Source organism: Gobio gobio (assembly GCF_949357685.1).
Source record: "Gobio gobio genome assembly, chromosome: 2".
Lineage (NCBI taxonomy): Eukaryota > Metazoa > Chordata > Actinopteri > Cypriniformes > Gobionidae > Gobio > Gobio gobio.
The window spans coordinates 6,570,837-6,715,015 of record NC_137098.1 but is presented as its reverse complement, the minus strand read 5'-3'; the positions used below and the strand labels follow the sequence as shown (position 1 = coordinate 6,715,015).

At 39.1% G+C, this 144,179-nt stretch overlaps 3 protein-coding genes across 3 annotated transcripts; 2 read left to right on the top strand and 1 right to left on the bottom strand.

Moving 5' to 3' along the window:
• Positions 1-5,174: 5,174 nt before the first annotated feature.
• dhcr7 (7-dehydrocholesterol reductase) lies at positions 5,175-21,172 on the bottom strand. The gene is made up of 8 exons (XM_079801990.1): positions 21,085-21,172; positions 19,596-19,711; positions 16,118-16,340; positions 15,944-16,034; positions 14,451-14,664; positions 11,003-11,207; positions 8,873-9,004; positions 5,175-6,369 (listed from the first exon to the last, which is right to left on the bottom strand). Exons 2-8 carry the CDS (start codon positions 19,703-19,705, stop codon positions 5,905-5,907), a joined length of 1,440 nt encoding a protein of 479 aa, XP_079658116.1. The 5' UTR covers positions 19,706-19,711; positions 21,085-21,172; the 3' UTR covers positions 5,175-5,904.
• Positions 21,173-22,797: 1,625 nt separating this feature from the next.
• On the top strand, positions 22,798-50,334 carry nadsyn1 (NAD synthetase 1). Its single transcript, XM_079801938.1, has 21 exons — positions 22,798-22,982; positions 23,107-23,167; positions 27,291-27,407; positions 27,487-27,540; positions 27,629-27,718; positions 28,334-28,385; positions 28,503-28,591; positions 28,830-28,947; positions 30,587-30,718; positions 30,815-30,886; positions 30,958-31,082; positions 33,163-33,211; positions 33,346-33,448; positions 33,525-33,693; positions 37,181-37,316; positions 40,703-40,809; positions 40,890-41,021; positions 41,570-41,639; positions 43,924-44,052; positions 46,142-46,318; positions 46,427-50,334. Exons 1-21 carry the CDS (start codon positions 22,898-22,900, stop codon positions 46,442-46,444), a joined length of 2,085 nt encoding a protein of 694 aa, XP_079658064.1. The 5' UTR covers positions 22,798-22,897; the 3' UTR covers positions 46,445-50,334.
• A 4,059-nt stretch (positions 50,335-54,393) lies between these two features.
• On the top strand, positions 54,394-97,712 carry tpcn2 (two pore segment channel 2). Its single transcript, XM_079801928.1, has 25 exons — positions 54,394-54,835; positions 56,833-56,891; positions 56,982-57,058; positions 59,902-60,079; positions 60,586-60,702; positions 61,771-61,877; positions 62,045-62,117; positions 65,485-65,584; positions 65,899-65,964; positions 66,081-66,145; positions 68,846-68,955; positions 69,048-69,129; positions 69,203-69,289; positions 78,123-78,242; positions 78,852-78,911; positions 84,927-85,055; positions 85,152-85,201; positions 85,291-85,390; positions 86,868-86,939; positions 87,025-87,098; positions 87,847-87,952; positions 88,636-88,718; positions 91,501-91,582; positions 92,037-92,128; positions 96,430-97,712. The coding sequence occupies exons 1-25, from the start codon at positions 54,691-54,693 to the stop codon at positions 96,506-96,508; spliced, it is 2,313 nt and encodes a 770-aa protein (XP_079658054.1). The 5' UTR covers positions 54,394-54,690; the 3' UTR covers positions 96,509-97,712.
• The last annotated feature ends 46,467 nt before the right edge of the window (positions 97,713-144,179 follow it).

Here is a 144,179-nt window from a genome sequence, read left to right as displayed (position 1 = left end):
CCAGAGCGTGTACACAAAACTATTTTTATTGATCACTTCGCTTTTAATTCTCTATGAAAATAAGCCAAACCACTAACAAGGTTGTGTAAACTCCCACGCTCCAAACCCCCCAAGCCTCATTTCTTCCTTTCTTTATTTACTTTCTCACAGATGTAACCTTTGCTCAATGCAACTTGGATGTCAAATAAAAACAAGGAAATAAAGTAGTAAAAAAACGTTACACATGTACTTACTATAGTAATGACAGTAAATCATGCATAATTACAAGTAACTAACCTTAAAACAAACCCTAACTGTAACTCTATAGTAAGTACATAATACTACTCAGTACTTATTTGAGTAAATACAAAATAACTATGGCGCCTTAAAATAAAGTGTAAACTTTTGAACTCATTCTTTAGTGTATTGCATTCTCATTGGTCACTGTCAGAAAATGTCTGCAACAGTACAATTCCAGATAAATACAAGGTTTTTAAATCTTCAGAATTTTTTGTAACACTTTGCCATGCAAAACTTGCTCCCTAATGTTGTCTTTACTTAAACAATCAAGTGTACTTGACTAAACATTACTTAAAATTTTGCATTTTGGCCCTGTCACTCAAATATATAAGTTCAAATAACTTATTTACCTTCATAATACATAAACTTAAGATTTAAGTGCTGTGAGCTCAAAATCATGATTAATCCTTACAAAAGGTCATTTTCACAAATGTTGTTTTCTTGACTGTGAAATGATAATACATACACACTGTAAAATCCAACAGTTGTTCTTACTAAGACTTTTTAGTAAACTTTACAAATGTGTTGAATTTACTTAAAACAATTTAGTAAACTGAATTATTTTCATGCCATGCCTTTGTTACTTAGAAAACTCAAGTAAACATTACTTGACTGGTTTGAGTACCATTTTGCTAAAGCAAAAAATAAATAAAATAAAAACAGGCGGCCAAAAGGTTTTTTGTTTTTTAATTGGGTTGATATAATTCCTCCATATTTAACAATATGTGCCAATTGACCATGCCTGAGTCACATACAGACTTCAACATTCAGCATGCAAAACACAACAATGGTAAGGTTTTTTTTGTATTTTATTTTGTATTACTATTAATAAGACATTTACCATTTAATTTGCTGTCGTTATTGGTGTTATACTGACAAAAGACAAATGGTAAAATAAAGCCAAAAATGGTAAAACAAAGCAATTAATTTGTTCATGCCGCAATGCACTCTGTGAGTATAGTTCCTCAGATCACAGTTAGAATTAAGTTGACAAAACTTAAACGCTTTAAGTAAGAACAACTTGATTGCACAATTTAATTAAGTAAATTGAACAAATTTGTTTTTACGGTGCATCACTCAAATGAACCGAGGGAAACACATTCCTCAAATCATTTGAGTTTAGTCTGTTTGCCTTTTTAAGTTATCGGTACTTAAAAATGTACGTTAATTCAATGAAGAGACCACATTAGGTCAACTCAATTAAATTGAGTTGTCAGTTTCCCCGTTACTCAAATTAATTGGGGGAATCACTTTCCTCATATCATTTGAGTAGTCTCAACTTATTAGGGTTTACAATGTAGGGTGTTTTGGGTGGTGCTCTATGAATCAGGAACCTCCTTCAAAAGTAATAGGACATCTCTCTTCAACAAGCCACATGGTTGGAAATATAAGTAACAAGGTGAGCAATAGTAAAGCTGCGTTTCCACCGCAGGAACTTTCCCCAGGGACTAGGGACTTTGGGGTGATACTCGGTGTGTTTCGACCGCAGGAACCAGAGTCTAAATAAAGTTCTGTGTAAAGATTTCCCCCTCAAAAAGGCCCTGCTCGCGAGGTAGTACTTTTTCAAAGTTCAGGAACTTTCGGGGGTGGGACTTGGGCACTGAACATGCTGATTGGTTGAGTTCACACAGCATTTTATTTCAACCTAAATGTCTGTTGCGGTGCGTGCAGTAAGAGTTGTTTGCTATTCAAATCAACAATGGAGTTTAAAAAATACGACAGATGGACCGACAACGGGGTTCAGACGTTATTACGTTTATTTGCGGAGGACGAAATCCAATGGGCTCTGGAAAGTCGAGCACAGTCCTACGTCACCGGACTAATCTTCACGGTACTTTAGACTGCGATGGAAACGCAGACAGCAGCAGGTCTGGGGGAAAAAGAGTTCCTGGGACAAATTGTTCTGGGTAATTTTGGTGGAAACGGGGCTTAAGCTTGCAATAGACCCTGTTTTCACCTGGTATTAAGATGTGTTTTGGTTGATTGGATCACAAGGTCACTTTCGACCACTTCCAGAGGTATTGGAAAACACATTTGACCAGATTGCTTTCGTAGAGTAGATGCTCATGTGGTCGAATGTGTTCAAACAGCCACAAAAGACCGTCTTCTCTCCGCCTACTGACCTAATGCGTGAACATTATGGGAAGAGCGCTAGCCAGACGGGATTTAATCTTTGTCGGCTGAAGACCCAATTTTGGTTTGAAGACAAAAACGTACCAAACACAATGTTCTCTCACTATTCCTGCTTTCTAACACACACTCACAGCATTCGGTCTTGGGGCTGTCAGAGCAGAAACAAAAGCTGATGCTCTCCGTGTATTTTTCATGTTCGTTCATATGTAAATTGCATGAGATTATTTCTTCCATTTGATGGAAAGATCTGAAAAAGCCCATACATTTACCCACCCATTGACCCTCCCCTTGAAGAAATCAGGACAGAAGTGGTTGAAAGTGGACAAAAGAGACGGATTAAAACACCAGGTGTAAACGGGAATGTGTCTCCCTCGTCTATTTGTGATCCGATCGACCAAAAAGCATCTTAATACCAGGAGTAAACAGAGCCTTAGACAGCAGCATGTGCTCGGGTCATGTCCATGTCCTCTGCTTCTCAAAGACATTCAGGAATCGCCACCAGAAGCAATATAAATGAAGATGTACTTCATTGAACGTCTTCCCTTCTCTCTGACGCCCATTCATCCATTCATCAACCAGACAGCCATGTTGGCTTCTCCATTGTTCTGTATTAGCTTTGTAAGGAAAAAAAAGTGGGGAATCAATGCAAATCCCATTACCATAACACGCTTATGCCCATTATAGTCAGTGTGAAGAATCTCCTCATGTGGTCCACAGAGGGGCATTAAAACATTGGCTTATTACCTGTACCTCAGCTACATGTCAGTATTTAATGTGCAGACTGTGATTTTTTTTTTTTTTGTCATACATACATTAGGATATTAATATGCAGTTCAATGTTTTGATGGACATTATTCAAGTAGCTATAGTATGTGAGGGCACTGTTGTAAAATATAGAGATTCATGATCCATTTCATCAAGTATTATGAGTGTGTATTTATGAATCTTGTTCTGTGTTTGATCCAGTTAAAAGCAGGTGGTGTGATCGATGTGTTTGAGATATTAGACCACAATCCAGGAATCGTCAAGTTCATGGTTCAGCGATCAAAATCAATGCTTGTGAAAGTTTCAGTGGTATATTAATAATGTGTACCGGTTTCAAGTGTATTAAAATATGCAAGATCAAGTAAATGCTTGTGTCTTTGTGTGTTCCTGTGTCAGGCTGGTTGCTGTCCTAAATGAAAATCTCTGACTCCCCCTGCTGCTGGTGCGGTGTCATCATGTGTGTGTGTGTGTGTTAACACAGTTTCACTTATTTTATTTTTTTAAATGATAGTAATGTGATCATTTAGTAATTTAATTAATTTCCAAATGAACTCAGTTTAGTAACTCTTGTAACTCTGCGGACCCTGTACAAGTATATACTTTCCATGTTAAATGTCTGTGGAGGAGCTCTGACCTCAAATCTGGCACCATTTGAAAGCTAAAGTCTCTACTTTCTGGAGACATGCATCACTTTGACATTTGTTTTACACAAAGTAACTTATTTACACAAAATTACTCTGGTACCATTTCCGCCTGGATTTGGCCTACCCAAATTGAAAAGCTTCCTATACCCACATTCAGTGTCTCTAAATACACAATTTTGGTGTCATTTTACAGGAAACCCTTTGAAGTTACATAAACCACTGCTAAAAGTGATAAACATTTAAGTATATGTTGTCTAACCCCCCAACAAAAGAGGCACTGGTTATAAAATCATTTTTGAAAGTGTGTAACTCAGGCCCTGTGTGCTCTAGCACCCTGCAGACAGTTTGGGCTGTTTCCACTAAATTCCAGAAAATACTGGAAAAAAATAATTTTGTCTGTAGGCCTATCATGTTGTATGCGAGATTTATACAAATGAATCTAAACGGAGGAATATGACCTTTTTTATGTGGCCTGAGTTACACACTTTCAAAAATGAATTTATAACCAAACAATCAGCAGTGGTTTATGTAACTTCAAAGGGTTTCCAGTAAAATTACACCAACATTGTGTGTTTAGAGACCATTATTCATAATGTACTGTATAATGCATTATACAGTCAAACCAAAAATGATTCAGACACCAGATTTTTTATTAGTATGTGCAGGACACTATAGTTCATTTATGTAAGTGAGGATAGCAAAATAAAGTCAACTGTGACATATTATACCCACAAATTCTTCATACAGTGACTACCAGTAAAATTGGCAAAAATGTGGGAACAAAATGATTCAGACACTTTGAGCTGAGCATGTTTTGCTGAAGTGTCTTCTCTTTCATTTCTAATGTGACCTTTGACACCACAGACTGAACAAAATTAAGTTTGGTCATTGGTTGAGCTGAATTGGTATTATCTAATTGTGTACTTAAATTGAACAGCTGACTGGCTGATTGTAATCCATTACATCCCTTTATATAAAAGTTATCTGACTTTATCAAGATGAATTTGTTCTGACACAGTTCAACTCTGAGTTCTTGTCATATTTTATTACCATTTTCTAAACTATAGCGAATAAACTGTGATAATGTGAGAAAATGTTGAAGGTGTCTGAATACATTTTAGTTTGACTGTATATTTTCATAAATAATTATGACCAAAGTAAATATCCATTCATATATATTGCAAATTCGTTGTTACATCTTAAATTGGTTGTTTGTCATGTATTTTAGTGCATTATTAAGGCCTTATGAAATCCGGTTTATATTTTTCCAAATTCATTTTTTTCAGTTTAAATTTTTCTGGACCCATTTTAGTAATCAAAAGCATGTCTAATTAATTGAAATCATGAAACTTATACAATTTAACATCAATTTATTAAAAGTTTAACAAAAAAAAAACGTCTTGTAGTTCATATCAGTGTTCCATTAATCACCCTCATATATATATATAAATTCTATGTAATTTTTAAAACATTAATTTAATTTACCTTTTAGTCATATGAAATAAAACGAAATGTTTTATCAAACAATATACTGCACAACAGAACTTCACTGTTCAAATTAAATAATAATTAACTATTATTTTTACATGGAGTAATATATTTATGTCACAAACTTTTTTTTTTGAATAGTTCTTTTTTTATTTTAGAAATGGAGAACCAGGAGAAAAACCAAAGACAAAGTAGAACACTTTTATTTCAGTAGTTTGGTTGGTAGAAAAATATGAATATAAATGATAAGCTGCAGTCTGAGCATTTCTGAACAATTATGAGCCATATTCTCTATACAATGAGTTATCCTGTCTACTGAAAAACGTATTCACAGGCAGGAATATTAAGACTTGATCTCAGTTTTCTGTAATGTTGTGTCACCTTGATCATTTTGTACTGATATATTCACATATAGTACATGTACTCTCGATCACTCACTAAAAGGCAAAATAATCTAATGGGAGGCACACCACACTCCCATAAATGATTAAAGAGCCAACTGTTTCAAAACAAGTACAAAGAGCCACAGAAAATAACAAGGCAAAGTGCTTTCCTGTACGTGGCTGAAAAGCAATCTGGGATCCGGCGGAACGCACTAGAAGATGTTGGGCAGCAAACGGTAGGGCACCGCCGCGGTGTAGCGATCCCAGTCCTTGCCGTACTTGTTCCCACAGCGGTGCTCATCACGAATGCAGCGGTGCACCAGTAGGATGGTCATGTAGACGAAGTAAAAATAGGGCAGCAAGTGATTTCCACCACAGGCCATGCAATACGCCAGCGAGCCCATCAAGTCGCCCGTGTAGTTCATGTGGCGAGCCACACCCCAAAACCCAGAGGTCATGAGTTTGCTCTTGTGAAGGCCACCGTCGGCTGATTGGTAGGAACACTCGATGAAGGTGGGCTTCTTACCCCAGATTTTGCAGTTACCCTCCGTGCGACGGAAAATGTCTTTCTGGTGGTTGGTTGAGCGGAAGATGTAGTAGCCCATCAGACCCAGGATGAGGACGCCTGCGGCATGGGGCGTGGAAAGCTGGACGGGGTTGTAGACCAGGTAAAGGCCCTAAAGAACAAGATGATGAATCAAGATCTACATAAACAGCATTACTCTCCTATTGTGAGGTGAAGGATCAACTAAAATATTAGAGCTGCACGATTTATCGTTATTACACGGCTCTGTGGAATACTTGATTCTGATCAATCGCACATCCAGTGGTATGTTATGTAAGGGATAATGTACATCCAGCCGGTTGTTCTCGCAGACTGAACCCCGACAGAGTGATCTTGCGTCACTCTGAAGGGGCTTATTCTGCGATAACAACCGGCTGGATGTATATTATCCCGCTTGTTACACGGCTACTTGTCTCTAGTAAATTAGACACAAAATATTGTCTTGAGTTTAAATATTTTATTAGAGCTTACACAAAGCTTCCGCGAAGAAAAACAGTTCCAAACTGCTTTGAGCCTTTATCCATTGCTGAAAAGATTTGTTTTTATCATATATGTTGAGATGAATGCTGAAGTCTTCCATTGTAACCCTTGGTGGTTAAGTGTTTTTCATTCGCAAGATGGCGCCAGAGAGTCGACGGTGGAGTGACACGTTAAGCATTTAAAGGGGTGATGAATTGAGAAATCAATTTTCCTTTGAGCCTTTGGTATATAAAAGTTCATCGTGATATAAGAATATCCTGTAAGTTTCAGAGCTGAAAACGTCCTTGTTAGTCAAAGAAAAGCTTTTATAGACACCAGGCCCAGAAAACGAGAGATCTCAGAATATGTCAACCATTATTAGGACGCAGAAGCGCCGCCCCAAGCCCGCCCACCGACTCGTGGAGCTAAACGGGTCGCTCTGCTGAGCAATAAACATGCCGGTTCCAGCTCATATGAGTAAGACTCATTGCGCATTTGTTCGCTTCATTTCACCGCAGAAACGATTTTCTGGCATTTCTCCAGACGCTTTCAAAACAATCCCCACATGTACTGAGGTGAGCTGAAGCTCATTAAATATGCAAATCTTATCCAATCCTAGCTGTGGGCGTTTACAGTCTTCAGTGCGGCATGCCCATCAAAAGCCTCAAAACCAAGGCAGAAAATAGCCTATTACTTATTGATTATGATGTTCTTGAATGTAAAAACCACGCAAACATCATAAATTGACCTCAGACAACAGTAAAAAAAATATTTATAAAAGCCAGTTCATGACCCCTTTAAGTAGTACCAGTCAAGATAACTCGTAGTACCCAGATTAATGGTGTGTTATTCACTTTGGCGGTTGTTATCTGGGAATAACATACCGCTGAAATGCGCGATTGACCAATCAGAATCAAGTATTCCATAGAGCCATGTAATAATCCCAGATAACAAACTGGAAAAACTGTTAACACAGGCTCATCCGGGGTTACTGAAGTCAGCGCTATACGCTTGCTAGGAACGTTTTTTTCCTTGTGGAAGTTCTGCATTTGGTAGGCCAATAAAATATGAACATTTTAAATATTGAATTCATTTCATATTAAAATCAAATCAATATTTTGTGTACAATTATTTAATTTTGTCATCCGGTATCACGGACTTGCCCTCTTGTTTCATACAAATGTAATGCGCGTGAGTATCAATTACATCATTATAAATTATAAACAAAAGTTAAATTGTATAAATTATTGTATCAATTACATTGTTACACCAGTAGGTGTAGGCAAGTGACTGTTAAAAATGTTTGTCATTGAATCATTCATTCAAGAGATTTGTTCAAAAATGCTGATTCATCCAATAATGAAAGTGAGTCATTGAATCATTCACTCAACCCAATTAAAAAAATAAATAATTAAAGGTGTCATGAACTGGCTTTTTAAAAATGTTATACTGTTGTCTGGGGTCAACTTATTACGTTTGTGTGGTTTTTACATTCAGAAACATCATAATGAATAAGTAATAGGCTATTTTCTGCCCTGGTTTTGAGGCTCTCTCATGGAACGCTCTGTTTTTAAGGGCGTGCCGCACTAAAGACTTGGAAGTAAACGCCCAAGGCTATGATTGGATTACAGTTTTGCATAATAATGAGTTTCAGCTCCCCTGTCAGTACATGTGGGGAATTGTTTTGAAAACTTCCAATGTGGAAAACGGCAACCGGAATCCGCCCACAGGGCTCGCAAAATCAAACAAATATTTATTGCGTTAGCATATTCTGAGATCTCTCGTTTTCTGGGCCTGGTGTCAATAAAAGCTTTTCTTTGACTAACAAGGAAGTTTTCAGCTCCGAAACTTACAGGATATTCTTATATCACGATGAACTTTTATATGTCAAAGGCTCAAGGGAAAGTTGATTTCTCAGTTCATCACCCCTTCAATTCAAATGAATTAAATATTTTTTTAAATAGACTGCAACAATTAACATTTGATCAGAACCTCTAGTAAATTACGTTATTTTGTTTAGATGTCTCTTCAGAATTTCTTTTTTAAACAAATAATAATTGTGAGTCTAAATGTATTCAGAATCGCGCAGCTCTATAAAATAGTGAATCCAATACTGTAGATGGCACATCCAACAGAAGTGAAGCCCTGACACACACCTGCAGTGTGTAGAGGAAAGGCAGCCACACACAGTCTCCCCAGCCCAGGTACCAGCCGAAATGATCATGGCAGATGTCTATAGTCTTCAGGTACCACGCTTCATTCCAGAAGAAGTCCAATACATAGATGGCCTTAGAGAAGAAACGGGTCACATTTGTGATATGAGGCAGTGATGGGAAAATTATGGAAAATAAAATACACTTTATGAATAAATACAGACAAATCCTGCCATCATCTGATCATTTTGTGACCCTATAAAGCCTACTGTACCATATTTAATACTAAGGCTTCTAAATGATCAAACTTTGCAGAAAAACCTGTTGCACACAATCTATGCCATGCATTCAGTCAACTAACTTATACTTTTTTAGCAGGTAAAAGGTATCATTCTAAAAACATGATGTGGTATGCATATCTTTTTGCTGTGAAATCATAAAGTAAACATAATAACACTTACTAAACTGAATCAGCTTAGGTTTATTTGATTATCCATACTTTTTTTGTTTTGTTTAGAAAAATCATGTTCAGATGTGAGTATCAAATATATATCAGGCTTTTGAGGAATGTTTATATATTATATATCTCTCAGTCATTATATTGCATTGCATTATACACCAATCAGGCATAACATTATGACCTAATATTGTGATGGGCCCATTTTGCTGCCAAAACAGCCCTGACCCGTCGAGGCATGGACTCCACTAGACCCCTGAAGATGCTGTGGCATCTACGCTGGCTTGCCTTCTTCCCATAGTGCATCCTGGTGCCATGTGTTCCCCAGGTAAGCGACGCACATGTGCACCATGTGATGTAAAAGAAAATGTGATTCATCAGACCAGGCCACCTTCTTTCATTGCTCCGTGGTCCAGTTCTGATGCTCACGTTCCACTGTAGGCACTTTCGGCGGTGGACAGGGGTCAGCATGGGCACTCTGACTGGTCAGCGGCTATGCCGCCCCATACGCAACAAACTGCGATGCTCTGTGTATTCTGACACCTTTCTATCAGAACCAGCGTTAACTTCTTGAGCAATTTGAGCTCCAGTAGCTCGTCTGTTTGATCGGACCACACGGGCCAGCCTTCGCTCCCCACGTGCATCAATGAGCCTTGGCCGCCCATGACCCTGTCGCCGGTTCTCCACTGGTCCTTCCTTGGACCACTTTTGATAGAGACTGACCACTGCAGACCGGGAACACCCCACAAGAGCTGCAGTTTTGGAGATACTCTGACCCAGTCATCTAGCCATCACAATTTGGCCCTTGTCAAACTCGCTCAAATCCTTACGCTTGCCCATTTTTCCTGCTTCTAACACATCAACTTTGAGGACAAAATGTTCACTTGCTGCCTAATATATCCCAGGTGATGAAGAGATAATCAGTGTTATTCACATCACCATAATGTTATGCCTGATTGGTGTATGTTTTGCCCCCATAATAAAATATAGAGCTTTGATCATAAAACTAAGCATTTAAATATCATTGTACTAAGACATAATATTGGGAGATATAGATTGCTATTAGAACTGATATTTATATGCATGAAAGATCTCATTGATTTACATTACAATCATTTATCTTGCAAAATTGTATCTTACTTTTTGGCCATATATAAATATCAGCAACTGAACCAAGTTGCATATTTTTGCTTAGTTTGGGTGTTTTTTTTACCAGTACAAAACACATTAACTAGCACTGCATGTTGTAGGGCAGGGGTTTTCAAACTTTATAATGCCAAGGACCCCCGAATATGATGAACCTTTTATGAGGGACCCCCTTCCTATGTAAGCAGCTTAAGTACTGTTAAGAATACTGCCTTACAACCCCAGTGAGCGAGATAAAGGGGACTATGGCGAGGAAAAACTCACTAGAAAGATACAAAGCAAAAATTCTGGAAAGTACGGCAAGAAAGGAGAGAAACATTTAGAAATGAAACAGGTAGAATGTTCGGTAGACCATTTTTGCTTTGTCTTTTTATTCTCTGAAATTGTCTGGGGACCCCTTAGAACCTTCTGGAGGACACCAGTTTGAAAACCCCTGTTGTAAGGCAGTGGTAAAGGTTGATGTGTTTATTACCCCAAGTTTGAGCAATAGTTAAGCTGTCCTATAGTGCCACCTAGTGGCTATGACTCACTTGCAAAACATTGACCAGTATCATGGAGTTTGTCACGTAACCGTACAGCTCCTGCTGCTTGGCCGCGTAGGATAAGTTAATCAGGGTCCACGCCACGATACCCGGCCGGCCATTGAAGAAAAGCTTGAAGTCGAACCATTCTCCTATACGAGGGTTGAACTCTATTCCCATCATGTAGTTGTAGAAGATGTTGCCGGTGAATTTACTGCAGATCAGACATGAACAAGACAGTTAAAAACACTGAACCCATTTAGCATCACAACATGTCATTATGTTCTCTAAATGTAAATGTGGAAGGAGAAACACCATGAGTTGTATTAGCAACACTTCTGAGTTTGATAAACAGATATCCATTACTTTAAATAATTTTACAAAACTAGCTTAAGGCTCGAGTACCTTCTGATCGCACTGCACATAAAATAACGTTCTTCCTCAGTATTTTTGTCTTGTTTTCCAGTGCAAATATCTAAAGATTCTTATATCAAGACATTTACTGGAGAAGCAATGTGGTATAAGGTAAGAAGTCGTCTCGTTTTCTGTGAAATTGACCAAAATGAAGTGAGTTTATGATTCAAATGAATTCAAAACCATTTATATACTGGGCCCCACTTTATATTAGGTGGCCTTAACTACTATGTACTTACATCAAAAAATAAGTACAATGTACTTACTGTGTTCAAATTGTATTGCAAAACACCTTTGCTGATATTGAGGTGGGATAGGGGTAGGGTTAGGGACAGGTGTGGGGATATGGGTAAGTTTAAGGGTAGGGTTAGGTGTAAGGGAAGTGTCAACTGTGTAATTACAAATGTAACTACAGAAATTAATTACAGATATAATTACACGCAGGTATTTTTTAAAATGTAAGTACAATATAAAAACATGTATGTACACAATAAGTGCATTGTATCAAATGATTAATTAAAATGTTAGTACATAGTAGTTAAAGCCACCTAATATAAAGTGGGTCCATAAACTGTATATTTATTTTAGTTTTAAGTGTAAACTCAGTTAAATTTGTCTTAATTTATCAGAAACGAGTTTATGTCTTAATTTAGCTTGTTCAGTAAATGTATCATGATTTAAGGATGTGTAGATATCTGGACTAGAAAACAAGACACAAATACAGAGGAAGGTATACATTTTTTTTGCAGTGCATGCAACATTTAAATTAATTTAAGCCAGATTTAAGATGTTTAAAGGCCTAAAACTGTGGAAGGGAAAATTAAGACTTTTTAAGACCTGCAGAAAAATGCATTAATAAAAAACAATTTTTGCAAAAAGTTGCAAACAATTAAGTAATTAAGTAAAAAATGTTTTTTAACAAATTAAAAGTAAAATAATGTATTAATAATATTATTACTAGTAGTATTTTACTGGTTTTATTTTATATATATATATATATATATATATATATATATATATATATATATATATATATATATATATATATATATATATATATATATATATATATATATATATATATATATATATATATATATATATATATATATATATATATATATATATACATACATACATACAAATATACACATAATAGATTATTATTATTATTTACATTAGATATGTAAAATAAATCTAAGTAAAGTCATGTCAGATCTTTATCCATCTTTAATGCACACTAAAAAAATGTAAGCATTTTTTCAATATTCTATCCAACTGATTAACTGACTAATTTTAATTTATGAATACAAATCACATTAACAAAATGGTCCATTCCCGTGTTCCATTAATATTCATACAAAATGTTTTATTAAGCTTGTTAAGATCATTTAATATTCTTAATTTATAATATGAATAATGTGGAAGGATTATTCAATTTAATTTGAAGGAATTTTACTATTACAGTTTTTCTCAGTCGCTTTGGTACATTTCTCAGATCAGAATTGAAATTCTCAAAGCTACCTGTTCAATCTTCACATCATTGTGTCACTTGTGCACATCAAAAAAGCAGTTTCTCATTTCTTTGAACAAGTTGCAAATGCTTGTGTACATCCATGCAAATGATTACCGGTATGTACAATTCTCTGCTGTTTCCTACATTATCAGTTGCTTATGTCATGTTGATCAAAATGTATTATAATGGGTCTCTGTAGAATAGTCTCACCCCCGACAACATTTAGGCATTAGTTCATAGCATAAGTCTTTACATGCAAAATGGTTGAACAAGTTGTCATAATATGTCAAGCATATTTCTATACATTTCCGTTAGACGTTCGCATTTCTACTTTTATTTTTCAGTTTTTTTTCCCTTTGTGCTATGCAGTGCTGTCTTTTTCTCTCTGTATCTCAATGACATGGTCTGTCAACAAATTACAGTACAAACAGTAAAAGCGTAAATGTGAATCTTGTCCAGTCTCTTGCATTCAAACTCCCACATACACTAAGGTGTAACCTACAATTTACAATAATTGTCATCAAAACTTTAGCCATAGTTTACATCAGACCATCCCTCCAGAGTACAGTTATATTGACAATGACTAAGCAATTTGACTGTCTTATTCATACACAATGATACAAGGACTTGTCATTCTGATGGCACTGACATGTTCATTGGCACAGATATTTACTTTTGAGAGATGAACTAAGGATTTTGAGCAAGAGACTGGCTTTTGCAGGTAATCCATGGTGTTTTGCTATTTGTACGAATTGTTTTGAGAAATGCACTTGCTGTTTTGCAAATGTCGAGGATGATTTGAGAAATGTACCAAAGCGACTGAGAAAAACTGTAATTGAAATGTGTAAATCTTGAAAAAAAGGCTTAAATACATTTTTTATGTAAGAAATAAATATAAATACCTAAAATGACCTGGTCGCATAAATGTGCACACCTTTATTATAACAGAGTGTCTATTTACACTAGCTCCACCCAACACAAGATTAAAAAAGACGCACATGATGTAATGTCTGCAGTGGCGTGGTCAGTAGTAAAACCCTGATCAGACACAACGGGTTTTTTGCCGTAAGAGGCGCATTTTTTAAATAGTTTTCTGTTGGGAGTGAGCGTTATGTGCGCTGTTTGGGTGCCTCGGGCTCCTCGTGTTTTAACCGCCTGATACACCTCTAGCGCTCTGAGCGCATGAAGTTGAAAAAAAAATCAAGCAGCCATTTTTTTCCCCATTGTCCAATCGAATGAATGGAGAGGCGGGCCTTCCATTGTACTGATGGTTATCTTGATTAGGCTGATAGCACAGCTGATTCGGGGGTTGCCTAGCAACATAAAAAAATAATGCACTGCTCTTTTATTTCTAAATGAAAAAAACGTCAACCAACAAAGGCAGTGCGGTGCGCCTCGCGTTTTCAAAAAGCTTTCAAAGGATGTGTGTTGCTCTTACTCAAATATAAAACTATAAGTGGAAAACGACCTGACTTTTTTGAAGATGCCACTGTGTGTACAGTAAATAATCCCAGTGTGTTTTCTCACCAGTCCTCTGCGTTGGTAGGGAACAGATAAGCCTTAATGAAAGCGAAGGTGGACACGGCATAGCCGAGGATGTTGGTGCACCATAACAGAGGGATCCAGTTGTCAATGATGATGGTTGGCGAAAACCAGTGGAAGTATTGAGCGTTAGCCACCCACAAAACATGAGTGATTATCCAGCACTGCAGACCGTTCACCTCGTACTTATTAATCAAACCTGAGAGAAAGACACACATCCATATTACATAAATGCAAAGGTTTGTACACCCGCAGTCAAAGTATATATTTTTAAAATAAGTCTCTTCTTCTCACCAAGGCTGCATTTATTTGATCAAAAATACAGTAAAAATTGTAATATTGTGAAATATAATATAAAAATATCAATATTATATAAATATAAAAAATATTGGTAACACTTTAGAATAATGGTCATTAGTTACCATTAGTTAACTACATTAGTTAACATTAACTAATAATGAAGTGCACTTATAAAGCGTTTATTAATCTTTGTTAATGTTAATTTCAACATTTACTAATGCATTATTAAAATCTTGTTAACATTAGTTAATGCAGTGTGAACTAACATGAACAAACCATGAACAGCTGTATTTATATTAACTAACGTTAACAAAGATGAACAAATACAGTAACAAATGTACTGCTCATGGTTAGTTCATGTTAGTTAATACATTAACTAATGTTAACTAATGACCATTATTCTAAAGTGTTACCAAAATATTTTCTATTTGAATATATTTTAAAATGTCATTTATTTCTGTGATCAAAGCTGTATTTTCAGTCAAATTACTCCGGTCTTCAGTGTCACATGATCCTTCACAAATCATTCTGATATGATAATTTGCTGCTCAAGAAACATTTATTATTACTATCAATGTTGAAAACAGTTTTCCTGCTTAATATTTTCTGGGGTAAGTAAGATACAGTAAGTAAGTAAGTAAGTAAGATGTATATATACATATATACAATATATATATGATACAAAAGAACAGCATTTATTTCAAATATAAATCTTATAACATATATCTTTACCTTCACTTGAATCTTTAATTTCCTTGTTAAATAAAAGTGTTAATTTCTATTTTTTTTATATATATAAACCCACCCCAGTGACGGCCACTTGTACCCTAAAAGAACAAGTTTTGTACTCTTTTTTTTAAAAGTGCAGTTTCCACAAACATATTAAGCAGCAAAAGCTTTTTTCAACATTGATAATACATATTAGAATGATTTCTGAAGGATCATGAGACTGGAGTAATGATGCTGAAAATTCAGCTTTGATCACAGGGATAAATTACATTTTACAATATATTAAATTACAAACCAAATATTTTAAAATATAATAATTTTGCTGTTTATTTACTGTATTTTTAATCAAATATATTTAGCCTTATATAGACCTATATTTAGAGCTGGAAAAATAGAGCTTATTCCAAACTTCCAAATATTTCTGATAAATTAATTAGTTTTTTTATTACCTGCTGGTGTTCGGGCGCCATCCTGAACTCCTCCCACGTATCCTGGAAGGATCTTATGCAGTAAATCTGGAACGCACATGTACAGCGCCACCTAGTGTAGAGACAACCCAACCTCACAATTCAAGTCCATATCTTTTTCACTACAAATGGTGTTTCTCCTGCAATTCTGCACACCTGAAATGCGACCCAGACTGCGTAGATCTTGGCAGCGGCCCATGTGAAGGAAGGGGAACGGGTCCAGATAGTGAGCAGGGTGGCGTCACCGTTGTAGAGGTCCAGTAATGGATGGCTGATGGAGCACTGGTACTGATCACATGCCATGATGAAGAAAAAGACGAGGAAGGGGGCAAAGCACAGCAGCAGGATCACACCGGTCAGAGAGAACCAGTCCACCTCCCTACAGGGAACAATAGGTTATCAACATCAGTCAAAACTGGATATTGGAGGATATTGGAATTTTACAATTGATGAACTGCAAATGACATTGTCAGCTTAATTTGTTACATTTAGGGATGCATGATATATTGGCCACCGTATCAGTATCGGCTGATATATGTTCGATTTTAATGTTATCGTTATCGGCCTGATAAGAAAATTGTCCAATATATTAAAGCCGATAAATAATGTATTATTTCCTTCAGCTGAGACACTTCAGATGCCCACTGTTAACCATAATGGGTTTGAGATGCTTGAAATATGGTTGAAATCACTTCAAAAAGGAAAATACGGTTCAGTGCAACATGTGCAGAGCAAATCTGTCATATTGACATACAATTATAATGAGAACATCATAATTGTGTGCTTGGGACATGGCTTTCAATGGTGAGACCCTTTTTGGTGGTTTTTGTAATCAGGCACAACAATCTGGATTTAGATTTATCGGCCAATATAGTGGTTATCGGCTTGCAAATATAAAAAAGTTATCGGTTACCGTATTGGCCAAAACTTTCATTACGGAGCATCCCTATAAAAAAGGATCACAAAATTATATAAAAACTATATAACAAAAAAAATTAGGGCTGTAACGATTTGCCCAAAAATAAAAACCTCGATTAATTGAACATTTGACCTCGATTGCTTTTTTTTTTTTTTTTTTTTGCCCTCACAAGGTTTTTGAGTAACTTCACTGATAAGGTTTGTACTGTAAATATGTTCTACATATTTATATATAGAACAGGTGGATTTTTTTTTAATGAAAAAGTTCATTTCTTTGTGATTTTAAAATACTTGAAGGAAACGGTTCACTTTCAGCAGTTATTGTCTATGGGGCAGATTTCAGCTTGTTGTACATCACATACAGATACATTAGCACATTAGGCCTACATTACATTTATTTGAATGCATTAATGAGAGAGAGATTGTGTGTGTGAATTACTCATACCGTCTCTATTCATTATGAAGCTGTGGTTTGTACTTCAAAGGTATTAAAATGTATGCCTATAACGGTTGAGTTTCTAAGCTACTTTAGTGACTTGCTTTAGTCACAGGACAGCGTTGAGACTGCGTTTCTGCGCGCATTCTTCGCGTGATGTGCGAGCTTCTGTTTGAGTGTTCGTTTGTCACAATATATCAGGCATTAGTTCAACATAATACACATCTGATGGCCAAAACTCGCTTTAATGTTCAAACTGGCAGGGTTTAAACCACATACAAATGACAAAGCTTTGTGAGGACCGGTGAAAGAGGTCTGCCTTCAGGGCGCGCGTGTTGTCAGAGACGTGACACGGCTCGGCTCTCTGTGTCACAGAAAAAAGCTGAGCACTGAACGGATACGTTTTCCGTATTGTTGTTTTTGAATAGTGCACAATCGCTATAAATGTTGAAACTGGCAAGCCTTTAAACGTATGTACTTGACAAACTTTATGAGCACGAAAGTGAAAGCGATCTGGCTTCAGGGCTTGCGCGCGCCGTCTGTGTGTGTGTGTGTGTGTGCGCGCGCGCGCGTCAGCGGTAGGCTATATGAAGAACGGCAATTAACTGACCTGTATAAACTGTGTAAAACATGCAGTTACTATAGTGATTCTGGGCATCTATAAACACAGATAACCGCTCCTGCTTCTCTCTGTGTGCCTGCAAACTGCACTTGATATGACTGACGGGGCGGAGTCACGTGAAAACCGAAATAACCGACATGGGAAAAATACGTCGGTTAGAGGTTCTGAATGTCGGTTTCGGTTATTTTTCGATTAATCGTACAGCCCTAAAAAAAATTATATAAAAATTTGGATTTAGATTTATCAGCCAATATATTGGTTATCGGCTTTCAAATATAAGGAATTATCGGTTATCGATATCGGCCAAAATTTTCATTTTGGTGCATCCCTATTAAAAAAGGATCTCAAAATTATATAAAAATGTGGATTTAGATTTATCGGCCAATATATTGGTTATCGGCTTTCAAATATAAAGAATTATCGGTTATCGGTATTGGCCAAATTTTTCTTTTCGGTGCATCCCTATAAAAAAAGGATCTCAAAATTATATACAAATTTGGATTTAGATTTATCGGCCAATATTTCGGTTTTCGGCTTGCAAATATAAAAAAAAATGTGGTTATCATATTGACCAAAATTTTCATTTCGGTGCACCCGCATAAAAAAGGATCACAAAATGATATAAAAATTGGGATTTAGATTTATCGGCCAATATATCGGTTATAGGCTTGCAAATATAAAATATTATCGGTTATCGGTATTGGCCAAAACTTTCATTACGGTGCATCCGTTTAATAAAGGATCACAAAATTATATAAAAATTATATAAAATCAAAAATTATATAACATTTGGATTTAGATTTATCTGCCAATATATCGGTTATTGGCTTTCAAATATAAAGAATTATCGGTTATCGGCCAAAATGTTCCTTTCGGTGCATCCCAATAAAAAAGTATCACACAATATAAAGAATTATCTGTTAAGAGTATTACTATACTTAACAGGTGTTATGTTCCAAATATTCCACAAGATTTCAACTTTATAACATCATTAATGTGTCTGAGTTTTGTGTTGCAACTGACTACTGAAGGATAGTAAAAAACGTTCAAGAAACATTTGAATTAATACCATTAACAAACGGGGATGAGATGCGTAAGAATTTAGTCCTGCACACAAGAGCGTTTTAAGGACAAAAACCTGACAAATGTCTTAAAATACAACATCTGAACAAGGTTTTGAGGTGTGGTAACCGTAGTATAAGCAGAATAATTGACAACGGAAAATAATGCACACCCGACGAGTAGTAACGTTACCACCTCAGGTATACATTATTATTCTAATAATTCAACGGCCCGTGGTCAATTATTCCTTACTTATTATACAGTTATTTAGTTAATTTATATTCAAATTGTCATGAAACCATGATGCATATAATTTTGTATTTAAATCTACATGTGTGTCCGATCTGCTAACAATTACATCAAGTTTATTAAAGTGATAGTTCATAAAATATTTACATTCTGTCATTATATGTCACTTGTATGACTTGTATAACTGTAAATAATGCATTCATGATGCCAGTGTTATTAATTAGTAGATTCACGTGTACTACTTAGTGACTGAACAATTAGGAATTAGTGACTGAACAAAGAAATAGAAGCAAGCTAGACTTTTTTAAGCTTAAACTATACTTGTCCAACTACATGCAGTGAGTTACCATGCTCGTCCCCATTGTGCCGTGTCCTTTCCGTGGTCTTTCAGCCCTGCCCGCGCTCCATTGGCGGAGCTGCCCTTATGGCGCTTCCTCACGGCATCGGCTGCCATCATGGATGTCTGTAGGAGAGAGAAAGAGCATAAGAATAACCTCTGGGATGGAGAACCTGTCTCTGGCTTAAGTTGATAAGTGGAGAACAAAGTGCACTGCAGATAACAGATAACACACATAAGATACAGGATATGCACTAAATATGATAAGTAATGACATTTGTATAAGCTGTGAAAGGTAATGGTTTTAAATAATGACTTAAATAGCTTAGTTTATCATATAAAATATCAGTTTTAGAGGAACAGGGTCGTTGCGTTTGATGCAGTGACATATAATGTTATCTCTGGTGATAACTGATAAGAGGTTATGAATTGTGTGCTTATGTTATGCAAGCAAAGGTAGTTCCTCTGCATCTGTCTTTAGGTTGGTGGGTTTGTGTTCAACTGTAAACCTGCCTTGTCATTTATTATATGAACAACACCAGGAGAAATGTTTCATTCAGGGTTACACGGTTTAAAGTATGTAATAGCATAAAAATGTATACAAAAAACTATTTAACTACTAAAATTTTGTATTAATTGTGTTGAATTTGACACTTTTTCTGCTATTGAGGTGGATACGGGTAAGGTTAGGACAGGTTTGGTGGTTTAAGTAAGTTTAAGGGTGGGTTAAGCTGGAATTATGGTGTAATTATAGAAATTAATACAGCTGTAATTACATGCATGCAGATATTTTTTAAATATAAGTACAATATAAAAACCTGTGTACACCGTAAGTGCATTATGTTAGTACAGTTAGACACTTCACATAAAGAAGTTATGCTAACAAAGTTTAAATAAAAAGAGTACTTTTTCAGTGAAGACCATGTTTGAGATGAAATATGAGGCATCGAGGTAAAATATCACGAGCATTCGTATTGTGATTTATCGCATATTATTGTCTATAATGCTAGTGACGCCATAGATATCTATGATATTACTATTATTATTAAATACAATAAATTTCTTGAGATGTGGTAGAAATGACATGTTCATGACATTTGTTATCAAACGTCCATTTATGTATTTTTAAGAGTTTATTTTCTACGATGCTAAAAGTGGCCAATCATGTATCACGCAGAGATGACGTCAGTACGTCATTCTTCTGCCAAAGTAAAGGTGCTCGTTCGTTGAGCTTAATCCGACAGCGAAATACGACTCCTGTGCTAACATGCTTACTAGAGTGTAAGATTATACTCATATCAATATCAGTCTCCCATGTGACAGAAGTAATTACGCCATCCATCTATAGCACATTAAACGCAGAACGGGCAGCTGCATATGCTGTACATGCAACCTTAACAAATTTACTTCAATTAAAGATTACATTATAATAAATGGTTTATAACGTAGATTTCAAATGCATAAATGCAACCATTGAAAAAAAGTGAAATACTGCTTACAGTTGTAGGGGTGATGCTGCGCCACTTCACGCTGCCCAGATGTTCTCAGTGATGTAACGAGCAAACGGGAGACTCTGGCCGAGTTCGAACTCCACCCACAGGCGACGTCATGACCATTCATCCAATCAGAGAGAGACTAGATGCGTACTCTTGTCAGTGATTGGACAAGCGCGACCTGAAGCCATGAGCGCCTGATGAGCTCAGCCCATGAAGGGCTTCCACCTGCACCACATTTACGCAGAAACGAGAAATAAATTTAACTCGTCAGTTAATAACAAGGAGTATTTACAAATAATCAAACATAATTATTTAAACTAAAATATCATCCCTTTCCTAAACACATTTACAAATAAGCCTGGTACTTTTTTTTAGTGTTGAAAACACAGCTTGACTCCATTGTATGCGTTTATTCTTGTTTACAATTATTTTGAAGTGCATTGATTAGAAATAATAAATAAATGACAAATTGTAATTCGCCAGTTTGTAAGATGGACCATTTACAAATAATTTATTGAATGGGAAATATGAGCCTTTTAATAAACACACTTTGTAGAAGTATCACTTCATGGAGTGGAAGAGCAAAAAAAGTTAATAAAAATCTGCCATTTAAAAACATTTAAAAATCGTTGTTTGTAAAATAACAAATTATAATGAAATGTATGTATTTATTTATTTTAAATTTATTCTGGTACGTTTTAGTGAAAAGCTTGAATCGGTTAAGTTTATACTCAAAGACATTTAAACGTTTTTTGTTTTGTTTTGTTTTTAACGCTGGATGTAAAATAACATTTTAAATGTATTCTTGTACTTTTTAGTGAAAAGGCAGCTTGACTCGTTTAAGTGTTTATACTTAAAGACGTATTATTTACAACTTTAATAAATATGTTATGTTGACGGTAGTTTAATACCAGATTGCATGTTCTTGAGCAAGGAATGTTTAACTTCAATATTTATGCCAAAGTATCTTCTGCTATTAGTTTACTGTAAATATATATTAAATGTATTTATATAGCTGTCCTCACGCAAAACCTTTATTTTGTAGTGCCTAATTATTAGAAATTATAAATAAATTACACATTTTTGTCAGTTTATAACAAGGAATATTTACAAATCATTTCTTGAAAGGAAAATATCAGCCATACAAGCTTTATTTAGTTCACTGACAAATTTAAGAATCACCAAAATAGTTGCAAAATAGTCAATAATAAATGTATAACTGCCACTGTAAAAAAATAAATACATTTTTTTTTTAATGAAATATATTTATTAATTTCAAATTTATTCTGGGACTTTATAGTGAAAAAGCAGTTGACTCGATTAAGTTAATAGCCTATACTTAAAGTTAAATACGTAAAAGCTTTATTTAGTTCTCTGGCAAATTTGTAGAAGAATCACCTCGTGAAAATAGTTAATAATAAATGTAGAACTGCCATTTAAAAAAAAAACATATTTCTTTAATGAAATGTATTTATTTATTTAAAAATGTATTCTGGTACTTTTTAGTGAAAAAGCAGTTGACTCGATTAAGTTAATACACTTAAAGTTAAATACGTTGAAACTATATTTTATTGTGGTGGTAGTTGAATAATTGGACAAACCAGATTACATGATCTTGAGTAAAATATGTTATAACATCAATATTTATTCCAAGTTTTCATAAATAATGCCTTCCACACTTTATGCGGAACTTTTATTTTGAAGTACGTAATGATTGGACAGTCCGGAAGCGGAACTACAGTAAATAAAAGTTTCGAGTGCTGTTGCGCAACTACAGTTGTATTGATATATTTTAAATCATTTCTAACTGTGCAAAATGGGTCGCAAGGTTACACTAGCGACTTGCTCCTTGAATCAGTGGGCTCTGGATTTTGAAGGTAACTTGTCAAGGATACTTAAAAGTAAGTTCCGACTCTTCACCTGCAAGTTGTCACCACAAGTCTGGTACTAACGTTACTACTATACAGCTTCTGATCTAAAAGTGACCTCGTCCTCATTTTTATATAATTTCTTTCTCTAAAATAGGTATTGAGATAGCCAAGCAGAAAGGAGCCAAGTACAGACTGGGACCAGAGCTAGAAATCTGGTAATATTGTCTTCCACATATTGTATATATTTAAGTACAGTTGAGGAGTATTGACATTATGGTCATGAAGTACTGAATTAACATTTGTATTTTCATGTGCAAGCTAAGTATTATAGTATAATTTAACATAGAACAATGCATCATAAAATAAACAAAGAACTCAAATGTAATGTTGGAAAGCAGTTCAGTAAAATCAGAAAACTTTTTTAATGATTATAATTTAAATGGCTGTTACACTACAAATAATGAACACGACAATAGCAATTTCCAAATTATGGTATACAAATTTATAACTATAGACTACAACTAGTGTAATATACAGTATCGGTCCAAAGTTCGGAAACATTACTATTTTTAATGTTTTTGAAAGAAGTCCCTTCTGCTCATCAAGCCTGCATTTATTTGATAAAACAAAACAGTAATATTGTGAAATATTATTAGAGTTTGAAATAATGGTTTTCTATTTTAATATACTTTGAAATACAATTTATTCCTGTGATCAAAGTTGTATTTTCAGCATCATTACTCCAGTCTTCAGTGTCACATGATCATTCAGAAATCATTCTATGATGATTTATTATTAATGTTGGTCACAGATGTGCTGATTAATATTTTTTTATAACCTGTGATACTTTTGTCTTTTTTCAGGATTCTTTGATGAATAAAAAGTTTTAAAAAATATCAGCATTTATCCTAAATAGAAATCTTTTGTAGCAATATACACTACCGTTCAGAAGTTTGGGGTCAGTCATTTTTCTTTTTAACGAAATTAATACTTTTATTCAACAAGGATGTGTTAATTATTATTTTTTTTTTAAAGTGATAGTACAGATTTATATTGTTAGACATCTAGTAATGTTTCCAAACCTTTGACTGGTACTGTATGTATAAAGAAAAAAACTACATAATAATAACTACAACATAAAAAGAAACCAGTATGGGATCATCACGTAAAAGCTTCACATAGAACCCTGGTGCATTTTGCTTTACTATTTTTCAACCCAAGTAGTAACTCACAATAATGTTTCATATCTATCTGAAATAACAAAAAGTTCAGTTTTCTTTGAGCCCATTTCTGTTTATGTATATGGTATTTTCCCATAATCAATCAAATATTAACAATAAAGGCCACATTTGGTGGAAATCTGTTAAAAAACAAAAAAAATTTTTTTTTTTAGAAAAATAAACTTTCATGCCTAAGCATTTACAGAGGAGGCCTTCAAAATGGACCCAAAACATTCTGCAATAAATGCAGTTAAAAATACAGTGGGGAGAACAAGTATTTGATACACTGCCGATTTTGCAGGTTTTCCTACTTACAAAGCATGTAGAAGTCTGTAATGTTTATCATAGGTACACTTCAACTGTGAGAGACGGAATCTAGAAAATCCAGAAAATCACATTGGATGATTTTTAAGTAATTAATTTGCATTTTATTGCATGACATAAGTATTTGATACATCAGAAAAGCAGAACTTAATATTTGGTACAGAAACCTTTGTTTGTAATTACAGAGATAATACATTTCCTGTAGTTCTTGAGCAGGTTTGCACACACCGCAGCAGGGATTTTGGCCCACTCCTCCATACAGACCTCCTCCAGATCCTTCAGGTTTCGGGTCTGTCACTGGGCAATACGGACTTTCAGCTCCCTCCAAAGATTTTCTATTGGGTTCAGGTCTGGAGACTAGCTAGGCCACTGCAGGACCTTGAGATGCTTCTTATGGAGCCACTCCTTAGTTGCCCTAGCTGTGTGTTTCAGGTCGTTGTCATGCTGGAAGACCCAGCCACGACCCATCTTCAATGCTCTTACTGAGGGAAGGAGGTTGTTGGCCAAGATCTCGCGATACACGGCCCCATCCATCCTCCCCTCAATACGGGCAGTCGTCCTGTCCCCTTTGCAGAAAAGCATCCCCAAAGAATGATGTTTCCACCTCCATGCTTCACGGTTGGGATGATGTTCTTGGGGTTGTACTCGTCCTTCTTCTTCCTCTGAACACGGCGAGTGGAGTTTAGACCAAAAAGCTCTATTTTTGTCTCATCAGACCACATGACCTTCTCCCATTCCTCTTCTGGATCATCCAGATGGTCATTGGCAAACCTCAGACGGGCCTGGACTTGCGCTGGCTTGACTTTGCGTGCGCTGCAGGATTTTAATCCATGACGGTGTAGCGTGTTACTAAAGGTTTTCTTTGAGACTGTGGTCCCAGCTTTCTTCAGGTCATTGACCAGGTCCTGCCGTGTAGTTCTGGGCTGATCCCTCACCTTCCTCATGATCATTGATGCCCCACAAGGTGAGATCTTGCATGGTGCCCCAGACTGAGGGAGATTGACCGTCATCATGAACTTCTTCCATTAATTGGGCCAGTTGTTGCCTTCTCCCCAAGCTGCTTGCCTATTGTCCTGTAGCCCATCCCAGCCTTGTGCAGGTCTACAATTTTATCCCTGATGTCCTTACACAGCTCTCTGGTCTTGGCCATTGTGGAGAGGTTGGAGTCTGTTTGATTGAGTGTGTGGACAGGTGTCTTTTATACAGGTAACGAGTTCAAACATGTGCAGTTAATACAGGTAATACAGTGGAGAACAGGAGGGCTTCTTAAAGAAAAACTAACAGGTAGGGCTGTACGATTAATCGAAAAATAACCGAAACCGACATTCAGAACCTCTAACCGACGTATTTTTCCCATGTCGGTTATTTCGGTTTTCACGTGACTCCGCCCCGTCAGTCACATCAAGTGCAGTTTGCAGGCACACAGACAGATGCAGGAGCGGTTATCTGTGTTTTTAGATGCCCAGAATCACTATAGTAACTGCATGTTTTACACAGTTTATACAGGTCAGTTAATTGCCGTTCTTCATATAGCCTACTACCGCTGACGCGCACACACACACACACACACAGACGGCGCGCGCAAGCCCTGAAGCCAGATCGCTTTCACTTTCGTGCTCATAAAGTTTGTCAAGTACATACGTTTAAAGGCTTGCCAGTTTCAACATTTATAGCGATTGTGCACTATTCAAAAACAACAATACGGAAAACGTATCCGTTCAGTGCTCAGCTTTTTTCTGTGACACAGAGAGCCGAGCTGTGTCACGTCTCTGACAACACGCGCGCCCTGAAGGCAGACCTCTTTCACCGGTCCTCACAAAGCTTTGTCATTTGTATGTGGTTTAAACCCTGCCAGTTTGAACATTTTAAAGCGAGTTTCGGCCATCAGATGTGTATTATGTTGAACTAATGCCTGATATATTGTGACAAAACGAACACTCAGACAGAAGCTCGCACATCACGCGAAGAACGCGCGCAGAAACGCAGTCTCAACGCTGTCCTGTGACTAAAGTAAGTCACTAAAGTAGCTTAGAAACTCAACCGTTATAGGCATACATTTTAATACCTTTGAAGTACAAACCACAGCTTCATAATGAATAGAGACAGTAAGAGTAATTCACACACAATCTCTCTCTCATTAATGCATTCAAATAAATGTAATGTAGGCCTACTGTGCTAATGTATCTGTATCTGATGTACAACAAGCAGAAATCTGCCCCATAGACAATAACTGCTGAAAGTGAACCGTTTCCTTCAAGTATTTTAAAATCACAAAGAAATGAACTTTTTCATTAGAAAAAAAATCCACCTGTTCTATATATAAATATGTAGAACATATTTACAGTACAAACCTTATCAGTGAACTTACTCAAAAACCTTGTGAGGGCGCAAAAAAAAAGAAAAAGCAAAATAATCGTTCATTAATCGTAATCGAGGTAAAATGTTCAATTAATCGAGGTTTTTATTTTTGGGCAAATCGTTACAGCCCTACTAACAGGTCTGTGAGAGCCGGAATTCTTACTGGTTGGTAGGTGATCAAATACTTATGTCATGCAATAAAATGCAAATTAATTATTTAAAAATCATACAATGTGATTTTCTGGAATTTTGACCTCTACATGCTTTGTAAGTAGGAAAACCTGCAATATCGGCAGTGTATCAAATACTTGTTCTCCCCCCTGTAAGTGGACAGCATTTTCTTTTTCAGTCCGACAGAAATCGCATTTAACATCTGCATCAGTACAAAACTGGGTACAATGTAAAAAATGAAACTTTGTGCCCTTTTCATCATCAGTGGCTATGGCTGTGCGGATCACTTCTACGAGTCCGACACACTCCTGCACTGTTTCCAGGTCCTGAAGTCGCTCTTGGAATCACCTTTGACCCAAGACATCATCTGTGATGTGGGAATGTAGGTAAAACATCAGGAAAAAAATATGTTTTATGTTGTCTAATGCTTTAAACTTCACTTTTATGTGCTCTTTCCACAGGCCTGTCATGCATCACAATGTTCGATATAACTGCAGAGTCATTTTCCTGAACAAGTATGATTTTAGCATTTGCATTAATTCTTGATGATCATATCATAACACAATAATATGCATTTATGTCTTATGTTTTTGTACCTGACAGAAAGATACAGTTAATCCGTCCTAAAATGCTCTTGGCTAATTACGGCAACAACAGGGAATTTCGATGGTTTTCTCCTTGGAGTCGACCCAGGTATGTACTATATATTCAATATTATATTAGTTAAAGGAACACACCAACTTTTTGGGACTTTAGCTTATTCACCGTATCCCCCAGAGTTAGATAAGTCCATACATACCATTCTCATCTCTGTGCGTGCCATAACTCTGTCTGAAGCACACACCGCTAGCCTAGCTTAGCACAAAGACTGGAGGTAAACTGCTCCATTGAGCCTACTGCTCAATACGTGACAAAATAACACCCATATTTTCCTATTTACATGTTGTGATGTGTATAGTTACATTGTGTGCTAAGACCGACGGAAAATGAAAAGTTGTGAATTTCTAGACCGATATGGCTAGGAACTATTCTCTCATTCCTGCATAATAATCGAGGAAATTTGTGCCGTACCATGAGTGCAGCGGCTCAATGATATTACGCAGCGCCTGAAAATAGTCCCCAGCACACTGTCTGTGCAAGCAGGTTGTCACGTTGGTTATGTTGACGGAAGTAGCCTATTTTCCGGCGCTGTGTAGACTTATCTAACTCTGGGGGATACGGTGAATAAGCTAAAGTCCCAAAAGGTCGGCGTAGTCCTTTAAATCTTTGATCAGCAAAGTCAGTGATAAATCACAATGACATTTGCAGGCATATTGAGGAGTACTTTTTACCCAGAATGATCCAAGTTGTGACAGGGCAGGTGAAGTATGCTTAATTTCAAAACATTTCATGAACTGACAGATTGTATAATATATGCATGCATATAATATATACTTTATTAGGTGTAAATAATAATGTCAGCTGTCCTCATTGGTAGACCACAGTGCCGTTTGGAGATGGGGTGCTGTCTACCAAGGACACCTGCATAGGGAGTGAGATTTGTGCTGAGCTGTGGAACCCCAGGAGGTATTAATCTGCAAATAATCATCTCATTAATACTATATGAATGGCAAATTATTATTCTTAATTGATTCTTATTAGGTTGCTTCTTAAATCCTTTGCTAATCTCCTGCAGAGAACATTTAGATATGTGTTTTATGATATACATTGCCTCAGTCTTGTGAAATAAAACATGAGTGATATACATATGGATTCATAATTGCTTTTGTACGAGGAATTGAACTTTCTTTTGCTTCTTTTTCAGTCCACATGTTGACATGGGTTTAGATGGCATTGAGATTTTTACCAATTCCTCTGCAAGCTACCATGAGCTACGTAAGGCTGACCACAGGGTGAACTTGGTCAAATCTGCCACCACAAAGGTATATAGAGTTATTATATAAGCAGTGCATCCGGAGAGTATTCACAGCGCTTCACTTTTTCCACAGCCTTATTCCGAAATGGAATAAATTAATTATTTTCCCCCAAATTCTACAAACAATACCCCATAATGACAACTGAAAGAAGTTTGTTTGATATCTTTGCAAATGTATTAAAAATAAAAAACGAAAAAAAATCACATTAACATAAGTATTCACAGCCTTTGCCATCACACTCAAAATTGAGCTCAGGTGCTCCTGTGTCCACTGATCATCCTTGAGATGTTTCTACAACTTGATTGGAATTGGATGTGGAAAGGCACACACCTGTCTATATAAGTTCCCACAGTTACCAGTGCATGTCAGAGCACAAACCAAGCCATGAAGTCCAAGGAATTGTTTGTAGACCTCCGAGACAGGATTGTACTGAGGCACAGATCTGGGGAAGGGTACAGAAACCTTTCTGCAGCATTGAAGGTCCCAATGAACACAGTGGCCTTCATCCGTAAATGAAAGAAGTTTGGAACCACCTGGACTCTTCCTAGAGCTGGCCGTCCGGCCAAACTGACCAATCGGGGGAGAAGGGCCTTAGACAGGGAGGTGACCAAGAACCAATGGTCACTCTGACAGAGCTCCAGCGTTTCTCTGAGGAGAGAGGAGAACCTTCCAGAAGAACAACCATGTCTGCAGCTCTCCACCAATCAGGCCTGTATGGTAGACTGGCCAGACGGAAGCCACTCCTCAGGTAAAAGGCACATGACAGCCCACCTGAAGGACTCTCAGAGCATGAGAAACACATTTCTCTGGTATAATGAAACAAAGATTGAACTCTTTGGCCTGAATGGCAAGCGTCATGTCTGGAGGAAACCAGGCACTTGTCTTCACCTGGCCAATATCATCCCTACAGTGAAGCGGTGGTGGCAGCATCATGCTGTGGGGATGTTTTTCAGCTGCAGGAACTGGGAGACTAGTCAGGATCGAGGGAAAGATGAATGTAGTAATGTACAGAGACATCCTTGATGAAAACCTGCTCCAGAGCGCTCTGGACCTCAGACTGGGGCGAAGGTTCATCTTCCAACAGGACAACGACCCCAAGCACACAGCCGAGATAACAAAGGAGTGGCTACAGGACAACTCTGTGAATGACCTTGAGTGGCCCAGACCTGAACCCGATTGAACATCTCTGGAGAGATCTGAAAATGGCAGTCCACCGATGCTCCCCATACAACCTGATGGAGCTTGAGAGGTCCTGCAAAGAAGAATGGGAGAAACTGTCCAAAAAGAGGTGTGCCAAGCTTGTAGCATCATACTCGAAAAGACTCGAGGCTGTAATTGGTGCCAAAGGTGCTTCAACAAAGTATTGAGCAAAGGCTGTGAATACTTTTGTACATGTGATTTAGTTTAGTTGTTTTTTTATAAATTTGCAAAGATTTCAAACAAACTTCTTTCACATTGTCATAATGGGTTATTGTTTGTAGAATTTTGAGGAAAATAATTAATTTTGTCCAGTTTGGAATAAGGCTGTAACATAACAAAATGTGGAAAATGTGAAGTGCGGTGAATACTTCCCAGATCCACTGTATTGAAAATGTTCAGCTATTGTTTCAATTTGTGACACTAACATGTTCTGAAAATGTTTCAGAGTGGAGGGATCTATATGTTTGCCAATCAGAAGGGCTGTGATGGAGACCGTCTGTACTATGATGGCTGTGCTATGATCGCCATCAATGGAGATATTGTTGCCAGAGGAGCGCAGTTCTCACTCGAGGATGTAGTAAGTGACTGAGTATTGAAACTCACCCAAGTGGCTGTGATTAACATGCTAAACATTTCAGTCTGATCAATCAGATGCGTTTCTTTTGCCTTGCAGGAGGTTGTCACAGCCACTCTTGATCTGGAAGATGTGCGCAGCTATCGAGGAGAGAGATGCCACCCATATATGGTGAGAGACACTGAAAAACATGATATTTTAATGTAACTTACAATGCTTTAAATATTTCTCGTACTGCACAGGAATATGAGCACAAACCGTATCAGAGGATGAAAACGGACTTCTCTCTGTCTGACTGTGAGGACCGGTGTCTGCCCACGCACCAGCCTGTGGAGTGGACTTTCCACACCCCAGAAGAAGAGATCAGGTAACTTTTCACAGAGAAAAATTTATTATCGTTATTACCATATTCTCGCAAACACAGCTGTCAATCATGACATCATGCCCTGCATTTATTCGGTTGTTTAGTCTGACGTCACGTGGCAGCGCTTCCGGGTCCAAACGCTCATCTCATACCACAAGAAAAACAGCAAACGGTGCTAATATACACACACAATGTGGTGTAATACTAAAAAAAATTATAAGCATAACCTTTATCTCCATACCAAAATTCCAGATGGCCAGACAGTGATTCATCTTTTATAAATCATAAAAATATTAATGTCTGTGAACACAGAGACTGTTGTGTAGACTGTAAGTATTTAAAATGATTAACTTTTTAAAATGTTTGATGTTTAATATAAATAATATAGCGCTCATAAACGGGCGTTGATGGCATTCTCAAATGAAACGAGTTGAGGCTTGGACCCAGAAACGGCATTCCTTACATCACGACTTTACAAGCGGAAAGCATCAAATAACTAACTAAAACCAAATTTCTTGAAAAAGAAAAAACTTAGACATACGTCTGCATGATAAGAACTAATAAAAACCATCTTTGGAAAATGAAATATTTGGGTAACACTTTATAGTAAGTATAGTGTAATAAACTACTTAATTAGTTAATTAGTAACTAGTTAATTAATAGTTCATAAACTGTAGTTAATACATTAATAGACTATATTCAAATAGAGATTTCTTAATCTCGTAGTTTCTGTAATTAACAAATTAATAATTTCTTTTAACGTTTTATAGGAAATAGATCTAATGATTTTTATACAGTTTGTACAGTATACCTAGCACAAATCCTTACTGGTGTATTTTAACAATGTGCACTTAAGATAATTTGTATTGATTGACTTCCTTCCTTCCTTCCTTACTTAAAAAAAATCCTAAATAATTGTTAGTGTTTATATATATATAATATATGTGTGTGCGTATTGTGTATAAGTATTATGTATACAAAAATACACACACATACATGTACATATTTAAGATTTCTTTATTTATATATTATTTAAAAATATACACAGTATATACATGCACATATTTCTTAAATGTATACACAAATGAGTGTTTATTTATATTTACATAATAATTATATACAGTACACATATATTATGTAAACAGTGTTTACATAATACATGTGTGTGTGTACTGTATATATTTATAAACACAAACATCTATTTTGGATGCGGTTCATCACGATTAATCGATTTGACAGCACTCATTTGTAAACATTTGAATGAGCTCTTAATAATAATGCAATTAATGTCTAATAAAGTTTGGTTTAAAGCAATTTTAATTAATGACATTTTCCCATTTTCTGTGACCTAATCTAAAGTGAGAACTATTTACGGTTAATAAGTTGTTCACAAAGCATGATCTAACCCTTTACATATGAGCTTATTAAACAATAATAATTTGTTAATTACAGTGACAAAGAATGAAGAACTCACAAGTTTATTAATGTATTAACTACAATTTATAAACTATTAATGATATATAGGCACATTTTTTGCAAATACTTTATTACAATACAATTATTAGAAAGTTTTACCAATATATGAAGTGTAATTGGATTTTGTTTGGTTTGGCTCGCCCCATTCGATTTACACAGAGACGGTGGGATTTATGACCTGTACTGCAGCCAGCCACCAGGGGGAGATATGTTTTGGCAGTGTTCGCAGCACACTTGGATCTGTTTTGCTTCTCTCTATTGGAGATGTACATGAATACACCCTCAAACAGAACAAAAAGACTCCTGTAAACTCAATGCTGACTCATAGAGCAGCCAGTTCACACAGAATTGCTAAGTGATTTAAATTAAATAACATGCCAAATTAAGTGTTCTGGTCCAGTGAGAGTATTTTTACTTTACTAAAGAGGTTTAGAAGAGGAGTACCTTGTGACACAGATTTATTCCTGACTATGTGAACACATATTAATGTTTTTAAAACACTATACAGTAAACCAGGGGGGAAATATATGTACTTTTTGGTGTTATAAATTGGTGGAGCATTTATTAAATCAATTATTAAATATATATATTTTGTGTGTTATTTCAGTCTTGGCCCTGCCTGTTGGTTATGGGACTACTTAAGGAGGAGTGGACAGGTGCGTTTTTTTTGAGTGCATGTTAATATGAAAGTTTATGTTGTGCTTGTTACCAATCTTCTCACTCATGTTTACGCTTTTGACAATGAGTGTGAAGATACGTTTTCGCTAAAGAGGTGTTTTGTGGTTTTCAGGCTGGCTTCCTTCTTCCTCTCAGTGGTGGTGTGGACAGTTCATCTTCTGCCTGTATCGTGTACTCCATGTGTGTGCAAATCTGCCAAGCCGTCAAAGATGGCAGTAAGTCCAAAACACACACAGCAGCTCTTCAAAACATGGAATTTCGAGGTTTAAGCATGTGCACCGCTCTTCTCAGATTCTCAGGTGCTGGATGATGTGCAGCGGGTGGTCAACGATTCGTCCTACAGGCCTGAGGACCCACGTGAGCTGTGTGGACGCCTCTTTACCACATGCTACATGGCTAGTGAAAACTCTTCTGAGGACACTCGCAACAGAGCCAAAGATCTCGCTGCTCAGATCGGCAGGTCGGTGGATGACATGGAAAACATTTGATTGACAATGATCTAGGCTTGACATTAACTTTTTCGCTAAAGTCACTGTGGCTAGTGGTTTTCCAAAGTTACTAGCCACTCAGCGTTTTCACTGGGGCCTCCATGGATCGGAATTGTTTGTTCAGCACATCCCACAGATGCTCAACTGGATTGAGATCTGGGGAAATTAGAGGCCAAGTCAACACCTCAAACTCAATGTTGTGCTCCTCAAACCATTCCTGAACCATTTTTGCTTTGTGGCATTATAGCGACACACACGCACCCGGCCATCCACGTGATGTAAACGTGATTCATCAGACCAGGCCACCTTCTTCCATTACTCCGTGGTCCAGTTCTGATGCTCATGTGCCACTGTTGGCACTTTCAGCGGAGGACAGGGGTCAGCATGGGCACCCTGACTGGTCTGCGGCTATGCCGCCCCATACGCAGCAAACTGTGATGCACTGCAGGGCCGTAACCACCATAGACGTTGAGGGGGACAAGTCCCCCCAAATAATTAGAAATGGCCAAATTGTCTCCCCCAATATTTGAAATTCTTGCACTGCTCTGCTGCACTTCATTATGCCACGCTCTGTATGTTGTTGTTAGGATGACAAAAAGGTTTAAAAGTTACATTTTAGTCTGGTTTGTCTCAGTGGTCTAACAGCGCTCGTCAATGTCAAAATGATTGAGATGGCCCATCAAATCAAAGTAGGCGGGGTTTACATTCTTTTTTGGCTCGTGCAGTGCACAGTCTTCACCAGTTTTGCGGAATTGGGCTACTTCAACTAGGCCTGTCGCAATAATCAATATATCGATATATCGCACAATACACTCACCTAAAGGATTATTAGGAACACCATACTAATACTGTGTTTGACCCCCTTTCACCTTCAGAACTGCCTTAATTCTACGTGGCATTGATTCAACAAGGTGCTGAAAGCATTCTTTAGAAATGTTGGCCCATATTGATAGGATAGCATCTTGCAGTTGATGGAGATTTGTGGGATGCACATCCAGGGCACGAAGCTCCCGTTCCACCACATCCCAAAGATGCTCTATTGGGTTGAGATCTGGTGACTGTGGGGGCCATTTTAGTTCAGTGAACTCATTGTCATGTTCAAGAAATCAATTTGAAATGATTCGAGCTTTGTGACATGGTGCATTATCCTGCTGGAAGTAGCCATCAGAGGATAGGGACATGGTGGTCATAAAGGAATGGACATGGTCAGAAACAATGCTCAGGTAGGCCGTGGCATTTAAACAGTGCCCAATTGGCACTAAGGGGCCTAAAGTGTGCCAAGAAAACATCCCCCACACCATTACACCACCACCACCAGCCTGCACAGTGGTAACAAGGCATGATGGATCCATGTTCACATTCTGTTTACGCCAAATTCTGACTCTACCATCTGAATGTCTCAACAGAAATCGAGACTCATCAGACCAGGCAACATTTTTCCAGTCTTCAACTGTGCAAATTGTAGCCTCTTTTTCCTATTTGTAGTGGAGATGAGTGGTACCCGGTGGGGTCTTCTGCTGTTGTAGCCCATCCGCCTCAAGGTTGTGCGTGTTGTGGCTTCACAAATGCTTTGCTGCATACCTCGGTTGTAACGAGTGGTTATTTCAGTCAAGGTTGCTTTTCTATCAGCTTGAATCAGTCGGCCCATTCTCCTCTGACCTCTAGCATCAACAAGGCATTTTCGCCCACAGGACTGCCGCATACTGGATGTTTTTCCCTCTTCACACCATTCTTTGTAAACCCTAGAAATGGTTGTGCGTGAAAATCCCAGTAACTGAGCAGATTGTGAAATACTCAGACCGGCCCGTCTGGCACCAACAACCATGCCACGCTCAAAATTGCTTAAATCACCTTTCTTTCCCATTCTGACATTCAGTTTGGAGTTCAGGAGATTGTCTTGACCAGGACCATCTCCCTAAATGCATTGAAGCAACTGCCATGTGATTGGTTGTTTAGATAATTGCATTAATGAGAAATTGAACAGGTGTTCCTAATAATCCTTTAGGTGAGTGTATATGTACATGACCTCAATAATTTTTTGTGATGCAATATATCGCTCATTATGTTTACGTGATAATGAATGTCACCAACATTTTACTCGATTGTGCTTCATCTTGTATGTTTTCCGTGATGGAGGCGGAACTGGTTCTCGGGCAGTTCCTTCAAACACAGAGCGGTTATCGACAGGTGAAAAAAAGTGTAATTTGAGCCGTTATAGTGTTTTCCTTACAACTACTGACAGTTTGGAAGAATAAGCCCGAATGGACTCGATTTCAAAGCCGTAATCCCCTGTCCCGGTGTACATATCAATGTCTGTCAACGCAGAATGACGAGTGTTAAAGCCGTTTCACAAGGGAAAATGTTTTTTTACTATTTATTAAATTTTTTATTTAGAATATATTTTTTACCCTTTATTTCCATGATCTAAAGAATTAAAAGGTTGTCATTTGAAAGTGTGTAGGTCTACTTGCATTATTATGCTGTTATATTAGGATATATTCAGTGGCATAAAATTGTCTTAAAATTACAATAATATAGTTTATCGCAATTATTTCTGGGACAATATATCGAGAAACAAGAAGTAATTATCGTGACAGGCCTAACTTCAGCTCTGTTGTTTTTCATGTCCGCGGATCGAAACGACCCCAATTATGTGATACTTTGCCCTGGGAATGCGAATTTTAGCAGGCAACCCTGCCAAAAAGACACATATTTTACCCCCCAAATGCGATTGGGCTTGTTTTGGGCTAGTTTTGAGCAGCAATTGGGGGGGTTTTGTTGTGAAAACCTGGCAACCCTGGTCTTCACACACAGACGAATCTATCACTTAATGCCATTGTGGAGAAAGACTCTATTCTTTCCGCTGAAATCCCAAAACATAATGCACACAAACGTGTCCCTGCCCTTAATATACAATCATTGGTGAACATCTTTGATTTTAATAAAGAAGAAAAAAAAACTATATGAGGGCGGATTAGAACCTGAAATCTTTGACACGGTTCACAAAAATTCAACCACCAGACCACAAGGGAACTCAAATATTCCCAGCCGATCTATGTATTTATTCTCTAATGCAAAGAATATCGGGACGCAATTTAATGCAAATATTGTTTTTGATTATTTCCCAACTAGAATTAGACCTAGAATTTCGTTCACTGTTCGGTTTCTTTATGCTTATAAAAATAAAAAAATGTTCAAGACATGGTTACGGCCTTGATGCTCTGTGTATTCTGACACCTTTCTATTAGAACCAGCATTAACTTCTTGAGCAATTTGAGCTCCAGTAGCTCGTCTGTTTGATTGGACCACACGGGCCAGCCTTCACTCCCCACGTGCATCAATGAGCCTTGGCCGCCCATGACCCTGTTATATATAAAGTTATATATGATGCAATTTAACAGTACAAAACTTTATTATTGTGTGATTTAAGAGGTTGATTTTGAACTGTTCTCCTCTCAGCAATCACCTGAATATCAACATTGACATGGCAGTGAAAGGCATGCTGGGAATCTTCTCTGTGGTCACTGGGAAGTGGCCTCAGTTCCGTGCCAATGGAGGAAGTGCCAGAGAGAACCTGGCGCTTCAGAACGTCCAGGTACAGCACCCGTCATAGACACTGATGCTATTATTAAAGGTCCCATGGCATGAAATTACCATTTGATGAGGTTTTTTTAACATTAATATGAGTTCCCCTAGCCTTTATATGGTCCCCAAGTGGCTAGAAATTTCAATAGGTGTAGAGCGAGTTCTGGCTGTCCTGCTCTGCCTTTGAGAAATGAGAGCTCAGACGAGCCGATCTGGAATCTTCTCTGTATGTCGTCATACGGGGTACGGTTACCTCCCCTTCCTCTGCTTTGCCCACCCAGAGAATTTGGAGAAAATGTATTTTGTTTATCAGTCGCGATGTCAGCACAGGCTGAAAAATATTTTTATTTCTAAATTATGATTTTTTTTAATGTAAAAACCATACAAACAATATAAGTACACCTCAGGAAACATTATAAAATATTTTAAAAATCCATGCCATGGGACCTTTAAATGCACGGTTCGTTCATTCCCCCATCTCATCCAAGGTGTTCATGTCTTTCTTTCTTCAGTGGAAAATAAATTAAGTTTTTTGAGGAAAACATTCCAGGATTTTTCTGAATGGCAACCAAAATGTTGAAGGTCCAAAATGCAGTTTCAAAGGAAGGGCTTCAGAGGCTCTGCACGATCCCGGACGAGGAATAGGGTCTTATCTAGCCAAGTCATTTTCAAGAAAAAAAATAAACATTTATATACCTTTTAACCTAAATTGCTCATCTTGCGCTGCTCTGCGACACACCACGGATTGCGTAATCACGTCAGAAAGGTCACGCTAGACGTAGGCAGAAGTACCGCCCCGAGCGAACGTGCGAACACTAATACAAACACCCTTTACCAAAAAACACTCAATCTTCAACTTCAAAATCGTTGTTTTACCTTTTTTTTGCTAAAGGATGTTTGTATTCGTCTTTACATGTGCGCTTTGTAAACACGGGGCGGTACTTCTGCCTACGTCTAGCGTGACGTTTCCGACATGAATACGTAATCACTGCAGAGCAGTGCAAGATGAGCAAATTAGTTTAAAAAGTATGTTAATTTTTAAAAAAACATTTTTTATGATGATGGTTTGTCTAGATAAGACCCTATTCCTCGTCTGGGATGGTGCAGAGCCTCTGAAGCCCTTCCTTTGAAACTGCTTTGATTTGGACCTTCAACATTTTGGTTGCCATTGAAGTCCATTATGTGGAGAAAAATCCTGGAATGTTTTCCTCAAACCTTCTTTCTTCAGTGGAAAAGAAATTAAGACATGAACATCTTGGATGAGATGGGGGTGAGTAAAATATCAGGAAATGTTCATTTTGAAGTGAACTAATCCTTTAAAAAAAAATGGATTGAATGAATGACTCATTACTGGATGAATCAGCGTTTTTGAACAAATCTCTTGAATGAGTGATTCAATGACAAATACATTTTTTAACAGTCACTTGTCTCCACCTACTGGTGTAACAATGTAATTGATACAATCTTTATTTGAAGCGTCAGGTTACTTTCAAAAGGTGATTTATTCTATTTTGAGTAGGGTTGGGTACCAAAACCCGGTATAACCGGTATGTATCGGACCGAATCAGAACGCAGATTTCGGTGCCTCATTTCGGTGCCACTTCAATTCAAACGTGCTTTCGCGCTTTGGCCTGCGCCGAGCCAGAGTCAGACACGCTCAGCACTCGACACATATCACAACTATTCAGTGTTTTAAACCACATTATGTTTATTTTAGGTTCCAGACATTTAAATGCTCATTGTCTATGGAAGCGGCAAAAACAATCCAGACAGTTATAACTTGACTACGTGTTTTATTCATATCAGATACACATTATATAGTAACTATATACTGTAGTTTAATCTATTCTTCTCCCAGTTCACCGGTCACTTACTTTTATGTATTTCGTGAGACGTGAATGAATTTACGTGATTCTAACATGGCACCGCCCATCACGCAGTATAGATCAACTAACACACATTCACTCACGCATATTTGAAAAATCAGAACATAGTTAGCAAGTTTGTGAATATTTTGAATAAAAAAGAAAAAGCGAAATATACCCGATACAGCTGAGCTGCTATTGTGGCAGCTGTGTGTCATGTGAGAAGCATGACTCGTCGCAATGGAAACAATAAGGCGATGCGTTCTAAAATATTTAGCCAGAGAATATGGTCATATTTCTGCAAAATAAAGCTGAAGCTTGAAGTTGGTTTGTTGCATACCAAGAATACAGACGACTGCTTTTTTTAAGTATCTGTTCAGGCACAGGTACTGTTTTAAATGTATTGGTTTGGCACCAGTATCGAGAAAAGAAAAGAAAAACGATACCCAACCCTCATTTTGAGTAACTCGCTATCTTAGACATTAGACATCCAAACTACAAACCTTTATCCCAGTACTTCTGTGATAACATTAATTGTTGTGATGCAGAAATAATGATACTGTGTGTGGTTTGTCTTTTGAATCGAGATCATGGACTTTTAACAATTAATCGTGCAGCTCTACATTAAAGTCTCAGAAATAACCAAAAACATACTAATACATTGGAAAGCAGCATTATGCAATAAACATGAACATGCAATGTTTATTGCATGGAGTTCTGCGTTTGGTTGCTGGTGGCCATTTTGAAATAAAATCATCATCATTTGTTTTACTATGTGGCTCTTTTTTTATATGACCCCTGACATCACAAAAGCGCAGGCTTGAGGACGCAGTTTCTATGAAAGCGATACTTTTGCTGACTTTTTCAATGTGCTGTTTGCTTGCATTGTAACACAAGAACCACAGTTTTCACCAAAAAATATTGCAGTTAGTCACCCCAAGCGTCAAATGACCTACGAAATTGCTGAGTTTCACTATTTCTAAGCATAAGTAACACAGTAATATTTTGCCGCTGTTTTCCAGGAAATGGCTTGTGCTTTAGTTTCTGATCAGGCATCATTTTGCCGGTTTAACACATTCACACATACATGATGCGTCACAGCTTTGAAAGAGTTGCAAAAGATGGCAAAGAAATGAATAGCACTTTTGACTGATGAAGACTCCTATCAGTGGCCTAGAACATTATAAACAAGAGTATAAGCATTTCAGTTCATTTCCAATTTATTTAAACTGTGCTTTTCACAATAAATCATTTTGAGGGCACATTAATTTAAAAAAACATATGTGCACAGATAAACCATTTATAATAAATACTGCATTATTAAAAAAAAATAAACCCAAGAATTATCCATTTTGATTTCATGGTGACTTTAAATTATCCATTGATGATGAAATATTGTGTGAATTATGCAACCAATTAGGAATATCACACCTTCAGGAGCTATTTCACATCTGCATTTTTACCCGAATAGCGTATTCTTTTGTTCCTGAAAGTGCATGAAGCATGTATGTTTATGTTTACTCCAACACAGGCTCGTGTCAGGATGATTTTGGCCTACCTCTTTGCCCAGCTGTGTCTGTGGGCTCAGGGAAAACCTGGCGGTCTCTTAGTTCTTGGTTCAGCAAACGTGGATGAGAGGTGTGAATTGTTTTCTTCAGGTATCCCACTACCAATAATAATGGAGATCATTTAAAAGAAAGTATTCTCTGACTTTGCAGTTTGACTGGATACTTCACAAAGTACGACTGCTCCAGTGCCGATATCAATCCCATCGGAGGTGTTAGTAAGATGGACCTGAAGTTCTTCCTGCAGTACTGTGTAAAACGCTTCCAGCTCACTGCCCTCATAAGGTGTGTAATCTTCCCTTTGGTCACACATTTATATATATATATATATATTTATATAGGCATAACATTATGACAGCTATAACACTGATTATCTCTTCATCACGGCACCTGTTAGTGGTGGGATATATTAGGCAGCAAGTGAATATTTTGTCCTCAAAGTTGATGTGTTAGAAGCAGGAAAAATGGGCAAGCGTAAGGATTTGAGCGGCCAGATTGTGGTGGCTAGACGACTGGGTCAGAGCATCTCCAAAACTGCAGCTCTTGTGGGGTGTTCCCGGTCTGCAGTGGTCAGTCTCTATCAAAAGTGCTCCAATGATGGAACAGTAGAGAACCGGCGACAGGGTCATGGGCGGCCAAGGCTCATTGATGCTCGTGGGGAGCGAAGGCTGGCCCGTGTGGTCCGATCAATCAGACGAGCTACTGGAGCTCAAACTGCTCAAGAAGTTAATGCTGGTTCTGATAGAAAGGTGTCAGAATACACAGTGCATATGGGGTTTCCCCTAGAACGTCAGTTTGCAGCACACGCTCACATGTGCCCATCTTCTGTGCAGCATTTTAGATGCCCCACCAACTGCAGAGCTTGAGCCGCTGACTGATGGCAAGGTGGTCCAGACTGATGAGGTACACACCGTCAACCTCATTCACTAATACAATTATCAAGAAATGTCACCGAACATTTGCACAGACAGATCGCATGCGTTTTTAAACATTAAAATGTAGCACGTTATGGGGGAAAATATATTATACACCATATATTTACATGTTTACATGTATTTTTTAATAAATATTCCCAATATGTTTGTGGAAAGGTTTACACACCAGACCCATGATGTTCTGGATGGTGCAAATGTGCTTTGTGTTACATGCATGAATTAAATTATGAATAATGTTGGGTTGGAAATGCTTTTGTTTGTGTGTTAAAGCCTATATGGCTTCGGCAAACATTTTTTTCAGTGGCTTTCAAAAAGTGGTGGGGACATGCAAATTATACAAATGATGACTATGCATATTGGTCAAATAGCAGTTAAAATATATAGTTTGATAAGTACTTTTAATCAGTTTTAGTTCTATGAAAAAAATATGACTGATATTAAGATGTATCTGTAATATTTTGCAAATGATCATATACAAATTATTCCTTTTGCAGTTTTAGACAAAATAAAAATATATTTATTCAAATATATTATACTATAAACACAATATATAATATCTCAGTGAACAAATAAACATAAGCACAACCTTGAGGCGGATGAGCTACAACAGCAGAAGACCCCACCGGGTACCACTCATCTCCACTACAAATAGGAAAAAGAGGCTACAATTTGCACGAGCTCACCAATATTGGACAGTTGAAGACTGGAAAAATGTTGCCTGGTCTGATGAGTCTGGATTTCTGTTGAGACATTCAGATGGTACAGTCAGAATTTGGCGTAAACAGAATGAGAACATGGATCCATCATGCCTTGTTACCACTGTGCAGGCTGGTGGTGGTGGTGTAATGGTGTGGGGGATGTTTTCTTGGCACACTTTAGGCCCCTTAGTGCCAATTGGGCACTGTTTAAATGCCACGGCCTACCTGAGCATTGTTTCTGACCATGTCCATCCCTTTAGGACCACCATGAACCCATCCTCTGATGGCTACTTCCAGCAGGATAATGCACCATGTCACAAAGCTTGAATAATTTCAAATTGGTTTCTTGAACATGACAATGAGTTCACTGAACTAAAATGGCCCCCACAGTCACCAGATCTCAACCCAATAGAGCATCTTTGGGATGTGGTGGAACGGGAGCTTCGTGCCCTGGATGTGCATCCCACAAATCTCCATCAACTGCAAGATGCTATCCTATCAATATGGGCCAACATTTCTAAAGAATGCTTTCAGCACCTTGTTGATCAATGCCACGTAGAATTAAGGCAGGTCTGAAAGCGAAAGGGGGTCAAACACAGTATTAGTATGGTGTTCCTAATAATCCTTTAGGTGAGTGTATATATATATATATATATATATATATATATATATATATATATATACAGGGAGTGCAGAATTATTAGGCACGTTGATTTTCTGATCATATTTTTTTTCCAGGCACATTTGACCAATTCCAAACCACAGTAATACTAATAACTACTATTGATTTAGTATTTAATAATGTATAAGTGATATATAATTGTTCATGAAGGCTGGAAATGAAAATCCTCTTATATTCAGGTGTGCAGAATTATTTGACTTTTCAGTCTGAGTTAAATCTCTTTTTTGGCTCAATTTATCTGTAAAAGAAAACATGCCTAATAATTCTGCACACCTGAATATAAGGTGATTTTCATTTCCAGCCTTCATGAACAATTATATATCACTTATACATTATTAAATACTAAATCAATAGTAGTTATTAGGATTACTATGGTTTGGAATTGGTCAAATGTGCCTGGAAAAAAAATATGATCAGAAAATCAACGTGCCTAATAATTCTGCACTCCCTGTATATATATATAAGGACATGGACTTCTCAGTACAAGCTTCCAAAATTATTCAAAATTCAAAATTTCCCATGTTCAAAAAGGAGTAGGAAGAAGTTCAAAACCAACTTTTCTGCCTTTTCTCTATTTTTATCCCTTAATTAAATACAAAACAAGTATATGCTTTACATATTTACAAATACATACACCATATATCTAGTACTTACAGTACCTACACTCACATAAGCACATGTATACACCTAGACACAGATGCATACCTTCATACATACGCATGCACATTTCCATCTATTTCCATTTGAAAAAATATTCAAAGTTTTTTAATAGAGCAGTTTTGCTGCAATGCTTTTCCCATCACTGTGTGCATGCAGACAGATTTACAGCACTGAAACGAGACCTTACTCATGTGACTGTCCCCCTCCCACAGGCCGACATGGGAATGACCTACTCAGAGCTGTCTGTGATTGGCCGACTCAGGAAGATCTCCAAGTGTGGCCCGTACAGCATGTTTTGCAAGCTCATTCACTCATGGAAAGAGACCTTCTCTCCCACACAGGTCAAACATGCCCTTAACATTACTGTACTCACATTAAAAGTACTTTAAAAAGCAGTTAATACTAATGTTTTACCAATATTATGGGTAATTAAAGGGTAAGTTCACCCAAAAATGAAAATTCTGTCATCATTTACTCACCCTCATGTCATTACAAAGACTTTTGTTTATCTTCGGAACACAAATTGATGAAATCTGGATTAAAAAAATAAGACGAAAAGCACGTAAATATTTGAAATGGGCCGTTATTACGGCAGAAATTATACATGTTAAAATATCCGTAGCATTATGTTTACCACATGTAAATAAGAGTCTGTATTCACTTATTTTTGCTCATTTCCATGTGGAATAAAATGACATCCTTTATTTTGGGATAAAATACTAGACAGAAAACCATTTCAACTATAATGTGCGTTTTATATATCTTCCTATTTTTAAATAAATTTAAATAATTAAATAATAATTTGGATATTATTTTCCTATTATTCAATTAAATATGCATTTATTCTTATTATTCCAAGCATATGATACTTTATTTACAGCAGACAATCATGTTATCGATCACGTGAGCAGTGCGTTCCCAGGATCACAAAACTCGCTCCTTCACCACGAATAAATCACCATTTATCACTGAGGTGGCATGCACATTTATTTTTATGGACTTCCACGTGAGAAAATAGGGCTATAAAAAGAGGGACGTCGCACCTTCACTCTCTTCCATTGTAGAAAAGCAAGCTGCCTATGTCCCAATATGGCGCTGACACAGCCAGAGTCTGCGCAGCAGTGAGTGTGAAGTATCAAGGTCCCGCCCTCATTCCCACAGAATCGTTAGTGGAGTTTACTGCAGAACAACTCATAATGTCGGTGTGAAATAAACAGTTATGGAAATGTAGAAATTAAAGTTAAAGCTCCAGAAGATACCGAAAAAAGTCAGATGGTGCCTCAGTGACTACTTCACTCAGAGAAGCCGTCAATCATGACGTCACACCCCTTATTTTTATAACATCAAATAACTAACTAAAACAAAAAAAAAATGAACACTTGAACTAACATCAGTGTGATAAAACTACCTAAATGGCAGAAACCATAATTGGAAAAAATGTATTTGAAGTGTAAGTTTCATTTATCTCACGTCCCGTTACATTACATGGAGAGGGCGGGGTTTATGAGCTATACTGCATCCAGCCCCCTGGGGGCGATCAAAACCTTTTGGCTTCTTTTTTCAGGACTTGTGCGGCACACTTGGCTCACATGACAATGGCTGCATCCGAAAACCTAGGCACTGACTCGTTGCCTCGCTGCCTAATCAGACCATGACTTGTAAGGCAGAGTTTGTGCATGAAGGCACCTCAAACTAATTTCGGACAGACTTCTGAGGCAGTGTAACAGTTTAATGATCTACAGTAAAATAGAGAGAGCTTTGGTGAGAACTAAACAAATATTTAACTACTACAGTAGTAATTTCTTGATAGAAATGACATCAGAAGAGGAAAATGTTAGTAAAAAACTTACATTTACACACAAACTAACCAGCAAACGCAACTTTTGGAGGGCATCTTTTTTTCCTAGCAGTGAAGGATACATGTATGCTGCCTTCAAAAATCGATTAGATGAAGGTATCTCAGGAGACAGGACGTGAAGCTAACATTAGATTCGGACGTGCCTTGATGCCTTCCTACCTTGATTTCGGACACAGCCATAGTTCGCTCTCACGTCAACACAACACGTGTCGTGGTGCTCTATTGAATGTGCGTTGGAGATTAATATTTTTGTAAACAAAGTGGTAAATTATGTTTTTTTTTTCACAAACAAAGCACGTGTCGCTTCATAAAATTGAGGTTAAACCACTGGACTGGAGTCACATGGATTATTTTTATGACATCTTTACAATCTCTCTGGGGCTTGAAAATGGTAGTTTGCTGTCCGTGGAGGGACAGAAATCACTCAGATTTCATCAAAAACATTGAAAGTGTTAAGTGTTTGGACATGAGGGTGAGGAATGAATGACATGATTTCATTTTTGGGTGAATTATCCCTTTAAATGCCTTACTATCTGCTTTGTGTCCAATACCATGTTTTGTTGGTTTTGCAGGTGGCCACTAAAGTGAAACATTTCTTTAGGATGTACTCAATCAACAGACATAAGATGACAACAGTAACACCCTCTTATCATGCTGAAAACTACAGTCCAGATGACAACCGCTTTGACCTCCGTCCTTTCCTTTACAACACACTGTGGGCCTGGCAGTTCCGCTGCATCGATAATGAGGTCAGCAGTTCTGCAGAACAGTGTGATCTCAATGGGCTGTTGTGCAAATGTTTGTCTGCATGTAGCATTTCTGTTTGTGTATAATCCACTCTTTACTATGTTGTATAGGTGGCTATGATGGAGTGATGTGTGGAGGGTACAAGTACCAACTGTAATCCATCGCTCCTTGGTCCAAAGATTCATCTCGGACACTGATATGCTAGTGGACAAGCGAGTTGCATGTCTTAGAATGATTGATATACTTTATGATAATGGTTGTTTAAAAATAAAACGATATTTGAAAATGTTCATGTAACGTTAGGCCGTTAAATTATTCGAAAAATAATGCACACCCGAGGTGGTAATGCGGTCACGACGCGAAGCCAGAGTCTTTTAATCTGCTTATTCTACGGTTACCACACCTCAAAACATTGCTCAGATGATGTATTTCAAGACATAGTCAGGGTTTGTCTTTAAAACGCTCTTGCGTGCAGAACTAACTTCTTACGCATCTAAACCCAAGAACACAATGTCCTTTTAGAGCTAGTAACGGAGGCTTGAGCCACTGATAGCAGAGTAATGCAGTTATTAATGCAGTTAGTAATGCAGAGCTACAGCAGCACTGACAACACGTTTCTGTGCGAGTGTGTGTTCATGGTGTATGTGTGTGTGTTTCAGTGGGAGAAAGAGTACATAATTAAACATTTTTAAAATTTTGTGGGAAAAACATGGAAATAATTTGTCGTTTTTATCCCACTGTTTACTATATTTCTTTGCTTGTTCAGTGTTGCTGTGGGTTTTGGTTCTTTTGCTGTTGTCGGCTAGACTCGGTAAACCCAGCCTGATCTGCCGGCGATTTGATTTCGCCCTGCAGCTCAGTCTGGAAACCTGTACGTTCATTTCTACTGCTTCTGTTACACTTTTGCAGGAACCAATCACAGACTGGCTTATCCACCTAGCGCGCTATTGGCGGGTTCAACACGAAGACGGATAGAGAAGCGATGGGCCGTTGCTCGTTGATCACGCCTCTTGTGGTCTGATTGGTTGAAGGACTATCCAATTGCGTACAGAGTCATTTGAATTATGCTCGTTTATCATGCCTCTTGTGCAGTAGAAAATACAGAGCAGACTCCCCAGACCAATTGTCGGCTGTAAGGAGCTTTAAAATAACTGAATTCATTTGGCGAAGTGATATGGAACTGTAATGTGGTCAAAACCTGCTGGAACTACTTTAGCCGTGCGTTTCCCTGAAAATAATTGCACACCCTGTCAACCAATCAGATTCAAGTTTTCAACAGCCCTGTGGTATAAAGAAGCTTCTATCACTCTTTAGTGGCATCTATGATTCCATAAAGAGCGTTTAAAGGGGTGGTAAAACACATTCTTTCGAAGGCTTGATTGTGTTTGTGGGGTGCACTGTAACATGTGTTAATGCTTCGTTTAAAAAAAAAAAAATCATTATTTTTCATATATTTGACCTTTATTCTACACTGCTCTGTCCCTCCTTGTAAAAACGATCTGATGGTTTCCGGGTTGTATGAAGCCAGTCCCTCAAAAATACGCAATGGGCTCTGATTGGTTAGCTGGCCCAGTGTGTTGTGATTCGCTAACCGCCTAGTGCACGTTTGTCGGAAACATCACGGCCCCTTACCTTTACCTGTAGACTGTGCTTTGGGTAGTGTTAGAAACAATGGCGTCAATAAAACCATACCAATTTCAGCCCGAATCAGACCCAGACAATTTTAGTGAAGATGATCGAGCAGAACCTGTTCAGTCCTCAAGAGAAAAGACTGCGGATCTATAGTCATCGCTACTGAATGGCACTGTTACTTTTGTATTTTTAGAACGATTATAGCCAAATATCTGTGGCAAGAACTATTAACCCAAAACGAACACTAAACACTGGCTTTACTAGTAGCCAAATCAAACACAGAACCATGTTTAGCATGCCTGTAGATAAACAACATATAAAAGCTCTAATCAAAGAATAATTTACACTAATGCCAAGTTCGCTGTTGAGATTTAAAAAAAAGTTTGTAACGTTAGGTGTTCGCCAGATAACGTTAAAGGGTTAGTTCACCCAAAAATGAAAATTCTGTCATTAATTACTTACCCTCATGCCGTTCGACACCCGTATGACCTCCGTTCATCTTTGGAACAGAAATGAAGATATTTTAGTTGAAATCTGATGGCTCAGAAAGGCCTCCATTGGCACAATGCACGGTTCACTCTCAAGACCCTTAAAAGGTACTAAAGACGTCGTTACAAAGTCCATCTCACTACAGTGGTTCTAAAATAACTTTATGGAGTGACGAGAATAGTTTTTGTGCGCAAAAAAACCCTAAATAACGACTTATATAGTGATGACGATTTCAAAACACGGCCTCATGAAGCTTCGAAGCGTTATGAATCAGTGAGTCGAATCATGATTCGGATCGCGTGTCAAACCCATAGACTGTAAAAAAATATGGACGTAGTGTCCGTGACGTCACCCATAGGATTCTGATGAGCCGTTCTGAAGCGCAAAGTAGGGACGAGCCATCTTGGCAGCGCGTCATCGCGCGTCACTCCCGGATAACAGAAAATGGCCAAAAAGGCGGGACGTAGGCGGAGCTTAAGTGACGCGATGACTAACAGACAGCAGATAAATGGCTATCCACCTGTCACTCGAAATGGCCACGCCCTTAATTATGCAGACTTTTAAGGCTTTATATAATGTAAACGAATGAGTTATAAAAAAATTCACCCCCCTCACAGTTGTCATGAAGGGCAAAATGAGCCGTATAGACCAAAAGCACAATTTGTACCAGGCTGTAAACATGTTTTATTCTGCTCTAAAGTTGGCCATTTTAACATGGGGCTCAATGAGATTCTGCTCCTTCTGGATCCTGTCCCTAGCGGCCAGTCGATGAATTGCAGTTTGAGGCACTTCCGTATTGGCTTCAAGAGAAACTGCGGGAGGTTGCCGCTTGGTCAAACCGCCAAACTGCTGAAATTTGGCGATCCAAACTGCTGATTCGACTCACTGATTCATAACGCTTCGAAGCTTCATGAGGCCGTGTTTTGAAATCGTGAACGTTTTTGGGTGAACTAACCCTTTAAGTATGAATGAGCATTTAACAGACTGGTTTGCAGAACAGCGTTGTCATCTGTTTACTTCCTTGCTTCAACGTACAATTAACAATACAAACTATTACAGGAAAACACATCGAAAAATAAATCATACTTACAGGTTGTGGCCCGTAAACAGCTTCTGTTTTTAAATCCATCTTTCAGGGCAAGCCGTTGTGCGAATCCTTCATTGAACTCGCGAAGATTGTGGAAGCTTTCCTCTGTGAAATGTGCAGCGGGAGCCGCGCGCGTCTGTTGTGCATGATTTACACTGGCAGTGTTTGTCTCGCGCAGCTGAACCGCGGCTCGTGAATTGCAAATACAGACGAATATTTTCCATTATGTCACATTTTCCAGTCTTCTCCTCCGACCCCTGTCTGTCTCGTGCTTTGATTTATGATGGGCAGCATATATCTGCTGCAAATGTGACCTGTTCCCCTCTGTCTTATACACACATGCAAATAACATGTTGTATGTTAAACGCACTGCAACGCACCCCCGTCCCTAGGAAGGCTGAACAAAGTGGAATTGCAATCCGGATGAAAATAACAGCGTTTCGTCGGCATTGCGGCAACAACACTCCAGCCTACTAACTATACCACAACTTCCCTGCCGCGAAACAAAATGGCCTTGCCCCCCCTATTTAATATTAAAAGAGGGGTTTATGTAAATATTGGGGCTGGTGATGTCAGAGACCCTGGAGGAATGTCTGTAGTCCCTAGCGGCCATTTGCTGTAGTCCTTAGAAATTGATTTCTTTAAAAGCAAATATCTCCCTTTGCTTTAAACTTTGAACGTTGTGACTTTGCAGATGTTGTTTATGCTCAAACAGCAACATTACACAAAGTGAAATCGTGGTTTACCACCCCTTAAACATTCATGGAGCAAAAAAGATTCTTTTTAGATCATTAAAATGTTCTTCACACTAAGAAATCATGGTTGTTTGTTTACTGAAAGGTTCTTTGGGGAACCCAAAAAAGTCCTTCTATGCGAAACCTATAGAGAACCAAAGTGAGAAGTGAAAAGGAGAAATAATCTTAGTGCCATTGCCATACAGTATCCTGTATCTTTCATTGAAGTTTTTTTTTTTTCAGATCAGATCAGCCATGCAGTGTGAAAGACTCATTGGGATTCAAAGCAAATGACTAAATGACTGCAGCATTTTTTTTTTTAAATCAAGAACACAGGCGTGCCAATGCAATAACAGTAAAGCAGCAGATGGTAAATGGTCTGCATTTATAAAGCGCTTTCAACAGACCCATGGCCATCCAAAGCGCTTTACTCACATTCACCCATTCATACACCACTAAGTGAAAATAACATATTTTCTTAGTGACAGATGATATTTACACTAAGTGCAAATCGCTGTAGATGCTGTTTACTAAGTGAAACAGCATACCAAGTGAAAATAGTGATATATTCTATTACACCATGTAAAAGTAGTTCTTTACAATATGTTTAAATAGGAATTACATGTAATTTCTACTTAATTTTGAGAGATACATACTATATACACCTCAGTATTGTTGTACAGTAACAGGATGCAATAATAACATAGTGTAAATGATTATATTTATTACATTTCATTAGGCAATTTATTTTCACTTTTAGAACATTTTCTTTCTTTTTATTGAAAGTAAAAGCCTTTCTGATGTGAAAGGGGAGGTGAAAAAGGAGAACAGCGAGCTCGTCAAAAGGCGGATTCGAACCCGGATCGATCGCGTTAAAAACTAGCTCCCCAAGGCTTATGCTCTACTGACTACACCACTGAAGATGTCAAAATATGTGTCTTTTTTTTTATCTTGTTTGGCCCAATCAGGTAATTACTGGGTCATTTCTGTTTTTCAGTACCTCATGCTTGTGGATATACCACAGTATAGTGAATAACCAGCGCTCTCCTCCACCCTCAATACCACGACTGAGGTGAGACCCTTGAGCAAAGCACCGAACCCCCAACTTCTCCCCGGGCGCCGCAATAATATTGCTACCCACTGCTCTGGGTGTGTGTTCACGGTGTGTGTGTTCACTACTGTGTGTGCACTTGGATGGGTTAAATGGAGAGCACAAATTCCAAGCATGGGTCAAACTTGTATGACGTTCATTTTTATTTTGAAGAATGTTGGTAACCACCGTTTTGCTTACCATTGACTTCCATTGTATGAGTATGACAAAACAGACATTTCTCAAAATATCTTCAATGTTCCACAGAAGAAAAAACAGTCATACCAGTTTGGAACAACATGAGGATGAGTAAATGACAGAATTTACAATTTTGGGTGAGCTTTTCAACCAGAAGGTAATTTTGTAAATGTTGAACAAACAAACTAAATAAATTGCCTATATGTTGACGTCTGGAAAAACAGGATGGAATGTTTTAAAGTGAGACAAACCAACAAATACAGCTAATTATTATTTGCTAATGCTGCTATGTCTTTGTTATTGCAAACCCACTGGTTTGCCCACTGAAAATTACGTCACTTAATGTGACATTTTGTTTAGATATTAAAAAAGACGTTGAGGACAAAAAGGTCATTTTGATTACCAATTAAAACAATATTCCCAAGAAAACATTCTTTTGTAATAATTTAATATGTTATCCAATATGCAAATGTAGGTGTCTGGAAGAGATTTGCTGCTAAGGCAGAAAGCACGAGCCGGATGTGGATGAGTTTGGGGTTTGAGAAGAATTACTTCCTCTTGTATGTGTTAAACGGTCTGAACTTCGGACACACGCTCGTTAGAGCAGATAACATTCACACACACACACACACACACACACACACACACACACACACACACACACACACACACACACACACACACACACACACACACACACACACACACGCGTTTTGTATTGCTATAATGTGAAGAAAGAAAGTTTATTTTTGGTCGATTCTGTTCTTAGAACCTGCATTAAAATGGTTAGGTCGCCGGTAAATTCCCACGCTTTCTCAATCCTTTTGCAGCTCATGTTATGACGCAAATGAACTGTAGGCTAAGGAAAACTTATTACAAGCTACGCTTATATTTCCCCATCCACCGAGACTAAAGACGAGCAAAGAAAAGCATTTATTAAAATATAAAACATTTCTTTAACTGACGCAGTCCAACTAAAACCCAACAGAGTAAAGACCTCTCTTTCGAAGAGCTTTCTATTGGGTTATGATTGAACAGAGTGAATGTTTGAACGGATTCATTTGAGAAGACTCGTTAGAACCGATTCTTTTGAACACTTGCATTTAAAGGGATAGTTCACCCAAAAATGAAAATTCTGTCATCATTTAATCACCAAAGTTGTTCCAAGCCTGTATGAGTTTCTTTGTTCTGCTGAACACAAAAGAAGATATTTTGAAGAATGTTTGTAACCAAGCACATAGAGCAACCATTGACTACCATATATAGGGAAAAATACTATGGTAGTCAATGGTTGCTCTATCTGCGTTGTTATAAAAACATTATTCTATGGCCCGGTTTCACAGACAGGGCTTAGACTAAGCCAGGATTAGGCCTTAGTTCAATTAGGACATTTAAGTAACTTTTATAAACATGCCCAAGAAAAAAACATTACTGGTGTGCATCTTGAGACAAAACAATGCCACTGACGTATTTTACGATTTGTCAGTGCAAGATTCTTTCAGTTAAAACAGCTCAAACATGCATTTTAGTCTAGGACTAGCTTAAGCATTGTCTGTGAAACCGGGGGTAAATATCTTCTTTTGTGTTCAGCAGAACAAAGAAACTCATACAGGTTTGGAACAACTTGAGGGTGATTCAATGATGACAGAATTTTCATTTTTGGGTGAACTATCCCTTTAAGAGCACCGTGAGCATCAGCCCACATGAAAAAAATACTTTAGTATATTATAGTAAAATAGTTATGTTTTTTAATCATTCTATAGTAAATATACTAGTGAATTGTAGTATACCTCAGTATTCACTATAGTTTAACAATTGACTATAGTTAATACTATGCTGTAGTATAAATTAACAAAGTGTAGTACAATACAATAGGCTATATTGCAATTTACTATAGTATCTTTATGGTTCAAAAACACTATAGTATTTACTAGAGCAATTTTATTATAGTATACTATATATATTTTGGCTAAATATATATAAAACAGCGATAAACATAACATTTAACTAACAAGTAGCTTAATTTTGCCAATGATTTAGTGAACGTTTGAACTAATTCATTTGAGAAGACTCGTTCGAACCGATTCCTTGAACGCTTGCATTTAAGAACACCACAAGCATCAGCCCACATAAAATAAATACTTTAGTATATTATAGCAAAATTACTCTGGTAAATTACAATAGTTCTGTTTTTGAATCATGCTATAGATACTAGTGAATTTACCTCGGTATTTACTATAGTTTAACAATTGACTATTGTTAATACTACAGTATGCTGTAGTATAAATTAACAAAGTGTAGTAAACACTACAATATATTGCAAGTTACTGTATATCTTTAGTATGGTTACAAAAACACTATAGCCTATAGTATTTACTAGAGCAATTTTACTATAGTATACTGTATACTATAGCATTTTTGGCGAAATATATATAAAACCACGATAAACATAACATTTAACTAACGAGTAGCTTAATTTTGGTGTTGATTTAGTGAACGTTTGAACTAATTAATTTGAGAAGACTCGTTCGAACCGATTCTTTTGAACACTTGCATTTAAGAACACCACAATCATCAGTTTGGCGAAAACTATACAAAACATAGCGATAGACGTACGTGTTAGTTAAATGTCGATGTTTATCTCCATGTTTTATATAGATTTCGCCAAACGCTGATGCTTATGGTGTTCTCAAATGCGTATGTTATAAAGAATTGGTTCGAACGAGACTTCTCAAATGAAACAAACATTCACTCTAAATCATCAACAAAACATAAAAATTGAACTAACACGTACTTTTTGTGATGATTGTTTTTTTAATGATTCATTTGAAAAGACTCGTTCGAACCGATTCACTGAAGTGAAACTCACCTAATGGTACTGGTAGTGCTCTGAGCAGGTTTTATGTGAGAGAGTAACGTTAGAGGATATGGGAGGAGTTGACAGCTCCCAAAAACACTTCGAGCACGGTTGTCCTCCCTGACATGTTTTTACACCGACTTCAAGCTGGAATGAAACCAAGTGCATCTCAACAATGTTTACTGAGACTCTCGCCTTATTTAACATGGGCAGAAGACTCGCTTAGTCTTGTCCGTCACTACTGAAACCTTTTACACCCTCTTTGGGATTTATTTGGAGACTTGAAGATGGAAGAAGAGCCGCTACTTACCGGCAGCATTAACCGGAGCTCAGGTGATTATGGGTCTCAGGATAGTGATCAACATCAACATGAAGATTCATCAAGCTCAAGACGGCTGTCCTATTTAGTGACTGACGACTCGGAGGAGCTGGGTATGTTTCTGAGAAGTGTTTAAAACATTTCTATACGATTGTTAAAGCTTCTTTCCTATTCACTTACCTCGACTTTCTGTTTTTGCTGTCAGACAAACACACCATTGTCTCCTTATTGGCTGAATTGCTCTTTCAGGTCACTTTGACTTCAAATGTTGTTATTGCTCTCTTATGTATCAAATTACAGAGATTAAACACACAGGGCTACAGCAGTTTCAGTACCCTGGACACATTTTTTATAAACTCACACTTTATATCAGGCTGTTAATCTGACTGGTTATGATTTAGTCTGTGATTTTATATACATCCAGTACAAAGTCAAATTAAACTTTCAGTGGGCACAATAGCATTATCACTCAAGGATGGTTTGGATTTGCTGGCTCATATCCTGTTGAGAAGCTCAGGTTTGGCAAGACTCCTGGATATCCTGTGACACCGGTGCTTTCAGGACCTGAAATCTGAGCTACGCACATCATTGTCTTGCATTCAGAATATATACACCGATCAGGCATAACATTATGACCATGAAGGTGAAGTGAATAACACTTGTTAGTGAAGGGGATATATGATATTAGGCAGCAAGCCAACATGTTGCCCTCACAGTTGATGAGTTAGAAAAATGGGCAAACGTAATGATTGGAGCGAGTTTGACAAGGGCCAGATTGTGATGGCTAGACGACTGGGTCAGAGCATCTCCAGTAGTGGTCAGTCTCAAAAGCGCTCCAAGGAAGGACCAGTGGAGAACCGGCCGCAGGGTCATGGGCGGCCGAGGCTCATTGATGCACGTGGGGAGCGAAGGCTGGCCCGTGTGGTTCGATCAAACAGACGAGCTACTGGAGCTCAAATTGCTTAAGAAGTTAATGCTGGTTCTGATAGAAAGGTGTCAGAATACACAGTTTGTTGCGTATGGGGCGGCATAGCCGCTGACCAGTCAGGGTGTCCATGCTGACCCCTGTCCAATCGCCAAAAGCACCAATAGTGGGAACGTGAGCATCAGAACTGGATCACGGAGCAATGGAAGAAGGTGGCCTGCTCTGATGAATCACGTGTGTGTGTGCCACTTACCTGGGGAACACATGGCACCAGGTGCACTATGGGAAGAAGGCAAGCCGGCGGAGGTAGTGATGCTTTGGGCAATGTTCTGCTGGGAAATCCTGCCATCCATGTGGATGTTACTTTGACACGTACCACCTACCTAAGCATTGTTGCAGACCATGTATACCCTTTCATGGACACGGTATTCCCTGGTGGCTGTGGCTCTTTCAGCAGATAATGCGCCGCCACAAAGCAAAAATGGTTCAGGAATGGTTTGAGGTGTTGACTTGTCCTCCAAATTCCCCGGATCTCAATCCAATCGAGCATCTGTGGGATGTGCTGAACAAACAAGTCAGATCCATGGAGGGCCCACCTCGCAGCTTACAGGACTTAAAGGATCTGCTGCTAACATCTTGGTGCCAGATACCACAGCACACCTTCAGGGGTCTAGTGGAGTCCATGCCTCGACGGGTCAGGGCTGTTTTGGCAGCAAAGGCGGACCAACAAAATATTGGGACATAATGTTATGCCTGATCGGTGTATAATCAGTGTATATTGTCATCTTCGCTGTGTTTGTTTTTGCAAGGCATTGTTTTGCTTCTCTTCAGCTATGATAAAGAAACACCTACTCTTGCATTGCATGCTTGTGCAGTCGGGGGCGGAGCTTGTTTAGAGTGATTTCAAATATCAGCAGCGTTTCTCAGAAATTGCTTATTGCACCTTTAAATCACAGTTTTAAGATGGCGGCTGTGTTACACGAGAGTGGAATGATGGAATGGTGTTTTTGGAGCAATAATATCTTTCACTGGAGATTTGTTTAGATTACAGAGCTTTTTACTTTATTTAATATTACATGATCTCTAATGCAAAACAACCTTTTAGGGACCCTTTTGCAAAATAAAAAAAAAATTGTTTTGGAAAGTCAAGCATTTGTTTATCCATGTGTTTCTCCTATGACACAGATCCAGATTCAGACATCTATATCCAGCAGGCTGTTGTATTTATTGAAGATGCAATTCAGGTTAAAAAATGTTTTTGCTTTTATTTTTTCCACATGATCCATTTATATATTGATTGTTTGTCTAATTTCCCTGTGTGCTCTTTCCCATAGTATCGGTCCATCAATCACAGGGTTGATGCCGGGTCCTTACAGTTATATAGATGGTATTACTCCAGGATATGTCAGTGGTAAGCATAAGCAAGCAAATTATTATTTTTTTTAGGATAATCTTTTGCTAACATACATGTAGACAGACTGTGGTAATCCTAAAAGTTGACCAAATTAGCTTGTGTCAGATAATATACAGTTAAAAAATCTTAATTTTCTTCCCTCTGGAAAAACAAAAATAATGACTATGATATTTGCATCCATGGGCATGTTGTCAAATTTAAAGCCGTTTAGAAAGAGAATGTCCCTCTCCCCAATTTCATGTGGCTAGCAATAACTACTATACCAGAAGATTACCACCTTGTGTTGCATAAACTTAAAACTCTCAGTGTGGGGGAAAGTTAGTTTTTAACCCTTGTGCATCCTTATGGACATTTTTGGCTTTTTCAGTTATGTTTTTTTTTTTTTTTTTTTATAACTTTGCCTGTGTTAATGCTAACTGCATACAATTTGCCACTGGTGTGTATTTGTATTGGAATTTTAACATTTCCTTTAAAAAAATCTATTTTGCATAGGTACACAAAATCCTTCCCCCTCAGCGCCTTTTGGACAAAAATATCCTCATTGAAACCCATTAAAAATGTTTACATTTTTATTTAGCCATTTTTAATCCCATTGCCATTTAACTATAAAATGATGCAATCTTTGTTATTAGGCTCTGTTAGCAAGGCTTCAAAATTTTAATTTTTACAATTATTTTACCAGACGGTGCCATTTTTTTTAGGTTTGGCCTATAATTACAAATAATCCAAACACTGTGTGTATCAGTGGAGTTTTGCTGGGATGTAATGGGGAAACTTTGGCACTGCGCCCAAACAAACTGTGACTGAAAGCTCATTTTTTTAGATTTATGGCTTTGATTTTCTAGCAGTTTTAGAGTTCAACATGTTTCAGAATTTTTTTTTTTATATAAAATATTATTCATAAATAATTTTCATGAACTTAAACCTCTATAACTTTTTTTTTTTAGTTTGTTTCACTTTTTAAACTTTTTTGACTTCAACAATAATCTGCCAAGGGTCTTCTTTAAAATGAGCAAAGTTTGTGCTCCCAATATTACATTTTCTATGACAGTTTTTTGACATGGACATTTTTGTCCTCTATGGACCTATGTGTAACTTTGATGCACAAGGGTTAAACTAGTGTCACAATATTGTGCTACTCCCTTAAACAAGTAACTAAGTTACTTTTGCGTTACTTTTTCTCACCTGGGGGATATTCCAGAAAGCAAGGTTAACTTAGCGTCACATATACCCTGAACTCTCGGTTGATTAACACAAAACTTGCTTACTCGAGGTATGCTGGTTCCAAAAACGAGTCCGGGAGTAAGTTCAGACAACCCTGAGTATGTATAACACACAAGGCGTTCTCAACCGAGTGACGAATCGATGATTCACCATAGAAACAGACACTAAGAAAAAGCGCGCCATTCTACTTCCTTCTTCTTTTGTTTAATGGCGATTTACATAACCTACTTAGTGCACATCGCCACCTATTTAGTGGTTGTGCAGTCATGCAATCTTTTCGTTTAATAAGTAAACTTTATTCACTGAGAATAAGGATTATATTGTTTGTTTGATGCAAATTAGTTACATGCAAATCCATGGGTGAAATGACAATAAAATAAATATATTTGAATTGGATTCACATTTAAACATTCCCTTGTTACAATAGCGCTTTTGAATTAATATAAAATATGGTATATTATATAACTGTAACTATATAACAAATTTACCTATATTAATATAACTATATTAATTATATAAGACGCATCTGAATACCTTTTAAGCAAACTAACCCTGGAACATATCTCAATGTTTAGAGAGGGAGTTGCTATGGCTACTTGCATAACCTCCAAGTTACCTCCATTTTTGGAACCGAAAGTTGAGGTTATCCACTTACTTACTTACTCTTAAACATACCCAGGTATGTCACATAAGCTGCTTTCTGGAATACCCCCCCCCCCCCCCCCTTTCACACCAAAAGTGAAATGAATAAGCCTCAGGCTAAAGGAAATGCAACTTCATGCCTGTACAGTAGCGTTAAATAAATGGGAAAACAAAGTAACTTGTGTTACTTATTTGAAAAAGAAACTCAGATATTAATAGTAATCTGATTACTTAACTCAAGTTACTTTAAATGCATTACCCCCAAAACTGAAGACTATTGGCTACTTAAAAAAGGGCTGATCCTTCAATATGCACAACTGTTCGAAAGTAATATTTTTTTTCTTCGTCTCTTAAGTTCACCAATAATAATTGTGAAATATTACAATTCAAAAGAACTCTTTTCTATTTTAATATATTTGAAAGTTTTATTTATTTCTGTGATCAAAGCTGTATTTTCAGCATCATTACACCAGTCTTCAGTGTCACATGATCCTTCAGAAATCATTCTAATATGAGGATTTATGCTCAAGAAACATTTCTTATTATTATCAATGTTGAAAACGGTTGTGCTGCAATATTTTTGTGAAAAACAAGATACATTTGATAAAAAATTTTTGCAATACAATATTTATGTATCAATTTAAACGTCTTTACTGTCGCTTTTACTCAATTTAATGTATCCTTGGTGAATAAAATAATTAATTTCTTAAAAAAATGGTGCTGACCCCAAACTTTTGAATGGTAGCTTACCTTGTCTTGCCTATACTTCCTGTACCAATCGAAAATATGTTAACTCGGGAAAGAAAAATGTGATCACAAAGCCATTTCATAGGACTTTCATCTCTTGATGGAATGAATCTGTCAGCAGTATCAGTTACACACAGATTATTATTGAATCTGCTTTTCCCCTCTCTCTCTCTCTCTCTCTCTCTCTCTCTCTCTCTCTCTCTCTCTCTCTCTCTCTCTCTCGAAAGGGGTCTGGGGTTCACCATTGCTGTTGTACTGGCACTGGCCGTCATTGAGAGACCCTCCTCTCTAACCTACACATCGGACATTCGTTTCAAACCCACGCCCTGGGAGCCACCCTGTGGACTGACCGAGGGGATTGAGATAGTCTGCCTTTGTATCTTCATCCTAGACGTCACTGTTAAGGTAGAAATACATTAAACGGATAGTTCACCTGAAAATGTTGTCATTATTTGTCATTCGTTGACTGACTTAATTGTGTGAAACACAAGAGGGGTCATCTAGGATAATGTTAAAGTTGCTCTTCTCCTTTTTTGGTGAACGATCCCTTTAACAAAGTTAAAGTCAGCATGAAGTAGAAGTTGCGATTAGTCTTTTTCTTCTCTATTGTGACGTATATCTAAGTGAAACGGCTTCTCGAATAAGAACAAATGTAGGGCGGGACTTGATTTTGTCTGTGTGGAATTGATTTGATGGTCGTGGTTTGCTATTGGTCGATCTCATGTGAGTGACAGGTTGCCCCGCCCCAGTAAACACGTCATCAGAGAAGAGATGTCACCACAAGAGGGAGGGTTTTAAATACCTAAAAGTCAATATTCCATAAAAAACAACAATTGTCAATTTCATGGTGACTTTAAATTGACTTTTTAATTAAACTAAGGAATGTATTGAATGTGTTGTTTGTTTTGCAGAGCTATCTGATAGGATGGGAGGAGTTTCGTTTGAACAAATGGCTGATTGGTTATGTAGTAGTGATTGCAGCATCAGGAATTGATTGGATGTTGAGTGTTAGCATGGTTTGCAATGAGGTGAGTGCACAGCTGCTTCTTAATCATGCCTATTCTTAGGAATAAAATGAAGGAATAAATTAATTTCTGTAAATAATTAAACGCTTTTTAAATCGAATAATATCTGAAATTATTCCTATTTAGTTAAATATGACAGTATAGCAAATCATTCATAAATTACTCTTCAAATTGACAAATAAATAGACCTCAAAATCATTTAATTGAAAGTCCCCAAATGTGATCTGCCTGTATCGTCAAATAAATAAAGAAAATATATAATTATTCAATTATAGAAATTGAATAATTAGTTTTCTTTTAATTAAAGTTAAACAGTGACAGGAGTTTGCACACGTAATAGTGGAAGATTTCTCACAAAATATTACTTCATTTAAATGCAAAGACATTTTCGATTCATTTCGATCATCATCGGTGTTGTAACCAAAAAAAAATAGCACATCTGATTCTATTTATATCATTTATTTTTACCGTATTAAGTTCAATTAAGTCAACTCAAGAGGTTGTAAGCTTTAATAATAAAATAAACATTTTAAAATATGCTTATTTGTCAATTTGATGTGATTCTTAAATTTTTTTTTGAATTATATATTGATACTTGGTTTCTACATTTTATTGAAGTAGTGCTTTTCAGTCCTCCATGCCCTTAAAGGCATAGTTAACCCATATATGAAAACTCATAATTTACTCATTTGAATATCAGGCCAAAATTTTGTCATTCAAATCTCGCCATCAACTGTCACTCTCAAATCTCATTTACAACATGACATGAGGGAAATGACAGGCACATGAGGGTGTCCAATCCTGCTCCTGGATGGCCACTGTCCTGCAGAGTCCAGCTCCAACCCCAACTAAACACACCTGAACCGGCTAGTCAAGGTCTTACTGGGCGTACTAGAAACTTTCAGGCAAGTTGGAGCTAAACTCTGCATGACAGCGGCTCTCCAGGAGCAGGTTTGGACACCCCTGCTTTAAAGTCTTCAATAAGTAAATACTGAGCATGTCTTGGGAAGCAGGATTGACTCAATCAGCAGTTGACCGATTGTAATATTGCCCTGTCGTTCTCTCCCACAGAGTTTGAGAGTCAGGAGACTGATTCGCCCGTTTTTCCTCTTGCAAAACTCTTCCCTCATGAAGAAAACTCTAAAATGTATCAAGAGGACTCTTCCAGAGATAGCAAGGTAATGATGGGGGGGGGGGGGGGGGGGTTTCTTTGTGGGTTTTTCCCATATGGATCGTCTTGTAATTCCAGACTTATTTTCACTTCTCAATTTGGATGCCGTCTCATTCTAATATTGCAATTTTAAAATAATGACAATACACATTGTTCTCTCTATTTCTCTTTCAGTGTTGTCCTGCTCCTGGCATTACACCTCTGCATATTCACCATGATTGGAATGCTGATCTTTGCCAAATCGGATGTAATAAGTGCTCACAATCATGATTTTATTTTTATATGAGTCCCTATATGAACAAACCCCTAACTCCAAATATAATCATGCTCTGTTTACACCTGGTATTAAGATGCGTTTTGGTCGATCGGATCACAAGTAGACGAGGGAGACGTTCCCGTTTACACCTGGTGTTTTTATCCGTCTCTTTTGTCCACTTTCAACCACTTCTGTCCTGATTTCTTTGAGGGGAGGGTCTATGGGTGGGTAAATGTATTGGCTTTTTCAGGTCTTTCAATCTAATGGACAAAATAAGCTCACCCAATTTACCTATGAACGTTGCTTTAGTTTTTGCTCTGACAGCCGCAAGTCCAACCGAATGCTGTGAGTGTGTGTTAGACATCAGGAATGGTGAGAGAACATTGTGCTTGAGATGTTTTTCATCTTCAAAACAAACTTGGGTCTTCAGGCGACAAAGTTTAAATCCCGTCTGGCTAGCGCTCTTCCCATAATGTTCACGCATTAGGTCAGTAGACGGAGAGAAGACGGTCTTTTGTGGCTGTTTGAAAATGAGTTTTCCACTACCTCTGGAAATGGGGTAAAAAGTGGACAAGCTCAAAACGCGTTAGACCCGTTTACACCTGTATTTAGTGTTGACCACTTGTGATCTGATCGACCGAAGCGGTATATATATATATATATATATATATATATATATATATATATATGAAACAGGTTTTGGTTTTGGAGCCATTTGGAGCTACACTCTGCAGGACAGTGACCCTCCAGGACCAAAGTTTGACATGTAGATTAGACTGAAGATTTCACTGGGCAGAGAATAAAATGGGCAAAAAAAATTCTATAGACTTACTCGCATATCTAGGTCATATCTAAAGACCAGAATGGTGCGCTTGGGTGTGGGTTTTTTTGACAGGAGCCAGTAAGCGGCCACATTGCAAGATTGCCCTAGTACAACACTGTTGAAACCACATAGCTACATGCTGAATACCTCATCAACCACACACCTCCCGTCTACAACACTCTAACATCCTGGCAGCAATTGTTGCGTGGTAAAGAGCCACTTTAATTTCCTTCAGAAAATGCACTAAATGTGCAATCCTGACTATTTCATCTGGCTGTGAGAGGGGCAAATGACATCCAACAACCTTTATATTTTGAATAATTCAGCAGACATTTATTTAAACGAGCTTACAAATAAGAAACATCACAATTTCTGCAGTTAACTTAGTCGATAGGTGCGTCCCAATTGCGTCTTCATCAGGGCGATATGGAAAATCTATCATGATTTTTTTTATCATTATTGAGATTTCGATTGTAATCACGATTTTGAAACAATATTTCCTTACACACATACTTGTGTGTATAATTTTTTGGGAAGCTGGCTATATTGACAATATTTGCGGGCACAATATCTTTGCATAAGTAACTGGATTCAGCATCGTCGTTGGTTATTTCTTTACGCCTTTTTGAACTCTTCGTATATTGTGCAGTTCGCAAATGCCTCTATTATCGTTATTTTCGTATACATGGTTTGGAATAAACGTTTTCGCATCTTTTGCAACATATCGCACTGCAACGTTCTACGTGGTGCTCATAGTAAAAGAAGTTAATCTCTAGACCAGCGTCTCGTGTTTTTAACCGCAAAATGCGTTCTGTGTGAATGGCCCTTAATACTCTGTTTTGCCGCAGTGAAAGTTTGACAGGTCGCGCAAATTACCTGGATCTGATACATAACCTCTCCTTTTTTTGGCCTTCCAACAGAAACTCTGTTCTGCTCTTGCGGTAGATTTAGGCGCGCTGCAATCGGATTGCGCACTACAGTTTAGTCAGGTCCACTTAAGTCAAAAACACCATAGACAAACCATAGTCAACTTTTTTATTGGCATATTTTGCTAAATTTACATTTGGCGATATGGCTCTGTTCTAAATTCCCCTTCCTTTTCATGAGCTCCATGAAAAGCCAAGACAGGGAACAGCAGCTTCTGGGGACAACCTCCCATTTTTTTAAACTGGGAGGACAGCATAAATCCCCCATTGAGAACAGAGCATGCATCAATGACAACAGAATGGCATTGATTAAGTTAAACACAGTTTAAGGAGGAGCTGGGGAGGAGGTGGGTTGTAAAGCAGCGTGCAGTGGAAGCATCCAAGCAGGCAGACTGAACTGAAGCTACGCTTAAGCAAGACGCCCTGTTTGAGAGTTGCCAATTCACCCTTCGCCGCAAGTTTGATCGACAGGCGATCTGACCAATCACATCGCCGAATCTGCCGTTTTGTCCGACAAAGCAGTCAGGAGAGTTAGTAGATTAACGTCAGTGGACTTGAACTTGGAGAAACGGTGTGTACTGACGTCTTTCCGCGGTTGAAACAACATTTCATGTGTTCATTCATGTTAATTTCATGCTTATCAATGAACTAGAAGGAAGAGATGATCGGTTCACAAGCAGCTTTAACTGAGGCGCTACAGCCATCACGACATTAAAGAGCCACAAAACGCGATTTATTGTTTAAATTTCTTTAAAAAATTAAAATTTCAAAGTTGAGACTTTGTTTCATATCAAAAGTAACCTGTCCTGTCTGTCGGCGTGTTGTCAGTGTCCTCTTTGCTCCGCGATGTATTTTCTCTACGTGAGAACGTGTGTGGCGTGAGAGCGCAATGGCTTGTCGGACATAGCAATTGTATCTAAAGGGGGCGGGTCTTTGCGAACGGTCCATTGAGTGCATAGGAATCGGATCAGCTGATATGGGCGGGGTTGGAATTTTTTCTAATCAGCTGATAGTGGAGCTTGACTACATGGCCTGCCTGAACTAACGCAGAATGCTTGATTTCACATCTCGTGCCGGCCAAGTGAGTTTTTAGGGTTTTTTAACCCTAAAACAATGATAAAACAATGAATAGTAAGTTCTGTCATATTATTCAATTACTTTGACTGTTTTTGCCATGGTATCGATTCAGTATCGGTATTGAGGTATTTTTGTCTGGTATCGTATCGAAGTCATAATTTTGGTATCATGACAACACTTCTATATAAAAAGAATTTGATGATATTCTATTTTTTTGTTATGCTGGTTTACAAATTTGTACCTTTTAAAATTTTTACTCTTTTAGTTTTACATTTTTTCAAGGGCTTGTTTACATTTATACTTCTCTATAGTACACTACTGAAGGCCAACGTTGCAAGTCAAATGAAATGTTTTTAAGTAAAATTGTTGAGAATTATTGTGATAAATTTTAATCGATAAATTAGTCGATAGATTAATCGATATAAAAATAGTCGTTAGTTGCAGCCCTATACACTACACTGTTGAGTTCATATTGCATAAGTGTTTAAGTGTATAGTGTGTAATTTGGTGCACAACTGATGTGTTTCTGTAGGACCCTAAGAAGAACGGTGAATGGGAAACATACTTCAAAAACCTGCCAAAAGCCCTGTCTTCTCTGCTAGTGCTGCTCACCACCGCCAATAACCCTGACGGTACGTCTTTATGTGACTGTAAATGTTCTGAAGTCTCTCCGGAGGTGCCACTCTCTGAATGACTCAGTGAACTTTTAGTTCAGTGACACATAAGACATTTTGGCACCCCTGTGTCGAATTCTCTGTCATCTCTGGCTCATTGCTGTAGAGGCTGTGAGTCATTGGCGTTAACCACATGACATGATGTCTTGTGACTTGTCACAGCATTCTGTTAAACTTTCACAGGTGTCTGTGTGTTTTAAATGTGAAACTGCACCAGTGTCCTCTTGTAATCTGTGTTCATCCCAACATCTCTTTTTTCTCTCTCTCAACAGTCATGATTCCAGCGTACTCTCTGAACCGTGGCTATTCTATATTTTTTATACTCTTTAGTGTGTTTGGTAAGTTTTATGGCACTCAGATGAGTTGCACTGTAAATATAGGGTGCAGTAAATAATACTTGCATTTATATCTCTCAACCTGCATTAAACATTGACTTTTTTATTGCTTCTGTCAGGAACGTATTTGTTGATGAATCTAATGACGGCTATTATTTATAACCAGTTCAGGGGATATTTACTGGTGAGTGTTCAAACTCTGATTATGTTTTTCTTCCATGGAACACAGAATATATTTTGAATGTAATTTCCAAGATCCTTTTTCTTCATACAACACAAGTAGCTATTTTTCCAATAGGGATGCACCGGTTTAAAAATTTTGTCCGATAACCGATAATTCTTTATATTTGAAAGCCGATAACCGATATATTGGCAGATAAAGCCTGATTACAAAAACAAAAGTATCACCATTAAAATCCATGTCCTATAAGCACATAATTATGATGTTCTCATTATAATTTTATGTAGCCTATATGACAGACTTGTGCTGCACATGTTGCACTGAACTGTATTTTCCTTTTTGGATCATATTTCAAGCAGTTCAAAACCATCATGGTGAACAGTGTGCATCTGAAGTGTCTCAGCTGATACATTATTTATCAGCTTTAATATATCGGATAAATCTTCTTATCGGGCCGATAAGGATAACATTAAAAAGGAATATAAATTAGCCGATACTGATATGGTGGCCGATATATCGTGCATCCCAAGTTTCCATCCATCTATTTAACCTATTTATATGTGATTTTTGGGATATCACATAAAAAAGCTGGATGGCAACGCCAAGTGAATACATTCTAAAAATGTGAATAAAACACTGAGGCAGACCGATAAGCAGACACACATAAAATATGATGGAGACACATTTACTGAATAAATCCCTCCATGTGCAAAATATTTGCTTTTTTTTATAATTGTATCCCTTAAAGCTCATCTTTGATCACCAAAATGACATATTTAAACTTTTTTTTTTGTAGAAAAACAATTCTTCATGCCTTAAAATAGCTTGAATGTAACTCTACACCCTTGTGTATGCGGATCCATGAATATGCAAATGATCCCCGCCTCCACTCACTCACACCCGCTCAGAATACCTGATCCACTTGGTCAACTTTACGGTTGTAAACGTTGGACAGTGGTATCACTCTTTACAACGTCGGACACATAACGGTAAATAATATGATTAATACGCCTCAACTGAGGATGTAATTGGGCAACTAGACTAACCAGTCGACCAATCATATCGCACAGCATCTCAAATGTTGGTTTGGTCATTCTGAAATGCCTGATCCAAAGCAGTGTTGCCAAGTCTGTGGTTTCCATGGGTTGTTTTTTTAGTCCGCGGGTTGAGGAAAAACCCCCCTCGGAACCTGATTTTTACCAAATAGAAGGTGATTTTTATTGGAAAACACCCCGGAACGCGATTGGGATGGCTAGTTTTGGCCATGATTGGGTGTGTTTTGAATAGCGAGTGGGCGGGTTTTGATACACAAACCTGGCAAACCCTGAGCCCAAGTTTGTCATCAAAATGATTGAGTTCACAATCATCAGTCATCTAAATGTAAGATTTAGTCTGAAAGTAAATTTATTAGGCAGTGGCTATTTACACTATAGAAAAATAGCTGTATTTTCTTTGAAATAAGTGTAAAAAGTAGTAAATAGTACTGTTTGCACCTCAGTATTTTAGTACATTATAAAACAGTATGCAATAATAACATATATGAGTGTAAATTAATATATTTATTAAATAAATGCTTCCTACACCTACCCCTACCCCTACCCCATAAACACTTTTTTATTAAATAACCGTTAGGCAGTTTAACTCCACTTTTCACATATTTTCTTCATATTTATTGAAATTAAATGCCTTTACAATCTGATATGCGATGGGTAAAGGGAGAAGTACGAGTTTGGCAAAAGGTGGATTCAAACTTGGTTTAATCGCATCAAAAGTATCTGCAACATGCCTTACTCCCTGCGCCACTGTTGCTGACAGATCACATGCGTTTTTTGTGCTTTTGTCTTGCCTAACCACACATTGTTGGGCGGAGTTATTGTAAATAGCCTGTGCCAACAAGGCACTTAGTGTAAATAGACACTCCGAATTTATAATGTACGAAAAAAGAGCCAAAGTGGCTTCCCAGATTGCAGCCACTTCCATTTTCATAACAGATATATTGTGCCAATTTTGAGGCTATTTACACTAACTACGCCCGCTGATGTCTAATTGGGCCAGACAAAATGTATAGTCACAATATTGAAGGGGTAAGAAGCGTGGCAGAAAGTTTTGGCGCAAATCGACCGAGTTCAAATCCGCCTTTTGCTGAACTCGCTCTACTCCATTTTCCAATCACATATCAGATCGGCATTTATTTGCAATAAAAATTACCAAAATATTTGAAAAGTGGAAATAAAGTGTCTAACATGTGTTTGATAATAAAGTGTTTATCGGTTAGGTGTGGGTGGGGGCTTTATTGTCCCAATAAGGCGGCATCCATTTAATAATTTTCATAAATATAATAATTTACACTGTTATTATTGCATACCGTTTAATTACAACAATACTGAGGTACAAATAGTGTCTGCCACTATTTATAAGTATAAAAAGCATCTAACTACTATTTACACTTATTGCAAAGAAAATACTGCTATTTTGCATAGTGTAAATAGAATCAATATCTATTTTCATTTAATGTAAATAGAATATCGTTAAGAAAATGCTGTCTTTTATGATATGGAAAAATATGGAAAGGCGTAAACATTCTTTGAATGTCTCCTTTTCTATGAAAGTCATACACACAAAATGAGGGTTAGCAAATTATGACAGAATGTTTATTATGGGTCAACTGTTGGTTTAATTATTGTGTTTATTATCTGTGCTTAGATGTCAGTTCAGACGTCTATAATCAGGAGGCGTCTGGGTATTCGGGCTGCGTTCGAGGTGCTGTGCTGTCCGGGCCGAGGCCACACCAGCACTCAGTCTGAAGGCCATGTGTAAGATACACACTTACAAACATTCCCTCTTATTCCCATCTCTGATGTGGTGTTTTATGCCTGGTCACATGACTGTTCCTGTTGCTGCACAGGGAGCGAGTGGCGGTGAACATGTTTCTGCGGGTCATGAGTAGAGTCCACATGAAGTCTTACTGCAGACAAGCTATCATCAAGGTGAGTATAGATTGCAGAATAGCTTATGAAAGTAAACAGGATGTTTGTTTGACCTGTCTTTTGTTTGTCTCAGGCTGCTCAGCAGTTCCCAGACGGCTTCATCAATGGCGAGGCCTTCCAGAGGATCTTTAATGAGCTGGACAAGGATTTTATGAAAGAGGTTTGTGACCATCTACAAATATGGATCGGTTTACATTACAGTGTGAATTCAGACTCGGTTTGAACAGGATGAATTAGTATTATAATCATTAGAATATGGTGCATAGCAGGGCTGGGCAGAATTCATAAGTTCAGAATTAGTTCTGTTACATTTTATGAGATGGAAATTGGACAGGAAGAGGAATTCGCTGTATGGAAGTTCACAAAAACTTGATGCAATCACAAAATGAGGAACTTTATTAGTGCAAAACAGCAAAAGAATGGGCAAGAATAGAACATTTGCTTCTAATAAGACCTAAATGATTTTGTTTGGGACCATTTTGAAACCTTTGGGGTAATTAAAGGGATAGTTCACCCTTGATTACTCACCCTGCTGTTGTTCTAATGCCCTATGTCCTTCTATCTTTTTTGGACCTCAAAAGCGGAAATTAAAAAAATAGTCCTGTATGCGCTCCTTCATATAATGGCAGTGAATGGTGAGACGCACGCCATATATGGAAAGTGTTCAGTAGGCATACTATAAGGTTTTGGCGATAAAGAAACCGTGTTATTCAGCCAAAATACTGAGCTCGGCCGTTACTCTGAGCGCGTTCCTCTCAAGGTTATTATAGTTTTGAATTTTTCATTAGTTTTTAGTGAGAATACACATGAAAATGTACTATCCAAACTTAAAGGGCTGTAATTCAAGAATGCTTATAGACCTAAGTTTGGTCTTGTTTTAAAGCAGACACTCGGCAGATTATTGCTGAAGTGAAAGCAATTCAAAATAGGAAAGTTTGAAAAAGTTATAGAAGTTTAAATTTACTGTAAATAAAAAATACTGTACTAAATATTTTTTATTTTATATAAAATATATATTTTACAAAAATGTTTTAATCTAAAATTACTATAAACTCAAAGCTATATGTCTAACCAAGTTGTGTTCCAAATTTGAAGTTGATATCCCAAAAATACAATTTCCCATGAGATTATGTTTAAGCGCTATACCAAAAATAGCCACCGGGTGTCATTGAAATTCCATTGATTGTTTTTTTGATGCATTTTCCTGTAAATTTCTGTCCAAATGTCACTTCCATCACAAAACAGTCACCAAACATGGAACCTTGAGACTCAGACCTTTCCGACGATATGTTTTGTCAAGATTAGAAAAGATTTTGATTATAAAGTAGTTAAAATAAATGTTGTAATATGAAACATGACTCCGCCCACTAGGGGGAGGAGCCCGCTAGAAGAATTTAAAGTACCATTTCCATGGTAACGCAACGTCCAATTTCAAAACTGTTTTCACAGGGTGAATTTTTAGTTTGTAAGCTTTCGAATGATACCTAATTTATGATAATTACTCAAATATATGCAACGGAAAAAAGGCGATCAAAAAACAGAGTGCCAGGTGTCCCGCCAGCGGGACAGTGACAGTTAAGAGGTTGGTTTAGTTTTTATTTTTTGAAAATGCTTAGTTTTAGTTTAGTTTTTATTAGTTTTAGTGTTAAGGCCTGTACACACCGGGACGAATATCGCGTGCGCTTATCGCCAGCGTTTTTCGTGACGTTTTTCGGCGCGTCTTGAGTGTTCACACCCAAGTGATTTCCACTGGCGATGCGGCAAGTGCACATTCAGTAGATGCGCTCGCGGTACACAAGGGGGTGCTGCGGCACTTTACGCTTCTGACACTCGCTTGTCACACAGAAGAAGAAGAGAGACAGTATTTACGTGCTTGCCAAAACCATAGACATACTATGTCTATGGCCAAAACCATTCACACACACTTTTTGCTAACTGGCAAGCAGCATTAGCAGCTAATCTTCTTCTTTGTCTACTTACTACTTCTTCGTCGTATCAATGTGTGCTCGGCAAGACCGTTTTGTGCTTGAGCGCCACCAAGTCGTATTTTACTGTCACTTCAGCAGCTCCAGGCACGTGAACAAAAGCGCCGATCTCATTGGTCAGCCAGTTTTTAACACGCCGCTTCAAAATAAAAAAACGAGCCCGAGGCGTTTTTTTTTTATTACGTTTTTACGCCTGCCGTTTTGCGCGCCGGTGTGCACACTCACATTGGCGCCCATTGTTTAGTCACGAGGCGTTAAACGTCGGCGATAATCGCGTGCGAAAATCGTCCTGGTGTGAACAGGCCTTTAGTATTAGTTTTTTTTGTAATTTGGGTTATTTGTCAGGGGCAAGATTCAAAAAGGTCAGTATTGTGTAATAATAACTCAACAAAAATATCATAAAATTTTAGAAAATATTCATTCAAAAATAAAACCTGTACATAAAATGTACATATGGGCACAAATATGTAAACAGTCTCAACACTCCGCAGTGCAAAATGTGTAAGTGACGTGTGCCAGTAAAAAACTTAAAGAGCCAACAGACTAAAGAAGACATACATGAACCGCATGTATTCAACCCATTTTTGAGCTAAAATACAAATATATAGCTAAACCTATACAAATACCACAGCTGTACAATTTTCACACCCTATACTAAATGTACCCTATACAATAGCCTACTCATCTGGATTGAAGCAGCAAACATTCAGTGTAAGAGTAAACAAATGACATAACATTTATTTAATATTTGAATCACATCTTATATAGTGTTTTGACATTGACAACCCCAGTGCATTTTACCTCAAATTTGCGACTAGTTAACTTTCTACAGTAGCAATCGCTTCTCGGGTCGACATTAAAGGTGGGGTAGGTAAGTCTGATCTAAAACACTTTTGTCCAAATTTGTTTAAACTGTCTTTATATGTCAATACATAATTAAAATTTAAGTACTCTGAAAAAGAGAGTATAAAAATCGAGTGACTCTAGACTTTTTAATCTGCAATAAACACCGCTCATTATTTTCGTTCGGGCCGAATCAAGTGATTGGCTTGGGCGCCTGTCACTCTCTCGCGCTACCATGGCAACCGCCGCTTTTGCTCCAGGATCTGCCCACATGCACACCAGTGTTGCCGAGTCGGGCTACTTCTACACTGTTGCCGCGGGCTGTTTTTCATGTCCGCGGGTTGAAGCGACTCCAATTATGTGATATTTTCCCCCGGGTTTTGCGAATTTTAGCAGGCAGCCTGCCAAAAAGACACATATTTTACCCCCCTAACGCGATTTTTACCGGAGAAACACGATTAGGCTTGTTTTGGGCTAGTTTTGAGTAGCAATTGGGCAGATTTTGTTGTGAAAACCTGGCAACCCTGGCGCACCCGTTTGATTTTAAGAAGTTCAAGAGGCTGTATTTCTGCTGGACAGGTAATCTTTCATTTTAATTATACATTTTTGTGGTTTATGTTTTCATGAAGCATGTCTCACTAGCACACGTAGCTGCCTAATATAGCTAACATAACATTACTTAGCATAAAGTTACAATGTTATACACCTAGCGAGCCATTAGTAGAGATGATATATCCTCAATACGCTTAGCTCAAGTTGATCGCTGTCGTGTTGAATTTCGCAAAATGTAACTTTAGATAACAAAATGCATGTGTAAAAGCTGGTACACCACATCCAGGAACTTTTTTTAGAACTAAGTAGCTTTAGCTGCTACCCTCTGTCTAAACTCTTTTACCATGTTCACCGGGAACTTTACCTGCACGTTTATTTCGGCCCTTGGTTTGTTTTTATATACTCTACCAATGTTTTTATCTTGTATCTGTGTGTGTCGTAGACACTGTGTTGTGTGTGTATTTTGAACTTTACCAGTATCGTTATTCTAGCTTGAGAGTGAGTACTAAAAGACGTCTTATTTGTTTATATTTATGATATTTATAATGATAAAGTTAGATTTTTTATTACATGTGATTCTGACATGATGTCACTACATGCACTCCACTCCTTCTTCTCCGCTAGTCTCAGGTAAATAATGCGTCTTTCAGCTGAGCTGATCGCGGTCGGCGTGGCGCGTTCATGTGTTTTGGGGGCGTGGCTTTGGAAAGAGCCCAGAAGGGAGAAAGTGGAGTGAATGGAAATAATGAGCTGTCTTTAAAACAGTCGTGAGAGGTCTACAGACACTCAATTTTCATACTTTCTTTTTCAGAGTACTTACATTTTAATTATGTATTGATACATAAAGAAAGTTTAAACAAATTTGGAAAAAAAGTTTTTTAACCAAATCCTACCTACCCTACCTTTAACACACTGACGAAATTATATTCAGAATTAAAAATATTTTTATACCACTTTTTAATGTTTGATTGTGTAAAGGTGTTCACGAGATACCAACCTTTCGCGAACTTGCTTTCAACGTCGAACACTCATTCTCATGGAGACGCGGTGTGCACGGAGGGGAGGGGCTGTGTGTGTGTGTGTGTTTGTGTGTGAGAGAGACGTGTGAGTGAGAGACGCAGGGAAAGGAAATGCAGCTGAACGTTATTTGCTCTATGAAAGATATTGACAAAGACGAAAACTTAGGACATTTAATCTATAATTTTATTTTAGTTAGTTTTGCACACATTTCACATTACAGTTTTTGGTTAGTTATCGTTTTTTTTGTAATGGCTCGTTTTTATTTTTATTTCAGTTAACGACAATGTTTTTTCCCACCTAGTTTTCATTTTTTCGTTCGTTTTCGTTAAAGGGGTCATAGAAGGACATTTTTGTACAAGTTAATATGATTCTTTAGTGTCTAAATGAAAAGTTTGTAATATACTTTAATTAAAAATTCTCATTAGTATTGTAAGAAAACACTCATTTTACCTGGTCAAAACCAACTCAGTTTTCAGCAAGTCATTTCAGTGTATGTGACTTTAAATGATAATGAGCTTTGCTCACCCCGCCCCCTCTGCTCTGTGGGGCGTTCGGTTCGACCCGACACAACACCACAACACACGTGGAGTTTTGCCTTGACAACATTTGAGGGTATATTTTCGAGAAATAATGGCAACGGGAGTCTCTGAGGACACATCTAAGCAACCTTATCATTTTGAACCGGAGTCGGACCAGGAACAGATGACGAACCCATCGAAGTTCGAACAGGACGTTTCTGAATGGTTGGTTAACGTCATGTCACTTCGATCTATCTTTGTACTGGCAGAGTAGCGTAGTTGCTATGTGTTTACTGATGTGTTAGTTCATTGACAGATTGATGTTATGTTATAAGATTTTTTTTTACATTACTTCTTAATCAGTAACAGACACCGTTATAAACCATGTACAAAAGTAAGCTTAGTGTAGTGTTACCACGTTAACTTTATCACCCGAGTACACAGTTTGTAATAACAAACATAACGCGTTGTTCATTATAAACGTGGGATTATGAATTATATTGAGAACGTCATACACAGAAAGCATGCCGTAATGTAACTTACCCTGTAAACTTTAGCCTCATTCATCGTGAAGCGTGCAAGCGATTTGCAAAGATTAATATAAAGGTTAATAAAACACAACACCACAATCGCTTAGACGCCATTCTGCTCCAGAGTATCAACAATGGCGGACTAATGACAGCTCGCTCAGGGCGGGTCTGTGTTGAAACGCTGCTGTCAATCAACAATCGTAGGAGGGGCGTACACCGTGTAACGTCACACGGTCAGACGGCTCGATTTGAGACAGGGGAAAATATATAAGGATATTAAAAAAAAACACTGGATGTATTTTTATCATTATAGGATGGTTGTGTACAGGCACTGCCAACACACATTTCCGTATAATCAACTTGTAAAAGTGCATGTACCATTCTATGACCCCTTTAACGAATATAACCTTGGTTCCTCTTAGTGTGTGTGTGAGCCATCAGCAGCCGCACTGTTGTCATGGTACCCAGGATAAACACACACACGCACCATTTTGAGAAATCAGTCACAATAAAAACAAACGCGACTCTCGTCTTCTCTATAAGGTATATGATAAGTAGGGTTGGGAATCGTGAGAAATTTTCCGGTTCCGGTTCCGGTTCCGGTTCCGCCTAACGATTCCGGTTCCGATTCCGGTTCCATTAAAATTATTAAACAAATAGTGGTAAAGGAAAAAGGCACAATACGCAACTCAAACAATCCATTTTGTGTTTATTACTTGCTCTAAAATTTATTTACAGGTTGGCAATGTCAAAAAAGTCCTGTACTGTACATATATTACAGTATTAATTAAGCCATTCTTGCAACACATTGTTTTTCAAATGAACACCTCTGAAATTGTCTTATTACATTTTATCTCTCTGTCTCTGAATAAAACCAAGTTATAAATTATATTTATTAGTTATATTTATTAATTAGTTATATATTAATTTAATAGTAATTCAGTTATTCAGTGAACTTGTAAATAATAAATTGCAATTCAGCATTACAAAGGTAATTGTGCCTAAACGCTCACCTAAACCATGGTGACTCAACGGTTGACAAATATATATATATATATATATATATATATATATATATATATATATATATATATATATATATATATATATATATATATATATATATATATATATATATGTCCTTTCACTATAAATCTGGTAAGCCCTGAGGCACTCTGTGCTGTAGCAAATGTTTTGTCAAATTGCTAGTGCAGCCTTTGCATGTTATTAACTTTTCACGTGTTACATTTTGCTTCATTATCATTCATTCTTTGGAAATGAATCCATACTTGTGACTTTCTCTTCGCCATGCTGGTGGTCAACGAGAAAATATGTGACGCAAAACCGTAAATGTGTAGCGCGAGGGCTTTCAGTGCTGAACTGCGTTTCACTCCTGGAAGCGGCAGGCAACGTAATTAATATTCATGATGAGGTGAGCCAGGGTTGCCAGGTTTTCACAACAAAACCCGCGCAATTGCACAATCGTTTCAACCCGCGGACATGAAACACAGCCCGCGGCAACAGTGGAAAACGGGAAAGCGGGAAAATCACGGAGTTGGCAACACTGGCTGTCACTCGCTATGAAAGGATACGCTTCCAGCGCTTCGCACACACATTGCACCAGAACCGTTTTCGGAACCGAAACTTAGCAATTTCGCGCGGTTCTGGTATTTTTCACAAATCAGTTTCGGTTCTGCATAAGAACCGGTTCTCGGTTCCCAACCCTAATGATAAGAAATAATTCAATAATACTTATAATGACGTAAACCTCTTGAAGTGAATGTTGTGTAACGGTTGTCATGACAACAGTGCGGCTGCTGACGGCTTGCACTCCTCACAGGAACGCACTCAGAGTAACGGCCGAGCTCAGTATTTTGACTGAATAATACGGTTTCTTTCTCGCAAAAAGCTTATAATATGCCTCCTTAACACTTTCCATATATGGCGAGGGTCTCAGTGTATCATTACGTGATACTTTTGTATCATTTTCGTAAAGTTTTAGCCTGGTCTCTATTTACTGCCATTATATGGAGGAGTGCATGCAGGACGTTTTTTTAAATTTCTCCTTTTGAGGTCCGAAAAAGATAGAAGGACACAGGGCATTAGAACAACAGCAGGGTGAGTAAAAGATGACTTTATTTTCATTTCAGGGTGAACTATCCCTTTAAGAAAGCATTCTGGAAAATAATGTGTTATTAGGTCCATAAAATGAGTTTAATTTATATAATAAATAGAATAATATGTAATAAAATACTAAATTAATAATATAATCAATTATTATTCCATTAAATTAATTAATTTAATCTAATAATATAATAAAATAATATAAATTGCATACAATTTCCCCCCCTATAACATTTAATTTGTTCAGAAAATGCCCCACATGTTTTGTATATGGTCATGTTTATGGGTTTTCAAAGTCTTTTTAATAATGGAGTGTAATATTAAACTACTTACAGCAGAGTTTCAATTTCAATTTAAAGGGTTAGTTCACCCAAAAATGAAAATTAGCCCATGATTTACTCACCCTCAAGCCATCCTAGGTGTGTATGACATTCTTCTTTCAGACGAATACAATCAAGAGTTATATAAAAAAAGTCCTGGGTCTTCCAAGCTTTATAATGGCTTTGACTTGATGGGTAGTTTTTGCATATAAGTTGTAAGTGGACTTGTGTACCACTGACCACCGGAAGCTAGTTATTTTAGTCTATAAATGTTTTAATATAGATATTTTTCAAACACGCCACTTCGCTTCAGAAGGCCTTTATTAACCCTCCGGAACTGCGTGGAGCAGTTACATGATGGATAGATGCACTTTTATGGACTTCAAAAATGAGTCAATGCCATTATAAAGCTTTGAAGAGCCAGGACTTTTTTAATATAACTCTGATTGTATTCGTCTGAAAGAAGAATGTCATATACACTTAGGATGACTTGAGGGCGATGTAAATCATGAGCTGATTTATATTTTTGGGTGAACTATCCCTTTAATAAAGGCCTTCTGAGGCGAAGCGATGGGTTCTATAATCACTGGCTTCCGGTAAAGGTCATACATGAGTCTAGTTCAGACAGAAGAGTGACCTCTGACCCGAAGCATGACATTGATGAACACCGGTCACCCATTAGAAGTCTAAAATTATGCCCATTATTATAATTATAGTTTATAAAGTTAAAATATTGATATTTTTCTTACAAAAACTGTAAGAAATGTTGGATGGATGGATGCACTTTTGGGGCTTCAAAATCTAAGGCACCATTGACTCCCATCCATTATAAAGCTGGGAAGAGCCAGGACTTTTTTTTTTAATATAACTGAAAGAAGAAATTCATACACACCTAGGATGGCTTGAGGGTGAGTAAATTAGGGGATATTTTTAGGGGAAAAATAGATAATTAAACTAACCCTTTAATGTTACTTCCTTGGATTCAAATATGAATTACAGTTCTGCATCCTGTTTGCTACCGAGTTGAGTTGGAATTTAAAAGTTAAATTTTTTGGTGTCAGCAGACTTATGAAGCATTGTAATTTTGTCTTTTCCCTGCAGCATCCACCAAAGCCAGTGTACAGTTCATCTGTCCTACAGAATATCCAGTATATCTACAGCCGCTTTTATATTACAGTGCTGGGAAACGTTGTCGCTTTGGTCAATGTCATCTGTATCTGTGTAAGAAACCTTATTTCCTCTTTTACTTGCTTTAATGATCATATTACCCAAAATACATAAAGGACATCACATACATTTGCAGAATTCAGTCGATTTAAACAAGGTTTTCCAAATAGTTTTTTCGCCACCCAGTGGTTTGTGATGGAGCTGCAAGGGGCTCTTGTGATAGAAATGGCTAATTCAATTGAACTACAAATTACAAAATGTAAAAGTTTCAAAATGTAACACTTTACTTTAAGTCATTTTTACTGTTATTATTAAATACAAGCAGGAAAAACATTGACCACAGATTACAGAAAAATCTAGAAATATAAAAGAGATCATACACACCATCATTTTATTATTTTTTTTAATTTTATTGAAAGATTAGAACCGTATTTTAAATCCCAGGCGCTCACAAAAATACACCTCAATATTTTTGTTGATCACATGATATTTGTTTTGTTTTGTTGTGAAATGGTGCCATCTTGTGGAGCGTATATGCACAAGCTCATAACAATATCCACTGAAAGGAATTAAAGCTTGGACGACGCAGTCCATCCTGTATAGTTATTTTTCCTGTCTCTTAGAAACTGAAGTTCAACTCTGATGTCTGTTGTTGTTCTGCAGACTGTCTTGGTTCTGAATTCAGAGAAATCCACCTCAGAGAGAAGTGACTTCTATGTGGAGGTGAGCGTCTCATGCACTGAAAACAATTCATGCTGCTGCAATAATGACATTTCGGTAACACTTTCTATGAAGCCTGTATTTATAATGCATTATAAGGGTATTCTTAATGCGTTATAATACATGGATAGTGCCTTATAAACAACTTTACATATAATGTGTTGTATCATCTGATAAATAATCATAACAATAATTACAATACATTATAATGCGTAGCTATTTGTGGTTATAACTTTTAAGAGTACAATGCATTATAACACCAGCTGAAGCCTTCATTTATAGTGCATTATAAGGGTATTCTTAATGCATTATAACACCAGATAAAGCCTTCATTTATAGTGCATTATAAGGGTATTCTTAATGCATTATAACACCGGATGAAGCCTTCATTTATAGTGCATTATAAGGGTATTCTTAAAGCATTATAACACCAGATAAAGCCTTCATTTATAGTGCATTATAAGGGTATTCTTAATGCATTATAACACCAGATGAAGCCTACATTTATAGTGCATTATAAGGGTATTCTTAATGCATTATAACACCAGATGAAGCCTACATTTATAGTGCATTATAAGGGTATTCTTAATGCATTATAACACCGGATGAAGCCTACATTTATAGTGCATTATAAGGGTATTCTTAATGCATTATAACACCGGATGAAGCCTACATTTATAGTGCATTATAAGGGTATTCTTAATGCATTATAACACCAGATGAAGCCTACATTTATAGTGCATTATAAGGGTATTCTTAATGCATTATAACACCGGATGAAGCCTACATTTATAGTGCATTATAAGGGTATTCTTAATGCATTATAACACCGGATGAAGCCTTCATTTATAGTGCATTATAAGGGTATTCTTAATGCATTTTAACACCGGATGAAGCCTACATTTATAGTGCATTATAAGGGTATTCTTAATGCATTATAACACCAGATGAAGCCTACATTTATAGTGCATTATAAGGGTATTCTTAATGCATTATAACACCGGATGAAGCCTACATTTATAGTGCATTATAAGGGTATTCTTAATGCATTATAACACCAGCTGAAGCCTTCATTTATAGTGCATTATAAGGGTATTCTTAATGCATTTTAACACCAGATGAAGCCTTCATTTATAGTGCATTATAAGGGTATTCTTAATGCATTATAACACCGGATGAAGCCTTCATTTATAGTGCATTATAAGGGTATTCTTAATGCATTATAACACCGGATGAAGCCTTCATTTACAGTGCATTATAGGGTATTCTTAATGCATTATAACACCGGATGAAGCCTTCATTTATAGTGCATTATAAGGGTATTCTTAATGCATTATAACACCGGATGAAGCCTACATTTACAGTGCATTATAAGGGTATTCTTAATGCATTATAACACCAGATGAAGCCTTCATTTACAGTGCATTATAAGGGTATTCTTAATGCATTTTAACACCAGATGAAGCCTACATTTATAGTGCATTATAAGGGTATTCTTAATGCATTATAACACCAGATGAAGCCTACATTTATAGTGCATTATAAGGGTATTCTTAATGCATTTTAAAACCAGATGAAGCCTTCATTTATAGTGCATTATAAGGGTATTCTTAATGCATTATAACACCAGCTGAAGCCTTCATTTATAGTGCATTATAAGGGTATTCTTAATGCATTATAACACCAGATGAAGCCTTCATTTACAGTGCATTATAAGGGTATTCTTAATGCATTTTAACACCAGATGAAGCCTACATTTATAGTGCATTATAAGGGTATTCTTAATGCATTTTAAAACCAGATGAAGCCTTCATTTATAGTGCATTATAAGGGTATTCTTAATGCATTATAACACCAGCTGAAGCCTTCATTTATAGTGCATTATAAGGGTATTCTTAATGCATTTTAAAACCAGATGAAGCCTTCATTTATAGTGCATTATAAGGGTATTCTTAATGCATTATAACACCAGCTGAAGCCTTCATTTATAGTGCATTATAAGGGTATTCTTAATGCATTATAACACCAGATGAAGCCTACATTTATAGTGCATTATAAGGGTATTCTTAATGCATTATAACACCAGAAGAAGCCTACATTTATAGTGCATTATAAGGGTATTCTTAATGCATTTTAACACCAGATGAAGCCTTCATTTATAGTGCATTATAAGGGTATTCTTAATGCATTTTAACACCAGATGAAGCCTTCATTTATAGTGCATTATAAGGGTATTCTTAATGCATTTTAACACCAGATGAAGCCTTCATTTATAGTGCATTATAAGGGTATTCTTAATGCATTATAACACCAGATGAAGCCTTCATTTATAGTGCATTATAAGGGTATTCTTAATGCATTATAGCACCAGAAGAAGCCTACATTTATAGTGCATTATAAGGGTATTCTTAATGCATTATAACACCAGCTGAAGACTTCATTTATAGTGCATTATAAGGGTATTCTTAATGCATTATAACACCAGATGAAGCCTTCATTTATAGTGCATTATAAGGGTATTCTTAATGCATTATAACACCAGATGAAGCCTTTATTTATAGTGCATTATAAGGGTATTCTTAATGCATTATAACACCAGCTGAAGCCTTCATTTATAGTGCATTATAAGGGTATTCTTAATGCATTATAACACCAGATGAAGCCTACATTTATAGTGCATTATAAGGGTATTCTTAATGCATTTTAACACCAGATGAAGCCTTCATTTATAGTGCATTATAAGGGTATTCTTAATGCATTATAACACCAGATGAAGCCTTCATTTATAGTGCATTATAAGGGTATTCTTAATGCATTATAACACCAGATAAAGCCTTCATTTATAGTGCATTATAAGGGTATTCTTAATGCATTATAACACCAGATGAAGCCTTCATTTATAGTGCATTATAAGGGTATTCTTAATGCATTATAACACCAGATAAAGCCTTCATTTATAGTGCATTATAAGGGTATTCTTAATGCATTATAACACCAGATGAAGCCTACATTTATAGTGCATTATAAGGGTATTCTTAATGCATTATAACACCAGATGAAGCCTTCATTTATAGTGCATTATAAGGGTATTCTTAATGCATTATAACACCAGATGAAGCCTTCATTTATAGTGCATTATAAGGGTATTCTTAATGCATTTCAATTATCATACAGTGACAGTGTGGGCTTTAGATCAATAATTCGATCAGTAATTTAGTTTAAATGGTTAATTTAGTTTATTAATTAGATTTATTTCGATGTTTAGTTTAAAAATTTAGTGTCCCCAACTGAGCAAGCCAAGCCAGAGGCAACAGTGGCAAGGAAACCACTAGGTGACCTAATGGAGAAAAATAAACCTTAAAATTATTAAAGTGCAATATTCGAATGATCGGAGGCAACACGCTGGAGACGGGTTTATTGAGGATGACATATCGATTTAAGTATTATTTAATTGTAATATTCGAACAATCTGAGTCAACACGCCAGAGACGGGTTTATTGAGATGCCGTGTCGATGAGGCAGTTGCAGGGGGAGTCTAATCACGGTCTCTGCAGACACTTCGGGGTCCTGCACTTCGAGTCTGCACTTTAGTGCACTTTAGTGAGGTAACGCCGCTTTGACTGTCGGGAAGAAGTCCACTGAGGAACCAGCACCAGTGCGGGCTCGGCAGAAGTACACATCAAGTGTGCATATCGACCGCAAAGGGGACCTAAGGGGACCTCTTCTGAGACCTAAAATGACAAATGGGACACCCTACGCCTACGGTCTTGTGAACTTAACGGACACGCGGCAGCCATTGTAAGTCCACAAGACCGAAAGTGCATATGAAGTGTGCCATTTGGGACAGGGCTAGGTTTGCCACCTTCAGTGTGGCAAAATAAGGGACATCCATTCATGACCCCACAAAAAAAATCACGGACACAAATAAAGAATAAGTAATGAACTGATTATTTCAACAATGACAAGTTTTGACAACTTGACAGCTCAACAATAAACCATAAGAAAACGAGATCAAGTATGTGAACTTGTGAATGTGAACACATTTTATATTATTTTACATTTGATTATTTTATTTATTTCTAAAGAACTCTTTAGTAGCCTATTTGGTGCACTTTAAAGGGACACTTCACACAAAAATTCTGTCATCATTTACTCTCCCTCATGATGTTCCAAACCTTCATGAGTTTCTTTGCTCTGCTGAAAAGAAGATATTTTGAAGAAAGTTTGTAACCAGGCTGCTTTGTGGGCACCATTGACTTCCATAGAATGTATCGTCCTATGTGTTCAACATAACAAAGAAATGTATACAGGTTTGGAACAACTTGAGGGTGAGTAAATATAACTCACTGTCCCTTTAAGCAGTCATTCTGAACCAGTAATCACTTTTTTGACAATTCTGAAATTCAAAAATGTTTATTTTTATATTCTATATTATTAAGTAATTATTTGTCCCATTTTTAAAAAATAATGAGCTTTATTGTGAAATAGATTTCTTTATATTTGCTATCAGTATTCTCCACACAGCAAAATCCTTATGTGTTTATTGAACTATGTCTGGACCTATGTAAAATACGGGACAAACCGCGTCCCGTATTGGTTTGATACGGGATGCGCCATATTGCGATCCCGTATTTCACGGGACGGGTGGCAATCCTAGACAGGGCCAATGTCACCAGAGAAGTGTGTTTTTGGTTGTGAGGGAAATTTAACCTCTTTCAGCTTCCCAAAGAACCCAGCGTTAAGGAAACAGTGGATGCAGTTTGTTTTTCTAGTGTGTTCCTGGCATTTTCGGTGACAAATGTTTTATAAGCAAGGCCTTTGGATTTGAAAGATTGTTGCAGGGGGTGTGTGAAACTGCATCAGATGTCTGTGTTTTGTTGCCAATCGGTGCGCAAGTGCATATAATGTGAACAACACAAACGTATAGTGAATCCAAAGTTGTCCATAATGCGATGCGGTGGTGTAACTTTGTTTTAAAAAGTGGGTGAGTGGGGGAAGTCATGTTCAACGTGATAGTTTCATCCTTAATGTTACATCTCCTAACTATAGCATAATACAATATTGTCAGTCCCGAAGTTTTTCGCATAGCTTCGAGGTCCAGTGGTAGAGCGTTTGTCCTGTGAGCGTGTCTGAGTTTCGGTTCTGGGTTCGAATCCACCATCGTATAGTTTTTTTTCTCATTGAAACCAAAGGTGTTCATCAGTGATTCTGTATCAAGAGCAGGGGCATGTTTGTTTACATTTTATTTTGTAATATTAAGTCTATAATGGGATGACGTGTTGTGTGTGTGTGTGTGTGTGTGTGTGTGTGTGTGTGTGTGTGTGTGTGTGTGTGTGTGTGTGTGTGTGTGTGTGTGTGTGTGTGTGTGTGTGTGTGCTCATGACTCTTTGGCTCCGCACGGCACGCCTCCCTGAGGTCGGCTTTTTTCGGAAAGAGTCGGTACAGCTTATCTGTCTTTTATAAATCAAATAAAACTTAAGACTTCTTTGAGATATGAAGGATACAACACTACTCTGTAGGTACTCAGGATTAACATGAGACTGGCAGAAACTGTGTGTGTTACCCCCTCTTTAAAAGAAGACTTTTTTGTCACTTAACTTTTTATTAAAAGTCCACTCATAAGATGTAGTGTGATACTGTGCCAATCTTAGGTAAACAATGTCAAGCTATGAGACTTGGGAAAGTAAAAGATATGAAACTATGGGATATAAAATCCACTATAGCTTAAATGGATAACATTATGTTTATTGTGTGTTAAAAATCATCATACTCTTAATAGTTATAACCACAAATAGGTTAGTATTATCACCGTTGTTACGATTATTCATGAGATGATACAACACATTATACGGTTGTTTATAAGGCGTTATGCATGTATTTAAGGCTTAATAGAAAGAAGCATGGAAAGTTTATTGGTTGGTTCCAAACCTTTTTGTTGTCGCTATAGTTGATTTATGTTTTCTGTATTTTGAGTGTGGCTCAGTGAATATTAATGCGAATATCTTTTCTGTCTTCTAGATCATCAACTGTGTTTTCATCCTGTACTATTTAATAGAGATGTTACTGAAAATAGTGGCTTTTGGTTGGAGAGGTTACCTGTCTTACAGGAACAACATTTTTGATGGATTTCTCACTCTTCTTCTGCTGGTAATGTCATTTTTTTTAATAATCCTTGGATTTATGCTGTGTACGTACATTCATGCAATAACTGGAGACTTTGTGTTGTTCTTATATCCTCAACAGGCACTTCAGATTGCCATATTAATCACATACAAGATTCCCTTTGAGGAAGTGTGAGTGTGTGGGACTTACAGTCATAAGCTCACAAAACAAATCTGTTCTCCAAACGCCTAGATCTGATGTTTTCCTCTCATCCTGACAGGGATCCGGTTCCACACCGTGTGATGGCTTTGTGGGAGATGGTGCGGTTGGTCAACATGTTGATCGTTTTCCGTTTCCTCCGGATAATTCCAGAAATCAAGGTTGGTGACAGGCTGCTCATATTAAACACCTGGCTTCTAAATGCACACAATGGTATGACGCTATGATGCTAGTATGCTAGGGATGGGTATAGAAAACCGGTTCCAAATTTACAAGAACCAGTGATTCAATAAGAAACACGCATTTTGATTCTGCTTATCGGCTCTCTATGTGTGCAATTTAATTTGATGAGATCACATAATGCATTATAATGTGCATTACAAGCCATAATACATTAGAAGTACTTTTATAATGGATTATACATAAAGGCTTTAAATAAAGTGTTACCAAATATTCTCGTATTTATACATGCACCATTGTATTTCTTTCTTTTTTTAATAGTTTCTACCATATCACTGTTAAAAGCTAAAGATTGGCATTGCACCAAAATTAGAATACTGCAAAATACCCACCAAAAAATATAAATGGCCTGGACAGTTATACCACCTTATATAAAAAAAAGTGCAACAAATAGCCATTAATGATGTTCATACATCTCTATACGGGCAGCTTTGCACTCTCTTCATTTGCAAACTACTCAATCTCTCTCTGATTTAAAGGGGATTTCTTCCAGCTGCTTTTTTCAGCTCTCCTCATGATATTTAAGTGGATTTTAATCTGAACTCATTGCTTGCCACTTCAGAACAGAGACACATCTTTAATAAAAACAAATTAAGGCCCGGTTTCACAGGCCCCTCTTAGATTGAGTCTGGATTAGACATTAATTAAATTAGGACATTTAAGTAGCTTTTAAAAAACAGTAGCCTTAGAAAAAGCATTACTGGTGTGCATCCTGAGATAAAACATGACATATTTTAAGATATGCTTTCGGTTAAAACAGCTCAAACATGCATTTTAGTCTGGCTTTAGGTGGTAAATATTCTTTTAAGTACACCAGTCATAGAAAACACTTAGCAACAACATAATATTGTAGCAAAACTACTGTAGCAGCAACATATACACTGCAAATAATATTCTATACCTGTATATAAATGAAGTTTTATTTATATAGCGCATTTCCGTTGCTCAAGGTCGCTTTACATTGTACATTACAATACATTTGCACACCACATACACATTGCAAACACATAAGGCCACATTATCCAAAATACATATTAAATAGATATGTTTTTAGCTGGGTCTTGAAGATAGACATAGATGATATACTATGAATTATAAGAGGTAGTGAATTCACCATTAATTCAATGAATATGACTATTAATATATAGACCAAGTTTTCAGGTTTTTGTCTCTCTTACTGGTTTGCTTTTCTTTTAAAAAAAATGTTTTGCACTGTTAACTAGCTGACTGCACATTATTGCACATAATATTAAAAAAACAATTAATGGGTGGCAGTATTTTCGGCTACAGTTATAGTTCATATATTAATTTCCTATAGTTGGCATAATTCGTCCACTATCCCCAATTATCAAGTGCACTAATAATTGCTTGATTTTGTTTCCGTTCTTTGCGCTTTAGTTGATGGCCGTGGTGGCCAGTACTCTCGTGGACCTGGTGAAAAACTTACGGGCATTTGCTGGCATTCTGTTGGTGAGCGAGCGGACTCCTTTCACAGTGTCACTAGCAGTTTTATCATTTATGATGATGTTTGTGTCTTCACTTGTCTCTGATGCAGGTGGTGTACTATGTGTTTGCTGTTCTTGGTATCTGGCTCTTCCAGGGAGCTATAACCCCTCCGCCAGACATGAGGTACTGTACATCAACTGCACACTTAACACACACACACCTCAATATTACCGGTTTGGGGAAAAAAAGAGTCTCTTCTGCTCAACACGGTTGCATTTATTTGTTCAAAAATACAGAGTATTTAAAAAAAAAAATTATATTGTGAAATATTATTATAAATGTAAAATAACAGTTTTCTATTAGAATTTTTTATTTATAATATTTAAAATTGTAATTAATTATTTTTATGGCAAAGCTGAAATTTCAGCATCATTACTCCAGGCTTCAGTGTCTTATGATCCTTCACAAATCAATTTATATCACTTCTTATTATTATCATTATTTAATTAACAATATTTTTATCATACTTTCCCCAACATTTTTAATGGTAGTGTATCGCAGTTTTCGCTAAAAAATTAAGCAGTAAAAACAACATTTGTAATAATAATAAAAAATGTTTTTTAAGCAGCAAATCATCATATCAGAATGATTTCTGAAGGGTCATGTGACACTGAAGACTGGAGTAATGATGGTGAAAATACAGCTTTGATCACAGGAATAAATTACATTTTAAAATATATATATATTTCGCAATATTATAGTTTTTTACTGTATTTTTCAAATAAAAAATAAATGCATCAAATACATTTCAAAACATTTTAAAATCATAATTACTTAAATCCTTTGACCTGTAGTGTTACTTATGTGTTGCTAAATGGTGCAAAGTTGAAATATTGTGCATCTTCTCTCTCTCTATGTGCTCTCCTTTCAGTCTGATCTCCAACGCCAGCACAGAGAACAACACGGGTCCCTACAGCATGGATTGTGGCACTTTTGAACAGCTGGAGTACTGGCCAAACAATTTTGATGATTTTGCTGTAAGTTTCCCATGGCACCCTCGCGAACCATTCACAATCGAATAAAGCACTTTTAAGGAAGAAATAGTCAATGTATTTGACCGAATGTCCTAGGTTTATAGCATGACATTTTTATTTATTTATTTATTTATTTTTATTTGGAAGTTGCAGTTTAGTTTTTATTTATGGATATTGTCGTTGTCGGGCGGAAAACTTGTATCTCCATATTTCAGCTTTTTTTTTTTCCTAAATCATTACTATTGCCCTTTACGTCTGACTGTCTAACCAATGAAAAGTATTAAAAAAGAGCTTGTGACTAAACCTCGTAACTCCATTGGATCCTCAAACTGTCTGTAAAATCTCATAACTCCACCCCTCAATCTTCAATGAAGTGCCGTCTCCATTTGAGTAAAATTTTGGTAAAATGTTATTAATATAATAACAAATGCAAGTGTCTGACCACATATGAGCCAACAATGTCAACTTTGACGATGCTGTGTTTGATTATTTAAGTAAAAAAAAAAATCTTTTTCTGAAAAGTAGCATTTTTAGAGATGGTTTCTGCCCGACAGCGACAATGGATTTCGGACGCTGTCTACATAAACTTTAGAAAAACAGTTTTTGATCTAAAACATTTTATGCGAATGATTGATCTCTTAATGCAAAATAAATGTATCTGTTTTCTTTGTGTTACATTTTTCCAGTCCTCTCTGGTCCTGCTCTATAACATCATGGTGGTGAATAACTGGCATGTTTTCACAGACGCATACACCAGATACACTACAGAGTAAGATCCACACACACACAAACACACAACACGCCAATATTAATAACAGGGGACCGTCATTGTGTTACGAACTGCTCCGAGACTTGGGTTGAAGATCCAAATGCAGTTTTATTGGTACAATGCACAATCGTAATCCATATAACAAGCAAAGCGATAAACATACAGGCAAACAATCCAATACAAACAGTGCAGAAAACACAGGCAAAAGGATAATCAGAGAATCAAAATACCAAGACGCATGAAATCAGGATAATGCTAAAAAATGCAGTGTAGCATCATACAAGACTTTGCAATGTAAGAGTGAATACACAGGTCTTAATTAGGCAAGAGTAAATGAGATGATGACACACGGGTGGAAGTAATCAGAGCACGATTAGACCAGGCAATGGGTTATGGGAAATGTAGTTCATGGTGAGATAGAGCAAATGTAAGGACTGCCCTCTGGTGGAGATCATGGGAACTCCAGCTGGTGGATGTGACACATTGTACATTGACCAAGAGTGGACCAGTGTTTCTGGTCATTTTGAAAAAACATATAATATAGCATAAAAAATAATATAGCAACAAATACTGTATGTGTAAACACAAAGTGAATTGGCTGAAGAGCACCAAAGTTCCACTGGCATTAATATCAACACAAAAACTGTGCGGCGGGAGCTTCGTGGAGTGGGTTTCCATGGCCTAGCAGCTGCATTCAAGCCTCACATCACCAAGTACAATGTAAAGAGTGGGATGGAGTATTATAAAGCATGCTGCCTCTGGACAGTGGAAATGTGTTCTGTGGAGTGACCAATCACGGTTCTCTGTTTGGCAGTCTAATGCTGCGTTCACACCAAACGCGAATAGAGCGTCAGGAGCGAGTGATTTTAATGTTAAGTCAATGGAAAGGCGCGTTGACGCGCGTCTGGAGGTCCCGCAGCGCGATAGACGCGTTTCGCGCGGCGCAATGGAGCGATTCCACCTCATGACGCGAATTAGACGCGAATTGAGTGTCTTGCGCGATACTCGCGTTATGCGCGAGTGGTGCTTTTTGTTCATTCACGCGTTTGAAGCGAATTCGCGAAAAATCTGAACTTTGGCATCAATTCGCGCCGCGTTAACCAATCAGGAGCCTGCTTGCTGCGGTCACGTGGTAAAGTGACGTGATGAGAAACCCTGCATAATTTAAAAATACTACTATTGTGTCACAAAATGTAGTTTTAAGACTTTTTCATGTGAGAATGTAGTTGTTTAAAGCTCAAATCTGTGGTTTATTTATTAAGAGAATTTAAAAAAAATAATCTTGTGTTTTTGGAGTTGTGAGATCCAGGTGATCACCGGGCGCTCAGCGCTCATAAACCCCGGCGAGAGCAGCCTTTCCTCGGCCAGTCCTTCTGACGTTTGCCGCTGGCTCTGATGTCCTGTAGTGGTGCATCTTGTGTGGATCTAACGGGCGATCTTTGGGGTCATGAATCTATCATTTGTTGTCTGCCAAATCGTTTTGACTGAGGGCAAAGAGAAGTTTCATAACTTAACTTTTTAAGGATATTTAAATATACATGCAGTGAAGATAATGTAGGAGTTGCCTGGACCACATTTGTGTGACTATTAGTTTAATATATATTTTTAATGAAAATGAAAAGAGGCAGAGTGGTGTTTTATGACATATTTCTCCTGCAGCGCCTTGAACGTGCGTCTATTTCGCTTCAAACACTCAATTTATATGCGCTTCCAATTCGCTGTGGACGCGTGAATGGATTCAAAATGTTCAAGCGTCCAACTAGACACGATAGACGCGATTTTGACACTCTATTCGCGTTTGGTGTGAACGCAGCATAATGGGCAAGTCCGGGTTTGGCGGATGCCAGGAGAACGTTACCTGCAGGGCTTGACATTTACACCTGCCAACCCGCCAAATGTGTGTGTATTTCAGCAGTAGCGTGTAATGCAGTCACTCCTACTAGCCACTTTGGCGGGTTGAGTTTTATATTTAATATATGCGTTTTTCAACTGTTGTCTTTTAAAAAGGCATCTCAAATAATAACGTAAGTGCAGTGTAGTGCTTGATTTATCGATACATATTGATACTGAAATATCTGAATACACTTCCAATACTTATTTTCCGCAGAATAGACACAGATACCAGCGTCTCTTTCTCTCTCTCTCATCTCTCCGACAGCGAGTGACACACAAACCCGCCTCCACTCACTCACTCGCTTCATTTGCTCCGGATGAATATTGTTGCCGTTTCAGGCCTCGAATTTCGGTGTGGGATTGCGCATAATTTGACTAATTCCCACAGATTTTGTGATCACACCCAAAGTGCGCACACATAAAGCCACCTCTCAGCACTAAATTGAGTTATTTTTCACTGATTATTGTGCTTGAACAGTCAAATACACACACAATAATGTCAAAATGCTGGTAGTGGTGAGTATTCACGTAAACACAGTCAGTTCTGTTTTAAGTGAACATAAATAATTGAGAAAGGAAACGCATGTTTAACAGTATAATGGATCCGTGCGTCAGGTCTTAAAGTGACACCAGCCTAATATTCCTGTTGCCAAATTATAAGATCATATTAAAGATATCTATATGGCAGTTTTTCCCCCATGGTATCGATGTCAAAATTGTGGCCAGTGAAAATGCTGATGATGTAAAAGCAATCATTGTCCACTGTTATTTTGGTACACAAGTACACACACACACACACACACACACTCTTCTGACTATCTTTAACACATTTGGTTTCTTCGGCTAGGCAGGATTTTGTAAAATTGTACCCATAATTCTTCCATCTCAGGTGGTCTTTGGTGTACTTTGTGGCCTGGTGGATGACCTCTTCAGTCATGTGGGTCAACCTGTTTGTGGCACTCATTTTGGAGGTATGTAGACTGTTTGGTTTAAATAATTCAAGATTGAACATGCACTTTCCTGGTCTTATTGCGAATGATTCATCAGTGCACCTTTATTCCAATGAAAACAATTATTGTTATGACTGAAATCTGAGGAACTACTGAGCATATTCTCAATAGCTTGATTTGATTTGTTTTAGTTAAGTTCTCACCCCACCCCAGGGCCGATTGTAAAGACTTCATTGGTCATGTCAGTCATAGTGCTGATTGCCTACACAAATACTAACCCCTGACCTTAACCTTAACCCAATACAAAGTTGGTAGCACACCCATTTTACATAGCGTTACTGTTTGTCATAATGAGATCCTGAACTGAATCCATAAAATCTGACCTTTTCTTGACAGGTTAATAAATCTGTTTCTAAGCATGGCAGTTAACCTTGTGTGTGTGTGTGTGTTTTTTTTTTTTCGTTCCTGTGTTCAGAACTTCACCTATAAGTGGGACCGCAGTAATACTATGTCTGTTGAGGATGTGGAGAGAATCGCCTATCAAAGCACTGTGCAGCTTATGTTCAGGTGAGACTGTGGGAATAAAGCCATCGATAAGTTCCCATAAGGTGACACAGTCACACGTTACATGCATTTACTAAGCTATAACAGTAAATATGCATAACTAATCTTAAACACTTACCTTAACACTATAGTAAGTACAATTAATTAATACATTTTCTCTGTATCGATTTGTGTAATTACACTGTAACAAGGTCACCTGAAAGTAAAGTGTAATGATAGACACCAGGCATCTTCAAATTGCGGACCGCGGCCAGGTTCCAATCGGACTGTGAGATAAAATGACAACAATAGCACCATTTTATATTTTCTACAGTTTAAATTTAGCAGTGCGTCAAAACTAGGGCTGGGCGATAAAACGATAACGATATGTATCGCGATAGACACGTAATCGATATCAATAAAAAATGCGTTCGATAAAACTTTTTTTTTTCTTCGGCGGAAGAAACCAGAGGTTGCGGAGCAAATTTGGTTGCATGAACAAAGGCACTCACTCTCTGGTAACCTAGCAACATAGGGAGTGACACGCTAACAGCCAATCATATAACAGTATCATGTCTGGTTGCGCCATATCGTTGTCTCGTATTGGATTCTTCCGTAACAGAACCGGCGTGGAGTGACCAGTTTTTTGGATTGTATAAGTCTGACCATAGTCAGACCAATGTCGTCTGCAAATTATGCAAGACCGTCGTCCCAACCAAGACTGGTAATACCACAAACTTGTTTTACCACCTTAAGCCTTGTTTATACTTTCGTCTGTCTCCACAGCGCGAGCCTCCGCTGACTGCAAGCGCGTCTCGTTCGTTCGGGGACGTGTTTATACTCGACGTGCTCTCCGTTGTGCTATTCTTTGAAATGACTGAGTACTCTGAGTAATTGTTCTATAAACTGTCTATAAACTGTTCTATAAAATGTATTATCACGATATTGAAATAAGTTGCATAAAAAAGTGTCGTCATACTATAACAGGTTTAATAACTTTCTTATAACAAAAGAACCAAACATTTAAATACAATAAAGCAATACACAAAAATGTATAAAGTAAACAAATATTTAAAACAGATTAAAGAGCTAAAGAATTATAAAGAACAATAGGTAACACTTTACAATAAGGTCTCACTAGTTAATGCATTAACATTAACAAAGAGCGAATAGCTACATTTTTACAGTTATTATTCTTTGATAATGTTAGTTAAAAAAAAGCAACTGTTAGTTAGTGTAAGCTCAGGTCCATTAAATAATACAGTTACAACTTTTGATTTTAATAATGTGTTATTAAATGCTGAAATGTACATTTAGCTAAGATTATTAAATGCTTTAGAAATATTTTTCATTGTCAGTTTGTTAATGAATGAACTAATGTTAAATAATAGAGCCTTATTGTAAAGTGTGTGACTGAAAAACAATCAGAACGTTTTCAAACAATATCTAGGGCATGTAATTTAGTCCAGATTAAAATATAAAAATGTTTAAGTTTGAAAATGAATAGCCTTAAGTCTTTAAATGTTAAGTATTTGGTTATGTGATGAGCACCGTAGCGAATACAGAAAACTGTTTTGTTTACGAGGGTTACCGGGGAAACGGCTGCATTTCTGCTGTTCTGTCAGCGCCCTCTGCTGTCAGAGAGTGAATGCGCGCCTCCTTCACTCGTTCCGCCATGTGCTCGGCTCATTTTTACATCAGTGCACGTTCCTCTTTGACGTGTTGTTCATTTTATACGGTTGATGGGTAAAGTATTCTTAAAATGCATTCTAAAAATCTGAATAATTCGTAAGAAATAATTATTCACGGTATTTTGAAGTGCCCACGATAACAATATTGTGCATGTTCATTATTGCGGTATATCGTATTACCGTTTACCGGCACGTCTACACGTGACAATGTTTACTTCAGTAAACTTTACCAAAACCACACTACGAAAGAATCATGTAAAACCCAGTAAACCCAGTATAGGATACTTGTGGCATTAGAACAGAATATATGGATGGGAGAACATGTAAGTTAACGTTATACAACTAAATGAACGATCTCTGATATTTTTATTAAACATGGATCTTTATTTTCATTAAAAGGGCTTATTTCTTCTATTTGTAAATATAAGAAACTGATTTAGACGTGCAAACTGGGTGCCGGTGTGATGTGTGCTCGGCTAAATTCGCCTCAAACTCGTGCATCTTCGGTTGCGGAGCCGAAGTCCACCGCCCACTCCGCGATGATGTAATTTTTGCCGCGCGCACCCTTTTCCATGGTTCTGTTGACATTTCTGCCTTTATAACTGAGGGGATGTTAATCAGAGGAAGGTTAAGTTTAAAATAAAAATGTTTCAATGTGATATATTTTTCTCCTGGTCCTTAATTTAAATGGGTCATAAAAAATATAAATAATTATCGATATAGACCGATATGAAACGGTTATATCGTGATACAGTTTTCAGCCATATCGCCCAGCCCTAGAGCTGTTCACACCACAAGCACTCAGGGCTGTCCAGATTTATTCAACTCTCTAGCGCAGTCAAATAAGAGAAGTAACACCAAACAGTGAACTGCAATCAAATCTATACATGTATCCAATTGAAATTTGATAAAAAAATTGAGAATCGATTTTTAATTGAATCGTGACCTCAAGAATCGATTTGAATCGAATCGTGAGGTACCAAAATATTCCCAGCCCTAGTAGATGAGGCCCTACTTATTACAAATTTAAAGTCCTGAACTACAGTATCTTGTATCAGTCACATGGCCTTCTAAATGTAAATGTAATCTTACCTTTCTGATCTTACCATTTAATATTCATATCCGATTGCTCTCAATTGATGAAATATTATTTTTAATTCTCAGACGCAGCTCTCAGGACCCAATAGCCTCATCTTTGATGATTACTTTTGACTGTTTAGTTTTTCTTTCTTTTATAAAGTACTACTGCTGTCCAGAATGAACTATATAACTAATCCAAAAAAGTATTGTCCGGAGACCGGAGCTTTTGTAACATTTAACCCTCTGGTGCTCTTCGTTTAGGGGTTGCATTGGTTGTCTTCCCGGTCATAAGTGACCGGACACCTAAAAATTAAACTTCCTCCCCCCCATTAAAAGCAATGCAATTTATTTTTCTTCAATAATATTTTTTCTTTTTAATTTTGTATTTTGAGATAATTTGATGGTATTTTTTAATATTTATGCAATAATTATGGTCTATTTTTGCCATTGAAAATTATACACATTTTTTTAATTGTTTTATTATTGCAGTATTTCAGGTTAAAATAGAGACTAGGCCTTCAAAATAAGGCCTTTTTTTGAAGGCAGATTAGCGCCCTCTTTTGGAATTATTTAAGAAGTCATGCAACAATGGGTGTGTTCACTAGAGGTCTCTATGGAGAGGCTTGAGAATTCTCTAATTCTGTTTTGAACACATTTAATGATTTTTTTTAATGGATTTGAATATATATTTAAAAAATCTCAAAGACTATTTATTATAAAGTTTTAGATATTTTTTGTTTTGTTAGAGAAATAGATTTTTTCTGTGAATTTGTGTTTTTAGAGATTTCCCATTCATTTCCTATGGTGGTCATTTTTGACCGAAGAGCACAAGTGGGAGTATTTTTTTTAATGACCAATTAGCATCCTCGAATCATGCCCTCATTTTTTGTGTGTGTTTACATACCTAATGCTAGAAAAGTCACCAAGTTTCATATTCTGTTAAAGCTGTGATTTTTAAAAATTCAAAATGTGGTTCATAGTTTCAGTTTTTCATAGGTGTGTGTGTGTATAAGTGAGTGTGTGAGTGGATGTGTCAATATCACACTTGTGATGTTTTAGAGCATCACTCCTTTACTGCTGTGTACTTTTTTTCAGCATTGTGGCCGATTTGTAGATTGTACACACAAATATTCTGAGAATTTTTGTGTTTTTGCCGATTTCCCATTCATTTCCTATGGTCGGTCATTTATGACCGAAGACAATGAACGCTACTTTTTTTTAACGACCAATTAGCATGCTCGAATCATGACCCCATTTTTGTGTGTTTACATACCTAATGCTAGAAAGGTGACCAGGTTTCATATAATTCTGATGAAGCTGTGATTTTTAAGTTTTCAAAACAGAAAATGTTCCGGTCAGAAATGACCGAAGAACACCAGAGGGTTACGCCTAATATAAACAAAATAGAAAATCCCTATCGATACACACTTTTTATCATCACCACAATACCAGAAACCCTTTCATTAACTATAACCGATTCATGAGAGTGAGAGAAAAATGATAATCTAAGATATCTGATTATTTTCTATTCTTTTGCCCATCCTCTGTTTCCAGAGAGCACGTCCAGGAGCCGACAGAAGAAGAGTTAATAGCTCAACTACATCAACATCCTCATCTCCACCTCTCCTGGTGACCCTAAACCCCTCACCTCCACCTCCAAAAACAATCCCAGAATCCTCCAGGCCTCATGTTTACATATCCATCCATTTTGGAGGGCCTGTTTCCCATTATAGGATCTGTGTTGCTTCAGGTCGGCCTGGGAAAGGATGTATGTGTTTTCTAACAGAGCGTCGCACGATTAATGTTCGGAGGAACTTCAATTTAAAATGAAGCTTTAGCTCAAGTCACTCCTGTTGCTGGAGTCCCAGAGTTTTCGTCTTACAACCTGTAAATTATACCGTTTTTTTATGTGCCCTCATGTCTGGAAGGAATTCATTCTTTGAGTTTGAAAGTCTTGAAACACATTTTACTCCTGCATTTGATGAGAACCGATCTTTTTGTACGCCTGTTACAATTAAACAACAAAATAACAATCTATACATTTTGTTTAAAAAGAATCATGGGAACAAAGGGACAAGACTCATAACTGTATTAAATATGTTTTTATTCATTCTATATTTTTGACTGTGCCATTCTGTGCTTTTATTTATGTTAGACTGTACAGAAATCTTTATTGGGGAATCTCTCCAAAACTGTCAAGAGAAATGTCCAGATCGTATTTCACCCCAAATATTTAAAAAACTAAAGAAAATTGATACAATAAATATATTGGGTAACACTTTATTTTAAGGTGACATGGTTGCACGTTACGACATGTACTTACTATAGTAATAACAGTAAATTATGCATAATTACAAGTAACTAACCCGAACCATTAGTACATGTAGTACTTATTTGAGTAAGTACAATGTACTTACGTCATCTTAAAGTAAAGTGTAACTATAAATTGTATAAAGAAAATGACAATTAAGCACATGCCTCATCCAAAATTATCAATACTGCAATGTGAAAAAATATATGATTTAAATTAGCAAAGTACAATTGTAAGTACGCCTCACGGTAGCATTTTTTTTTTACACTGCCTTTAATTTATGCAATAAAAATAATTAAATCATTGCGTCCTGGCAGGACAGTTTGTTGTTTTGTATTATTGTAAATAGTACATTTCTGATTGATTATCATGCAGTTGTCACAAAGCAAACGATTCTTATTTACTAGGCTTAATTTCTTATTTGTCTTCGGATTTTGGGGAAATGTGACCTGAGTGAATTTCAATATTATCAACATATGGTGTTTTACTGTAAGAAATACATTTGACTGAAAATTGGTTGAATATCACCACTGTATTGTGCTCTTTCTGTTCTGAGAGCAAATTGTTGATTAAGTGTCTTTGGTAACTGTCTACAGTTTATCATGATTAGCTTTGCATCAAACAAACTTTATATGAAATCACATTGTATAAGAGGAACACACAAGCTTATACTGTGCTCTAGGTCTTACATAAGTGTCTAATTTTCAACACAGTCTATTTAGCAAGACCATTTTGTAGGTGATTATATGGACTTCCTCAGCCTCCAGGAAAGTAGACACACACACACACACACACACACACACACACACACACATTCCACTGATTTAGGGGGCTAAACATACAAGCTTACACACCCTCTTACACAGGGCATGTTTTCCTAAAACAGAACGTAGTGGTTTGCCTGACCTTGTGTTGAACACACATCAGTCTCATTCCCCTCATCTTCCAAACAAATACACAGAATTCACTTCCACTGTTTGTTTACCTTTCCTCTAGATGTGCTGTTGCTTCAGTGAGGGTTTTCAGAAATCATTCTAATATTTTGAACTATATTATTAATGTTGAAAATATTTTTTGCTGCTCAAAGGGTTAGGCTAGGTTACTTCATGGCTGGCAAAATGGGCTAAACGAGTAAAACTCGGCTGTCCATACAGTACAAAGACGAACATTAAAAAAATAAAATAAAATAATAATCAGTGCTACCTGACTAGAAAAAAAGACTTAAAAAGAAAAAGGCCATTTTTTTCCCTTTTGCCAAATAGGTAAGAACAATTCAACACCCATAATGCACTAGCCGCGTTGCCGTCCAAGGCCACGCCCACCAGTCCGCTATGGATACGCTTACTAGAGTCGAGTACCACCTTGCTTTAGTTGAAAATACTTCTTAGCAAACTAGTTATAATTGTGTCGACAAAAATTCAAAAAGTGAACGTTTAGAGGGAGCGAGTTACTTCCGGTTTCCAGTGAAGGAGTCAATGTAGGCAGCGACTAAATGATGTAAAGAATCGTAAATATGGAGATAACTGTGAGGAAAAGCTGAATAATCTCTGTGTTGTAGAGAGCATTGCAAACTGGATGACCACGAACTGAGTGTTTTAGGCCAAACAAAAAGGGGGAAACTGAAAGAAACTGCCGTTCTGACAGCTCCGCCAAACCGAAGGAAAACACATCACGAAGGCCTACAGGTAAGAAAGTTGTTGCCATAGTGAATGTGATCCGTGTTTACCATAATGCTGTTTAAAGAGTATGATTCGATTTTTAGTGATAAACCTACTCTACCAGCCCGTAAAAAATAATAACAATAACTGCAGGCCTACTGTTAATAACCCTCAATCCGACTGTCTGTGGGTGGGGATACAATTTTTTAAAAGCCGAAGTAGTTTTCACGAAAGCCCTGGAGCTGTCAAAAGTAAATGTCACTTTTGCTGACAAATAAATGTAGACATTGTTCATTTACATAATACTGCTGACATTGTAACAATACAATGTAGAGCTGCATGGTTAATTGTTAAAAGTTTGCCATTTCAGTTCAAAAAATTAATGCAATCTCATCACTAAATGATAACGATTGGCCTGTGTTTATTAAACCTTTGATAAAATCACACCGGAGCATTCACATCTACGTTTGTGCTGAGCCAGAGAGGGAAGTTGCATATGAAACATATCATATCAAACAGTCTTTTCAGCCACACAGTAGGCCTATCGTTATTTCAGAGTTCTTAATATTATCACACAAGTAAAAAAGTTAATAGTTTGGCTATAAACACTGACGTCACTGAGTGATCAAAATAGACCAAATCACATTTTGAAAGCAACTTGGCGCTTCAAATAACGATTACATCTTTCTTTACACCAGTAGGTGGCGACAAGTGACTGTTAAAAATGTGTTCGTCATTGAATCATTCATTCAAGAGATTCATCCCAAAAAATGATTCATCCAGTAATGAAACGAGTGAGTCATTGAATCATTAAAAAAAAAAAAAAAAATTCAATCGAATTAATTCAACTTTTTAAATAGACTGCAGCAATTAACATTTTGTCTGAACCTCTAGTAAATTACATTTTATTTTGTTTAGTTGTCTGTGGGAGAATCATGATCTCAGTTTGAAAAAAACAAAAAAAACAAAGTGATTCTCAATTTATCCAGAATCAGGTCTAATACAAAGCGAGTTGAAAATCGTTGAAGTTACACTTAAATATTAAGTAAGATAGTAAGAATAGTAAGTAAGAATGGAAACAATTAAGAATTTAATACTTTTATTTAGCTGTGGATTTATTAAATGAATCAAAAGTGACAGTAGAGACATTTATGATTTATGTATAATATTTATATTTTCAAATAAATGCAGTTCTTTTGAACTTTCAAAGAATCTGGAAAAAAAATGTATTACGGTTTCCACAAAAATACTAAGCAGCATTGATAAGAAACATTTACAATATTTATTGATACAAACTGAGCGGCAAATCTTCATATTATAATGATTTCTGAAGGATCATGTGACACTGAAGACTGGAGTAATGATCCTGAAAATTCAGCTTTGATCACAGGAATAAATTATATTTGAGAAAATATTAAAAACACGTCTTTTGAATTGTAATAATATTTCAGAATATTAGTTTTACTGTATTTTCATTTAAATAAAAGCAAACTTTTGACCCGTATTGTACTGTATATATCATATGTTGGTCAACTGACAATTAAAAATATGTAAATTGTTTAAAAAAAAATATTTATAGACCCTTTTCACATTTCCGGGTTTCTCAGAGTTGTGTTAAATATTATTATAGCTGTGAATGAGAGAATACATACATTTTTTTTTTTTTTTTGCCCATTTGCTCACATAGCAAAAGAAAAACGCCACAGTAGTGATTTCACAACTTTCAAAAAGAGGGAAAAAATAGAGTGAGAATAATAACGGCAGTGAAAAGAGAGAAATATGTAAATTTTTACCATCACTCCCATAGACGCTATTACTAAACACCTTTACAGCAGCAGTAACTTTTTCATAGCAAAAGTAATAAAATACAAAGAATTAGTGTTATAAATGTACATATATATATATATAAAACGTTGCAGGATTTACGATATTGATGACCGTTAAAACGTGTCATCACAGTCTGTGAAAAGGGTCTATTGTGACATATATCCAAGTGAACCAGCTTTTGTAGGGCGGGACTTGATTTTGTCCATATGGTTTGCTATTGGTCGGTTTCAAGCGAGTGACAGGTTGCCCCGCCCTCACGCCAGTAAACACGTCATCTGAGAAGAAATGTCACTGCAAGAGGGTGGGTTATTTTGATTTAAGAAGAAACATGAATTTAAAAATAAAGATGTTCACGGATATTACAATATTTCATAAAAAAACAAGAATTGTCCATTTTGATTTCATGGTGACTTTAACCCGTTTACCCAATACTATTCGTCCACCTATTTCAGAAAGACTGTCAAACTTAACCCAGGACTGTCATGGTCAGAAATGCTTAGATAGCAAGGCTTTCATAAATTCCCTTCAACTTTCAAAACCAGATTATTGATCTTTTTAACGTGTAGTTTACACAGCCTGATTGTGAAGGCTTTAAATAATAAACAAGCTGTTCTTCTGAGGAATGCCTTTGTCAGCTGTGAGGAGATCCATATTGCTCTGGAATGTGTGGAGTTGCCAAAGAGATTTTCTACTCCGTTGTTAAATAACAACTCTTGTGACGGAACATTTTGCTTAAGTACTAAATTCATAATCATTATTTTAAATGAACCCATAGAAATAAAAGGACTTCTTGTCAAACATGCCTAAAGACAAAGCCTCATCGGAGGTCTAGAAAAAGCTGTTTCCCCATTTGCGTGACAAATTGTGTGGATTATCTAACTTAAAAAAAAAATTAATGAAACACTTGCACATTCATGGGCGGTGAAAAGGGAGAGACAATTACATATCCAAGTGAATGCTTCAGTGGGAGTTGTGAAAGAAAACGATTAAAGTATTCCTTTTTTTGTTAATTTCGAAATAATTCAAAGTTGCTCAATTATTCGTTTTAACGCATGAAAAACGAACCAGATACAAGCTTTTTAAATAAACAATTATGTCATGAATTATGAAACCTAAAATAAAATATTGTGGTATTTCAACTAAATCAAAAGCTGGAAAATTCCAAAACCAAATAGACCCTTTTTCAGTTAGTATACATTGTGACGTTTTTTGTGCGTGCGGAGCTTAGCTGGAGGCTGAACGATTCCCCTGATCGCTTCACTAACGCTAGCCAGCAAGTTTTTTTTAAGGTGATCTTGTTTATAAATAATGACTGGAGTAATTTTATCTAAATACTGTATGTAAGGTCACTCTCTGTTCGGGACCGTGACTATTTTAAAAAGTTAACCAGATTGACGACTCGTACACGCTCACTCAATTGATGGATGACCTAACAGGATTACCTCCGGTTGAGTGGCCTGGCATCCAGAGCTGGCCTGCGCCATAGGCGGAATAGGCGAATGCTTATTTTTACCTTAAACTTTATGCAAGTAGATGTTCTGGGTTCTCCGTGTGATTTTATAAAAATCATGTCAGTTTTTTATAAACACATACCGCTTTGCCTAATGTTTTTACTCTACAGTTGTGCAGTTTTAAGGGGATATAGGGCATTTTTAAAATGTATTTGCTGAAATTAGTATTTATACAGGTTTATTTAAAATAGCAAATTGTTTTGTAAAATTCACATGAAATATCAATATTTCTCAGTTTAGGCATACTTCATGGTGAAAACATGAATGCACATAGTTCAGATCGTTAGATGCCTATAACTATGTGCTAAAAGGACACGTAATGTAGTGTTCACACCGGACACGAATGGCGCGAATAATTTGCGCTGTTCGCGCAAAGTTGGAAGCTTTAACATGTTGTGAAATTCGCGCATGACATTCACTTCACAACAGATGCAAATTCGCGTCATGGGAGGGGCTTCTGCCGGCCGGCTCGTCTCGTTGAGAAATGGCTGACATGGGCTGTGTTTACACGTCTTTTTCGTTAAAAATCTACTGTTAATGTGTCACAAAACGTAGTTTTAAGACTTTTTCAGGCGATAATGTAGTTGTTTAAAGCCCAAATCTGTGGTTTATTTATACAAAGAGCGCCTATTTGAACATTTTATCTTGCGTTTTTGGAGTTGTGAGCTCCAGTGGATCAGCGGCGCTCGTTAACCCCGGCGAGAGCAGCCTTTCCTCAGCTAGTCTTTCTGCCGTCTGCTGCTGGCTCTGATGTCTCTGTGGTGTCTCGAGCTATAATTTGTCTTGTGTAGATGTAACGGCCGATCTTTGGTCTCATGGATCTATAATTTGTTCCCTGGCAAATCGTTTAGGATGAGGGCAAAGTGAAGTTTCATTACTTTTTTATTTTTAAGCTATTTAACTTTACCTTACCATTGTAGCCGACTAGCACTGACTTTGAATGTTTGACTGAATTGTTTGCTTAATTTCATGTATAGCTTATTATACCTTTTACTTATACTTCTGTATTATTGATTATACATAAACTTGCATTTAACAAAAAGAGACTGGGTTGTGTTTCATGTCATTTAATGTTATCACAGTGATAATCATATGCACACTGAACCAGATATTAATATTCAGATTTTCTCCTCATTGTTGTCACTACTGGAGCAAGTTCCTGATTGGTTAACGCGGCGCGAATATCTGCCAAAGTTCAGATTTTTCAACTCGGGTCAATCGCTCAATTCGCGCCATGTCATTCGCGCAAATCGCATCATTCGCGCTGCCTCATTCGCGCGAATCGCGCCACAGAATGTCTATTCGCGTCTTTGCATTGACTTAACATGTAAATCACTCGCGCGAATCATGTCATTTGCGCCCGGTGTGAACGCACCTTAAGACTTAAAATACACAGATTTAACAGGTGAGTTTTGTGTCTTACGACCCGAAATTCTGCCTAGCCAGCGCCTGCACGCTCACTCTAGTCCGCTCGTTTTATTGTGTTTAACCACAGCTGTCATCGTTTTTGTTGTTGTCTGGCCAACATGGCCATCATGACTTTGCGTAAACATACACGCCACTTTCTAAAGCCAAATGGCGTGTTATCTGTACGCATTATGAGCTATCCGCGTGTATGTCTACGCTGTGTGATTCCGCGTGAATGTAAATTGATTTATAAACATACTAAATTATGTTTTTTTGAAAATGTAAAAATGCAAAATGTTTCTTGTAATGGGTAGGTTTAGGGACAGGGGCAGTCAGTGTGTGTGTGTGTGTGTGTGTGTGTGTGTGATGGGTAGGTTTAGGGGTAGGGGCAGTGTAAGGGGATACAATGAAACGGCGTTGATAAACACGCTAAAAAGTGATTATGCGTCTTGATAGCACGCCAAAATGGCAACGCCATTTCATGAGATCAGTCTGGTCTGGCAGTAGCAGTAGGTATGCGGTAAAATTTCAATTTGGGGCCTGTACTCCGTCGAAAACACAACAAGATGACATTTTGAGCTCCGACTCTGTGCTGGTTTGCATTGGCCGCCTCCAGTTTTTCCTTTGTTTTGCCTCCAGCTAACGGCGTGACGTAATTGTGAAGTCGGCGCAAAAAGGGTATATCATGGCAACAATAAAAAGAACCAGCTAGGTTTGCTGATTACCTTAAAAGTCCATGGCTATTGCTGTCAGTTCATGCAGCTGTTGACACTTACGACAACCGGACACGATGCAAGTCTTCCTGTCACGTGACTTTCGGCATGAAGCCTATTCAGGTCATTATCATACCTTTTAAACAGACTCAGAGGGGTGGGTTCCCCATCATAAACCGATACAGGTTTGAACAATGTTGACAGCTGTAAAAAGTGATGTCAGGCACAGCGGTATGTGAGCAATGCCACTTTCTGTTAGTTCTCCCATGCTTATCTTGTCTCGGCAACCTGCTTGTTTGATGATTGAGATTTTTCCCATTACGAGTTCTTTTGAGGGTTTTGCATGTGGAATTTGCAGCTTGTAAGGCCTTGCCTCCCACCGCATTCTTCACTTGCTCACACACAGAGTTTCTCATTACACAGCGCTGTATTTTAAGTGTCCTACCCCATTTCTGTCAGCTACAGCAGTCTGTCAGAATCGCAGTCCTCCTCACCATGGCTTGGAATTGGTGTCCGGAGGGAGCAAACATGTCTATAGGAAGATTATAACTTCATAGAGGCACTGCAAGCCTGAAGTGACCATGAAACCAGTCAGTTGGTCATAAATCCTTATCGTTGTCAGGAAGATATTGAAGCGGGGCTTGGGCATGTGTTGATCTCATAAGGTTGAAGGCTTTAAACTTTCAGCTGTCAGGTAGCCTGGCTGGCATTCCTTAAGCTTCAACTTCCCCCCGGCTGCTGCTGATGTTAGCTAGGTCAACAGATCTCTATTGGGCCTTCAGCGGGAACGTCTCACCTGCTTCTGAGTGCAGTGAAGGGTCATCAACAGTTTTTTTTCTTATTTGTATAGGTGTATAGTTTCTAACACAGTATGTGCAGAGACAACAATAAATAAGCCATTTGTAGGTATGCAAAACGTGTGAAGAGTAGGGCTTTGTTGCACTTTCATTGCTCTGTTTGTTTGAGCAGTCCAACATAACAATTTTGGCTCATCCAATAGCATAAGATTGGGGTGGGATTATCTGTTTGACTGAAAAAAGTGTAGATGGGAACATGGCTTGACTTTAACACCCACCAAATGCGTGTGTATTTCAGCAGTGGCGTGTAACGCAGTTACGGCTAACCACTTTGGTGGATTGAACATTATATTATACAGTATATTTTCAATTGTAGAAAAGTGCAATGTAGTGTTGTCAAAAAATATAGATTTTTCGATACTCATATATCCGAAACGCTTCCAATACTCAATACTGTGCAGAATAGACACAGATACCAGCGTCTCTTTCTCTCTCTCATCTCTCCGACAGCGAGTAAACCACAAACCCGCCTCCACTCACTCACTCGCTTCATTTGCTCCGGATGAAATTGTTGGTGTTACAGGCAGGGCTCTAGACTGCGAATCAAAATGGTCGCAAATCATTTTTTGATAATGTACGAGTTACAATTTCACACGGTCGCATTGGAGCGAGTGCACAATGCTTTTGCGCTTTGGCTGACGCTGAGCCGGAGATGGACGCACTCAGCGCTTGATGACAACTATTCAGCGTTTTCAACCACAAAAGGTTTATTTTACATTTCACACATTTAAATACATTTATAGTTTGTAAATTACGCAATGATGTTTATGGAAGCGGCAATAACAATCCATTGATGACATGATATTCATATCAGAAACACATTGTGTAAGTAACTATAACGTTTACTAGGGCTGTGCGATATTGAAGAAAAATGCGATATGCGATATCCTTGTTAAATAATGCGATATTCGATATGCAATACGATATTGTTTTAAGTGTGTAAAATCTATTTCTTTCCCCAACTGATATTGTTCACTTAAAGCATAACCGACAGCCATTTTGACCTAACTGTGTGTTAGGGCTGTGCGATATTGATGAAAAATGCGATATCCTTGTTAAATAATGTGATATTCGATATGCGATACGATATTGCTTTAAGTGTGTAAAATCTATTTAAGTGATATATTTTAAAAAATATTTAAAAACAGAATGATATCATTTGTGTGCTGTTTCACATTCTTTCTGGGAAAAGGAAGCATTGACAGTTCGAGTGTGTAACAAGACACGAAAAAAGAACGGCTTGTGCGCACATTTCGGTGTGTGTGTCAGACAGCGCGAGACTGCAAGGAGTTGTTTTTCGCAAGTTTTTGCGAAATTTTTAATAACTTTAATCTTTGTTATTAAAAATAAGAACTAAAAACAGTAGTCTTTACATGAATTAAATATAAACTGATACATAATAAAGCTACAAAGGTTATTCAGCCAAGAGCACTGAGTGATTTTCTCTTTTTCTGGTTGTTTGACCGACAGCGGCAGATTTACTGTATTATCAGGCTGTCACTTTAAGACCTAATGCACGGATCCTATTGACACGCATTCGGTTTCTTTCCCCAACTGATAACGTTCACTTAAAGCATAACCGACTGTGTTTACATGAATACTCATCAAGACAGCCATTTTGACATTACTGTGTGTGTATTTGACAGTTTGAGTGTGTAACAAGACACAAAACAGAACTGCAGGGATCACACGCTTTCAGAGAGGCGGCTTGTGCGCACGTTTCAGTGTGTGTGTCAGACAGCGCGAGACTGCAAGGAGTTGTTTTTCGCAAGATATTGCGGTTAATAACTCTTTTTAACGTCAAGCAAGTCACATAAGTAATAGTCGTGTGCTCAGTCTATTCTCTGCTATATGCGTCAACCTAAATGTACACTTTTCACAATGTTGAAGTAGCCTATTAAAATCATTCAGATATTGCGTGCCCTTGCAATATGCATATTGCAATATGTACATTTGCGATATTTAGATAATTTCGATATATTGCGCAGCCCTACTGTGCGTGTATTTGACACTTTGAGTGTGTAATAAGACACGAAAAAAAGAATGGCTTGTGCGCAAGTTTCGGTGTGTGTCAGACAGCGCGAGACTGCAAGGAGTTGTTTTTCGCAAGTTATTGCGTTTAATAACTCTTTTTAACGTCAAGCAAGTCACATAAGTAACAGTCGTGTGCCCAGTCTATTCTCTGCTATATGCATCAACCTAAATGTACACTTTTCACAATGTTGAAGTAGCCTATTCAAATCATTCAGATATTGCGCACCCTTGCGATATGCATATTGTGATATGTACATTTGCGATATTTCGATAATTCCGATATATTGTGCAGCCCTAACATTTACTCTATTCTTCTCCCACTTTACTGGCCACTTACTTTCATGTATTTCAGGAGAAGTGGACACTAAAATTACACGCATCAGCATGAAATGTTCACTAAAATGGTCTGAACTCAACTTTAATTCACTGTATTGTTTGGTTTGTGAATGCATTGTTCATGTAATAAGTGTGCAAAGATGAAAATTATATTTCATCAATAGTAGTTTAATATGTTAGCCAGGGGTTGCAACAACAAAAAACAATGACAACAAAGCATGCAATTAACAGGTATTGAATGCATGTCTTTATTGGCAAGGGTGTTAAAGACTGCAGAGCTCGTCAAACGTTTCCCTTATGCTTGCTACAGACTGTGCGATTTCTGCAATCCTATAAGATCGTTACAAATCACTCTACGACATGGATCTAAAACTATGAGTAGGACATGTATGTAGACTGCACGATGATGACATCTATTGAATCGTAGGCTACGACGCAAGAATAAAACCTCATCAGCATGTGCTAGTGGTGAACACATAGAGGAAGATAAATCGCACTTTGGCAATTGTGGGTTGTATGTGGGCTGAAAGAAAGAGGAGAATATGGTCATTGCTAGGGAAAAGAGGCCAACTTTACAAATGGAGCTTGAGGAAAGTAGTTTTAAGTTTTAGTGCCATATCGCATTGATCAAAACGCCATTTCATGCCGCATTTTTATTGGCTAGTCAGTAGACGTAGGTCGTAGCAGCAAACATACTGCGAGATGATCATGTTAAATTTCTGACATTGTCAGAAAATTATCTCAGGCTATCTTTGGTCACAAGACCATGACAACGGCCGTCTTTGAACCTCTCTCACTATCCGATGTAAGACCACCGTTTAGGAGCCACTATTGGTCATCTTTCACCTGGAACAGCCCAAAATCGTACAATTTTAACCGGGCATTAGCATGATAAAGTTATCAGGACAACAGACCTCTTCAAAAGTGCACTCTTTTTGTGAACACCTGCTTGGATGCCCTGTAATTATGACAAAAAAATGTGGACGTGGCAGCAAAAGCTGTGTTTTTGACTTTGTTTAATCTTTAGTCAAGATTAGGGATGCACTGATAGGATTTTTTGGGGCAGATAGGGCTGTGCGATATTGAAGAAAAATGCAATATGCGATATCCTTGTTAAATAATGCGATATTCGATATGCGATACGATATTGCTTTAAGTGTGTAAAATCTATTTAAATTATAAAAAAAAATTAAGAAATGAGAATGATCCCATTTATGTGTTTCACATTCTTTCTGGGAAATGAAAGCATCGCTACAACTTTTGAAAGTGACCAGCAGTGTTTTAGCAAAAAATTATGTCACAAATCTGACAATATAATTTTAACATCAATGTAAACAAACAAAAAATGTAATGCCAATATTTAAATACTAAAAACTCTTTGCTTGACTTGGTAATATATAGTTATATCAGCCTAAAACTTAACATCAAGAACATCCAGGTAAACAAAGACACCTGAACTAGGGGTGGACGATTATTTTTGTTATTTTGATTTATCTTTGTTGTTAAAAATAAGAACTAAAAACAGGAGTCTTTACATGAATTAAATATACACTGATACATAATAAAGCTACAAAGGTTATTCAGGTTTACTGTATTATCAGGCTGTCACTTTAAGACCTAATGCATGGACCCTATTGACACGCACTCGGTTTCTTTCCCCAACTGATAACGTTCACTTAAAGCATAACCGACTGTGTTTACATGAATACTCATCAAGACAGCCATTTTGACATTACTGTGTGTGTATTTGACAGTTTGAGTGTGTAACAAGACACGAAACAGAACTGCAGGGATCACACGCTTTCAGAGAGGCGGCTTGTGCGCACATTTCGGTGTGTGTTTCAGACAGCGCGGGACTGCAAGGAGTTGTTGCGTTTAATAACTCTTTTTAATGTCAAGCAAGTCAAATAAGTAACAGTCGTGTGCCCAGTCTATTCTCTGCTATATGCGTCGACCTAAAACGTACACATTTCACAATGTTGAAGTAGCCCGTTCAAATCATTCAGATATTGCGTGCCGTTGCGATATCCATATCTTTGCGATATTTCGATACTTTTGATATATTGCGCAGCTCTAGCAGATACCGATTTTAACAAACAATTAGTGGCCGATTCCATTACCGATATTTGTCACTGGCCCTCTTATTTGAAATTGTGTCATTAAAATAGTATTTTGATCATGTTTTAAATCAGCAAAGTAAAAAAAAAAACACAATACATTAACATATAGCCCACTAGCTAGTTTATTGCTGCATTATCAAATCATTTCTAATGAACATACACTGGATCCTTTTAATATTCAGCAGCCCAACATAAATACATAAATACAAAAGAACAAGATACATATGAAATAAACAGTACTTTAAAAGTAGTAAGTTAAATAACACTGCATATTCTTCACTGTATAAATGAAAAGCATATATTATTATTACATTGAGACGTTGCTAAATTGTACTGTACAACATTAATCCTGTCACAATTACTTTGTTAATCTGAACTTTTAGCAGAGGCTGAAAAACACTGCGAGTTTCAGTGTGTGTGTGTGTGTGTGTGTGTGTGTGTGTGTGTGAGAGAGAGGTAAATGAAACAGCGCGTCTGCGCCATTCATTCACACAGACACACAGAAACATGCAGGATTCAACTTTTTTGCGGCTTAATATTGACAGACACTAGTATGTATCGTGATTTGATTTAAGTGACTGACCGACATTTTATTTATTCATCAAAACTTTGACAAATTCTGTGAAATTCCACTATGCAGTAAGTTCTGTTTTTCCGACTGGATTCCATCTGTGTTTTTTCCGCATTGCAGAAATGAATCCTTATGAAAGTTACAAAAGTTATTTAGTCAAGAGTAGTGAGCGATTTTTTTTGTTGGTCTTTTGTTGTTGGATTAACTTTAAAACGCAGACAGCAGCGCAGCAGGAATATTACATTATAATCTTGGATTATGCAGCATTACACAGCTTTCACGCAGTTCATTACTAACCCTAATCCTTTCATGCTATTGCCGTTATGCCGATGGTTGTAAATTGATCAAAAACCGGCCGATAAATATCGGCAGCCGATATATCGGTGCATCTCTAGTCAAGATGTCATAACTTGCATTCTATGTGAAATAACTCGTCTATGATGTATGCAAGGCCAGTGCATTATGGAAATATGTCACATATATAACCTTTGTTTCATGCTGACTTTAATTGTCAAGTAAGGACACCTATAATAAGACACACAAGTCATCAAAATGTAAAGAGCACATCAGTGCAAACATGTCCTCCAAACTCACTTGATAGCGCTATATCTGGTGGTACTGTTTATCAATACTTAAAAGTTCATGAAACTTTTGATCTTTTGCCAACTTGCTGCTATCGGTGTCACCCTATCGTTTTCAGCATTGCGGAGAACCCATTGTTTAGGGACATTTGACAGTTCTGTTGTCTTCGGCGGGAAGTTCAGCTAAACACCTCTTTAAGCACTAATGATGCCCCTCATTCTCGCCTCCCTCTATTTCTGCTCGCTCCAATCAACCGCCCAGCACCTGGACCCCCATCCCCGAATCCTGCTCCTGAAAACCCGGCCTTGCCATTTTTTTTCAAGCTGTAATTAAGGAGATGGCTAGCCAGGCTCTGCTGTAATAGGAGTGAAAGAAATGTCCAACCTCACCCTCTGGCAGGGCATGGCGAAGAAAAGGAGAGGGTGTCACTGCACCTACACAATGCAGTCGGATCAAGGAGGGTCCTCGATTTGACACGTAGAGACTGGACCATCCACTCCTCTTGCTCCTCCTCTATTCTCCTCAACTGCTGCAATTCAACGCCCTCTCCGCACACCTCCCCGACTGTAATTAGGTGGCTGTCCCTGCCCCTGCGCGGGGCCCTTTTGACGTTCGGTGTGCGCGGCAGCCCCAGCAGATGCACCTGCCCCCTGTCTTCCTCCGCTCAGGTGAGCGAGGGCAGTTAATCTCCTGCGACCCCTGGCAGACTCTCCCAAACACCTGTCTGCCAGGTGCCGCTTTATCACCTGGCCGCTCCCTGTTCTGGCCTGGTCGAGTATAAGGAGGGCGGGAAATAGCGAGGGACAAAGAGAGAGAAAGTTCAGCACTCTTCAGCTCCAGCTCAGCCCACACCTTTCTCCTGCTGCCTGGTCTTTTGTGGACGGCAGCTGCTTAAGTGTGTGTGTGTCTTTGTGTGATCAAAATGTATTGGAGTGATAAGAATAGCTTGGAATTGTTCTTCTAACGGAGGCATTTGAAAAGACTATTTGTCAGGGGTAGAACTTGTCAGCTAAATTGTGATGACTTGGTTGACCACTGTAATCTGTGATGCTAGATGAAAAGTATGAGAGGCTGTACTCTTTTGTGAAAATAGTTATGGCTGAATAGTGTTGATAAGAGTTCTTGGCTGTCTTAGTATACGCAACTGACCATGAAGTCTTTCAAACTCAAGCTCTGCATCTAAATATGCCTGCTTCCCTAATACTGCCAAAAATGCTTTTCTTACTTAGTATTTTTGTCTTGTTTTCAGTCCAAATATCTAAAAAAATCTTACATTAAGAAGCATTTACTAGACAAGCAAAAGTTTTTGTCTTATTTATTAACTCCAAATTAAGGGAGTTTTTGCTTAAAATAAGCAAAATAATCTGCCAATGGGGTAAGCAAAATAATCTTAATTCAAACAGAAAACAAGATTATTTTTATACCCAAAACAAGACAAAAACTTTTGCTTGTCTAGTAAATGTTTCTTAATGTAAGATTTTTTTGATATTTGGACTGAAAACAAGACAAAAATACTAAGTAAGAAAAGCATTTTTTGCAGTGAAAGAATATCTGAATTTATGGTATTCATAAATCAGAAGGTGAAAAAGTACAAGATTCTGAAGTGCAAATCTGATGGACACTTTAGTATCCCATGAGGCCACGGGAGAGGAGTTGTGAATGGCAGTGAAGTGATGTAACTGATGCCATACAATAAGTCACATGGGAATGACAACATGGGGGATGTAGGATGTCTGAATTTCATGCATACTACATTCACTCATACTTTATAGAACATACTTTTTAACCATCGCAAAGTAAGTTCTTCATCAAATGTAGCACCTACTTAGTATGCAAATTCAGATGCAGCTAAGTAGTGCAAACTCAGATTTTGATTTCTACATTTGTCTTCCATTTTTATTGCTCTTTAAAGCAAAACCCAATTTTCAGTGTTCGCATATAGTGGACCTACTTTAGTGCACGTGCTTACATGTGTAAATGTTCGTGTGGCAAGAAAGTTTAGGCTGTCTGATGTGGCATGCTCACTGTCCAAAGATAAACACAATTCTTGAATTTGTGTACTGACTGTTCACATTTTCGTGTATACCACTAAAAATTCAGTCCAATTTCCACACATAACTCCTCTTCTGTGGCCTCAAGGTATAGTAAAGTGTCCAATGGGTGCAAAATGTAGGGCATTTTTAGACATGTAGATAATTTGCTTTGTTCCGAAACAGGGACTCAGTTTGTTACAATAGCCCTGTTTCCACCAAAATGAACTTTTTCCCCCAGACCTGTTGCTGCATTTCCATTGCAGTCTAAAGTACCATGAAAAATAAGTCAGACTTTCCAGTTCCCACTGGATTTTGTCCTCCGCATATAAACTTAATGAAGCCTGAACTTCGTCGTCGGTCCATTGGTCATATTTTTTAAACTCCATTGTTGATTCGAATAGCAAACAACTCTTACCCCCAATTTCCACCGGCTGCGTTACGGCTGCGGAACGGCTCCGCTGCGTGACAGCTCCGTGTTCCGTCGTCCGTCAATACCCACCAGGTCCGGATTTGTTGCGGAACGGCTGCGGTCATGACTGACAGCTAACGTCACGAGGCCCCATGTAATCTCGCGAATTCTGGTGTGATCGCGCGATATGTAGTTTCTATAAACAGAACTACCAAACCAGGAACAGTTTTCCATCCTTTTTAATGTTGTCCTTATAAAAAGGATGTGAGGGGTCATAGATGATGGGTTGATTCTGTACCTCAATAATCAGCATTTCTTCATCCATCGTGTCAACGGGGTTAAAACAAGTCTGTCTCCGCCCATTATGACGTTTTCAAGGTGTAGTGTAGGGAAATATGAGCGCAGTGTATTTTATTTTGAAAATTAAACAGATCTTTTATTTTGTTTCTGGCTGTTCTGTTTTGTCACTCGACTTCCTGTCCTGCGTACTCTGCCCTGTAGTGCTGCGGAGCGCTCCGGCATCCGGCAAAAATAGAAGCTCTGCGTATTTGATGCGGAGGGCTGCGGATCGCCGGAGTCGGAACGCAGCTGTAACGCATTCAGTGGAAATACACTCATTGACTTTAATGGAAACCTATTGACCTATTGACGGTGGAAATTGGGGGTCACTGCACGCACCGCAACAGACTTTTAAAAATGCTGTGTGAACTCAACCAATCAGCATATTCAGCGCCCAAGTCCCACCCCAAAAAGTTCCTGAATTTTAAAAAAGTACTACCTCGCGAGCAGGGACTTTCTGAGGGGGAAATATTAAGCCGGAACTTCATTTAGACCCTGGTTCCTGCGGTCGAAACACAGAGTACCACCCCAAACTCCCTAGTTCCTGGGGAAAGTTCCTGCATTGGAAACATGGCTAATATTGCATTTTCTTCTTGGTCCTGTTTGCTTTCACAAGGCAACATTTCAAAGCATACCAAAACCGGAACAATTTGTCCCACCAACTATTATTCCCCCAGACCTGTTGCTGTCTGCGTTTCCATCGTGGTCTAAAGTACCGTGAAGATTAGTGCGGTGATGTAGGACTACGCACGACTTTCCAGTTCCCACTGGATTTCGTCCTCAGCATATAAACTTAATAAAGCCTGAACCTTGTCGTCGGTCCATCTGTTAACTCCATTGTTGATTCGAAGAGCAAACAGCTCTTACTGCACTGCAACAGACTTTTAGGTTGAAATAAAATGCTGTGTGAACTCAACCAATCAGCATGTTCAGCGCCCAAGTCCCACCCCCGAAAGTTCCTGAACTTAGAAAAATTACCTTATGAGCAGGGACGTTTTGAGGGGGAAATATTTATCCGGAAATTCATTTAGACCCTGATTTCTGCTGTCGAAACACACAGAGTACCACCCCAAAATCCCTAGTTCCTGGGGAAAGTTCCTGCTGTGGAAATGCGGCTAAAATGTGTTTAGGCAAGTCACATGCGAGTTAAACTGTCCTCTTATTGGTCAGAGTTTCCTCTGCATCATCCATCAAGATGATTGGCAAGAGTTGCTCCACAAGCTTATTGTGGCTTAGTTGTAACTGTCAACAGACACGCAAACACTATATGAATGTAGCCGCCATTCCTGCATTATAATATAACCTATATTACGGCTTCGTAGAAGAGCAATTATAAAACATTTTAAGATGAAGAGTCTTTCAATTTGCATATGGTGAGAAGAAGAAAAAGCCAAAAGAAGCAGCTCTTTCAACTGCGATAACTAATGTGCTTACTCACAGTATCACACACTGCTGCTTTTTATATAACACATTTGCCGTTATGAATTATGATACCGTTTGGTTCGCTGGGTCGGATTGCTTTCTCACCTCAACCGAACCGCTGCAGAGTTAATTTGCAATTGGGCCAAGACCACCTTGTTGTTTTGGTGCGGGTCAGAGTGTGATTGCCGTTTTCATATATGCCTAAACTAAGCGAACTAAGCAACACCAGGGTAGGGTTGCACCAGTTGTTCATAAGTTCTTTCTTAAATTGGAACGTAAAGTCCACACTAGAGGCTTAGTAACTACTAGATAGTTTGTAACTAACTCTGTACTTTTTTTTTTTGCACCATTTGTTCTTAAGGCAGAATGTAACTAGTAGGTCGTAAGCTCTCCGTAAAGTAATGCGTAGTCGCATACTATCACGTTTATCCTCAATGATCCAATAGCAGCCTTCAAATACGTGAGCAGAAGTTGTGTTGAAATTCCGTGAATTTCAGTGTATTCTTCATTATTATAACTTCTTTTGCCTCACGTAACCAACGGAAAAAATACGTTTCCATTAAATACGATACTTAATCATGAATAACATAAGTGCTTTTAGATATAAATAACATTCAGAAGCATTCAGTATATTAAACGACATTAATAAGGATCAATAAATAAATACTGAAACAAAACAAAAAACATAAGAAATTACATTAATTGATTTTGACTGATTTTATTTTTGACATCATGACATGCACAACACGGACCGATGGGACAGATGCACGCAGCGGCGCACAGTTTTGGATGGTTTCGTGTTGAAGAGCTGCAAATAAAGTAATCTATTCACAAAAAGTTTTCTCTCTTAAAATGTAAGCGAGTGTAAATGTCAGCATTATCATATATGTTTAAAGAATTGAAGTCTGTCATGTAAAGCAAGAGCTTATTATGCAGTTCAGTCAAGTCTAATTTATTATTCCAACCATTACTCCTGATCGGAGGCTTCCGTAAATATTTAGTTTATATGTAGAGTTACGGTTCCAAAACAAACGCTCCCAACGAGCCAGGTGTGAAAGCACCCTCACACATGGCGGCGAGAGCGTCAAAGTGGCCGGAAGTCATTCATTTTCAATGGGAGCTGGCGGCGAGAGCGGCGTGGTGTATCTTGGACGATTTGGGCGTCAAGGAGAGTTGAAATCAGGTAAACTTTATGGTAATGAGCTATGACGCGGTTCGGCGGCAAGCAATCGGAATGTAGAAGTGCTCCGCTTGAGAGAATCCCAGAGAACGAGTCCTGTAAACTTTGGTTCCGACCACATTAGTTCCCAAGCAAAATGGAGGAGAGGTTGATCATTGCTTTGGCGGGTTTGATAAGAAGGCGCGCAACACTATTTATAGGAAACATTTTCGCTATAGAACGCTTGTTTTTCAGCAGGAATGCAATTAATTTGCTCAAAACAACACCGATTCGACCAATTGCGTTAATGCTGCACTTCAACCAGGACAGTTATTGTAATGTAGGCTGCACACAAATGAATGTTAATGTTAATTAAAGACCAAGGCTAGCAAACGTCTCCTATAAACTGCATGTTGAAATTAGACTAGCACTTAACCATGAACACAAAAGCCACACCACACAAATGGCTTTTAATTGGTTTATTTCGTTAGCAAACATGTAACTATAATTTTCCATCGATCTGTTTTTTTTTACTTTCAAATTTAAATGATTTCATGAGGTTATACCCTACTTGTGGTCAGTCAGCACAAATGCCGATCAACATGATTGTTTGCTTTGGCTCCTTTATATAAAGTTTAAAAATGACCAAGTATTCAATCCACGTGTGTCAGAGCATCCACAAATCTACAGCGTCGTTGGCAGGGCGGCCAGAGCGAATTTTTAACATTAAGAAGCCAGGATTTTTAAGTAATATATTTTTGTATGACTCTTTGGAATACATCGTTTTGATTGGTCAGTTGTGGCATTACTAGGGATGCACCGATACCACTTTTTTTCAGACCAAGTACTTACATTTGGGTACTTGCCGAGACCAAGTACTGATACGAGTACTTAATAATACCATTACAGTTCTTCTAACAATGTTTTATTTTCATCAGATATTTTTCACTTTCTGACTGTAACAAAGTAAATATACAAATTGATGCTGTTGCTGACTTTTTAACATTCAACGTAGTGTTTTCCTAAACAAACATGGCACTGCTGCCCATTTCACATAAATGTAACCTGTAACACATTCAGTGGATTTTTCAGTACCACACAACATAGTAGCAGAACAACTGAATTAAATTATTATTATTGGTTATCATATATAGCCGTCCAGCCTTTTTTCGGAAAAGTGAGAGGCAGGTTGTTTTTGATGAAAAGAAGCTTCTCTGCATTATCAGCTATGAGCCGGTTTCTGTGTTCATCTACAATGTTTGACTCTGAGCTAGGGATGTGCGAGACAAGCCGATTAAACGTTAGCGCTACTGCTAGACGACTTGGAAAATACTAGTCGTTTAGATTTTTTTTGGCACATTTAATGTTTGCTTTATATTTTTTTAACAAAGGCTATGTTCAAATTACCGCCGTGTTAATGTTATATCTTGAAATCAATATATTTTTGTGAAAAGTGTATATCTGCAGCAAAACAAAATCAGTTAATTTTACCTCAGGTTTTGCATGCGTTGGTTTTCTCTGGCGCTCGCGGTGGCTTCAGATAAATCTACTCTCGGGTGAAGGAGGATTTTGAAAGCTTGCAAAATTTTTTTTCGTTTTCTTCCATTTCATGTCAAACTAGTGTAACAATTAAGCTTGCATAGGCTTGTTATACTACCGGGGTTAGGCTAGTCGTTGCGCACATCCCGACAAAACAACCTTTCACTTTAAACACTACTCACTACCGAGAGGTTAAGCTTGGTTTATACTCGCCGCATCCGCACTAGCGCGATGGTGCGCGCGGCAAGAATGAAGTCATCGCAGTCATGCGCGTTTAGAGTGCGCGACCCCTTTTCACTTGGCGGTGTGCTCAGCGATTATGTAACTTTCCACGCGGCTCTGCATCCGAAGATGTGTTGCCATAAAGTGGTATTGGGTACATGAGCACAGTATCGGATACGAGTACTGGTATTGGTATCAGTGCATCCCTAGGCATTACAATTTTTTTTGGTCATAATATCCGCTAAACTTTATGGCCAGGTTTCACAGACAGGGCTTAGTTTAAGCCAGGATTAGGCCTTAGTTCAATTAGGACATTTCAATGTGCATCTTAAAGGGTTAGTTCACCCAAAAATGAAAATTCTGTCATTAATTACTCACCCTCACGTCGTTCGAGACCCGTAAGACCTCCGTTCATATTCGGAACACAAATGAAGATATTTTAGTTGAAAGCTGATGGCTGAGAAAGGCTTCAGACAGGCCTCCATTGGCATTCAGTACACTTATACTCCCAAGACGGATAAAAGGCACTCAAAACATCGTTACAAAGTCCATCTCACCACAGTGACTCTACAATAATCTTACGATGCGACGACAATAGTTTTTGTGCGCAAAAAAAATCAAAATAACACCTTTATCCAACTTGTTACTGCCTTCCGTGTGTGTCTCCACGACGCATGCGCGAGAATATGACGCAGATCCGGCGTTCGGACAGATGACCCAGAAGCGATTTGTTTACAATCAGAGGAAGACGCGCGTATCTCAGCTGTTGGATTCTACATTGATCGTGCTTTAGGTCTCGGCGTAGTGCTCAAAATGGGGTTAGAGTGTGCATTTCATGGATTCCCGAACCCCGGCGCTACGTCATATTCTCGCGCATGCGTCGTGGAGGCACACGCGGAAGACAAGAACAAGTTGGATAAAGGTGTTATTTAGATTTTTTTTTGCGCACAAAAACTATTGTCGTCGCATCGTAAGATTATTGTAGAGTCACTGTGGTGAGATGGACTTTGTAACGACATTTTAAGTGCCTTTTATCGGTCTTGGTATAGGTGTAGTATAGGTGTACTGAATGCCAATGGAGGCCTATCTGAAGCCTTTCTCAGCCATCAGCTTTCAACAAAAATATCTTCATTTGTGTTCCGAATATGAACGGAGGTCTTACGGGTCTCGAACGACATAAGGGTGAGTAATTAATGACAGAATTTTCATTTTTGGGTGAACTAACCCTTTAAGACAAAACAATGGCATGGATATATTTAAGATATGTCACTGCAAGTTGCTTTCAGATAAAACAGCTCAATAATGTGTTTTAGTCTGGGTCTAGGCTTGTGAAACTGGGGGTATAAGTGAACGTTGTCTCTCGGGTCATGCTGTAGTCTCTTAGCCATGTAATAACTGGGCCCATTGGTCATCATTGCAAAATAAACACCCTTCATGGTAATACAAGACCCATCCGCCTGGCGTCGCCCTACATACAGCTTTCTTTCTTTCTTTCTTTCTTTCTTTCTTTCTTTCTTTCTTTCTTTCTTTCTTTCTTTCTTTCTTTCTTTCTTTCTTTCTTTCTTTCTTTCTTTCTTTCTTTCTTTCGTTCTTTCTTTCTTTCTTTCTTTCTTTCTTTCTTTCTTTCTTACTCCATCTATGTCTCTCTCTCTTTCTCAAGAACTGCCCCTTCGCTTCGTTCCTCAGGTTGCCTGCGCTCTCTGAATGGGCACTCTTTAGGGGGAATAGCCGGGGTTCAAAGCGCTGTGCTCTGGCCGACTGAATGGAGTGAAAAGGATCTTTAACAAACATCCCCTGTGTGCCAGGCGCTCCAAACCCTCCAGTAATAAATTAACTTGTGGCCAAAGTGCAGCGAACATTCTGCAGCAGCGGAAGCAATCTGCTGCTATCTCACCCTACCTCTCCCAGATTAATGAAACAGAATGCTGGCCAATTTGCATACAGGTGAGAAGAAGAAAAAGCCAAAAGAAGCAGGTCTAGATAAAGGAAGCGAATGGGGTGATGAGCTTTGAATAGCAAAAGAGGGATACTTTCATGCACGGGGACGGGAGAGAGAGAGAGAGAGAAAGAGAAAATAAGAAAGAGAGAGTTTTTTTCCCCCTCATCCTCAAAGGCCGGGGTCAGTGCTGGCATTTGAAGAGACTGCGCAGCAGCTGTCTACATAGCTCCATCATTAGCTGCAAAGGGGGCCATTAGTCCTTGTCAACACTGTTCTGGCTCACACAAGCACAGAGCTGATACTCCGGCCGCCACTAGAGGTCAGTACGCACCGCGTCAGGAGCAACAAGTGTGCGCCAATCAGCCCATGCTCCCTTTGTTCTAAATAAACGTAGAGGTTTTGGTGCATGTGGAGGCAGTTGATTAATTGAGCAAGAGCTACATGTCAAAAGACTAGGAAAACTCTTTTTGACTTCTCTCCGCTTTGTTTTGCAAGTGCGCACCCTGTTATGTAACAACCCACCGGTGCGGTTCACGTTTGATTCTTGCTTCCTGGCTAAACAAGCCATTTAGTCATACCATGCCGCAAATGCAGTCTGCTTGAGAGATAATGATGCACAGCTGTAAAATCTCCCCCTATGTAGTAAGATAACAGTGACCTTTTGCCGTCGCATCTTCTCATCTTTCGCCCTATCAGAATGAGCGACTTATCTGTCTCCCTGCAGAGAAGCAACAGGTCACGTCCGTAGGCCACGCTGAGAAAACTGATGTTCACACCTAAGCCGAGTGATAAAGCGCAGTCAGTCTTCAGCATTGGTGTGTGTGTGTATGTGTCCTTCAGTGCGTGTGTGTAGATATGAGGGGCAGATTTCTGTGTTCTTGCGGCAAATGTGAGAAGCGTCATTGATACAGCATCTTAAGTTTCCTGGTAATCGCCCTTGAAGGAAGTAATGTGGCTTTCCCACAGAGACAGGACAATAAGCCCAGTCTTGAGCGGTGAAACTCAGCTACCTTGCACGGCTCATCCAGTCTCTCCTGGTGTATGGAATGCATGTGTCGGCTCAAATTCAACTACTTGCACTGTATCCAGAGGTGCATAAACTATGAGCATGTTTGTTGAAATGTGCTCTGGAAACGTATTATGTCATTTTATAATTGTTGACTAGGTGCTAAAGGACGTGTTGCTAAAAACGTGCAAGCTTATGCTAAAAACGTGCTGTCTGGGCTGGTTATTGCGGTTAATCCGACTGTGTCCTGTTAAGAGATTGTTCAGTGTAAAGCTAATATCCGAACCGTTTAAGGCTGTTAGTGGTTTAGTTGCGCTCTAGTAAACTCCACCAGGAGTGTCAGGTCAGTCTAAGCTCATTACAGTATGTTGAGGCACACTGTGGTGGCTAGTCTAGTGACCCTGAAGGGTCAGAGGGGTTATCCTTTTGGGTCAGAGGAAGACTTTGCTGCTATGATGGCCATGAGGTTTTCTTTGTAGAGAATGTGTACTTTGCTGATGTCACCTCAGTTGTGGATCGATGAAGCAAATGGTGATAAGCCTTCCCATTTAAAATAATCACTAAATAAAAACTGCGGAAATTAGTATGGAAAATATGCAGTCAGAATATAAGATTGGAATCCGAATGCATTCTGGGACAGTCATAGCCTGGATGGCAGCCAATCTTAGCCCCGGCCATAACATTTGAGGTCGGGAAGTTCGGTCTGGACTTGATCCGTTGTGGAGCAACTATGCTCGAATCAGAGCTGTTCGGACCAATCAAATTGTCAGGGCGGGCTTTATACAATGATGGACAGATGATAAACAGTAACGTCATCATCCACGTCACCAAAGAGCGCTTGGGTTGAATTTGTTTACTAAACAGAGAACTTGTTCGTAAATGCATTCATCTTTACTATTTCTCTCAAAAATGATGATGGTGTTGGGAAATACTCAGTGTATCCTTAAATTCTTTTTTACAACACCGGCAAAGATCGTTTACTCTCATCTTCTTCTTCTACTTCTTCCAGCGTGCGTGCAGTTGAGTTCTGTTAACAACTATGCGTTTCTCAACATACGTTACTTACTCCGTTGCTCTGATTGGTTGTAAGTCTATCCAATTGAGGTCTTTCCTGGTTCGGTTGAAACACGCCCCATAATCACAGCCCAATGGAGCAGAATCAGACTATGAGTAGGACGACGTCAGGCTAGGACAGTCAATCAATCAGTAAAATTCCCCTTGGAGTTAGCCGACTGAGACCCTGTTTACTCCTGGTATTAAGATGCGTTTGGTCGATCGTACTAGACGAGGGAGACACATTCCCGTTTACACCTGGTGTTTTAATCCGTCTCTTTTGTCCACTTTCAACCACTTCTGTCCTGATTTTTCCCCCCTCCAGATCTTTCGATCTAATGGACAAAATAAGCTTGCTAAATTTACAAGAACATGACCGTAGATGACGGAAAAACACACAGAGAGCATCGGCTTTAGTTTCTGCTCTGACAGCCCTAAGACCAGCCGAACGCTGTGAGTGTGTGTTAGACATCAGGAATGGCGAGAGAACATTGTGCTTGGTACATTTTTCATCTTCAAACCAATCTTGGGTCTTCAGCCGACAAAGTTTAAATCCCGCCTGGCTAGCGCGCTTCCCATAAAGTTCACGCATTAGGTCAGTAGGCGGAGAGAAGACGGTCTTTTGTGTCTGTTTGAACACATTCGACCACATGAGCGTCTACACTACGAAAGCAATCCGGTCCAATGTGTTTTCCACTACCTCTGGAAGTGGTCGAAAGTGGACACGCTCAAAGCGCTTTAGACCCGTTTACACCTGTAGCGTCGTCCACTAGTGATCCGATCGACCAAAACGCTTCTTAATACCAGTGTAAACAGGGCCTGACAGTCAACCAAATCCAGATGTACAGTATCCGGATACAAGGTCAAAATGCAAAGGCCTATCAAAGGGAGAAGGTGCATATGTGTGTAAAATGTACTAATGACACTCATATTCAGACTTGAAAAACGCAGTATTATGTGACTGTTCTGTCTCTTGTACAAGAAAGTGTATCTTAATACACCCCGCTGTGTACCTTAAATATGGTATGATATATTTAGGGTTCAAAAGTTTGTGGTCAGCACTTTTCAGATTGTTCCCACTCGTTTGCACCGAGTCAGCTATCATTTATCAATTCTTTTGGCCATTCATGCCCTATCTTTATCATCCTGTCATTCACTGGTGCTGTGTCCCATTGATGAGACACAGTAAGTCTAGCTGTCCGTCTTCTGAGAACTTTGACACAGTTTAACCCCCCTGTGCAGAGGCCATAGCATCCATGTATTGGGAATGAGTAGTTGTTTTTTTTTGGATATCCCGTGAGGATATGCAGATGGAGTAAAGTCTTTAAGGAAAAGATTTGAGAAGGAGAGAAGATAATGCCAGTGAAACAAATAAGCCAAGTAAATAGCGAGAAGAAAGACAAATAATCTCATAGGAATGGGAGCCCCCTCGGACCGGACAGGGCAAGAGGGAGGCCGCTCTATTTCCCGCTTGCCTGCTCCATTAGCATGACGCCCCCCCTCCCGCACCCCCCCGAAACGACACATGCATACCTCACACAGTTGCCATCGTTAGTGACCGCAGCCTGTCAGCCGCTGCTGCGTTGTACTGGGCCGTGCTGGGCCGCGCTGGGCCAGGCAGGGCCCCCTTTGTGCCGGAGCAGGGAGGAGGGGGCGAGCGGGCCTGACGGCAGGGCCTTGCAGCTGTCGCGAGGGTCGAGCCATGGACGCCTGTGATCAGCCAGCCGTGAAATCTGCCCTGAACAGAACTGCATTCAGAGCCTGACCCTCTCACACACACTCCCAAACACACACACACTCGCTGCGACACTCCGCTCTCTTTGGTGCTAAATCTTCCCCAGGCTTGTGGAGCTCGTCTGGCGCCAGCTATTCGTTGCGCCCTGCCTGTCGATAACCCTTGCTTCCCCAAAACCCCCACTCACGCCTCCTCTCGCACAAACCGACCCTTTCCCCCACCCTTTTCTGTGCCAATCTCTACAGTAGATTTAAACAAATCGATCGGCAGGCATTAAGAAATAATGATTTACCATCAAAATACAGTTAGGACAAACAGTGTCAGATTAAGGATTCAGCTTTGAGCGATGTTTATTTGGAACCAAAAAACTTTCTCAAGTATAGTTTTCAAGTATAGTCATATGTTTCTGTGTAGCCTACTCTCTTATACAATATACTTTTGAAAAATATGTTTAAAATCATCTAGACTCATATTAGAAGACTCCAGTCACATCAGTAGCCCAATAAAAGTTGTTTTATTTGACATGAAGTGGGTCGCCTCACATGTTGAGATCACTTTATCTCGCCCTGTTATTGGACACTTTCACTCATGGAATGAATCATGGCTGACTGCAAATAAAGCATGTCTGCTGTGGAACTGAACTGAAACCTCTTGCTTTTATGTGATGCTGCGTCCACTATTAGGTGTCAGTGTAGACTGATCAAGCTTAACATTATGACTACTGACAGGTGAAGTGAATAACACTGTTTATCTCTTCAGCACGGCACCTGTTATTGGTTGTTATATATTAGGCAGCAAGTGAACATTTTGTCCTCAAAGTTGATGTGTTAGAAGCAGGAAAAATGGGCAAGCGTAAGGATTTGAGCGAGTTTGACAAGGGCCAAATTGTGATGGCTAGACGACTGGGTCAGAGCATCTCCAAATCTGCAGCTCTTGTGGGGTGTTCCCGGTCTGCAGTGGTCAGTGTCTATCAAAAGTGCTTCAAGAAAGGAACAGTGGAGAACCGGCGACAGGGTCATGGGCGGCCAAGGCTCATTGATGAGCGAAGGCTGGCCCGTGTGGTTCGATCAAACAGACGAGCTACTGGAGCACAAATTGCTTAAGAAGTTAATGCTGGTTCTGATAGAAAGGTGTCAGAATACACAGTGCATCTCGTATGGGGCGGCATAGCCGCTGACCAGTCAGGGTGTCCATGCTGACCCCTGTCCACCGCCGAAAGTGCCAACAGTGGGACGTGAGCATCAGAACTGGACCACGGAGCAATGGAAGAAGGTGGCCTGGTCTGATAAATCACGTTTTCTTTTACATCACGTGGATTGCCGGGTGTGTGTGCGTGGCTTACCTGGGGAACACATGGCACCAAGTGCACTATGGGAAGAAGGCAAGCTGGTGGAGGCAGTGATGCTTTGGGCAATGTTCTGCTGGGAAACCTTGGGTCCTGCCATCCATGTGGATGTTACTTTGACACGTCCCACCTACCTAAGCATTGCAGACCATGTACACTCTTTCATGGAAACGGCATTCCCCGGTGGCTGTGCCTCTTTCAGCAGATAATGTGCCTGACACAAAGCACAAATAGTTCAGGAATGGTTTGAGGAGCACAACATCGAGTTTGAGGTGTTGACTTGGCCTACAAATTCTCCATATCTCAATCCAATCGAGCATCTGTAGGATGTGCTGAACAAACAAGTCCGATCCATGGAGGCCCCACCTCGCAGCTTACAGGACTTAAAGGATCTGCTGCTAGCATCTTGGTGTCAGATACCACAGCACACCTTCAGGGGTCTAGTGGAGTCCATGCCTCAACGGGTCAGGGCTGTTTTGGCAGAAAAAGGGGGGCCAACACAATATTAGGTCATAATGTTATGCCTGATCGGTGTATATACAAAATGATTACCATATCGGCCAGAGCAATATAATAAAAAAAATGTGTGCAAGTTGAAGTCGGCAATTTCCTGAACCTTCCTCCCATCTGTATTAGTGGTTCAAACAGACCACAGTCATGCTTGGTATATAAATACGGCCAAAGAGACACATTTTCTCCACATATTAAGCTAGGACAAGAGAAAAGATCAACATTCAAAATGTATAAAACTACACACTTTATCTTTAATACTGATCATTTATTTATCCTCAGGTGTGGGTATTGTATACTTTGGGGAATTTTTATGTCAAGGTGTCTGATCTGTCTACACCTCACTGCCTCCGAAGAACATTTTCAAAACACAGAGTTGAGATGTGATTTGCATAAAGCAACGGCAGATAATGATCATTGATAAATACATGTTCCTATTCATCTCACAGTGGGGAATCCCAAAGCCTGCAAAAAAGACAAACATTCCTTTTGAAAGATAAAAATTATTTTTATAAAAGGGTTTAAACAATGCTTGTTCAATGCACCTGTGGAACAGTCCTTATGACACCAAGGATGGGTTGCACCAATAAGGATTAATCTTAAATCTATAGATTAAATCAAGGTTTATCTAATAATTCTGTTGCACCAAACTCTAAACCTTGATTCGAAATAAGCAGGTTTACATTTAAACCATCATTTTGATCCTGGATTTAATTCATATTTAAAATAGATTAACTTTAATCCTGTTGCTCCATAACTTTAAACTCAGATTTAAATCTCAGTTAGGGATTAACTTTAAATTTACAGGTGAGGAGGTTTAAATACAATAAAGTTCACCTACAATTAAAATATGAGCCTGATTGAACAGAGATAGAAACAATGTGTGTGTCATCAGTTCTCAGAGAGGTGTTTATTAACAATAAAAATGAAAAATAAAGCGCATTGAGCCGGCAGAGTGTGAAGGTCATGGCGGCCCGTAGGCTTACATTTGCCATCGAGTACGGGATGTGGATCTGTCACTCATCTCGCTGGCGTAAAAAGAAAAGAAGGAAGGAATATATTTAGCATTAGACTGCAGCGGTGAGGATGAGGTGAGTGCCAGTGATCGCTGCTGCGCCTTGCGTTTCTCATCTAGGATTTGTTGATCTGGGCTTTATTTTAAATCGAGTTGTAATTTTTATTTTAAACACAGATTAACAAATCGGGGATTAGAATTCTAACCTGCGATTAAAACCTTCATTTACGATACATTTTCTCCGCCATGATAAATTCGCTACGATAAAAGGCTACGTCTACTTTCTGGCTCTTTGAAGCGTTGCGGCAATGTTGTTTTAAATGGGCCGACAGTGAGGTGGAGTTGTTGCTTCCAGTAACACAGGAGTATAAAGTGGCAAAAGCAAGCAAAAATATAGACTGGAGCTGCGTCCGAAATCGAACACTTCTCTTCGATATAGTATGCGATAAACAGAGTAGTATGTCCGAATTCATAATATTCGAAAAACAGTCTGCGAAAAGTACCCGGATGACCTACTTCTTCCGGCAAGATTCTGAAGTGTGCATACGATGGACACTTTACTATCCCATGAGGCCACGGGACACGATTTATGAATGGAGGTGATGGGACGCAACTGACTGTCGGTCACATGATCATGACAACATGACGGTTGTAGTACGTCCGGATTACATTCATACTACATTCATTCATACTATATAGAACATACTTTTTTAACGGTCGCGAAGTTCGTTCAAATTCAAATGTAGTACTTACTTACATAGTATGCGATTTCGGATGCAGCCTGGTAGAAGTGCCAAAACATATACGGCGAAATATTGGACCGCTTCAAAGAGCAGTTTCCTGCGGATAACGTCGCTTACCCCCACAGTAAGGACAAGCTCACAAAACTCACAATAACAACAAGGCTATCAGGCTTAAGTACGACATATGACTGCATCACATGACTGAAAATGCATCAGTGTTTTCGAATGTCTCCGTTTTCACAGTCCACACTACGACGCGAAGACGACATATTCGAAAATGTTCTAATTTATCCGCATTGGAGAGCGTTTTCAAAAAGCTACGTTTTCGTTGACTTAAAAGCCGTCTCAGTGTGGACAGAATGGCAAAACCGAGAAAGAAATATTATATAAAAATAAATACAATGTGGACATGGCCTAAAATTGCTGGCTGGCAATCAAACGAACTGGGCGTTTATAATACAGGGCGAGACAGTCACTCATGCCAGTTGTTTTTTTCTTATCTCGGTTGTTTTCTCATACGTTAGCTGCAATATTACTCCATTAAATGATACTTTATAACTATATTTCCAGGCTTATGAAATCTGCACGCACTGCTGCAATGTAATTGCCTGCTTGATCAGTTACGATCTCTCTATGTACACTAAAAAAAATCCCTGTAAAATTTACTGTAAAAATCTGGCAGCTGTGGTTGACAGAACTTTACCGTAAAAAAATACGGTAGCAACATTTTAGGTTTTACAGATTTTAGTTAAATTTACAGTAAATAACCATATTTCATTAACTGAAATAATGTTAAATTACCAACCTATTGAAATACTAATATCTGCTAAGTACCTTTTATTTCCTGACATTTTATTTCCTATATACTATTGCAATACTATTGCTACTATTGTTCAGAGAGAGAGAGAGAGAGAGAGAGAGAGAGAGAGAGAGAGAGAGAGAGAGAGAGAGAGAGAGAGAGAGAGAGAGAGAGAGAGAGAGAGAGAGAGAGAGAGAGAGAGAGAGAGAGAGAGAGAGAGAGAGAGAGAGAGAGAGAGAGAGAGAGAGAGAGAGACAGACAGAGAGAGACAGAGAGAGAGACAGAGAGAGAGAGTTTCTGGTGGTCAATAAAGAAGGAAATGGAAGATTAGCAGTGGCTACGTTTACATGCAACCAAACAATCCATTAGTAATTGGATTGACAATTTGAGAGGACATCATTTTTGCTGAGTTTATATAATCAGATGCAAGTATTTTTTTTAAATTTTTTGCCACAAAGCAATTTTGAACAAGCAAAACTACAACTACAACTACAGCAAACCTATGACGATCCATAAATAAAGATGCATGTAATTAGCACAGCTACTATTGTCCACTGTTAATTATCACATTTTATTGTATTTTAATAGCAATGAATACATTTTTATTTGATCTTTTGTTATTTTGGGGGGATTTCTTAAAGGCACAATATGTAATTTTCACCGTTAGAGGTCACTTATTCATAACAAAGGCGTAGCTTGATGATGCCTTGATTTCACAGAGCTTTTATTATACCAGCTTTTATTATCGCCGCTTCCGCTTCTTCTGCTCATGCTAGGGGAGAGCGGGGCATAACCCAAATTTTTTTTTTGACTTTCTCAGTTTGTGTAAATCCACTTGGGGTTCAGTGTAGAGACCTACGTGGGACGGTTACCTTCTCCCGCTCCGGCGCTCCCGCCCGCAACATTCATATTTTGTCCCGCAAAAGCCTGCATAAAAGTATAAATAGATTTTTTTCTGTACGTCCATGACACAGTTTCAAGTCATTTAACATAAAAATGTGAAATGTGACAACATGCCCCGTAGGTGGGGTACATTATAATATAACCATATGACAGATTAATATGTTATCTGATATAATCTGATAAAAATATACAAGACAAACTAAAATATTTTGTTAATAAAATACAATTATCAACTTTTTCATATAAAATAATACAAAAAATGTAATAATTCAAATTAAACAAATGTTTGAGTTTGACAATAAATTCAACTATACAGCATAGCAAAACATAATTATTCATAATTTCTGAACATCGACTCAAAGTCTTTATTCACCTTTTCTCAAGGTTTCTCAATAGAATTCGTAAAAGTATAGAATATAATAGCATATTTCTAATAGGGACTCATTGTAACGCAGTGTGACAACACACCCCACCTGCACAACTGGGATTTAACCCCGGCTCGTGTCTTCTGCTGGTAAGATCAGCATTAAAGAACAATCTCAACTCTTAAATAACACATAGAAGAATAAAATAATATCAGATTTGTCTAGTTTAAAATGAAAAATTCACTTCAGTAAGAAATTTACTTTTGCTATAGTTAAATAAATGTTCAGCGATATCTTCCAAAGATTTTTTAATATTGGTGCAATTTTTTCTCTATATAGTGTTGATATGGCAACTAGTAAATACACTGAGTTTCGTCATCCTGGTATGTGTGGAAAGTTTTAAACCATGCGTGTTACAACTAACCCTGCGTTAGGTTGTGCCTCGCTCACCCCTACTATGAGACACTTGTTCACACTGCAGTGAGCTTGATCGATATTAGGCATGGTAAAACATGGTACTCGCGGTAAATCAAGAAAAACAGTTATTATTTAAACAATAAGTCTACTTGTGTTGAGCTGTATAACAATTATTAATTTTCTGTCCATCAATGTATCGCTCACATGTATAATAAAACACATCATATATTAAAGCGTCTTAGGTGTTTCTATGGTTTCTACAAAATAAAACCAGAAATCGAGGGTAATGTGGATATGATGTCATTGATAAGCAATGCACGGACATAGTCCGTGTCTTGGTTAAAATTGCTTATTTCTCTGGATTAAAAAATTCTTGGAAACATTTGGGATAATGCAAGTACACATCAACAAAATATATAGCATTGTTCTAGTGGTTTTTGGATATTTTAATCCAAAAATCGTACTTATTGTGCCTTTAAAGTGCCGCTATTATGGTTTTTCGAATATTCCCTTTCATGCAGTGTGTAATACAGCAGTTTGTGAATGTAAACATACTGCAAAGTTGTAAAGTCGAAAGTGCATGATAAATAAAGTTATTGTCTCCCAAAAGAAAGAATCGACTCTGAATTGCCTATTCGAGTGGTTTGTGTTTTTCGAATCTCACTGCGTGACACTTCTACCTGACTAGAAAATAAATGTGCAAAATGCCCACCTATGTTCTACGTTGTCCGCCTGTGAAAAATTTGACCCACCCTCTTCTTTTCAAATCTCGGAGTTCAATGCGGGATTCGCAAAACACTTGCTCTTGAAAGATGGGTCAGTACTAGGGCTGTGCAATTAATCGAATTTCGATTTCGATTTCGATTTTGCCTCCCAACGATCACCAAAATAGTACAATCGAGAAAAAACGATTATTTTGCCTTGCGTTCTGAATGAAACGCGCACGCGCACATCCGCCCCTCCCGAACCCACAAATCTCTCTCAGGTCGTGAGTCTCGTGTGCGTTTCATCCGCTGGAATTTAAAAACTCGGCGCGAGTAAAGATGGCAGAAGGAGGGCAGTTACAGCAGCGTTTGGTGAGCAAAAAAGGCAAAACCAACTCCGTTGTCTGGGAACAGTTTGGCTTCGAGGAATCAGACGACGAGCAGAAACATGCTAAGATTTGCTACATGTAGTGGCTGCGACGCAAGGGAACACCACGAATTTGTTTAACCACTTGAAAATTAAACAGAGTGACCTATGACAATCTAATAAAGAAACAAAAACTGACGAGAGCAGGGGAGCCGTGTAAACGTCCTTTTTTTCCTTCATATTTTTCAAATAATTCTCTCTTTGTAAACTTTGTTCAATGCATGCGAGATTGCGAGTGCTGCCATATTTTCGAATATGACCAGTCGTTTTCACCGTCGTCACCCGGGTTTAGTGCCAGAAGACGCGAATGAGAAGCCGCGCGCGCTGTGAGAAAATGTGTCTCTGTGCGCTCATCCGAGAGCGCGCACACGTCTCTCAGCGTGCAAATATTGAGTTCTCTTTCAAGTCTTGCTCTTAAACGGACAAACTCACACAAAACGTATGTCAACATGTCCAACTTGATGAGTATTCTAGCAGACATAGTCTGTATATGCCTTAAGTGAACTTTATACAGTGGATAAAGAAGACGCGAGGTCTTAAAGGGGCAGTAGCCTTTACTGCTGTCTGTTTAATGTCAAACAACAAAAGACAAGGACATCACTCACCGCTCTTGATTGAATAGCTTTTGTAAGTTTAATAGGATTAATCTTTAATTTATGCACTCAAATATGCAATGTTATTTTACATTTGATACATTTCTGTACCTGAAAACTAATGTTCCCTTTCAGTCGGTCACGTTCGACGTACGTCGGAACTGACCGACGAATTGGGATCTGTTTTCAGAGACCGACCTACTTCGAGTAATTAAAAACGAGCCAATAAACATTGGCATGCGATCACGCATTCCACGCACCGCCCCGCGTTGCGGGTATAAATAAGGAAGTGGAAGTGCCGCATACCGCTTTCAACTTCGGAGCCGAGCATTCAGTATTCTGGTGTTCCTACGGAGAGTTTTTTCATCTTTCATCTTACGAGCGGAGAGAAGAAAAGTCTTACCTGTTCCGGTCCAGTGTCGGTGTGACGGTGCCTTGCAGCGGTGGTCGCGAGACTCCGAAGAAAACAAACAGCTGTTTCCACAGCTCGCTGGGCGTTTTCTCATTGAGTGCTCACAGCGGGCTTGCACCTTTGAACTGCTGTGAGCCGCGGCCATTTCCCCTGTGTGCCTCGGCACTGTCGGAGCGGTTTTTTTTCTCTCACTAAAAGAGCAACACGGTTTGACCCTGCGTCTTTTTCAAGATGTCATTCAAACCGTGTGTTTCTGGATGCCGTCGATTTCTGTCCCCAGTTGACGGACACGATCGCTGTCTCTCGTGTTTGGGCGTTCAGCACGCAGAGGCGGCTTTCGTGGATGAGTCATGTTCGCACTGCGCGAACATGACCATCGCAGTGCTACGGTCTAGGCTCCAATACCTCAAAAGGGGCGGAGTCCCATTGCGTATCCCCCGATCTAGTGGTCCTCCCGCTGCAAAGCAGAGGGCTGCTACTTTGGCTGATACCTTTGGTGGAGATCTGAGGGTGACGGTCAGGGCAACCCCGCCCAGTCAACAGGCTGCTCGGGCCCCTCCCCCCTCCGCTGCGCCGGCGCAGTTCCCGGAAGATCGCGGTGGTCCTTCCCATGGGGGGCCACCCGTTTCTTTCGGGGCTCCTGCTGAGGACATGTTATCGATAGCTGCATCGGGGGACGAGCTAATGGACTCTGGAGATGAGGATTCGGCTGCGTTGCCCCCTTCGGGTGTGGCACCGTTGCCCGAGTCTGATCCAGAGCTCACGGCTATGCTTTCCCGGGCCGCCGCGAGTGTCGGGCTCGAGTGGAACCCTCCACCGTGTCCCGAACCCTCGCGGTTGGACGATTGGTATCTCGGGACGGCCCGTGCTGGTTCTCAGCGCCCCGCCCCAGTACCATTCTTTCCGGAAGTGCATCAGGAGCTCACGAAGTCGTGGACGGCGCCCTACAGCGCTCGTGCACGATCAGCGAGTTCCTCCGTCCTCACTACCCTCGATGGAGGCGCGGCTAAGGGTTACGTGGACGTCCCTCCAGTGGAACGGTCGGTTGCGATGCAACTGTGTCCTAAGACCGGCTCCGACTGGCGCGGGCATCCACGTCTCCCCTCCCGGGCGTGTAGGTTCTCGTCCAGTCTAACGGGCAAGACCTACACAGCCTGTGGAGAAGCCGCGTCTTCTCTGCATGCCATGGCGCTCCTGCAGGTCTACCAGGCCAAGGCGCTCAAGGAATTGCACGAGGGTAGTTCCGACCCAGGGGTTATGCAGGAACTGCGTACCGCAACGGACCTCGCCCTCCGGGCGACGAAAGTTGCCGCACGCACCCTGGGTCGGGCGATGTCCACTCTGGTGGTCCAGGAACGCCACCTTTGGCTGAACCTGGCAGATATGCGTGAGACCGACAAAGTGCGGTTCCTCAACGCCCCTGTCTGTCAGGCCGGCCTCTTCGGCGACGCCATCGAGAGCTTCGCCCAGCAGTTCTCGGTGGCACAGAAGCAGACGGAGGCCATCAAGAACATCCTGCCCCGGCGACCTGCTGCTGCCTCCACCCAGTCGCCGGCTGCACCTCCGCCTGCTCGTCGCCGAGGGCGTCCCCCTGCGGCCGCCTCCGCCCCTGCTAAACCCAAGCAGCAGCCTCCACCATCGGGGAAGCAGGGTGCCGGCCGTCAGGGTGCCGCCCAACCCGTGTCGGGGCCCGCGAAGTCGGCAGGCAAGCGCAAGGGCAAGCGGCCCTGACACGGGGAGCCCAGGGAGAAGAGGAGCTGCTCCAGGGGAGGTGGTGTCCGCACCCCTCCTCCCCCCGGAGGAGGACCGGGGGGAGAATGTCAAGACTGGTACCGGAAACATCCTGCCGCTGGCCCTCCGGGGTCCAGCGGTACCCACATTCTCAATAAAAGAGCAGTTTCTTCCCTCCCTGAGCCCCGAGAGGGACAGGTTGGCAGTGCGCGACGCCCCCGGGCCTTGCCACTCCTTTCCTTCCCTCTCACCCCTCGCCAGGGGGCAGCAGAGTGGGCACCGAGGACGCCCCCGGGCCTTCTCACCCACTCTCTGCCCCACCTGGAGTATTCAGACAACACTCCGGGCCGCCTCCGGGCCTCCCGAGTCGGGTCTGAATACTCCACCTCGCTGCCTCACCCCGGGTACGTCTGTGGTGCCGTTGGTCCCGCTAGTTCGGTCTCTGGGGGCCTGGCTAGGTCTCCCCAGGCCGTCTCGCTGGCTCATCCGTACCATCAGACTCGGCTATGCGATTCAATTCGCACGCCGGCCTCCCAAGTACAAGGGCATCCTCTTCACCTCCGTGCGGAGCAGCGATGCCCATGTCTTGCGGTCCGAGATCGATGTCCTGCTGGCGAAGGGCGCGGTCGAGCCGGTTCCTCCTGCCGATATGAGGTCGGGGTTCTACAGCCCCTACTTCATTGTACCCAAGAAAGGGGGTGGGTTAAGGCCAATCTTGGACCTGCGCATTCTGAATCGGGCCCTGCACAAGCTTCCGTTCAAAATGTTAACGCAGAAACGCATTTTCCAATGCATCCGTCCCCGAGATTGGTTCGCAGCGATCGACCTGAAGGACGCGTACTTTCATGTCTCTATCCTTCCTCGACACAGACCGTTCCTGCGCTTTGCGTTCGAGGGGAAGGCATATCAGTACAAAGTCTTGCCCTTCGGGCTGTCCCTGTCGCCTCGCGTCTTCACGAAGGTCGTCGAGGCAGCCATTGTTCCGCTCAGAGAACGCGGCGTTCGCTTACTCAACTATCTCGACGACTGGCTCATACTCGCCCAGTCTCGGGAGCAGTTGTGCGAACACAGGGACATGGTGCTCAGTCACCTCAGCCTGTTGGGACTTCGGGTCAACCGAGAGAAGAGCAAACTCTGCCCCGCGCAGAGGATCTCTTATCTCGGTATGGAGCTGGATTCGGTCAGCCGGACAGCGCGCCTCACTCCAGAGCGCGTCCGGTCAGTGTTGAACTGCTTGAATACGTTCAAAGGCAGGACAGCGGTCCCACTGAAATTCTTTCAGAGGCTCCTGGGGCATATGGCATCTGCAGCCGCGGTAACGCCGCTCGGATTGCTTCATATGAGACCGCTTCAACGCTGGTTGCACGACCGAGTCCCGAGATGGGCGTGGCAGAGCGGTCAGTACCGGGTCCTAGTTACTCCTTACTGTCGCCAAACCTTCAGTCCGTGGTCAGACCCCTCGTTTCTCCGGGCCGGAGTGTCCTTAGAACAGGTGTCGAGGCATGCTGTGGTCTTCACGGATGCCTCATCCACGGGCTGGGGGGCCACGTACAACGGGCACGCAGTTTCGGGTCTGTGGACGGGGCCCCAACTGCGTTGGCATATCAATTGCCTAGAGTTACTGGCGGTACGTCTTGCCCTGGCCCGGTTCAAGAAACCGCTTCGGGGCAAGCACGTACTGGTCCGTTCGGACAGCACTGCGGCCGTTGCGTACATCAACCGTCAGGGTGGTCTACGCTCCCGTTGCATGCTCCGGCTCGCCCGCCATCTCCTCCTGTGGAGTCAGAAGTTTGTGAGGTCACTTCGTGCCATTCACATCCCAGGTGCGCTGAACCAGACAGCCGACGAGCTCTCTCGCCAGTCGACACCTCCGGGCGAATGGCGACTCCACCCCCGGAGCGTCCAGCTGATATGGGACCACTTCGGAGTTGCACAGGTAGACCTGTTCGCTTCTCCGGACTCGACCCATTGCCAGTGGTACTACTCCCTGACCGGAGGTACCTTAGGCATAGATGCACTGGCGCACAGCTGGCCCCGGGACCTACGCAAGTATGCGTTCCCCCCAGTGAGCCTTCTCGCACAGACACTGTGCAAGGTCAGGGAGGACGAGGAGCAGGTCTTGTTAGTTGCGCCCTACTGGCCCAACCGGACCTGGTTCCCAGAACTCACACTCCTCGCGACAGCCCCTCCCTGGCCGATCCCCCTGAGGAAGGACCTGCTTTCTCAGGGGCAGGGCACTCTATGGCACCCGCGTCCAGACCTCTGGAATCTCCATGTCTGGTCCCTGGACGGGACGCGGAGGTTCTAGGTGGCCTACCACAAGCAGTGGTAGACACCATCGCTTCAGCTAGAGCCCCCTCTACGAGGCGCCTCTACTCTCTGAAGTGGAACCTGTTCGTCGAATGGTGCTCTTCCCGCCGGGAAGACCCCCGAAAGTGTTCGATTAACGTTGTGCTTTCCTTCCTGCAGGATGGGTTGGATCGAAGGCTGTCTCCCTCCACCCTCAAAGTGTACGTCGCAGCAATAGCGGCGTATCATGATGCAGTAGACGGTAAATCCTTAGGTAAGCACGACTTAATCGTCAGGTTCCTCAGAGGTGCGAGGAGACTAAATCCTCCTCGTTCTACCTCGATACCCTCTTGGGACTTAGCCCTGGTGCTCAGAGCACTTCAGGGCCCCCCATTTGAGCCTTTGCAGTCTGTTGAGATAAAAATCCTGTCCATGAAGACAGTTCTCCTGATTGCATTGGCCTCAATCAAGAGGGTAGGGGACCTGCATGCACTCTCGGTCGACGAATCGTGCCTAGAATTCGGGCCGGCCAACTCTCACGTTGTCCTGAGACCCCGGCCTGGATACGTGCCCAAGGTTCCTACCACTCCCTTTCGGGACCAGGTGGTGAACCTGCAAGCGCTGCCTTCGGAGGAGGCAGACCCAGCCCTAGCTTTGTTGTGTCCCGTCCGCGCTCTTCGCGCTTACGTTGACCGGACTCAGAGCTTCAGATCCTCACAGCAGCTCTTCATCTGTTACGGAGGCCAGCAGAAGGGAAAGGCTGTCTCCAAGCAGAGGTTGGCCCACTGGATAGTGGATGCCATTGTCTTGGCCTACCAGTCCCAAGACGTACCTTGCCCGTTCGGGTTGCGAGCACACTCAACAAGGAGTGTTGCTTCTTCCTGGGCGTTGGCTCAAGGCGCCTCGCTGACAGATATATGTAGAGCTGCGGGCTGGGCGACACCTAACACGTTCGCTAGATTTTATAGCCTCCGTGTAGAGCCGGTATCTTCCCGCATTCTCGCCCCCAGTGGCCAGCAGCGCTAAGTGCCCGTTCTAGTGTCGGCTTGCATACGCCACTCCCGCCCTCTGGGCCGGATACGTGCGTCTATTTTGCTCCAGTCGTGTTCCCCGAAGTTCGGCTAACCCTGTGAGTTCCTCCGTCACCCCTTCGGTGTCAGACGTGGCGGCCGTCTGATGCCAGGCCTGCACCCGTATGCTTGTGGAACGTGTGTGTAGGCTGGGTTCCATATGTTGCGGTCCCCTCTAGGCTACCCCATATGTGTATTTTCCACGGTATCAGCTACCCTACTCGGCTAGCCCCGTGTCTTTCCCTCGACAGAGCTTCCTCTGTCGTCTCTGGCTGTGTTCTTCCCCCCCTGGAACCAGGTTGGGTCCACTCCAGAGACTGCCATTTGTTGCACTACCCTGCTAGGTTAGTCCTTATGTGTATTCCACCTCTCCTTCCATTGAAGGATGTGGTCCGCAGCGTTCCATCTCCCGAGACGGGCACGCTTTCCCAGCGTTATCCAATAGTCACGCTGAGTGGGTCTTGCAGGAACAGCAGTGACTGTCCTTCCCTGCCCGGAGCCCTGACTCCCACTCTAACATAGGAGTGGTCCAGCGAGCTCAGGCAGGACGCTGGAAGGGCCAGCCTCCTGGCGTTTTGGTAGGGATCCCAATTCGTCGGTCAGTTCCGACGTACGTCGAACGTGACCGACTGAAAGGGAACGTCTCGGTTACGTATGTAACCCTCGTTCCCTGAAGGAGGGAACGGAGACGTACGTCCCGTCGCCAGGGGCTGTGCTTCAGCTGAAGGCCCGAGCCACTTATCCCGGCTCCTCAGTTGAAAACGGTATGCGGCACTTCCACTTCCTTATTTATACCCGCAACGCGGGGCGGTGCGTGGAATGCGTGATCGCATGCCAATGTTTATTGGCTCGTTTTTAATTACTCGAAGTAGGTCGGTCTCTGAAAACAGATCCCAATTCGTCGGTCAGTTCCGACGTACGTCTCCGTTCCCTCCTTCAGGGAACGAGGGTTACATACGTAACCGAGACGTTAGACGTACATGAAAAGCATAGCCGAACCATATTGTTGATCTTATTTATTTGTGGTTATCATTTTTACGTGAATACTTTTATACTTTGATTCGAATATATGTTATATTATTTATTGTTACTAAATAACACTATTAAATGTTACAATTTCAATTGAATTGTTGAAAGGTGTATTTTTAATAAATACAACACATTCCCAAAGTCATGTGAAATAATCGTGTTACATAATCGTGATTTCAATATTGACCAAAATAATCGTGATTATGATTATTTCCATAATCGAGCAGCCCTAGTCAGTACCCAGTTTATAAGGACCAGTTTGCTCCTCAGAATCACAACCTGGACGTATGAATAATTAATGATGTATATATTTACCAGGTGTTCAAAAAACATAGTTTTGTGTTTTATATTGTGTAGGTATAACCAAAGTGAGTAGCGTATCCCTGAGAAACGTCCTGCTTAAGGCCCCGATCACACGGAATGCGTTTTTGCAGTGAGAGGCGCCTTTTTTGAATAGATTTCGGATGGTAGAGAGCGTTATGCGTGCTGCTTATGCGCCCTGGGCACCTAGCGCTTTAATCGCCTGCTGCGCCTTGCGTTTTAGAAAAAGCGATCTGAGCGTCTGAAGTTAAAAAAAATTCAAGTCCCCCCCAATAATTAGAAATGGCCAAATTGTTCCCCCCAATATTTGAAATTCCTGCACTGCTCTGCTGCACTTCATTATGCAGCGCATTGTTTGTTAGGATGACAAAAAGGTTTAAAATGGAGGTGGCCAATCAAATCAAAGTAGGCGGGGTTTACGTTCTCTTCTGGCTCTTCACACACAAATGAGTGCGGCAATCTATCGCTTAATGCCGTTATGGAGAGAGCCTCTATTCTTTCCAGTGAAATCACAAAACAAAATGCACACAAACGTGTCCCTGCTCTTAATATACAATCATTAATGAACATGTTTGGTTTCAATGAAGAAGAAAAAGAAAAAAACGATATGAGGGCGGATTAGCGGATTTCTACCACCAGATCACTAGGGAATTCAAATGTTAACAGCGGATCTATGCATTTATTCACTGATGGACTAATCATATATTTGACCCAAATATTGTTTGCAAATAGTCCCAAAATGATTATTTCCCAACTAGAATTAGACCTAGAATTGTGTTCACTGTTCTGTTTCTTTAAGCTTTATAAAATATATATATATTAGTGCTGGGCATCGATTAAAAAAAATTAACTAATTAATCACATTTTTTTCTGTAATTAATCGCGATTAATCGCAAGTTTTTAATATTTTAAGTTTTTAATATTTTGATATTGTAATAATTTCAGTTACTCTCCAAATTAATGTATAAACAATTTAAAGACAGCATATTTTAAATATGTGTTGTAATGGCATCTTTTTATGAATGAAGGCCAGTATCACTGATACTAAAGTCTCTATAAAACATTAATGACGTTACATTATAGTATAACTGAAAGCTCCCAATTTCAACATTTATTAGGGTTTAAAAAACAACTTTTAATTTAAGTGAACTTAAAGGGGCTATATGCAACTTTTTCCCCAAAATAAACGTAACAATTGCCTTTTTATTTGACCATTTATGACTCAAACATCTCCTGATGAGCATACTGATACCTTGTCCGCTCACAGTGGGTGCACCTATAAGCCTGTATCCTATTTTTCCTATTTTCTGGCGGGTCGTCTTTTCCCGCGCTGTCTGCGGATGTGACGTCACCACCGCTGCGAGAGCGAGCAGAAAATGAGAGCAGTTCTGTTTTTTGGCCACAGGTGTCAGTCGCGAGTTTAAATTTCAGAAAAATGCATATAGCCCCTTTAAAACAATCTTTACATAAACCCAAAATAATAAATGTTATATTTACCCATGGCCTTCCCTGTAATATATATACAGAAATGTAATAGTTATCAAACCTTCCTTAACTGCATAAATAATAAATGAAATATAGATGAATCATCATTAAAGCTACAATTTTCTCTGTTCCCGTTGTTCTTTGATGAACAGGCTTCATCGGTGCTACTGTCACTTTAAGAACAGCCGTGGATCTCACGCGCTGTCCCGCGCATCTCATTTCCTCACAACTCTTTAAGTTCATTTAAGACGTTATTTAACTAATTTAACACTCCTAATATGAGAATACTCAAAATCCTCTGTGTGTCTGTTCAAGAGCAAAAGAGAACTTGATGTGAGCAGGAAACTGACGCGAGTCTATCTATGCGTCGAGTGTGTGTGTGTGTGTGTCAGTGTCCCTTGATTAGCTGACATGAGACGCATTCACACAGACAGGACACTGACACACACACACACACACACACAGACAGGACACTGGCATACAGCGCGTTCGCTTGTGTCTTGTCGCGCTTGGAAGCAGCATTTACATGAATAGGGGCGTGGTGATCATGTAACGCTAAGCAAAAATGGATATAAAAACGGACGCTGCGTTATTTGCGTTAGATATTTTTAATGCGTTAAGCTGAAAAAATTAATCGCCAGCGTTAACGCGTTAATTTGCCCAGCCCTAATATATATATAAAAAAAGGTCCCCCCCAATGTTCAAGACATGGTTACGGCCTTGCAACAGACTGGGCCTTCTGGCCAATCGGAGCAGAGTAGACCAATCCCAACAGACTGGCCCGTTTGGCCAATCAGAGAAGAGTAGCTTGCTGAAAGGAGGGATTTAGATAGAATGATTCATCCGACAAGTCGTTTGAGAATCATTGAACATTGTGGTGATGTGCAATGTATATTATGAGAAAATGAAAGTGTTTTTTTTTTTTATACCTTTGATGCATGTAAACCTGTTGTAGGAGAATATGAAATAGCATAACAGTGGCACTTTAATGCCTGATGCGTACTAGTTAATTTGGAGCGGTACCTGTACTGACTAGACTGGCATGAAAACAATGCCTTTAGAATGTGTGATATGAGAGGCTCTTGAACTGACATAAACTTCCTTGTCAACTGAGCTGTGCATTAGCGCGCTACTTGCCTTGTAATTTGGCCCAATTATTCCTCTGTTTAAAAACACGCACTGAGATTAGCGCAAAAGAGTAGCATCTGGCTGCTGAATTGCCTGGCCATGAGAAAGTAGCATGGTGTGTATTGCCAGGAAAGCAGTTGAATGGGATAAATTTCAGCAAGTTAGCTCTTCATGGATTGGATTACAAGGAATTTATTCCTGAATGAACCCGAGGTTGGGTAAGTAAACTACGCAGTGTGCGCTACTTCTTATTCATCCAAGTGGTTAGGCGCAGCAGGGTACTTTCTTTTTCATTCCCCAGAGTTCAGAGAAGTTGAACTTCTGAAATGTTTCATTTTAAAAAGCTCTAACTTGCAATAAGGCAATGGAGGCTAAGTGGGAATAGATCTGGATAGCCATGCCCTGATGCCCGTTTATCCACGGGGGCCAAGGGCATATGGAGAGGCTGGGTCAGCCCACCCACGCTGCTGAGTCAGCCCACATCCTGGGTCCTGTGCCCTCATCTCTTGGCACTTGTGCATGGCTTGGAAAGGAACCAAAATGGCGGCTGCATGTAGGGCCACAGTGGCCCTTTGCTGTCAAGTTCTGCCAGTCGAACTCATGTTCCACTTCCTCTTCTATTTGCCTTCTTTTCCTGTCAGACCAAGTTCTGTCTCACCCTGCCCCCCACGTCTACGTTTATTGAGCTGTAATATGAATTCATCACAAACATGATCTTTGTCTTTTTATGTGGTAATTTGTCAAATAAAGGTTGTGGGTGTGTGATGACTGAAGATCACATCCGAAATAGCTGCCATTTAAGAAAAAGGGGAAAGCCTCTTTGGATTACTCTTTGTTTATGCAGATTCTCAGCGCCGGTTAGAGTAAAGTGTATATTGTATTATGGGAAGATGTGGAGGAGGATATGGAGCTTCTGAATAGGTTGGGTGTGTGTGAAGATCAGTGACTGATAATAGAACAAGCCACTGCAGGCAAACTCACCCTGCCTTGTGCTTCACCTGGAAACCGACTGCACTTCTGGAATGCGATATTATTTCATTTGACTACTGGTAAATACCTCAGGGGCTGAAGTTATAATATTTTTATGATATGTCTTGTTGTAGCCAAAAACAATATACAACTCTCGTTGTATATATTAAAAAAAAACATTTAGGTTTCAAAGTATGTGTAAAGCATCAATAAAAACTGCTGAAGAACAGAAAGCAAGATTTTTTCCCCAGCCAAACAGTTGGGATAGTTTTAACTGGCACCTAAACAGGAGACTCCATAAATAATTACACGGTGTGCTAGACAGCACTACTGCATTGATGTTCCTCAAACACTCTGGTTAGGGTTTGTTCTAAACCTCCTAATTGTAAGTATTAATACAATACAATTTTAGTCATAGATTTAAGAACTTTAAAGGCCTGTACACACCGGGACGAACATCGCTCGTGTTTATCGCCAGCGTTTTTTCGAGATGTTTTTCGCCATGTCTTGAGTGTTTACACCCAACCGATTTTTTACTGGCGATGCGCCGAGTGAACGTGCAAATTCAGTAGATGGTGCAAAGACTCGGGAGTACCCCCCGGCCTGCGAAGGGCGTTGGGGGTATGTGGCGGGCAGCGAGGCAGAGGGACCGTGAGGGCGGGACGAGGCGGCGCTCATCAGGGAGGATGAGCGCCAGCTGCGCGCCGCAGCGATCTCGGCCCTTGCGGAGGAGTGAGGGACTATAAAGGAGGAGCGACAACAGTGAGGGACGAGAGAGGACCAGGCCTGGATTTTATGTTGAGTTTTATTTATGTTTTGTTATGTGTTGCTGCAGTCGACCGTGAGGGGCTGCAGCTTTTTATTTTCATTGTGCTTGTTTGTATGTAGGCGGCAGTCGACCGTGAGGGGCTGTCGCCGCCATTTTATTTTTGATTAAAAGTTTGTTTAATGTTCGCCGGTTCCCGCCTCCTTCTTCCCGTACAAACAACTTTTACTACACCTTAAAAAATATGAGAGTTATGAAACTTCTCTTTGCCCTCAGTCAAAATGATTTGGCACAAACAATTATAGATTCATGACACCAAAGATCGCCCGTTAGATCTACACAAGATGCACCACTACAGGACATCAGAGCCAGTGGCAAACGTCAGAAGGACTGGCCGAGGAAAGGCTGCTCTCGCCGGGTTAATGAGCGCTGAGCGCCTGGTGATAGCCTGGATCTCACAACTCCAATAACACAAGATTATTTTTTTAAAATAGGCGCTGGTTTATTAATAAGCCACAGATTTGAGCTTTAAACAACTACATTCCCACCTGAAAAAGTCTTAAAACTACATTTTGTGACACAATAGTTGTATTTTTAATTCATGCAGGGTTTCTCATCACGTCATTTTACCACGTGACCGCAGCGAGCAGGCTCCTGATTGGTTAACGCGGCTCGAATTGACGGCAAAGTTCAGATTTTTCAACTCGGGCGTCAGACGCGAATTCGCTTCAAACGCGTGAATGCACAAAAAGCATCACTCGCGCATAACGCGCGTATCACGCAAGACGGTCAATTCGCGTCATTCGCGTGAACTGGACGTGCCAATGAGGCGGAATCGCGTCCATTGCACCGCAGGACCTCCAGACGTGCGTCAACGCGCCTTTCCATTGACTTAACATGGAAATCACTCGCGCCAGGCGCTCTATTCTCGTTCGGTGTGAACGCAGCATTACAATGGCCGCTGCGTGCACGTGTCCGTTAAGTCCACGAGACCGCAGGGTGTCCCATTTGTCATTTTAGGTCTCTGAAGGGTTTGGTCTCGACCCCTTTGAGGTCGATATGCGCCCTCGATGCGCACTTCTGCCGAGCCCACACTAGTGCTGGTTACGCAGCGGACTTCTTCCCGGCAGTCAAAGCGGCATTACGTTGTGAAAGTGCGGACTCAGAGGAAGACTGTGAGGGTTTAGGGTTCCATTTGGGACAGGGCCTTACTTGCTTGCCAAACCCATTCACACACTTTTTGCTAACTGGCAAGCAGCATTAGCAGCTCATCTTCTTCTTTGTCTACTTACTTCTTTGTCGTATCAACGTGTGCTCAGCAAGACCGTTTTGTGCTTGAGCACCACCAAGTCGTGTTTTACTGAACTTCAGCAGCTCCAGGTGCGTGAACAAAGGTGTTAACCCAAGGTGTTTTTTTGAAATTACGTTTTTACACCTGCCGTTTTGCTCGTCGGGTGTGCACACACACATTGGCGCCCTTTGTTTAGTCACGAGGCGTTA

Bases quoted from the DNA above. Each gene is read 5' to 3' on its own strand.
- nadsyn1 (XM_079801938.1), top strand. From the start codon at position 22,898: ATGGGTCGCAAGGTTACACTAGCGACTTGCTCCTTGAATCAGTGGGCT. The intron at 27,719-28,333 runs GTATGTACTATA...TGACATTTGCAG, and splicing joins TCTCCTTGGAGTCGACCCAG to GCATATTGAGGAGTACTTTT. The intron at 28,592-28,829 runs GTATTAATCTGC...CTTCTTTTTCAG, and splicing joins GAGCTGTGGAACCCCAGGAG to TCCACATGTTGACATGGGTT.
- dhcr7 (XM_079801990.1), bottom strand. From the start codon at position 19,705: ATGATGGCAGCCGATGCCGTGAGGAAGCGCCATAAGGGCAGCTCCGCC. The intron at 11,208-14,450 runs GTGAGAAAACAC...TCTGATCTGCAG, and splicing joins CCTACCAACGCAGAGGACTG to TAAATTCACCGGCAACATCT. The intron at 6,370-8,872 runs GTGTGTGTCAGG...CTTGTTCTTTAG, and splicing joins CTTTCCTCTACACACTGCAG to GGCCTTTACCTGGTCTACAA.
- tpcn2 (XM_079801928.1), top strand. From the start codon at position 54,691: ATGGAAGAAGAGCCGCTACTTACCGGCAGCATTAACCGGAGCTCAGGT. The intron at 78,243-78,851 runs GTAAGAAACCTT...GTTGTTCTGCAG, and splicing joins TCAATGTCATCTGTATCTGT to ACTGTCTTGGTTCTGAATTC. The intron at 85,391-86,867 runs GTTGGTGACAGG...TTTGCGCTTTAG, and splicing joins GGATAATTCCAGAAATCAAG to TTGATGGCCGTGGTGGCCAG.